This window comes from Antechinus flavipes, chromosome 6 (assembly GCF_016432865.1).
Source record: "Antechinus flavipes isolate AdamAnt ecotype Samford, QLD, Australia chromosome 6, AdamAnt_v2, whole genome shotgun sequence".
NCBI classification, from domain to species: Eukaryota; Metazoa; Chordata; class Mammalia; order Dasyuromorphia; family Dasyuridae; genus Antechinus; species Antechinus flavipes.
The window spans coordinates 222,192,817-222,336,995 of NC_067403.1; the positions used below are offsets into that span (position 1 = coordinate 222,192,817).

The 144,179-nt window shown below is 38.3% G+C and overlaps 1 protein-coding gene across 5 annotated transcripts; it reads right to left on the reverse strand.

Annotated features, from left to right (window-relative positions):
• Positions 1-36,300: 36,300 nt before the first annotated feature.
• Positions 36,301-113,131, reverse strand: BDNF (brain derived neurotrophic factor). Of its 5 annotated transcripts, none has more exons than XM_051964406.1 (2): positions 112,591-113,131; positions 36,301-37,588 (listed from the first exon to the last, which is right to left on the reverse strand). In XM_051964406.1, exons 1-2 carry the CDS (start codon positions 112,591-112,593, stop codon positions 36,827-36,829), a joined length of 765 nt encoding a protein of 254 aa, XP_051820366.1. In that variant the 5' UTR covers positions 112,594-113,131; the 3' UTR covers positions 36,301-36,826. The 5 variants fall into 5 exon arrangements, with proteins under 5 accessions (XP_051820366.1, XP_051820369.1, XP_051820365.1 ...); XM_051964409.1 differs by lacking the exon at positions 112,591-113,131 and adding an exon at positions 111,505-111,652; XM_051964405.1 differs by lacking the exon at positions 112,591-113,131 and adding an exon at positions 111,213-111,314.
• Between the last annotated feature and the right edge of the window lie 31,048 nt (positions 113,132-144,179).

The window sequence follows — 144,179 nt, forward strand, 5'->3', positions numbered from 1 at the left end:
AACTTGGGAAAGATGAAAGGGGTTAGGGATCACATGCTCACTATTTCTTTCAGATTAGGTCTTGGAGAGAGCCACATGGCTGGGGCTCAGTCATCAAAGTTAAAGTCTTCTGCTACATTCAGGACCATCTCCAGTCCTCCTGATCTATATCTGGTCACTGGACCCAGATGGCTCTGGAGGGGAAAGTGAGCTAGTGACTTTGCACCCTCCCTCACTTACATCCAATTCACTCACATGTCATGGCCACTTCTCCCTGTCATGATCTTCTTAGAGAAAGAAGCACAAAATAACAATTCAATGTCTAGCTCCCTTTCTAAGTTTAGGAGGGGGAAAGAGCATTAATAATTGGTGGTGGTAAGAAAGGGCTCATTGAGAAGGTTGCATTGGAACTAGGTTCAAAGAAAGCTAAGATTTCGAGATGAGAAATGAGGAGTGAGAGTATTCTAGGCAGGAGAGACAAACCCATGGAATATATCTGTAATATTAAATAGGTCTGTAATCCTTCCTTATTTTCTGATTCTATTGGGTTGGGTATGACCAAAAGGGTGTGAGTGTGAACTGGAATGCAAAATGGGATTGGAGAAAACCTTTGCATATTACCAAAGTTATTATTTGCATGAAGGGAAAGGAGATTGAGTAACCTCCAGAGTGACGTCAATCCAGTAGGTTGAGTCCTGTTGAGTTTCATCTCTGGGGCTGAATCCTATCCCAGGAAGATCAAGTATTTTTCTCTTTGAGGTACACTAATCCTTTTAGATCATTACAACTGTGATCTTTTACACTCTGGAAGAAGCAACTGACTATGTGCCTGATCTGACCTAGAACTGTCACCCTTTCAAGTTTCTGTTTATTAATTTTTTATTCTTTCTCATTAAAGTCCACATCATCTGAAATATATTCTGATCTCATCTCATCTGTCTGTATGATATATCGCCTTTGGTCATAGAGTCACCATCCAGGCATGGGCAATGGTCATGGGGTTATTTTAGGGTTTTGAGTCAGGTTTTTAATGGGTAAAAAATTATCTTTTAAGAATAATGAAGAGCTAAAATAATAGCCAGCTTTGTGCTGAGATTTAATCATTGACATTTTGGGGGAAAATTTATGCAAGATACAGTTAACATTTTCATCATTACTTTCTTAAGTTCAGATAATCATATAAATCAAGCCCTGATTTCTAGCATTTATTGTTGCCAATTTTTTTTATTAATATTGTTTGTCAATAATTTAGAAACAATGATAAAGGGCAGCAAGGCAGCACAGTGGACAGCGTGCTAGGCCTGGATTGAGGAATATTTGAGTTCAAATTTGACCTCATACACTTACTAGCTGTGATCTTGAGCAAGTCACTTAACGCTGCCTCAATTTCCTTATCTGTAAAATGAGCTGGAAAAGGAAATGACAAACCACTCCAATATCTCTGCCCAAAAACCTCAACAAAGTATCATGAAGAGTCAGAGACAGCCAAATAAAAATGGTTATTTGTAGCATTTTTCTTATGGCTATAGATAGACATTGCTTTATTTTTACAAATATGGAAATGAAGCTTAAAATAACTTTCCTAAGTCACAGACTATTAAATGTCTGTAGCCAGGAGGATAGCCATCTTTAGGGTTTTTTTTTTCCTGAGGCAATTGGGGTTAAGTGACTTGCACAGCTAGTAGGTGTTAAGTGTCTGAAACCAGATTTGAAATCAAGTCCTCTTGACTTCAGGACTGGTGCTTTATCCACTGCACCACCTAGCTGCCCTTATCTTTAGGTATTTCAAGGCAGTGGGTAGCTAGGGTACTGAATTTTGACTTGAGGAAAACCTGAATTGTAATCCTGCCTTAGTCATTTCCAAACTATGTGACTCTGAAGATGTCACTTAAATTATTTGGGGCTCGGTTTCATCACTTGCCAAATAGAGTATTTGGATTTTAGAGCTTCTAAGGTCCCTTGCAGAGCTAGATCTCTTATCCTATAATAAGTGTCTTCACAGAGGACAGGAGTCCAAGTTGCAAAGAAAACAACTGAAGTTAGAGATGAAAAAAAAAATCTCCCTATCAATGAGGACTGTCTCCAAGTGGAATGTCCTGCCCTCCCTCTCTGAGAGCAAGCAAAGGCTGAGTGACCGTGGTGTTAGAGGTATTTATTCTATGGTAAGATGATCTCTAAAGCCCCAACTAGTGGGGTGCCATAGTGCACTGAGTGCTGGTCTGCAGTCGGGAAGATCTGAGTTCAAACTCAGCCTCAGACACTTACTAGCTGTGTGATCCTGAGCAAATCACTTAATCCCTGCCTGCCCAAGTTTCTTTATTGACAAAATGGGAATTAATAATAGCACCTCCCTCTCTTAGAGATATTTATGAGGATCAAATGAGATATTTGTAATGATCAATCTTATATTTAACACATAGTAGGTGTTAAATGAGCATTAGGCTTACCACATAGTAGGTCTGCAAACAATCCTTTCTTCCCCGTCTCATGGCCCCTGTTGTTTCTTTCCTTCATTTAAAATAAATTTCCTTCCTTAGTGCCTTGGTTTCCTTCTCTCATGCTTGTCTCTTGCTTCTCCTTCAACACCATAGTATCAATTTTCTGCTTCTGCTTTAAAACAAGTTTCATCATTTACTTTGCCATTCCAAGCATGTGCAAGGTCCTATCATTTCTGCTGCCCAAGGCCACCCCAAACAGAAAATCCCTAACATTTCATACAACCTAACAGTCGATCAACTAACATTTGGTGAGCGCCTTCCAAGTGTCAAGCACTGTGTAGAGCTTGGGAGGTACAAAGAAAGGCATAAGACAATCCTTGCCCTCAGATAGCTTACAGTCTAATGGGGAGGAGGGGAGAGACAGTAGCAAACAGCTATGTACGAATACATATACAAATGCATGTACAAATAGGCAGGATATTTGAAGGATGTATAGGATAAATTGAAATGCATCGAGAGAGAAGGAAGACAATAAGATTAAGGGAGTTTGGGAAAGGCGTCTTGTCAAAGGGGAAATGGAAGGAAACCAGTAGACCACAAGACAGAGATGAGGAGGGAGAACACTTTACTCGTGGAAAATAGATAATGAAAATGGGAGCCGGCAGATGGAGTGACTTGTATGAAGAACAGCCAGCAATCCAAAGGATTCTTCTGGGGCTTAGGAAAGATTTAAGGGGAAGATTATTCCCAGGCTGATTTCTCTACTCTTAGCACAGGACAAAGGAACAAGGTGATATAAAGTATAGAATAATAGTCTTCAAGTCTAGGAACCAATAAAAAAAGTTTCCAAGATACTTTATTATATGTTTAAAAGGAATAGAAAATTGTACATAATAGATTGGTAGTTTCATGTGCTTTTTAAAAATTATACTGTTGGGGCAGCTATATATACTGTTATGGAAATGCTTATTTTATTCCATAAATTTAAAATTAAATGAATAAAATATTTTTTAAAATTCCCAGCTTTACCAAGAATTCATTCTGTGAAATGGAAAGTTACTTCCCCTCTCCAACTTCATTTCTATAAGCTATAAAATAGACTTGGAGACCACTCAGGTAGATCATAGCTTGAGGTAGCAGCAAGAGTCCCAGAGAAAGAAAGATCTCAATTTAGGAAATATTGGGGTAAGAGGCTGGAGGGATCAAAGATGTGACATTTGGGTGTTACTCTATTTCTTCCAAAGTGTGTGTGTGTGTGTGTGTGTGTGTGTGTGTGTGTGTGTGTGTGTGTAGATATATAAAATATAGACTATACTTCCTGTTGAAGAAGAAGGGGAAAAGACAGGAAAGCTCTCTGCCCTTTAAAAATGGAAGAAAAGCTACAAGAAGAAAAGGAAAAAAGAAATACACTGAGAAAACTGAGGGGAATCCAGATCTGAGCCAACATTTTAGCTGATAAGAGTTAATGCAGAGAGAAAAAAAGAAGGACCCTTGAATCATCGATATTCTATTATATGTTTCTGTTTTGTTTTTGTTTTTGTTTTTTAATTTTCTGAGAAAGGATGGGATTGAACCTTCTCGGGAGGAAGCAATTTTCTGTGCTCCAAACTGGGATCACAGAATGATGATGAGACTTAAGGGAATTTTCAGGGGAAAGGTTCTCTATGTACAAGCAGCCACAAAGAGATGAGATGAACCCCGGTGGGGCTGGCACCTCCCTGCTGAGGGATACTGAGATTGTCATGTTTCAACATGACCTAAACAGCTGGAAGGTCTACTACCTCTTCTATCTGGGTTGTGATGGCAAGTGTCCCAGACTCGTCAAACCTGATGAATAGCACTATTTTGTGGTGATTCACAATGAGACAAAAGCTATCTTAAGGAGAGAGGTGCAATCTGGCAGGAAGACCTGGACATTGAATCACAGAAAAACTGGATTTGAATCTTTCCCAGCCTCAGTTTCCTCATCTGATTCTTGGGGATGATAATACCTGCAGCAACCTCCTCACAGATTTCTGATGCTTAAAAGAGGTACTGTTTATAAAGTGCTTTGTGAATCTTACAGCAAGGTATAAATGACAGCTATTATCGTGATGTTGGTGATGTCAGAGAATTAGATTTGATTTTCTGGTTTAGGTCTTAGTATATAGACTTAGAGAGGCAATTTACTGCAGCACTGGATCTGAAGTCAGGAAAACATCTTCATGAGTTCAAATCTGGTTTCAGACACTTACTAGTTCTGTGACCCCGGCAAAGTCATTTAAATCTGTTTGCCTCAGTTTCCTCAAACATAAAATGTGGTGGAGAAGGAAACAGCAATTCACTCTGGCATCTTTGCCAAGAAAACCACAAAAGGGGAAGTGCTTGAAAAGACTGAAAAATAGACTTAACATGTAATATATCTTGACTCTGTCAAAAATGGAATGTGTTCAATGAGGAACTAGAAAGAATATATTTGCCTGAGAATTTGTGGATCTGATCATGAGGACTTTAAACCAAAAATGAATCAGTTTTCATATCAATCAACATTTATTAAATCCTTACTATACATAAGGTATTGTGCTAAGTGTTAAAGATTCAGATATAAAAACAGAATAATTCCTGCCTTCAAGGACTTTACATTCTACTAAAATAATTAACACAGATCACAGCAGGTAGGAAATAGGGGAAGGGGGAGTAGCAGTTGATCTACTCAACAACATGAAATGTCCTTTCCTGGGGAAGGGGCAATAATAATGCTTAGGGCCGTGGATGTCCATGTAATGATGAATGTGCTAAAATATATATATAGTCAATTAAAATTTTACTACAAGGAGGAAAATGTGACCTGAAAGTTGTAACTTATACATGGTAAAATGGTACTCATGAATAGAATATGGCAACGAATGAATTTACTTTATTCAAAAAGAATAAGTGATGTAGTCAGCATAAGAATAACATTAAAAAGGAAGGAAGTAAGGACATTTATTAAAATTCTTTTATGTGTCAGATATTGTTAGACCTTGGAGAATACAAATACAAAAGTGAGATAGACCTTGTCCTCAAGGAGCTTACATTCTGAAGAGGGCAAATAGCATTATATGATCTCATTTATTTCACAGGGAAACGATGGCCAAGGGAAGTTTTGATTTTAAAAGCCACATTCATGATGATTAGAGTCATTGCAAAATGTCATGCTTTTCCTAGAAGAAATAGCAGTATTGGGTAATTATTGTTCTTAGAACAAGAGATGGAGAGTGGGTTTGGGGACAGGGTGGTATGTATGTGGCAGCAGGGCAGATATCAAGATGTGATGAGGGGATGGCTGTGGGCAGCATGTGAGACATGGTTTGGGGCCTGTTAGAGTGAATCATGTGGGTTTGCATTTACTCAATCAGTTCAGCAAAATTCTTCCCCAGGGGAGGTAGGGTGGAGCATGGTTTTTGGAGGTCTGATGTGGGAGGTTTTATTTTAAGTGAGGAAGATAAATTTAGAGGATATATTTCTGTGTGGAACTTGAGAGAATGAAGAGTAGAAGCACTTCCTTCCTTCCCTTCCTTCTTCCCTCCTTCCTTCCTTCCCTCCCTCCTTCCTTCCTTCCTTCCTTCTTTCTCTCCTACCTTTCTTCCTTTCTTCCTCTCTTTCCTTTCCTTTTCTTTGTTCCTCCTTTCCCCTTTCCCTATCTCTTTCTCCTTCCCTCTTTTTCTCTCTCCTTCTTTCTCTTCTTCCCTCTTTTTCTTTTTCCTTCCTTTCTTCCTTCCTTCCTTCCTTCCTTCCTTTCTTCCTTCCTTCCTTCCTTCCTTCCTCCCTTCCTTCCTCCCTTCCTCCCTTCCTTCCTCCCTCCTTCCTTCCTTCCTCCCTCCCTTCTTTCCTTACTTCCTTCCCTCTCTCTCTCTCCCTCTCTCCTTTCTTCCTTCCTTTCTTCTTTCCTTCCTTCCTTTCTCCCTTCCTCCCTTCATTCCTCCCTCCCTCCCTCACTCCCTTCTTCTTTCCCTCCCTCTCTTCCTTCCTTCCTTCCTTCCTTCCTTCCTTCCTTCCTTCCTTCCTTCCTTCCTTCCTTCCTTCCTTCCTACTTTCCTTCCTTTCTTCATTCTTCCCTGTATATTGTGATATTCTCAAGAATAACCCAGAAAGCAGAGCTGCTCAATTCTTCTTTTACTTTTGCTCTATGTGCCAAGGACAATGACCTTGGGCTTAAAAAAAGACAACAAAAATGACTAAATAGAAAGTTGATACATAAGATAAATAAGATAGTAGTAAGATAGAACCTTGTTGCCCTCATTGAATTCAAGTTACTTAACCCAGAAGAACCACAACCCCTGGTACTGAAGAAAAAAAAAAAAACAGGCAGATGTGATTAGGAAACAAGAAGAGAAACTGCAGGACTAGTAAAAGGATAAATGTACCTGTTTTCAAAAAAGGGAGAAAATGGAGCCTGAAAACTACAGATTGGGCAAAATTAATTCTTGGCAAAATTTTATAATGTATTATTAAAGGAATGATTATTGAACACCCAGAAAAGGAAGCAGTAATCGTAAAAAACCAGCACGACTTTATCAAGAACAGATCGTGCCTGACTAATCCCATTTCCTTTATTAAAGGGCTTGCTGAAGTGGTAGATCAGTGGAATCGTGTAGATTCCCCTAGAATAGCTTCTCTAGATTTTATTTTGTCATTTACTTATGATAAAATTTTATTAATCCTTTGATTTTTATACCAAAATAATTTTCCAATATCACTTTCCTCTTATTCTAATTCTATCTTTTAATAAAAAAACAAAGTTGAACAAAATATACCAAACCAAACAAACCAAAAAAACAAATTTGCCCTCCACCTTTCTACCAAGAGAAAGGAAGTATATTTCTTCAACTATTCTTTGGAATCCAAGTTGGTCACTGTGATTAATCTCATTTTGACGATCTGTTAGCATTTTTTAAAAGTTTACATTGTTATAATCATTTTGTATATTTTTCTGCCTACTTCAAATTGCATCAGTTTCTATATATCTTATATTTCTTTGAATTTTTCTTGTTTTTTTCTTTTACATAACACAATTCCTTCTCACACTCCCCAATTAATGGGCAAACACTTTGTTTCTACTCTTTTGCTAAATGGATGTTTTGATATATAGAAAACCTTTCTTTCTATCCTTGATCCTAATAGCAGAAACACTATTAACAATTAAGCATGGGGTAGCTAGGTGGCCCAGTCCTGAAGTCAGACCTGAATTCAAATGTGACCTCAGACATTTAACACTTCCTGTGTGACCCTGGGCAAGTCACTTAACCCCAATTATCTTAGCCAAAAAATCCACCAAAACAACAACAAAAAAAACCCCACCAAAAACAATTAAGCAACTTTTCTTGCCTAATTGCAAATTGTTTTTCAGAATGGTTAGAACAACTTGCCACTTCTCTCTCTCATACACACACCCCTATGCATATATATATTTCTATTACTACTACTATACTCTTACTAAGTTTGTTGCTAAGATAATAGGTCTTCCTAGATAAATTAGCCCTGTCTCATTCTAAAATTAACCATGTCTGTTTCATTAATTTTGCCAATTTGAGAGGTATGAGGTAAAGCCTCAGGGATTTTTTTTAAATTTTCATTTCTTTAAAAAAAAATAGTGGTTTGGAGCATTTTTCCACATTTCATCCAGATTTCAATAAAATATTTCATTAAGTCTTTTACATTATTCTTCTGTAAAAGAGCAGGAGATTTGGGTTAGATGGGAATACAAATAGATGGATTCACAACTGGATGAATGGCCAGATTTAGAGAGGTCAAATTAAGCATTTGATATCAATTTGGCTTATTCACTCTTCCAGACTTACATCCTGACTTGAGACTTAACTGTTTTAGGGTTCTTTCTGTGATCCCAATCTGTATTATCTGGCATCTATTTGCTGCTTTGTGTGGGTTTCTGCAAGGATGTCAAGGGTAGCTCCTCTCTCTCTGCCATCTTTGCCAATCTCACTTCAATGATCACTTAGAAGGAGGTACCCAGTGGAGTGCCCCAGGCTTCTGGGCTTGGCCCTGTACTATTTAATTTTTTTAAATCAATAACTTGGATAAAGGCATAGAAGTCCTAACAGCAGATGAGAAATTACTCTTGAGAGACAGTTAACACAGTGGGCGGCAGAGTCTGGTTTAACAAAGTTCTTGACAGTCTCTAACATTGGGTTAAGACTAATCAGGTGAAAACAAATATGGATCAATTTAGAACAGTTTAGCCCTTGAGTTCAAAAAGTCAGCTTCACAGATACAAGATGGAAGAAGCTAGTTCATCTGAAAAAAGGTGAGTGTTTTTGTGGACTCAATATGAGTCAGTATGAGTCAATAGTAGGATATGTCAGGCAAGAAAGCCAACATAAATGTAGCTTGCTTTAAAAAAGGTAGAACTGGGGACAGTGAGTTGGAATGGAGGGCAGCTAGTTGGTATAGTGGATAGAGCACCAGCCCTGAAGTCAGGAGGACCTGAGTTCAAATCTGACCTCAGACATTTACCACTTCCTAGCTGTGTGATCCTGGGCAAGTCACTTAACCCCAATTGCCTCAGCAAAAAAAGAAAAAATTAAAAGAGAGAAAAGGAAAAAAGAAAGGTAGAACTACTAATGCAGGTAGGTGAAACTCCAACTTTTATTTTTACCCTGATTAGACCTCAGTTGAAGTAATGTTCTGGGCATTTTAGGAAGGACATTGATAAACTGAACAGTGGCCAAAGAAGGGTTGTCAGCATGGTGAGGGGCTTTGAGTTGATGTCAAATTTTGTCAGCATTTTGGAGTCAGGAACTATTTCATTTTTTTGGTCTTTGGATTCCCTGCACCTACATAGTGACTCACACATGATAGAGGCTTAATAAGTATTTGTTAATTCATTGATAATTTGAAAAAACTCTGCCTCAGGAGGTAGTGGGTTCCCCCTCCTTTAAAAGATCCTTTTTTCTTCTTCCTATCTTGTTTAGTTTAGGGGTTCAGTGATCACATTGACCCAACCTAATGACTAACGGACAAGGGAGTTCCATTCTGCTCCATTGCTGACCTGGTTCTGGTCACCCTTTCTTAGACAGCCTGGTCATCCTCCCATTCTTAGGGGCTCACAGTACTGATGCTAGACCTGCTGAATTTATTCCTCCTGCAGCTCAGAACTCCCAGGCTCAAGTAATCCACTAGCTCCGACCTCCTCCAATTGTAGGGATCACAGGCATGAGCCACCATGTCTGGCTTCTCCTTGGAGGCCAGACAACCACTTGTCAGGGAGGTTGCAGAGGGGATTTTTCATCAGATACAGTTGGCCTGAATGGTCTCTTCCAGTTCTGTGAGTCTGAAATTCTAATGACAAAAACAAATGATTCTGACGAAGAGGGAAAAGGAGAACTGTCTGGATAGCTCATCGATGACTCAGATTTTAAAAAAAGACATGGAAGCAAGGACAGAGAACAAAGGATGAATACCAAAGAGTAGAGAGACCTGTAAGAAATGTCAGAAGAGCTGAAGCCCAGAATGAGCAGTGGCTTCCCATGAATGCTAAGGAGAACAAGGAGGATTTTTTTTTAGCTGTGCCAGAGACAAGAAGAAGGTCAAAGAAAGAAATGCAAGGGATGATGATGAAAGCCGGTGGCCAGAATGCAGAACTGCTTCATTCATCCTTGTGGGAAGATACTCCCTTCTTCACCTCAGTCTTTAGGAATCCTCCAGTCCCTGTAAGGTTCAGCTTGGGGGGAGGCACCCAAGATAGATTCCTTCTCTGTTTCCTGTACTTGTTAATACTTTCTCCCTCCTCAACTAATCTTTCATTTAGTTATCTGTGCAGATGTATATTCTTGCCCGCCCCCAAGGGAACGCAAGTTCCTTGGGAGCAGAACAGTTTAAAAATTTTGTTTTGGCATTCCTGGTGCCTTATACATGACAGGCGTTTAGTTTCTACTTTGGGGATGGGATCAGAGCCTTTGTGATTAGAAAGGAAAGACTATTATCAACCCAGGAGACAACTCCTATAGACATGCAGCTTGACAATGACTGCTTGACAATGACTTCTGCTGCTACCAAAGACTCAGAAATAAAAGTTCTTGCCACCAAAGTCCTTTGGCACTATCAGATGGTTCAATACAAAAAAAAAAAACCCTCTTATTGTTCTATCAGTGAGAAGGATATTAAAGAATATGCATTCCCCATTGGCTTTGCTACCATACCCTAAGAATCATGGGACCTTTTTATCCAGCTTGCATCTGTGTTGTCTCCTCCATTCAAATGTGAATTGATTGAGAGACTGTTTTACTTTTTAATTTTTAACCCCAGCTTAGCACATTGCATATAGTAAGCACTTAATAAATGCTTTTTCATCCCTCCATCTATGTCTCCATTCTCTCATTACCACCAATCTATATTTAGCCTCAAAAGAAATCCAAATATTAAACTCTACTTAGAAATTCAAAAAGGAAAGTAAAATTAAAAAAATATATGTTTTAAAAATTTATATATTTATATATGTTATTGTATTTCATATATAATATATAATTACATAATTTATTCAATTTAATATATATGCAGAAACATGGATATGCTCAGCTCCAAAGGGGTTACAATATCCTTTGATTTAATCCTAATTGGTTTTATCTTTCAAGCTCCCTTCCCACTCTCTCTCCCTGGGTGGGTAGGCTGGCATCCTGCCCAGGTTCCTAGGATTTAGAGCTAAGGAGCTGGGAGATTGTCTAGCTTAAACCTTTCGTTTTACTGGCGAGGAAACCGAGGTTTACTGAGGTTAATTGATTTTGCCAGGGTCATTCAGCCAATGGGGGATAAAGCCTAGGTTTTTACCCAAGTTCTCTTGACTCCAAGTCTAGAAATCTATATTCTAAACCACCCCTACCTCCCATGCCTATCAATAGCTGCACTACTTTAAATTTAGTAGACAGACTATTGCTAATCCTCCCCCAAGTACAGAGCCCATGGCAAGAGCCGTTTGGAAAACCCAGGAATTCTTAGAGCAGAGCATCCAGGAAAAGATATCACATCGAGGATCCCCAAATGCTTTTGAATATCATTAGTCTTATGGTAATTAGGTAGAGAAGCTACCTAATATTTTTAGATCCATTTGACAGAAAAGGATCCCGAGTTCAGAGAGGAGAACTAAGTTGGTCGGGGTCATATCATGCTTGCATCACCCTGGCAGTAAGTAGAAGAGAACATTATTGTTATCGTCATTTCCATAGCACTCTAAAAGACTGCAGAGTACTTTATATATATTATCTTTTGAGATCCTAATGCCAGGTCTTCCAAATGCCAGGACTATTACCTCTCTTCTACTACCATTGCCTTTCTATAATCACCTTGAAATCCTAACAAAACAGTGCAGATAAAACAGAAGAAAGATTTATTTGTTGGCTTGTTGCCTGACTTTCTGCTTGGTGCTTTCCTCCCCTTGATTTAGGGGTTTTTGTCTTATCCTCTAGGAGGCGGGCACCTTCCCAACAAGGTGTGTCTGCTTCTTTTGAAGCACCTGGAATTGGTGCTGTGATTAGTCTGTTTGTTCAAATAGAGACAGGGGTTTTCTGCTTGTGAGTCTTATACGACCTCCCTGCAACTATCTTTGACTTAGTTTAGTAACATCCCAACAATAGGGGTGAAAACCTTTGAAGGGCCAGTACTTTTTGTGTATGACATTATTCTTGCTCATGCCTTGAAAACTGTGTTAACAGAAATGAAAAATAAACCTGTTTTCATTTTTCTTTTAGTTTTCTTTCTGTTGATCAAACAGGGTCTATAAAGTACTAATTATAATGATAACAATTAAAACATTTTGGTACTTTGGGGTCTTAAGGCAACCAATTGAAAAATATAAAGGAATAGGGAAAAAAATCCTATTTTTTCTCAGAACTGTAACACATTGTTAAGGTCATCTAGTTTAAAACCCCATTCACGCTCGTTTTATAGATAAGGAAGAGTGGAAAGAATAAGCACTAATTTTGGAGTCAGAAGATAGAGGGGTTTCCCGCCTCTGACATCACCTGTGGGACAGTGGATGAGCCATACACCTTCCCAGAATTTGAGAACCACTAATTTTCACCCAGCCCTGGATCTAGGATCTGATGATTTTATGGCAGTAAGGGAAAGGAACTTGCTTAAGATCCTGCAGTAAGTTAAGTAGCAAAGCCAGGACTAAAATTCAGGCTTCGATGTTCTCTCCACTAGGAAAATTGAAGTCTGCTTGAACTCCAATAGAACTCAGAGATCAGCTGGTTCAGTGCTCTTCTTCTGCAGTTCTGGAAATGGGCTTAGGGGGAAGGAGGCACGTCTCCAAGGCCACACAGGAGTGAGTAATCCCATTTTCATTATGCCTTGGCTCTGCAGACCCTGATGTTTTCAACAGCACTTTCCCGGGTAGGGTAGGGCAAACATGCTCTTTGAATGAACTTTAATCCAAAGAGGCTGATCCTACATTGTAGAGCTGAGGAAGCCAAGGCTGGCAGAAAGTAATTCCATGGGGGTAAATGCAGGGGGAAAACCTTCAAGCCATCAGACATATAGGATTAGAGACCTAAAACTAGAAGGCATTTCAGATCCCATCTCTGGAGTCCAATCATTGTCCAATTTCCTCATTTTCAATTGAGGAAGTCCCACAATTTTTATCAAAGGCAGGTTTTAAACCCAGATCCTCTCTCCAGAGCCAGTGCTCTTCTCCTCCCAACCTTTCATAGCTTGCTATTTCCTGTTTTCCTGCTCTAATCAGTAAAGAACATTATTGTTGTTCAAATAAATCATCTTAATGTAGAAATGCCTTCAACCAGGTTCTTATTGGAGGAACCTCAGAAAGGCTTTTGGCAGCTCCCACATCTGACATGCACAGCAGTTGCTTCTTTCTAAATGTTGGCAGGAGAAGCCTTGAACAGCTGGACTGTCCTGCCGACATGCTGTTTTGCTCAGTCGGGGCCCAGGGACATTTTTCACCTGAAGGGAAAGGGCTGATTTTGCAAACTCTTCAGATACACATTTTCTTCTAAGATTAGGAAATAGGAGGACAAACATTTGTAGCAGGAATGTGGAATGGATTAAAATATTTAAATTAAAATGTAAACATATGTGGGTTTTTTTTTTTCACTCTCAGGAGTCAAATCCACAAGAATCCCAATTTCATTCATGAATTTTGGGAAGTGAATTCCGAACTTCATTTTTTTGTTGCAAAGTTATCAGATCTAAATTCAGAGTTTCATCTCAACTCTTTCTTCCCTTCACACCCCTTACCATTTCTCTTCTTCATGATGTGATGCAAATGGAGTAATATAGGAATGAATTCTATTTCTCACAAGTGAGCGGTAACAGAGGCATGATAGATAAAAAGATAATCTTGGAGACAGAAAGAGGTAGGTTCAAGTTTTATCACTGGAGTGTTTTGAATAGTGTAAACCCAAGCAGTTTACTTAATCTCTCAGTGCCCTAGGCAACTCTCCAAGATTATAAATTATAGTCAAGAGACAGAGTTTCATCAGTGAAGGAAGTTTCCACACCAGAAAGGTCTCCACATAGGTGAAATCACATGTCTGCATTCAGTCTCAAGCATTTAGGTATGTATCTGTCGGTCTGTCTGTCTTCCCTATTCTATATCTGTCTCTGTTACTCTCTTTCTTTTCCTCTCTCTTCTTCTCCCCTTGCTCTCTTTTTTCCTCTCTCTTTCCTCCCTGTATCCTCCTTTCTCTCTCTTTTCCCCTCCTTTTTGTTCTTGTTCTTCTCTTCTTGTTGTTCTAGTTCTTTTTTTTTCCTTTTTGTATGCTTCTTCTTATTCTTTCTGCTACTCTTCTTTTGGTTCTTGTTGTCTGAGTTCTTATTTTTGTTTTTTTATACTTCTTCTTGTACTCATTCTTCTGGTTTTTTTGTTGTTCTTTTCTTCTTGTTCTAGTTCTTCTTGTTCCTTTCTGCTACGCTTCTTATTCTTCCTCTTCCTCTTCTTTTGCTTCTTATTGTTCGAATTCTTCTTATTCTTGTTCTTCTATGTTTCTTCTTGTTATTCTAGTTCTTCTTCCTGTCATTCTTCTTCTTTGGTTCTTCTTCATGTTGTTGTTCTGGTTCTTCCAGGCTGCTTATTTTTCTTCCTGTTCTTCTCCTTCTGTTTCTTTGTTGTTGTTCTTCTAATTCTTCTTGTTCTTGCTCTTCTATGCTTCTTCTTGTTCTACTTCTTTCTGTTCTCATTATTCTGTGCTTCTTTTTCATGTTCTTTTTCTGGTTCTTGTTATTGTTGTTGTTGATGCTGCTGCTAATGCTGTTGTTGTTCTTCTTCTCCTCTTCCTCCTTCTTCTCCTCCTTCTTCTTCTCATTCTCAGGTCATTAAAGACAATGTCTGATGATGAACATTGCTCCCTTTCCTGACTCTTGGGAATTATGAGACTATAAATATGTTTTAAAAGACAGTTTTTTCTCCTCTCCTGTGAAAAAAAGAGGAAGATTGAAATTTCAAATGAGGGAGCTGAATAACTCTCACCTCTACTTGAAGTAAACCAAAACTTTCCCAGAGCAGCATGATAGCTGGGAGGGGGAAAGGACAGGACAGTCACTTCATCAGCCACCAAGACCTTATCAGAAAAAAAATGGTAAGAACAAGAGAGTAGAGAATGAACCTGTCTTGTCTTCGAGAATCTCAATAGCAAAACTTCTGTTCTTAGTGGTCTCTCTCATAATCTCTCTGTCACTGAACCTGCTTTTAAACAGTCTGTGAGCTTTGTGTATTGGCCAACCATTTACAAAAGAAGGTGATTTCTCAGTTAAAAACTTCAGTAAAGTTGAAGGACATAAAATGAATCTATATAAGTAATTAGCATTTCTGAATATTATTAGCAAAACCCAACAGAAATAGAACCTCTATTTCTATTCTATTTTATTCTATTAACTATAAGCCCAGAATATCTAAAATACTTGGGAGTCTGCCTACTAAGACATACACAGGAATTCTATAAATAAAACTACAAAACATATTTGCGTACGTAGAACTCTAAGTAATTAGAGAAATACTAATTGCTGATGGGTAGGTAATACTACCTAAATCAACTTACAAAGTCAATGACATTCCAATCAAATTCCCAAGTTATTCCTTTATAGACCTAGGAAAGATAATGAAATTTATCTGGAGGAACAGAAGTCCAAGAATTTCAAAGGATATAATGGGGGGAAAAGAAAGACAGGCAGGAAGGGTACCTAGTAGTGTCAGATCACTATTACTATAATCACCAAAATAATTTGGTATGGGTTAAAAAATAGATAAATCAGTGGAACAGATCAGATATATAATATATAAAGAATGTCTGAAAAATAGCAAATTTGACATGAAAGCTTAATGTTAAATAAACCCAAAGAACCCTGGTAGTGAGGTAAGAACTCACTATTTAAGGCAGTAGCATGACAGAAATTATAAGTTTATATTAACATCTCACTCCATTAAGCTCCAAATGGATAAGTGACATAAACATTAAAGGTGACATCATAAATAAATTAGAGAAACAAGGAAGATCTACGAACATGGGAACAGTTCATGACCAAAGGCTATAGAGAACTGAAAATAAAATAAAATTGAATTTTTTCAAAAAATCAAAGAATTATTTTTTTGTCTTGTATGAGAGAGTTTTGAAGATACTAGTAAGATTCTGTGTAGAAGGTATTTTGTAAACTTTAAAGTGCTATGTAAATGTCTTATTGTATAGAAGTACATACTATCATAAATGTAAAGTAGTCCAGCACAATAAAGAAAGTCCCAGACCTGGGAGGTCAAGTCAAATCCTCACCTCAGATTCCATTATTTGTTTGATCTTAAACAAGTCTGAGCTGAAGTTTTCTGTATTTGTTTCTTTATTTGTAAAATGAAGCTAATAATAGCACCAACTACAGGATGGGGTCCAGAGTTTTACTTAACTTCACCTCATTCTTAATAGGTACTCAACTTACTTAACATTTTATAATTGCAAAGGGCTTTAGGCATATTATTTAATAACATGCTAGACGAAGCGGGTGGTACAGTGGATAGAGCACTGGGTCTGACATCAACCTCAGACATTTAGCAACTTTGTGACCTGGGCAAGGCACTTAACTTTAGACTGCCCCAGTTTTTTTCATTTTAAAATAAGGCAAGCTATATCACCTACCTTTACAGAGGTTGTTAAATGAGATAATTCTTGTAAAAAAGTACTTAATGCAGTGCCTGGCACAGAGTAGGTGCTATATAAATATTCCATTCTCTTCTTTTTATCTTATTTAATCTTTGTAGATTTTAGAGTTAAACTCTATTAAGAAAGAACAGAAAATAATTATCTTTTATGTACTAGTCACTAGGCTATGAATGAAAAAATCAATAAAATAGACTCTGCTCACAAGGAGTTTACCTTCTAAAGGGGGAGATAATACACACACATACAAACACATTATATATATATATATACATATATATGTACATATATACATATATATGTACATACATTATAGATACACATATAAAATAAATACAAAATTTATATTTTTATTATGCAAGTATACACACACACACACACACACACACACACACACACACACACATATATATATATATATATATATATATATATATATATATATGATAAAACATGGGCTGTAAGGGCTGTTCAGGGAAGACCAGCTGCTCTGCTTTGAGGCTTGCTGAACCTTTCTCAGGGCTGCTCATCCACCTTTGGAGGTTACCTTCACTCAGCTCTCACTTTGGTTCCAAGAAGTATAGCGTATGTGGTGGCCACCCTCATATAAACTCTCTCAGCAGGTAGGCTAACTAACTCAGGTGGAGTGTAACCAAGAAGCCTCCAGCCCCATGACTGAATCTGCGGGATGTCCACCCCAAGCATGTGGAGACTTTTCCCCAGCAGAATGAGTGGATGTGAACAATTTGTCCCAAAAGCCATGAAAGTGGCTGAAGCAGGCTCTGGGGAGGGCTTAGAGCTTGGTCAGGCATTGAGGACCCCAAGAGCATCCACTGCATCCCAGACCATTGCGAGTCCTCTTACTTCTATCTTGCCACTGGACTTCTTTGAGTGAGAAGCTGATGACTTCATACAGCTCTGCCTCCCTTAAATCCTATTCACTTGCAAGTTAAGACATCACCTTGTATCTCATGGGTGCTCTTCAAAAATGAAGGTCAAACAACAACAAATACAACAGGGACACGAGGTCATTTGTAAGGGAGATGCCAGCAGCTGGAAGGAATCTCCTAGAGGAGGTGGAACAGGCGAAGGTGAAGAGGGGATGGATTCTGAACCTAGCATCGTCATTCCCAAGGCACGGAGATGAGAGATGCAGTGTTAAGAGTGAGGGGAACATAAGGAGTACGATTGAAGAGAAGAGTGTGTGAAGAGAATAATATATAATAAGGATGTAAAGGTAAGTAGGAGCTAGCTTACAAAAAGCTTTCTCTGCCAAACATGGGAGTTTGCCTTCCATCCTAGATATGAGAGGGATCCACTGGGTTTACTGAATAGGGAGTGACACAGTCAGATTATGCTTAGGGATGTCACGTTTGTGAATGGCGAATGGAATAGAAAAGGGAGGCGTGTGGCAGAAAGACCAATTTACTGCAAGAGTCCAGGCAAGAGGGCAACGATAGAATCATGGATATGGAGTTAGAAGATAGTTTAGCAGTCCCCTAGCACCATTTTTTATAGGAAGTCTTTATGGATCCCCACAACCTCAAGGTCCTCTTTGAAGTAGTTGTATTTATTTTCTACAAATTTATATATGAACATAATATCTTATATATACATGGATATATGTCATATATACATATGCTAATATATTTATATACTGTCATTTTATATAGAGATGTACTCATATACTAGGTTTTTATGTGTTTATATACCATTTGCTTATCTACTGTGTTGACATACTATATATTACATATTGATATATAATATTATTATTTGAAACATATGTATACTTATATTTATAAGTGCTTATATATTATATAGTTATATAATATATATTGATATGTGTACATATTGCCTTTTAAAACATAGATATACTTATATACTATATTTATGTGCTTATATAATTATCCATGCACCTATTATCTTTTTATACTTAGCTATACCTATATACTAATATATTAAATATTGATGTATATACATACTGTCTTTTACACATAGATATACTTATATGCTATATTTATATTGCTTAAATGTGTTTATATACTATATGCTTATATGCTACATATTGATATACATCCATATTGTCTTTTTATTCATAGATATACTTATATACTATACTTATATATGATATATATACTTATATATGGTATCTCATATGTACTGATATACATGATATCTCATATATGCATGTATACTTATATGTGCTTATAGACAATGTTCTTATATATTTACATATGTATTATACTCAAATATGCTTATATGCTATATATACTTCTATAGGTATATATTATAATTTATTATAATATGTACATATTGTCTTATACATTTATATTTCATACATTATATTTACATAGTATATAAACTTATATGTTACATGTTGTCTTATATATATACATATAGACTATATATTGTATTCACATAGTATATAAACTTATATTGTATATATTGTCTTATATATACTATATATACACTATATTATATTTACATAGTATATAAACTTATATATGTACATATTGTCTTATATATACTATATATACTATATAATATTTACATAGTATATAAACTTATATTGTATATATTGTCTTATATATTATATATATATGCTATATTATATTTACATGGTATATAAACTTATATATATACACATTGTCCAGGAGAGTGCAAGTTCCTGCTTGAAGCCAGGGACAGTTTGCTTCTTGTCTTTGTGTCCCTAAGGTCCAGCATAATTTGCCTGGCTCAAAGTAAGTTCTTAATAAATGCTTGTTGGTGGATTAATATAGTACACTACCCATTCACAACAACCCCATGAAATATTGGGCAATATGGAAATTTTCCTCTCCATTTTAGTAGATGAGGAAACTACTGATGTGTTCAGCCCAGGGCCATATAAGTTATAAGTAAAGAGCCAGGAAATGCAGATCTCCATATCTACAAGTCTATTACTTTTCTCACTATATGATCAGATACAGAATCTAGATTAAACTTGACATCCTCAGTTTGGCTTTTAGAGCCTCTCATAAGCTTTCCCTTCTGAACAATTTCAGTTTTCTCACATTTTACTCCACTTCATGTACTGTGATCCATGACACTGGCTGCCATCTTCCAGGTCAATGCTTTTCACTGATGGTGTCCCGTTCCCGGCACACTTTCTCTGTTTGCCTCTGTATACATTTATTAAGCATCTTCTACACAAGAGATCCCGTGCTAGACTCTGGAGGAGCAGAAACAAATTCTGACTTCTTCATTTTACTGAGGAGGATAAGGGAGGGTCAATGCCCAAGACCACACAGATCCTGAGAAGTACTCAGACTTCTTATCTATCTCTGAACTCTCTCTTTCTACGACATTGTACTGGATATTATCTAGAAATCTTCTAAATGCACAGTTGTCAAAAATAACTCCAAAGCCTAACCAGCTTAAAATGGAATTGGGAAATAACAAAATAAATAAAAGCGATACAAAACATAGATAATATCAAATTTCAAAATTAAGTCAATTATGCACCATATAGAGGTCTTTATCCGACAGACTGGTCTCTGTTTCTATTTGAATTTGATATCACTGATCTAACCTAATGTTCTTAATTTTGGGAGTAAGAAACCACGTCTTTTGTATGCTGACATTTTAGTTACTAAAAGTGGGGGAAAGACTTTTTTGAAAATGAAAGACAGAAACAGCTTGAGGAGAAATTAAGTGTTCTGAGAACCTGCTAAAGAGGCAGCTTGTCAGATAAAAGTGTTTGAGGAGAGAACCATAACTGAAGTAAAAACATCCTCCGCCCCAGGCAAGGGTACTGGTGAATGGTAAAAATGGTTTTAGTGCATTGTTTTCCAGAAGATAATTTACATAGTATTGTTTTTAGGACTTGGAAGTTTCTTGCTGGGAATACCTAAATCAAAAAATTGCTTTGGACTATAGGACTCTTTGTGTATCATATATGGTATAAATGTGGATTTGGGGTTTTATACTTAAATTAGAGATGAGCTACTACATATGAGGAAGCACTGAGTAGACACATTAGAACCTCATTAAGAAGGCAGTTTGAGAAATTACAAGGAAGCTGATAAAAGAAATTGAGAGAAGTTGCTCACAGAAGCCATGGTATCAGAAGACAGAAGTCTGTGATGAACAGGAGCTGCAATTAATGCAGGGAGCTAATCTGATTGGAGAAACACAGAGAGGCAAACACAAAATATTTATTAAGCACTAAGTGCTGGGGATACAAATATAAACAAAAAGAAAATTGATTCTTGCCCTCAAGAAGCTTACATTAAAATGGGAGAATACAGCATTTAAAGGGAAGATTAAAAAAAGAGGAATTATCCATAGAGTGACAAGATGATAAAGTCTGGAGTCAGAAGTAGAGTTGGGAGGATAGTGAAGGTTGGCCAACATGAGTCTATTCCCCAAGATAAAGACACTAAAAAAAAAAAAAGACTTCACCAATAGAAAAGGAGGCTCGTATGGCAGAAGGATGGCAGGAGGTGATTAGAGAAAGACTCATCCTTTACTGTGTATAGAGCTGGTTACTCCTTAGAATCATACCTTAGAGAAAGTAAACCTTTCAAAGGTTTGTCTACATTGTCCTTGAGGAGAAACCTCTCAAAGACCAAAGACATGAACGGAATAGCTTTTTCAGATCCAAGGCTTAAAATGCTTTCCACAAAATGACGTGCTGATTCAGCAGTTAGCCAATGTAGTTAGACATGGAAAACTCCGGAGACCCTGGGCTTGAAGCTAAATGGATTTAATTTTGCTTCAGTGGCCCAAGAGTAGCCGAAAAGCAACTTCTTCAAGCAGGAGAGCAGAGAGGATCAGAAGAGGAGTGGGTACCAACCAGCAGGTGACATTTGATGTAGACCATGCCCCAAAGACACTACAGACCTCCAGGCTTTTAGCCCAGAATTGTGAGCTGCCTTAGACACACGAGTTCCTCAACTTATATGAATTACTTCTAGGATTCTATAAGTTTGTGCTTGCTTACCTCCACCCTTCTCCCTCCTCCATGCCTACTGTGTGGGGGAAAATGTAATTTGTGTTTATGGATAGAATGTCACTTTTTGGTTGTTCTTGCTTTCCCCACATATTTAGTAACCTTTATGTGATTATTTTTGCTTTTGTCTGATTATTCAGTGAACATTTCACATTTAAGATTTAATGGTGCCATTTTGGCTATAATTTAGAAGCACTTTGCTGGGGGCTCAGAACTTATGGTCATGAGTGCAGATATGTATTTCTCTCACACCACTGTTACCTCTCAGACACTGAGATTTGAGTTATATTGAATGACCATGCTGACCTTTAAGCATTGAATGCAGGTTGGGGGGAAAGGGGAGAAAGAAAGGGGGTCAAAGAGACACACACAGATGAAGAGACAGAAAGACAGAGAAAGGACAGAGAGACAGAGAGAGGACAGAGAGACAGAGAGAGAGAGACAGAAGGGGGTAGAGAGAGATTAAAAAAGAAAGGGGGGAAGGAGAGAGGAAGACAGAGAAAGAGACAGAGAATTGGGGATTGGATTTCAGGGTCAAGTTCTCTTTACCTGTGCTATATATAGATGATAAAATTGAGACTAAGAGAAGTCAAATGGGTCTCTGAAAGTCATACAATTAGGTTTTGGAAGTCTGAAGTGCCCTAGAAATGTGAACCACTGATATTATTTTCTATGGAAATCTGGCCCCAAGACAGAACTACATTCATGAGTTTCTGCTGAGCTCAGTCTATTCTAGAGGATGACCTTAGGGAGCAGAAGAAACAGATCTCTCAGGTAACCAAGGAAATGAATTCGTTCTAGACAGAGTACAAATTCAAACTAGAAAGAAATTGTATTGAGGTCAAAGGACCTTGGCTGTCAGTGTTTAATGAAAGTCATAGGTCCTAAATGGAAAAGGCAGGTATCCATTCCTCCATTTCAGTTCTCCCTTTGGTTGACTGTCATCAATGATAAATGCTTGATGTTCATAGTCCATAGTTCCAGCATGTGATGCTGCTTTTCCTCCTATCTCAGTACATAGGAAGAATCCTGGAAAAAAACTCTGGCTTGAACTTGATACCATGTGTAACCTTGCTTTTTCTCTATTATTTTCATGTATTTCCCTCCCCACGATTCTTGTGGGTGAACCACTCCTAGGACTAGAGATGCTTTTACCAAGACCCTAATATAATAGTCGATAATAATCCACAAGAGCTACTGGGCTTGGCCATGACAATGTACCAAGAAGGAGCAGAAAGAACAGTGCCCAAGACTGGTGGTTTTCAATGGTGGGAGAGTATTTCTACCACAGTGCTCCTCAGAGAAATCTAAAAGAGGATTTGTGGATATTTGAATATAACTTTCTTGAAGGCAAGAACTATTTTTCCTATATCCCCACCAATTAACACACAGTGTTGAGAACATAGTAAGCTGAATAACTGTTGATTGATTGGATTTCAATCTGTCCCTGACTTTCATTCATTCTAATTCAATCATCCTTCTCAAAAATATTCAGTGAATTATATTGTGGTATCACAGAGAGTGCCAAATATGGAACTGGGACTAGCTTGAATTCTTCCTTTCACTTTTAGTAGTTATGAGACTATGCGCAAGTCACTCTCTAAGTAATAGTTTCCTTATCTGTATAATAGATATAATAGTAGCTATAATATCTGCAATATTATTTTGAAACTCAAATGATATTATGTAAAAACGTTTCCTTAAACATGTTTATGTTTATTTTAAAATCTATATCTATTTATTATTATACAAGTGAGAAAATGGGGGCCTGTAGATGAAATTATCCATGAATTCATAACTATATGAGCCAGAAGTAGGACCTGAATCCAGCAATATTTTCTTATACTATCCCTCTTTTTTTCAAATGAGCTGAAATCTGAAGTCTCTTGCTCCAAGTACTCCAGGATATAATCAAGCTTTTATATATAATAATAGTAATAAAAAGCTTTTATAAGCACCAGAATCAGAGCTAGGTTTAAGGGGTAAGCAAGATAGTTGCTTATAGTATCCAAAGAGAATCCTTTATGAGTTATACTCTAGATACTATGCCTACAATGTTTTTTCTAGGTTTAGCTCTGATATAACTTAAAAATTTTTAATATTTTTGTTTTCTCAGTTACATGTAAAACAATTTTTACATTTGTTTTTAAAACTTTGAGTTCCAGATTCTCTTCCTTCTTTCCTACCTTTCTCCCTTTAAAAAGGTACAATTACAAAAGGTAATTGCTGAAGTTATGCAAAACACTTCCATAAAAGTCATATTGTGAAAATAAACATAGATTTGATTTAATTTTTAAAACTTATCTTTTGTTTTTACATCATATTCATTTCCTAATATATCTCTTCCTGATTTGCCAGCAAGCTATCCCTTACAACAAAGAATAAAGAGGAAAATGTGTGTTGGGGGGCAGGGAATAGTTTAGCAAAAATAACCAGTGCAACAATTGAATTTTAATGGTTATGCAATGTTCCATACCCATGGTCCTCCACCTCAGGAAAGAAAGGAGGGAGGTGACTTTTTATTATTCCATTTTTAAAAATAAGCTTTTTTTAGGCTGACATTTTTAACATCAGAAAATTCTGCTCTTCTTCCTAGAAAGTTATTTTGTGGTCAGTCACATTTCATGTGACAGTAAAGGCTCTAAACCTTTGATAAGCAGTAACATCTGGGAATGTAGGTTACAGACCTTGCCTAGAGCCTGATGGTTTCAGCTGTTACACTGCCTTTAGTTGCGTCAGAATGGAAAACCATCAGAACTCTTCCTCCCACGAAGGAGAATTGACATCATGGCACTCCTCCCTATTAGAATCATATAAATGAGATACCTGAATGTTTGTGGCAGCCCTTTTTAGTAGTGATAAGAAACTAGAAACTGAGTGGATGCCCATCAGTTGGAGAATGGCTGAATAAATTATGGTCCATGAATGCTATGAAATATTATTGTTCAGTAAGAAATGACCAGCAGGAGGATTTCAGAGAAACCTGGAGAGACTTAAACATGAACTGATGCTGAGGGAAATGAGCAGAACCAGGAAGTCATTGTACATAGTAACAAGATTATACAACAATCAATTCTGATGGACATGACTCTTTCCAACAATGAGATGTCTGATGCCAGTTCCAATGATCTTGTGATGAAGAGAGCCATCTATCCTCAGAGAGAGGACTATGGGAACTGAGTGTGGATCACAACATAACATTCTCACTCTGTTTGATGTTGTTCACTTGCATTTTGTTTTCTTACTCATTTACTTTCTTTTTTTTTTTTTGATCTGATTTTTTTTTTTTTTTGTGCAGCAAGAGAATTGTATAAAAATGTTGATACATATTGGATTCAACATATATTTTAACATGTTTAACATAAAAAAATGCTATTAAAAATGAGATACCTGGAAAAGATAATGCTGAGAAGCATCAGGGTAAGTTGTAGAGACATGATGAGCTTGAAAAATGAATCCTGTGAAGTACATCCAACTCGGCACTATTCAAAGTTATAATTATGTAAAATGTGGTCTTTGCTTCAGCTCAATGGAAAGATGGAGTGTGGATTCAAATGGCACGATCATTTGCATTCATTATTCTAACTGAGATCTGGCTTTATTTTTCTTTATTCATCTTCTTAAATCCCAGCTCTTATCTTAATCCTTCCCTCTTCAAAGTCCACTTCGTTTCAAAGTAACAAGGGGACTGGACAGAGAGTGAAGAAGACCTGGTCTTAAATCTTGCGTTTAGAGTGGAAAAAAAAGATTTAATTTGCAGTCAAAAGAACTGTGTTGGAACCTTAGTGTCGCTGTTTTTAGCCATGAGTCAATGAATGGCTTTATTTGTTAGCCATGGATCAATGGATGGTTCTTGTCACCCTTCTGGACCTCAATTTCTCCAGCTGTAAAGTAATGGGATGGCAGAAGCTCTTCACCTTTTGGTGTTAGTGTTTTGGTTTAGTGACGCCGATAGGCCACGTCTCAGAATAAATGTTTTGAAATATATAAAATAAAATACATAGGATTACAAAGAAAACGAATTGTATTAAAATAAAGAGGTAGATTTTCCCCCCTACTGAACTCATGGATTTAAATGAAATTAATCAATAGATCCTTTAAGAGTCTGTGGACCCCAGGTTAATATCTACTGGTGTAGATGTTCTCTAAAGTGCTTTCCAGATGTGAATTCTCTGTAGCTGAGAAGAAAGAAAAATAGATCACAGGATTGAAGAATTAGATAGAAAATAAAAGGCCACACTCACACACACACAAAAAAAAACTAGATAGAAAGGGACTTGAAGGACATCTGAGTCTAACCTCATTCTACAGATCAGGAAATAGTTTTAGGAAAGATTTAATGGCTTGCCAAAAGTTATATTTGTAGTAAACAGGAAACTCACCCATTAGTGAGTCTGCCTGCCTCAAGACCCTCTCTACTCTAATTCATTCTCCATTCAGCCAATAAAGCTATTTTTCTAAAGCACAGGTTTGACCATGTTATTCCCCTACTCAATAAACTTCAATGTCTCCCTATTGCCTCCATTTCAAATACAAACTGCTCTGTTTGTCATTGAAAGCCCTTCATAATCAGGCCCTCTCCCACTTTTCCAGTCATTTTATATATTACTCATTCTTCAATCCAGTTACACCAGCCTCCCGCCTTTTCCATGAACAAGATAGTCCATCTCTTAGCTCTGGGTATTTTTCCTACTGTTCCCCAGAATGCCTAGAAAGCTCTCCTCATATCTCTCTTTTGACTTCACATCCCATCTTTTACAGGAAGCCTTTTCCAATTCCTTTTAATTCTAGTGCTTTCCTTCTATTATTTCATATTTATTCTGTATACAATTTGCTTTGTATATATTTGTTTGCTTGTTGTCTCCCCCATTGGATTGGAAGTTCCTTGAAGGGAGAGTCTGTCTGTTGCCTCTTTTTGTATCCCCAGCACTTAGCACAGAACCTGGCACATAATAAGTAGGCACTTCATAAGTGCTGATTGATTAATTAGTTCTAGAGCATTCTCTTGCCCTCAGAGTCCGGAATCCTTTTCAGTTTCCTTGGGCTGCCAAGAGGGAGGTTTAAGAGTTGATCCTTGAAAGGAGCAGACTTTCCTGACTTATGGCCACAAAGGACATTGGGAAATAAATAGAAGATTATTAGATGCTATATCTCGAATGTAAACACTGATGTACACATAGATAGAAGACTAATCTTATCAATTTCCTCATTTTCAGAAAGCAGTCTCTGGGATTGGGAAGAGGCTTATGGAGAGGGTAAGAAAAGCCAGTTTCTATTTTGAGATTCTGGGTACTTTCTAGGCTGAAAACTTCAGACCTCAGCTGGACTTTAATAGCTACTCCTGGGCATTAATTCAGGAAGCCTATTTAATTTGTGACCAATATAGTTCCATTTCATAGGTAGAAGAACAGGGTTGGCAGGTATAGGGACATGATATCCAAGTGCAATAATCTTCACCTTATTAATTCTCTGCATATTGCATTCTATTTTTTTAGCCTGGTCTAGGCAGGCTACAATTGATTACACTATCTATGCCCTGAATTTATGAAAACTGTGCAGAAGCTTTGGAAAGAAAAAATAATAATTTAGCTCCACTTTTCCACAGTGCTTTTCCGTTCTGACAAAGCCCTCTCCTCTCAGCCTTGCTGATCTGATGGTACAGGTATTATTTCCCCTATTTTCGAGATTAGGTGAAGTGACTCTTGTGGTTCTGAGTGTCAGATCTGAGACTTAAACTTCAGTCTTCTAATTCTGGGGTCTAGGGCTCTTTCTATTATAATCCTTCCTGGGTGCCATAGTGAGTAGAGTGAAGCCAGGAAGACCCAAGTTCAAATGTGTTTGCTTCAGATGCATTAGCTATGAGACCCTGGGTAGGGGCCCTTCCTCTCCCAGCTTGCTCTTCCTCAGCTTCATTTTTTTATCTGTACAAGGAAGATATTAGCACATATCAAACTGTGATGTCAAGGAGGTAAAATGGGAGAATATACTTATTAAGCACTATGGAAATATTAGTTGTTGTTGTTGTTGTTGTTGTTGTTATTATTATTATTATTATCATTACATTCCCCATCCCTATCCTACAGCAAAAACCCATTCATCTTCCAAATCTTCTTATTTCTGTTGGATATTTCCCAGTCTTTTTATTCACCCAACTTCACAATCTAGGAGATATACAGTGGAGCAATAGGCAAGTAAAATGGTTAAAAGGCTGAGCCTGGCCAGAGTTGGGAAGATCTGAGTTGAAATCCAGCCTTAGATACTTACTAGCTATGTGTTTTGGGGCACATAGTTTTACCTCTTTACCTCACTTGTTAAATGAAGATCATAATAGCATTTACATTGCAGGTTGCTGTGAGGATCAAATGAATATTTGTGAAGTCCTGGAATATAGTAGGTGCTATATAAATGCATTATGGTAATATGCTTGCATAATTAAACATATGTAATTTTTATCAAATTGCTTACTTCTCAGGGAGGGAGGAAATGAGGGAGGGAAGGAGGGAGAAAATTTGCAACTCAACATTTTTTAAAAATTGAATTTTAAAAATTGTCTTTATATGTAATGAGGGGAAAATTAAAATATTTTTAAAAATTGAATTATTATTGTCATCATAATCATCATCATCAGTAGAAGTAGTAGTAATAATAAATCAGTAGTAGTGGTGGTGATCGTGGCAGTGGTAATAGTGGTATAAAAGGTAGTAGTAGTGGGGCTGGTAATGGTAATAATAAAAAGAGTTAGTGATAGTGATGGTGATGATAAAAGAAGATTTTCTATTTGATCATGGAGATAATAGAGAGCCACTAGGATTTACTGAATCAGGAGGTGACATGTTCAGATCTGTGTTTTAATAGTTTTCTTGCTGTCTTTAAGGCACTGAATTCAAAATCTTGGCTTGGTGAGTTGGTGGCCAAGCCAGGATTCAAATGATCAGTTCCTAAGTTTTAAGTGTCAGTGACTTTCTACTTACTGGAATATAACAAGGATTGATTTATTAATCTAAATTAATTTATTAATCTAATTATTTATCTAATCTATAAATCTAATTGATTTACGAATCTAAAGGCATCTCCTTGCTCTAAACAGAGGATAGTTTGGAACTACAGTCATGGGGAAAAAAAAGCATTTGGTAATTTCACAAGGAGTCGTGGGTCAATGACACTGGAGGATACTTAATCTAGTCTAATCTTATTTTTTTTCCAATCTCTTCATTTCCCATAAGAAATGGAGGTTCTTGTTAATAGCTCGGAGGTTGTCCAGGTTTAACCTGGGGAGGTTAGTAGACATAGCTAGTTAGCGGTCCAATGAATAGAAAGGAGTCAAATCCACGTTTCTAGAAGTCTAGTCCTAGAGATGAACAGACCATTGGCTAAGTGTGCTGATACACTCTGGGGAAACATCTTTACTCATCCTTTCTCTACAGGAATGCTCTCTCAGGATGTGGCAGGTGTGCCCACACTCTAAACATGCCTTTTTCCCCAATGGTCCAATGGTCTTCCATTCTACCATATTGCTTCTTGGTGACATTGTCTACAAAGAATTCCTTTTTGGTACCCACTGGAGTCAGTTTTTGTAACATAGCAATTCCTCCCTTGCTCTGTAATAAATCCTTACCCTGAGGTTTATTTAATTCAACTTTGATTGTTCATTGAAAAGTGTAGCTTGACTAAATAGAGTTGAACTTAGGTAGGAATGCTTGACATGGAATCGAGACAAACAAACAAACATGATCCCTTGAGATACACCAATATGGAGATCAGATTAAAATCTCCCATAATTTCTGCAACTCAACAGTGAATTTCTACCCAGTGGCTTCTTAGGAATCCATCAAAGTGTGACAGGGTATCAAGAACAATGCTGAACAAATCTCTTTGTGCTTTTTTTTTTTTTTTTTGGAGAAAATACATCTCCAGCTCAGCATTTTAATGGGAACTCTTGGGCTTTTATAGGTTTAAGACATGCCCTATAATTATCCGAACATGCGTTTGTGGGGGTGGGGGAGAAGGGGAGATCCATATAGAAAAGGGCTTATTTTACCAAAAGATAAATACCTTCCAATTTTAGCCAGATGTGAAAAGATTAGCAGCTCACCATTAACTGGTCTACTGAACTGCAAAGCTTCTAGCCTCTGTGAGATTTATCCCATTCTAATTAGAGGTGTAAACTCTCCAATTCCATGTCACCATACAATATGGCCCAGAAGGCATTGTTGGTCTCAAGCAGCCATCATGTTGGACATTATTACTCAGTATTTTACTCTCACTCTGGAGTTTCAAGGATTTGGGCACCTCCCTGGACTCCCAGATAATTCAGACTTTTAAAATGTTGTCATATGCCAGTGTTTTCTCTCTCCTTATCTCTGCCTCTTAGAATCCTGGGCTTCCTTCAAGTTTGGACTTTACCATCTGTAGGATGCTTTTCCCCATTCCACCAGCTGCTTGCTCCCACCCTTCAAAGATTAACTTCTACTGGACTGCCTCATTATAAAGTAAGTTCCTGGAAGTTAGAGACTTGCACTTTTTATTCTAAGCAGTTAGTCCTGTGACTGGTATACACTGGAAGCTTAATAAACACTTGCTGCATGGTTGATTCTGTAAGTGGAACTGACTAGCTTTTTTATGATTGCAAGCTGCTATCTTAAATTTTAATTTAGTGATTTAAAAAAAATGGGAGCTATTAACAAGGATAAGAGATGAAGATATTCACTAGTGTGTTTTCTCCAAACCAGAAACGTTAAGAGGGGCTTGCTGAACTGCAAATTCATTAACATAACCACTCCACATTTCCTGATTTTAGTATTTCATTAGGAGAACTTACAAAACCAATTGCCCTGTCACTATCCATATAACCTTAACTTTCCCTGGGTGCTACCAAAAGGCTTTTTCTAAAAGGCAAATTTTCCTTAAAAAAACAACTAACCAAAAAACACATCCAGAAACAACTCAACTAGCTTTGTCTATCATTCCTTTGAGATTTGATCAAATGGATGAAAAAGTTTTCAACTTTATTCTGCTTAAAACAATACTGTTTCTGGTTGTCATAACCAACCCTTTCCTCTGGTCTCTTAATCATTAGCAATGAGTTATGACACATTACTAACTCCCACTGAATTAGTGGGGAAAAGGATCTGTAACTGATGATTTGGCAGTGGACGAAATGTTACTGCATTTGAATTAGCATCTGGGAGACTGGGGTGCTAGTCCTGTCTTTTAAATTAACTAGTTTTGTGACTATGGGGCAAATCATTTAAAGTTTCTGGGCCTGCCAGAGTTCTCCTGAATAATGATAGAGTTGGGATATATATATATATTCTAAGATCCTTCTAACTCTGAGTCAATATTAATTTTTTTTCATATTTCTTTAGAATATAGTACTTCAAAATGCTTCTTCCTCCCATAATTCCACCAAGTAAGTAATACTGATAATATTCTATTCATTATGTAAATGAGGAAATTACAGGTCAGGGAGGTAGATTAAAGTAACCTGACATTCAAGGTCATAGAGATAGTAAGTATTGGAGTAGAGGCCCAGACCTGCTTCTCTATTCCTCTCACTCTAAGCCCAATGCTTTTTCTTATTAAAATAGCATTAATAGGACTAAAAATGGAAGACATTTCCCTCACACCAGGTGTACCTTTCAAAGAACAGAGAAAAACCCTCATAGACATTGCTGTAACTCCAGGGTTTATTGGAAGCATATAATCCATGAGTGGACATACTTACTCATACAGGAAGGGTACAAGATGGCAAGTATATTCTACCTCATTGCTACCATGTTTTTTTTTTTTTTTTTTTTTTTTTGGCTTAGGGAAAAGAAGGTTTATATTTAAAGATTCTGAGGAAGTCAGTTTTATTCATCATCACTGACCTTTAGATGGGCTGAAAATGTTAGAGGCTATGAGGTTTTGTGTTGAGGTAGTTAAAAGGAAATAGAGTCTTTTGAAAATGCATCAGTGTAAAGCAGGCAACCTCCAAATACTTTGGAGAAAACCAATCATGAGTAAATTGGAGAAGGCTAAAAACAGGAGTTGGTAAAATCGTTTGGAGACAAGGGATATTCGTGGATATTTTATGAGTCACTCTAGCCATCTCTAGCTAGATTTCTCCCTTGCTTGCTCTGGGGGTGGGGGAGAGGACCCAGTCTAACCCACCTTCAATACCAGGATTGTATAGCTCCAAATTTAATCCTGCACTTTGGGAATATTTGCTTCAGGTCCTCTTCCCAAATGGAATTATTAGTCCAAGTCTCTCTCTTTGTCCCTCATTGAATCAATCTATTTCTTTCTAGAACTACAGGTAAAGAACCAACATAACTTTAGGAGAAGATTTTTCTGATGTGGCCAATAGCCAAAGTTTTCATATATCATCATGACAAAACCTAACAGATTCTAATCCAGGCACTGCTGAATTTCTGGTAGAAATAGTGCAGAAAGTGATGCCGAATAATGGCCCCAATTGGTGAATTCAATGGCTACCTGAAAATGCTTTTTTTTCCTCTGACTTCATCTTCTGAGAAAAACTTCCTTGGATACTTCCCAAGCTTTCTCAGTCTCAAGCAATTTGGACATCATGTTGCATTCTTTCTCCTTATTTCATTCTTTCAAAATACTTGTCTTCCTCTGCTGTGAGAAATAATTAGCCTTGGCAAAAATTTAGTAAAGATATGATTCACAGACTGGACTAATATTATGATGAACTACTAAGAAAGTTTTCTCTTCGTTTATAGTACTTGGTGAATTTCTTATATGGATTAGAACATGGTGATTAATCTATCTACTCTTCCATTTAAATAACATGATTTCAATGTTTGTTATGACTTTCTCTATCCTTATTTATAAGACAATACAAGAGGGAACCATGTATCTGTATTTGAAATAGAAATGATACATTGAACAGATATTGCTCATCACATTCTGGGACTAGATGGTTGGTATTCTAATGGGAAACTCAAAGAGCAGGAACAGACTTTTTTTTTTAATGGCCCTTTCTCTAATTTAAAACACTTCCATTTATTTCTCTAAGATTTAGTGATAACTTTAAACACTGACTAATTGCCCAGGGGCTTGGCGGCACTCACAGGGGCCCATCTTTTTAGAAATACTAGCAGTCTGTTAGATCATGGCTACTCCAGCTTTGGAGCCCTGCTCTATAGCACACAAATTAAATCACCATAATGGATATAAATAAATAAAGTCAATGGCACCACTTCCAAATGAAGGGCACATGACCTGGTTCTAAATATTGAATTTGTGTCTCCATCTTTTAGCTATTGACTCTCCAAATACACAGCAATTTACTCTCATTACCTTCGAGTAAACTGACTTTGATTTTAACAGTTACTTTCTAATTGAATCGAGCCAGCCATGTTTGATTCATGGGCCCTGTTGTTGCTAGGATACATGGTTTGGAATTAGATGAAAAGCCTTCAATCCAAAGGGGAAACTTTCAAAGTGTCAGTGGAAAATGACACTTGGTCTTCCACTCTTGATGACAGGCTTGATCTGAGATCCTTATCAGAAGCCTCAAGCTGAATTAACTCTTCTCCATTGCCCTCCCCTGGAAACAAAGCAGCCTTTGCTGAGAGGGATACCTTATCACTGAAACGAGTCAGATTGGTCTTAAAGCAGTGGATACACCTCTTTATGTAAAATGTTTTCATGTTTGCTTTACAGTGAAGAGAAAAAAACCCAGAACCCCCAGATTTTATGTATTTTGAAAATATATTTAAAAACATTAAAAATTTCTATATTTAAACATATATTATATGTTAATTAGTACACTTAAATAGAACTTGTATTTACAATAGGATTCTGATGCTTTTAAGTTTTAATGCCAATTTTTTCAATAACAGAATTATATAAATAGACTAAAAATACAATAAATATTTATGTTTTACATGGTGAATAATATCTCTTTACCATAGAGAGAACAAGGCCACAGACATTTACTTACATTTTCAATGAGTATCACCATAACAAAGCTTTAGGCCCACTGCCTGCCATGCATGAAACACTTCTGCCACAAAGACCACGGCAAGACTTCAAAAAACAAAAGCAAAAACAAAATGAAGAACAACACAGAGAGATCTTTTTTTTCCCCTTTTAAAACAAAAATCTTTAACCAATTAAGACCACCAAGCCTATGAGTATGATGCTTTAGCTTGGGGGTGGTGAGAGCCAGTTCCGAACAAGGGTTGAAATTTCTCCTGGCACTTTTTGGAGAGGGTCAGTATCATCAACACATTGAGAAATCCCAGGGGACTCTGAAGCCAAATATAATGTTCTTTTGTTTTGTTCTCCCCAAGAGGAATTAGAAGGGAATTTCATGTACATCAGAAAATCTGAACACTAACTACAGTTTTAGGACACCATGACAAAGATGCATTAAAAGGAAACCCACAAAACAAACTTATAATAAATTGGGTCTTGCAGAGACTTTGGAAGACCATTAACTTTCTTCTTTGAGGGCAGGTGTTTAGAAATATTATTCCTTATGACAGATTATATTGAGATGAATGAGCAAATGTATGTATGTGTGAAAGGATGGATGGATGGATGGATGGATGGATGGATGAATGGATAGATGAATGGATGGGTGGATGGATGAATGGATGGATAGGTAGGTGACTAGGTAGACAGATGAATGAAAGGAAGTATGGCTGACTGACTGACTGAATGGATGGATGGACATTTTCTTTGCAGGTCTTCTTTCCATCTTTGAGTTTGGACCTTAATTCCCAGTGTCGGGGTGCAGCTTCCTTTCTTGTCTGTTTCTTACGACTACTAAAACAGAATAATACTTAGGGTTTTCTTGCACGCAAGGACATCATTTACACTATTATCCTCCTCCAGGTCAGAGAATAGGATTTAGGGTCAGAAAATAGAAGTGGGTCCTAGCATTACTTTTTATAGGATTTGGTTATTTAAAGGGCTAACGAGGTACTAGCCCAAGTTCCCAGTTCCTGTATTGGCTGTTGTATTAACTCACACTGACTTAAGTAGGCTGAGTAGGCAGTGCTGATCTAGGGAATCCTCACGATTGATAGGAAAGTAGTAGGAGCTGAGGAGTAGAAGCAGCATTAGTTGAGAAGAGCTCTGAGAACCTATTTGAACCATTAGGAAGTATCAAAGTGTCAAAGTCATGTCAAAGTCTCTTTGGCTTCCTTTAGGAGGAGGCAGTGTTGCACAATGAAAAAAAAACAAAATAAAACATTGGACTTGGGATCAGAAGAGCTGGCTTTGAGGTCCTAGCTCTGTTGTTCATTATCTGTATCACTTTGGGCAAGACAGTTTATCTTCATCTGAAAAAATGGAGTGTGTTTGTGTGTGTGTGTGTGTGTGTGTGTGTGTGTGTGTGTGTGTGTGAATAATTACATTTATCCTGCTAATCTCACAGAATTGTTTTAAGAATCAGATGTCACATGAGTAGTGTAGTATTTGGTAAACCCTAAGCTATTATAGAAATGTCAGTCGCTGAGGGCCAAGCCCTTGGGGAATTGTCATTATTTGTGTCCCTGATAGTTCTGCCTGAGTCTTCATTGAGAAATCACGTTGGAGGGTTTCTATAAATATGGGCTGGGTTTTTGTTTTTGTTTTTGTTTTTTTTTTTAACTGAAGGAACCTAATTTCAGAGGCAATCAGCCTCTTCACGTAGCAGACATCGTGTCTCGCTTTGCATCTAGTAGATCATAATGCTATGACCAGATCTCAGAGCGAATGTCAGGCTATCCAGGTTTTCCCAGAATAAAACTGATATTGGAGCGGTGGGGTGGAGGTGGGGAAGGAAGGGGGTGAAACTGCCTGAGCAAGGCCCTGTTGAGTGAGGCCCTCTTGAGCATAGTTAGATAATGTAGGCACTTGAAGCGTGAGGTACAAACAGCTCTGCCCATTTTGTTCCAGAGGCATTCCTGGGGAGTTCTTCTGGTCCTGCACCTTTCCGAATGTCTCAAATGCCACATCTCCACCCTTGCCTAAATCCGAGCGCCCGCAGCCACGTGCAGCGCCAGAATTCTTTCCTTACCACATCAACAACCTATCAGATCTATCCTCTTCTGGGGAGATCATTCCCTTTCCGGGGGACCTGTGATTTTAATTGTTTCACTCTCTGGGACTCCTGAATGTCTATCTCAGGACATATACGCCTTCTCTTGACATTTGCCATTCCTACCGCTGATCCTGAAAAAGTCTCGCTGTGTCCCACACATCGAAGTCTTAGATTCCATTGGTTACTTGTTTTTGATGGAAAAGTTGCGATTCTCCTTGCCTTGTGTGATGAACTTGGTATGACAAGATCCTGTCATTCACTTACAGGTTTAATACTTGCAATAGATTTTTCTTCCTTGGGAGAAAAAACCAAGAGGGAGCCCCCAAACTGGAGCGGGGTGCTGGGAAGGGAACCAGGGAACCAGAAGTACAAATGAATGTGCTGTAAGCAAACTTAGCTCTTTGGGAATGAACCAGGCCCAGAGGAGTGTGAGAAGGATTTCCCAGAGGCCCTGAGATAAAGGAAAGATGGAGATTCGCTCGTTAGGGTGCCTCTAGCTTTTTTTTTTTTTCCAATAGGGTGGTCTCTATAGCAAATACCTTTACAATATAATACATAGGATGGGGAGTGCTCCTCTCCCCATTCCCTCCCCCAGTTCCCTCTGTGAGAACCTTAAAAAAATAAAAACAAAACAAAGGAAACCCCAATCCCTTCCCCCCTAACCCTGCCAACCCTCCCCCACCCCCCTCCCCAAAGCCAGGAAAGCTATGACAAACAGCACCTTGACATTGTTTTAATTCCAACGCTATCAGAAGTCAAAAGCATTAAAACAGAGAGAATACTAACAGGACTGAAGATACTTTACTGTCTAAAATGGAAACGGAATGTTCAGGTTCAAATTTGGGGTGTGTATGTGTGTGTACGTGTGTGTGCGTGTATGTATGTTTTCTGAAAGAGGACAGTTTATTATCAATTCACAATTAAAGCAGCATGCAATTTATTTATTTTTTTTCAACTTTTTTTTTAACGTTTTCAATTCTTGGCAACGGCAACAAACCACAATGTTATCGAGGAATGTAATGCAGACTTTTTTTTTTTTTTCAGTTGTGCGCAAATGACTTTGTTTCCCTTCAGGTCATGGATATGTTCAATAAATAGATTGTAGAACCACTGTACTGTATAAACTTCATTTATACATGCAGTCCATAAAATTATTTTTTTTCTTACTGAATAATTTACCCTGTTATGTATATATACAAATAGATAATTTTTGTCTCAATATAATCTATACAACATAAATCCACTATCTTCCCCTTTTAATGGTCAGTGTACATACACAAGAAGTGTCTATTCTGATGAATCTCCAGCCAACTCTCTTTTTATTATCCATGGTGAGCGCCCGCACATAGGACTGGGTAGTTCGACACTGGGAGTTCCAGTGCCTTTTGTCTATACCTCTGCAGCCTTCTTTCGTATAACCCATGGGATTACACTTGGTCTCGTAGAAGTATTGCTTCAGTTGGCCTTTGGGGACCGGGACCTTTTCCAGGACCGTGACCGTCCCACCCGACATGTCCACTGCAGTCTTTTTATCGGCCGCTGTGACCCACTCGCTAATACTGTCACACACGCTCAGCTCCCCCCGACGGGCAGGGTCGGAGTGGCGACGGACCCTCATGGACATGTTCGCCGCATCCAGGTAATTTTTGTATTCCTCAAGGAGAAAGAGCAGCGGGGGTTCCAAAGGCACTTGGCTGCTGAGCATGACCCTAGACGTGTACAAGTCGGCATCCTTGCTCTCTTCCCTCGGCTGAACGTTCTGGTCCTCGTCCAGAAGCTCCTCGATCACGTGTTCGAAGGTGTCAGCCAAGGAGGTCAGTCCCCTTGACCCTGCCTTGGGACCATTGAGACTCTCCAGAGTTCCGTGGGTCCGCATCCCCGGGTAGGTCAAGCCGCCTTGACCTCGGACACTGCTTTCTTTCATGGGGGCAGCCTTCATGCAACCGAAGTATGAAATAACCATAGTAAGGAAAAGGATGGTCATCACTCTTCGCACCTGGTGGAACTGTGGGAAGGAGACAGAAAAAGGGGAAAGGAAACTAGTTAAGGCTTTTGCACCTGGTGGAACTGTGGGAATGAGACAGAAAAAGGGGAAAAGAGACTAGTTAAGGGTTTTGTACCTGGTGGAACTGTGGGAAGGAGACAAAAAAAAAAAAAGGGAGAGGAGACTAGTTAAGGGTTTTGCACCTGGTGGAACTGTGAGAAGGAGACAAAAAAAAATGGAGAGGAGACTAGTTAAGGGTTTTGTACCTGGTGGAACTGTGGGAAGGAGACAAAAAAAAGGGAAGGAGACTAGTTAAGGGTTTTGCACCTGGTGGAACTGTGGGAAGGAGATAGAAAAAAAGGGAAGGAGACTAGTTAAGGATTTTGCACTTGGTGGAACTGTGGGAAGGAGATAGAAAAAAAGGGAAGGAGACTAGTTAAGAGTTTTTCTGGGACTCAAAGCAGATGCGGGGTCCTCGGCTGGCTTGGTTTTCGATGATGCTCTGCAGGGTCAGGGTTTATTTATGCACTGGCGATAAACTCCAGCTGCACACAGACACAAATTAATGTCGGTGGTTCATTATATTTAGTTTAATATAAAACAGAAACATGGAGTGTTTTCCCCAGGATTAGATAGATCCTTGGCTGAAGCATAAACCCAAGATTAGACAGTTGCTAAGTAAGTAAAAAAAAAATAGGATAAAGATTCCTCTTTTCCTATTCTCTTATCCAAGGAGTGCCACTTTGTAGGCTCAATATTTAACGATCTCTCTTGGTGTTCCCACTATAATAGGGATATCAGAAAAGTTACTAAGCAACAACTGCAAGTGTACTAGCAATGTTTTCCTGCCTCTTGCTTTAAAGTCAGTGATACGCTGCTATCCTGGGGATAGGAGATGGAAATAGCAGTGAGCCTCGGGGTCTTTCTGGAGACAATTCAGGCAGGCACAACAGGTAAAGCAGCAGCTGAGCTGGCTTCCCTGTTCCCAAATTTCCTCTCCCATCTGCCAGTTACCCTGAATTATAGTCTTTCACACTAGATAACAAAACACAACACAACTTTTAAAGACCATTTAGTCCATCCCCTTCACTTTAAGAAGTGAGAAAACAAGGCTCCAAAGGTGAGTGACATATTCAGGGTGATGCAGCAGAACTGAGGTTAGAACCTGTCCCCCCCAAATTCAGGGCTCTTTGGTGGTAATACCAATTGGCATTTATATGATGCTCTCCATGCGTTCTCTCATTTGCTTCTCACATCCACCCATTAAGTCACACTTTATAGATAAGGACACCAAGGTTTAGACAACACAGTGCTTTCTCCATTGTTTCAGCACCAATGGGAGTCAGAAGAGGGATTTGAAACCAGGGACTTCCTGATTCTTAAGACCAGCATTCTCTTGCTTCTACCACCGCAAGCTGCTTCTCAAAGGATTACCTCAGTCATGATTATGAATATTGTTATGCTTCCCATCCTTAGATTCTGATGAAACATCCTTTACCCAAACTGACATCACAATAGCAGTGTGTCCGTGTCAGAGTGAATGAATAGGCAAGGACCAGGATTCAGTAGAAATGCGCTCATTTCAGATGGATATGATAGTCACAGGATCACACAATTTGGGGGCTTATTCTAACTCCCTCCCTGATGTAGGAATCTTCCGTTTCTTATCTGATATCCTCTTGAGACCTGCTACTCATGGGAACTTGGGCCAGAAAAGGATTTTCCTATCTCTTTCTTTAAAATTCCAGTCTCTCTAGATCTCAGTTTTCTTCTCTGTAAAGTGAGGGGTGGGCTTGGAGGACCCTTTCAGCTCTCATCCTATGATGTTAATACATAGAACTTAGGACCTTCTGAGGCAGCTGACCCATGGGGTCAGCTAAAAATGAGTAAGTTTTTCCTTAGACTAAGCTGAAATCTACCTCCCTGAAATTCTTGATCATTTCTCCTACTGAGTCAAGAAGAATAAATAAAGTTTCTTTCTCATTATGAAAGCCCTTCTAACATCTGAACAAATGCCCACCATTAAATCTTGTCAAGTTCTCCATTTAAAGTTCAAGAATCTGAGTTCAAATCCCAACTCTCCTACTAGGTGCTATGATCCTAGGCCCTTAATCTGTCTGGGTTTTAGTTCTTTCACTTATAAAACGAGGAAGTAAGAAAGCAAACAAATTAAGTACCTACTCTGCTAAGAACCTGAACCTCATACAAGTTTTGTTTGTTGTTTGTTCCAGTCTGACTCTGTGACGCCATTTAGGGTTTTCTTAGTAAAGCCACTGGAGTGGCTTATCATTTTCTTCTCCAGCTCATTTTATAGATGAGGAAACTGAGGCAATTGGAGTTAAATGATTTGTCCACTCTCACACAGCTAGTAAGTGTCTGAGGTCAGATTTGCATTCAAGTCCTCCTGACTACAAACCCAGGGTCCTGTCTACTATACAAACTCTTAAGACTAATGGACTCCTGAAATCCCTTCCAACTTCTAGATCTAGATCCTTTCTGTATTTATGATTCTAAGATAATCTTCAAGGCTAAATCTCTCAGGACCTTGTACCACTTCTCATGTGGTATGTCCTCCCTCCAGAAAAGCTCATCATATTGGTCATACTTGTTTGGAGCAGGCCTAATTGTCAAAGCATCTCCTACCATGCAGGACCCAGAACTTGACCTAGGACTTTACAAAAAACTAGCATTAGGAGCAGGGAGCCTAAGGGCTTCCTTGCTCTGCATGTCAGATAAATATTAATACAGCTACTTGCATTAGCTGCACAGTCAGCCTTAACATATTGTTGATAAAAACTGAATGTGATATCCACAAAAAGTGTTCATTTTCATAGATACCATTTAGCTATAGCTCTTTCATTATCATCTGCTTCCTAATACTTTGTGCAATAAAGAGGGGGGGAAAAGCCCACAATACCTTAGCAATGGGATTTTTTGGTTTGTAATTGATTTAATTAGGAAATCATAGGACCATATATTCAGAGTTGGACAGGAACTCCAATATTATCTAGTTTATCCCCGAATGCCATTTTATAGATGGAAGGGACCTGGGAAGCTTTCTAGTTCAACTTTTTCATTTTACAGATGAGGAAACTGAAGCTCAAAGAGTTGGATGACTTGTCCAACATCTCCCATAGATGGTGAAAGGGGCAGAATTTGAACCTGTTTCTCTGACTCCAAAAACAGTACCACCCATGTGGATTTCTAAATTTCAATCACAGCTTCTAAAAAGCAGCAACATTTTGCTCATTTTTTGCACAGCCAGCTAAGGTTTATTTATATGCCTTTGAAGCTTTTGGGGAAGTCCCTTAGCAGCACACAACATTGCTTGTCCTTCCCCAGCTTGCCAGAGGGCTGCTCTAAGTTTGGATCCATGTCCTACAATCGTACTCTGGGAAGCCAATTAGAGAAAAAGAGTGAGTGAAGAGAAAATAATTCTGCAAGACTGATACCAGATTAGCATCCTGCAGGGAAGGACATCAGACTTGTTGACCTGAAACACGCTGTCCATTAGTCATATTTAGAAGAGGCTTCCCCAGGTCCCACCCTCTGACGGTATCATTCCTGCTTTTCACATTCACTGATAGATGATTTGATTTAAGATGCATCCTCAGTGTTCATGGTAGCATCGGTTTAGAGTTAAATGGGATCTTTGTTTTGTAGCCCCCCAAAATGAGTGATTTGCCTAAGAATCATATGGATTTGAGACAGTATTTGAACCCAGGCCTGCCAGGCAGAACAATCCTTTCCACTATTACCATGCTGCTTCCTCAGCAGCTCATAAATTGATAATAGGATGTAATCTGAAGATAATTTACAAAATTCTAGCAAAGACCTTGGAAATTACTCTGTCCAATCTCTTTGTTTTAAGAGAAAGGGACCTGAAGCCAGATTTATTTAATTTCAAAGAGCAAATTAGTGGCAGAGACTAGAACCTGTTTCCTGCCTCTCATGGGTTTTGTTCCAGATTAATCAGGGTTTCTTGGTTTTCTCTATATGCAACACTCCATCTCCTTAAGGCTTATCTCCATAAGCCTTTCTACAGGCTGTCCTCTGGGATGCATTCCCATCTCACATTTGCTTTGAAGAATCTCTAGATTCTTTCCATGCTCATTTGGAGTGTTACCTCCTACAGAAAACCCATCATTCCCCTGGCATTTACTTTCTTTTGATTTTATATTTAATTTTCTGTATATAAACTGTTTCCTTCCTTCATCCCTGTCCCCTAGTAAAATATAAGCTTCTTGTGGGCTGAGATTATTCCATTTTTATATAGCCTACAATTAAAGAATGATTGCTGAATTATTGAATTAATCCAGTTCTGCCATTCCCATCCCTGACACTTCATGGACCAACATGATATGTTACCTCTAGTCAACAGGTGATGACAAGAAGTGGGTGAATCAAGCTAAGAGCTGCTCTTCCTACTTTCGCAAGTGCTGACATTGTGTCTTCCACCATTAGGAAAACCTTATCATTACTGAGCATGCACCAGGCTTCCAGTACATGCTGGTCTAACCTTGTGCTGAGAACATGCTTGCACAGATTCCCTTGGCTTACACAATGGCCCAATATTGCCATGTCCCGGGACAGATTTACAGGTTTGAATGAAACAAGTAGTCCTGGATTCCGAGGGTCAGCCTTTGAGAAAGTTCTGCTACAGCTCAGGAATGACAAATTTCTTTTTTTAGGTTGAGAAGAATGGAGAATTATTGTACTTCTCAATTTTCTCAGCCTGAGGGCTAAGGAACATTCAAATCAGTGTGAGATAGAAGAACATTTGGGTGAAACTATGGCTATTCCTCCTAGTTAATTCCCATTGGAGAACCTCCATTGATTGGGAATCCTTCTTTTGTTTTCCCTATATTCTTCCAATTTAGTTATTTTCTTCTTTTATACCTCCCTAGAGGAATCAGCAAACACCTGATTTCTCCATCAGCTGCAATGTTTTAATTCAATCTGACAGATATCCATCAAGTATCTTTTATTTCCTTAAAAGTCACTTTGGAGAGAGAGCCAGCTTTCTAGTTGAAATCTCGACATGACTAGTTCTGTCAGCCAGTCAACAACTATTACCAAGCACAAAGCTAAGTGCCGAGGATCTGAAGGCCCCACAATCTGTACCCTCAGGAAGTGCGAAGGGAAAGACCACGAGTTAATAATTGGGTGCATACAAGGTATGGAAGTCATCTAAAAGGAAAAGCCATTAGTAGATGGGGGTGGGGGGAGGAGGGTTGAGAAGAGCCTCCTGGAGAAGGGAGACTATGAACTGATGCAGGAAGTCTGAGGAGGAGAGGAGACAGAGCATCCTGGATGTGAGGAACAACCAGTGCAAAGTCAAAGAAGTGGCCAGCGAAGTGTCTACAAGTAACTGAATGTAGATTAGTACAGAGCATTTGGAAGAGGGCGAGGCATAGAAGAACAGGAAAATTAGAAAGGAAACGGGTTATGACAATTTTACATGTCAAACAGAGGACTTGATTTTTTTATATTTGATATTAGCAATGATCAGAAGATAGTGGAGATTATTGAGTGGGAAAGGGTATGGGAGTGTGTGTGTGTGTGTGTGTGTATGTGAGTGAGACAGAGAGAGAAAGAGAGACGGAGAGAGAGAGAGACAGAGAGACAGTCTCAGGCATGTGTTTTAAAACTAAGCTGCAAAACAGTTGCTGATTTGCATTGCTAAAAGGAGTTTCTTCACTAAAACCTCATTGATGACATCACAGGTCTGGACCAAAATAGAGTCTCCTAAGCACAACAGTTCTCAACCTTCATCTGCTTACTTTTTGCTCTAACAAATCTGAGGGTTCTCTGTGTGGGTATACCTTCCCCACCTGCTTATCCAGTGTGATTCTTGCGCATATCTTTCCACAAATACTTCTTAGAGACATTGAAAACCTTCTCTCTCGGTCTTTTAATATCCTAGGCCATAAAACATAACAATTGGCGAATCCATTTGGGATCTCCACCTCTCAATACATGATTGCCCTACATCTTTTTTAAGTCACACACATATTTTTAGATGACTTCTTATACATATGTGATTGCAGATAATATCCCACACTTGCTCCTGCCCACTCCAAGTCTTTCCTGTGCCTGTAATTTAAATTGTTCTAAGATCTAGATGCTCCATGATTCATAACTGCAGAGCCTAACAAAAGGACAAACAGTTGTATAAAAGAAATGGTGAGAAACAGTTTACAATCATCAAAATCACTGACTACTTCTCAAGAGGGATACACTCTAATCTTTTCTTCCTGATCAAATAAAGCCTCTCCATTTGTAATACCTGTGCAAGATGCCCATACTGATTAAAAAATACTTGATAGGTTGCCATCTTCTAGGCAACGAGTTGGCCAAATTGGGTCCATTTCTTGTTTTTTGTTTTAGAGCTGGTCTTTGAGCCCAAGAATGATTTAGCTTCTGGGTCATACAAAACCAGGCACTAGGTCCAATCTGACCCATCAAGCATACTTTGCCAGTTTCTGTTCTAAGCAACATATATGTTTCATCTACTTCAATTCTTTAAGCATGAATGATTAGACTAATCTTTTGTACATTTAATAAATATCATAAAGGAATCTTTAAAATGTTCTGGGATGAGGACCAGACCTGTGATTTCACTGATTTAGGGTAGTCCATCTTCCATTGGAAGCCAGTCATTTTTCTGTATCTTGCCTAGAACACGGAGGAATTAAATGACTTGTGTAGGATCAAGTTGTAGATATCAGAAGCAAGATTTGAAGACAGGCTTTCCCGGTTCTGAAGATGATTCTCTACCCACTATACCATGCTATTTCTTATTTTTCTGGGACTGGATTCAAACATTGTGAACAGAAGCATTTGTAGAATTTTGCCACCAACTGAAAAGTCCTTTTGTTTATATTCTATTTTTAATATCTTTTCCAACATCATTAACTTTCTTCTCATTTTACACATTTTTAATGACAATTAAAGGAATAAATAAATAAAATTATTTCCATAGTTACATTTGATGTAGTCTTATATAACCTTAATGTAAGTTTTGAAGATGCTTTGAGGGAAGAACCTTTGAGGCTCCATTTAATTGTGCCAAGTCAAATGATTTTCAGAGATAAATAACAAACACTTGGGGATCTTTTTCTTCACTTCTTAGTTGGACTATCTGGTTATAAAGACGTGGTCTTTTGTAAAAAACTATCTCTAAAATCTTGACTATCCTCAAGTTTTTCTCAAAGATATCATCAAAGTTTACATAGACTCTTTTTATAGTCCAAATAAGAGATTAAAAAAAAAAACAACTGGCATATGAATCTGGTGGTTATTGGTGCTTTGAAGCATGTCAATTAATTCTTTTTGGCAAAAGCAATCTGATCTTTTCTATATTGGAGAATCTTCAAAATAGGTTAAACATTAGATTCCTGAGTATCTTTAAACATACATTGCCTCTAAAATAGATTTCCTCCTTTGGCAATTGGTTTCAAATCCATTTAGTCTTTTGTATATTCTAGTGGGTCAAACTCTGGCTCTGGTGTCAAAAGGCTCCATTTCTGTTCTTTATTACCTATGTTACCTTACGCAGGATAACTAACCTCTTAGATCTCTGTGTCATCATCTATAAAAGAAAGGGGCTATATTAGTTAATCTCTGAAATCCCTTATATCGCTAAATACCATGACCCTCTGGTTACTGATGCTTTCTTCTTAAGCGCTAAAGCTATTTCCTCACATAATAAATCAGGTTCTGAAGTTCACTATTAAGATTTTAAATGATCTGGAAATCTAGGTTAAAGATGGCATTCAAATGCAATTTGATTTTGTGTCCCCTTATTTCCCACTTCTCACTCCCAAATGTGGATATTCTATAAGGCTTTCTGTTTTTTTCTTTTTGAATGCTTTCCGCTAGAGACCTCATCTATTTTCATAGTTTCAGCAATCACTTCTGTGTTGATAATTCCCAGTTTTACATCTCCAGTCCTGGCCTGCCTCCTTCCCAAGCTCCAGTTCTGAAGCTCTAATTGCCTACTAAACATTTCCAACTGGATATTTCAGAGTCACCTTAGACTCAACATGTCTAAAATTAAGCTCATCATATTTCCCCAAAATTGCTTCTCCTTTCAGCTCTTCCATCTCTGCCAATGGAACTACCCAGTAACTGAGTCTTTGACTCATTTCTGTCCCGTATCTTTGAGTCATTTCCTCTCCTCTCTCCATCTTTTTGCTACTGACCTTATTCAGGAAGTCCTTTACCTTATGTCATGAACACAATAAGCATCCAATTAATGCTTGTTGACTGACTGATACTGGGTTCATTCAAACCATTTATTGAGTATTTAATATGGTACAAACCACTGTGCTAAGATTGGGATAAAAAAGTATAATTTTACCAAAAAAATCTTAGTTTGGAAAAGGATTCAAAAAAGCCCTCAGAAACACAATTCTCCTAAGCCTTCATGAATCCACCTTCTGTAAAGAAGCTGTCTTCATGACACAATCCAGTACTGCTCACAGCAACCCAATGGGAGTCTCAGAAAGTCACTGGGAATAGTGCTTGCAGCCAAATATGAAATTTAAAATCCTCTGACTTCCTTTTCCTTCTTTCCCTATTCTCTTCAATTAGTAAGCAGTCAATTCCCAAGAAAGTATGACCAATTAACTAAGCCTCCATGACGACAACTCTCATATTCCCAAGTTCTACTGCAGGCTTCTTTGGCCTTCTGGATGACCTATTTCACTGCATCAAAAGAGATGTAAAAGATAAAGGAGAAAAACATTATTGCTAAATATATTATGAGTTAATGGTATTTATCACTACCCATATATTTATAATGCTTCTCTGTACATATAACTATCATTATATACATGGAAGTACATAATTGACTACTGAATTTCTTTAAAGATTTAGGCAGTACAGTGGATAGAGCCACAAGCCTAGACTCAAGAAGACTCATCTTCCTGAGCTCAAATCTAGCCTCAGACACTTAATAGTGGTGTGATCCTGGACAAATCATTTAACTTTGTTTGTCTCAGTTTCCTCATCTGCAAAATGAGTTGGGGAAGAAAATGGCCAATTACTCCAGAATCTTTGCCAAGAAAACCACAAATGGGGTCAAAAGTGTTAGACAAGATTGAACAACAAGTGCTACCTCTTATCCCTTTAGTTGGTAATGAATGAGCTAGCCTTATCCATCAGGTAGTACTTTGTTTTGCAAATCTCAAATGTAATTTTCCTATAATGTCATGTATTATATAGTTCTGTGTTTATTTCTAACCTTTTTTTACTAGCCTCTGAGTTCGCTCTCCAATAAGGATTTTGTCTTATTTTGACTTTTTAACCCTCTGATTCAATAGGCACTTATTAAATACATACATATATGACTTATACTTGTGTCAAGAGCTAGGGATTCAAAGACAGAACAAAATTGTTCTTGTCCTGCAGAAACTGCAGTTTTAGTGGAAATTCTCACACAAAGAATCTGTGCACAGTTCGAGTTTAAACATTGGTTCAATATAAACATCTAATGGATCAGAGGCAAAATGGATGGAAAGCTGGCCAGAGACCAGAAACACCTGGATTCAAGTTCCCCCTCTGACATATCCTGGCTGTGTGGTCCTGGCTAATTCACTTAAACTTTCAATAGCTTAGACAACTCTCTAAAATTCTTCAAATGCAGAGAAGGTGTCAACCTGTGTTAGCAAAGGAAGTTTTCTCTTCTGGGAGGTCCCTATATGAATGAACTTGTGGATTCAGTCCTGATCCCCACACAACAAACATTTAATTGAATCAGAGAACTTCAGGGAGTTGCCTAAGAGTTAAGAAATCATCTAATTTAACTTGATCACTAGTTCTCCATTCTGCTCTCCAAAAAAAGAGACAACATAATCATGACTATTATATTCTATGGATATTTCCAATTTTGGCCTATATCTCCCTCTTTCTGTCTCTGTCTCTGTCTCTCTGTCTCTGTCTGTCTGTCTGTCTGTCTCTCTCTTTGTGTCTCTCTCTCTCTGTCTCTGTCTCTGTCTCTCTCCCTCTTTCTCTGTCTCTCTGTCTCTGTCTCTTTATATGTATGTATGTATGTATATATGTGTATATATATATCCATCCCACACTAAAAAGGGAAAAAAAGTATTATATAGAGCTAAAATAAAAATCCAATGAAAGCTCTAAGAAGAGCATAGCAAGAGACATCTGCACCCCTCAGGGAATTCCTCAAAGTGTTGCACTGAAAACCTCCACTTGCTAAACAGTCAGCCAGATATTTGTATCCAAGCTATGGTGCCTTAGTAATAGTTCCCTTCCATTCATGCTCAAGAATTCATTCCCACTATTTTGCCGCCTCCTGATTCTCCCAAACACCGTAGAAGGTTGTCAAGGAAGGGATTCTTTTCAATATGAGGAAAGTAAGCCAAAGATTTGAAGCCATTTGTTCAAGGTACACAGCTAGGAAATGGCCAGATCTCCTGTCTTCCAAATGTACATACGGCTTACATGAATTCATGAGCTCCTAAGCGAAGAGACTGAGTGTAAGAAGCAGTTTGTGAGAGTGGGTAGGGTGCTGGACTTGGAGTTGAAAAGCCCTCTCTTTGACACTTAAGGTGATTCTGAGCAAATGATTTAACTCCTCCATGACTCAATTTCTCATCTCTGAAATGGGGGAGATAACTAATACCACTTTTACATGGTTGTCATGAGGTTCAGATTAAGTAATGCACATCAAGTACTAACAAAAATTAATGCACTTAATATAGTTATCATCATCATCGTTATTAACTAGGCAGTAGACCTGGGTTCAAATTCCAGTTCTGCTATTTACTATTGTGTGACCTCAGGCCACTCTTTCCAGGAATAAATAACAACAAAAATAGATGAGATTGAAAGAGCCCTCAAGTGAACCTATCTCTTAAATGAAGCACATCACGTCAAAGTATCATTTAATGCAGAGACTCTTACTCCAAACAGGTAGATATTTAGATATGTAGGCAGATGAGCAAACAGAATAAATAAATACACATATATTTGTTATTTACAAAGTCGGGTCACCACTTAGTGAGAATAATGTTACCATTTCAGGGATACTTTATTCAACTGTATATTTCCATCAGGCTGGAACCAATTATTAGATTTTACATAATTACAATTTTGAAATATACAACCACGTCATGGGGATTTATTATTTAATCTAGACCTAACTGTAGCATCATTTTACTCAGGTATTATTCTGAAAATAGGCTACATGATTCAGAGACAAAGTTCCACGGCCAAAACCAAGGGTTAGATTGAAGCAATAATTTATATAATTCAGGTCAAAGGAAGGCAAAGCCTAGTTTGTTTCCATCTGGCAAAAGCAAAAGACCCAGATGTCCGTGTGAAAAGGCATGAGAAGCAATAAGGACCATGGAATCCCTAACTCATGATTGGAGGGCCCATCTAAGCTGAATATCATGAGCTGTTAAGGACCTAACCTTTAGTGGAAGCTTGATTTACTCTCATAATTTTTTAGTCTTCTATAGACTTTTTACAAAGCCTCATAGTCTTGTGAGGAAGAGAAGGCAAGTACCAATATCCTCATTTTATAGATAAGGAAATTGAAACACCAAAATGGAACTTGCCCAGAATTAATGAAGGGCAGACTCAGGATTTGAAGCCAGGTTTTTGGATTCTAAGATCAGGGCTATTTACTCTGTACTGGTCTGAATATCTTCACTTTCAAAGCAATTTTAGAAACTTATAAATTCCAATCTCTTCCCTGAGTGCTAATGAAACAGATGGATGGTCCATAGGATAGAGTTCTGGATCTGGAGACTTCTCTTCCTGAGTTCAAATGCAGTTTCAGACACTTCTTAGCTGTATGACCCTGGGCAAGGTAATTCTCCCTATTTGCTTCCATTTCCTCATCCATAAAATGAGCTGGAGAAAGAAATGGCAAGCCACTCCAGGATTTCTGCCAAGAAAACCCTGAAATGGGGTCATAAAGAGTCAGACAAGACTGAAAAAATGACCAGACATCCAAAAATGCTCAACTCCTTTGCCTAGCCTTTGAGCCCCAACCATCATTTAGCTCCAACCTCCACTCCCAGTCTTATTTTCCATTCCTTTTGCCCTTTCATGACTTTTGCTCTAGGATCTTCCCCCCATCCTAGCTTCTGGAGTTTGTGAAGGTCATTCCCATGCCCGATATTCATTCTTTCCTCATCTTCTTCCTTTGGGGCCCAGCCTAGGTGCCATTGCCTTCACAAAGTCTTCCCTGATCTCCCACTATCATTCGCTAATCCTAGACATCCCTGCCCCAGATCATGGCAGAGACCTAATCTGGGACTAGAAATTCAGCTTTGTGTATTGATTGGAAGTCCAGGCAATCTAAGATACTGGAGTCTGAGAGAAGAACTAGGCACTGTACTGAGCGCTAGGGATATAAATACAAGGGAGGATCTGGTGGCCACTCCCATTTCTGAAGCTTTTACCTGTGCGCCTCTGGGCAAACCAACTGACTTACCTAGCTTCAACTTCAATAATAAATAAGGGGAGTGGGACTGGATGGCCTCTGGGGTTCCTTCCAGAGATCTGAGCAACTACAATCTAGGTTAAAATTCTAGCTATTCCATTCACTGGGTGTATGGCCTTGGCCAAATAACAATTTCTCTGGGTTCAGTTTATTCATCTGCAAAGACATAGGGGAGGAGATGGTTTGAACTAAACAATATCTTCGATCCTTTTGACCTTTAGATTTATGATATGTTCCTCTCATTGTCTTCTACTTGGATCTCTTCTTTGGCCCTATCCCATTTTACCTTTTATCCTGCTTACTTGTGCACATGCCATAGTCAACATATTCAACTGTGAACCCCTTGTAAGCAGCCCCAGCACTAAGCATTAATGAGCATTGGTTCAATGATATGCTTAACTATGGGCAAAGCACCTATTCTGTCTCAGCCTCAGTTTTTCATCCATAAATTGGACTTGATGTCTTCTAACGTTCCCCTCTAGCTCTCAATATGAGATCCTAAGAAGAAATAAATAAAAGTAACAGAAGAGACCTAGCTGGAATAAATGATGATGATATGATCCTCAAAGCTTAATGAAGAAGCAAATATTACAAACCATCACCACCACAACAATAAAGACTCTAGTCATTGTTTGCTTGCTTGTTTTTTAAGGGCCAGGATCCCTCTTACCCATCCCCAACCTCCTTTGCCATTTTAAAAAATGTTTTCAAAACAAACAGATTCTTTAGGAAGATGTGTGTGCTAGGGGTAACTTCCCCTGAGTAAAGAAGGAGGGACGACAAACTCTCATTCCAATTATAGCTGCAAGTGAACTTTGATTCTACCGTTCAGCACTTTTCTTTCAAAGATCTCTAAATGCTTTACAAATATTAAGTAATTAAGACTCACAGGACCCTGGAGAGGCAGGTAACTATAATTATCCCTGTTCCACACAGGAGGAAGGAGAAGCCTAGAGTTTTTAATCAACTTACCCCCCCTGCCGAGGCTCCCCTGACAGCACAAGGTCAAAACCCCAAATTCCATGGCACAATCATCCCTTTAGCTACTATTTTCCTCTATGTCTCTGTGCACTGGACAAAACTGATCATTTTTGGTAAATAGCTGCATCATGTATGGCTCGCATAGCCATGGTGCTGTTTCCTTTTTCTTTATTATTATTTTTTAATCTCACATTCTACTTAAAGTACAAGGAAAATGAGGCATTTTTCATGCTGAATTGGATTCACATTAGGGAAAAACAATGTAGTTGCCTTTATACTTGTATGCTCATTTCAATGCTCATTCAACCAGAACTAATGGCTCTGATGACTAACAGCACCTCATAATGGGAAAGCCACATGGCTTTGAAGGGAGTGTTTTAAAAAGCTACTTTTCCAAAATAGTGTTGTTTGCCGATCCAGAATGGACATAGATGTGCTTCCTACAAGGTACAGTACTTTGACAAAGAGGGCCATTAAAAATACTCATAATTCTACCAGGCAGCCTTGTTATTGCCATCCATTTGAGTGTAGGACCAAATAAGGACTCTCAGACCTAATCTGGGAATAGAAATTCAGCTTTGTGTATTGATTGGAAGTCCAGGCAATCTAAGGTACTGGAGTCTGAGAGAAGAACTAGGCACTGTACTGAGCGCTAGGGATATAAATACAAGGGATGAAACAGGGGAAGGAGGGAGGGAGGGATGGATGGAGAGAGAGGGTGATGTAGAGAGGGAGGAAGGGAAGGAGGGAGGAGAGGGAAGAGGAAGATAGGATCCCTGCTCTCAAGAAACTTTCATTCTAATGCAAGACAGGATGCAAACACATAAAACAGCTCTCTTAATAAGAGTCCTACAAGGAAAGAAGTAGAAGTATTACTATTTCTGTTTTAAAAATGAAGAACCGAGCTCAGGAAATTTAGGATTAGTTAATGGATTTTCCCAGGATGCCATAGATAGTAAGTGGCAGGACTGGGATTCAAATCCAGGTTTTTTGACTCTCCAGTCCAACACTCTTTCCATGAAATCAAACATTTGGGTTCATTCAAAGATTTTTTTCCTCTACAACTTTTGAATTTTATACTCCTTAAAATTGATTGGATCTTTGGTGGTGCAACTTCTGAATTGCATTTATCCCAACCTACTAAATGTGGTATTATTTAATAGAGAAAATTCTTATGCTAAGGTGATAGCTACATTATCTAATTTATCCCAGAAAATTTCTCTAAGGAGATCAGGGAAGGGACAAACTAATAGCTGAAAATAAACAGCCCCTGCAGGAAAAAAAGCAACAACACAGAATTGTGAGATATTGGGCCAAGGCCAACTATTTAGCATTGTAATAATTCATTTTTGGGGAAAACCCCAGCTTTTTCTTCTAGATCCCTTTTTCTTTATTTTTTCCTTTTTTCTGGGAGAAGGGTGGCAGGTAATTGGGGTTAAGTGACTTGCCCAGGGTCACACAGCTAGTAAATGTTAAGTGTCTGAGGCTGAATTTGAACTCATTGATTCCAGGGCCAGTGCTCTATTCAGCACCATCTAGCTCCTCCTTACATTCCCTTTTCTGATCTCCAAAGCTGTCCATCCCCTTACAGGAAATTAACCTGAGAGATACACACATAGGTATTCTCTTAAGATAGGGCATAATGTATGGATTTTTTAATTTACAGAAATTATGCTTTTATTTTCTCTGAACTTTTCTGAAGCTTCTTCAAACTTCAGCAATTTTTCTGGCTGAAATAAATTATTCATTAATTCACAGCATTAATTGGCTGACTGATACTACAACTAAATTCATTACTGTAAAAGGGGGTGGGGGTGAGGGGCAAGCAAAGTTCCCAGAGCTAGTCCAAGTGTTCAAGGCAACATGAAGTTAAGAGAAGAAAAGGTCTTTCATAGGGTGCAAAGTACAAAGTGTGCAAAGAGCTGCTGAAGGAGAGACTGCCAGTTTAGCTTCTTGATTCAACTTGGTTTATTGGGAGATTTGTTCTAGGGGAACTTCTCGATTTTATCATGACAGTCATGGGGGCAGTAGAACTCATTTTTATAAACCAGTTTAATAGTAACTCTGTTAAATGATGCACATGCCTCATAAATTTGCTGCACAAATAATATGATTCATTAAATTAAATACCTCTCCTTCAAATCTGGATTTAAGGCCAAAGTTTCCTATTTCAGCCAAGGCCATCTCCAGTGGTATTGATCTATATCTAGTTACTGGACCCAGATGGCTCTGGAGGAGAAAATGAGGCTGGTGACCTTGTATAGCTCTCCCTCACTTTAAATCAACTCACTTGCATGTCATGGTATCCCCTTCCTGATTTCAGGGACCTCTTCCAGAACAAAGGAAAAACAACAATCCATTTACTCATAAACTTTCCTCCTAATGTTGGAAGGCATTTAAACAAGTTATTGAGACAGTGTGTGTATATATAGCATTTTATAAATTTTAAGGCACTGTAGAAATGTCTATTCTTCTCCTATATATATATTTTATTGTTAAAATCAGCTACTGCCATATAGCTTACATATAGCCATCATTCAATAAATGCCTGTTGATCTGAATTAAAAAATAGGTAATAAAAATATAAAAGTAGGGTTAGCTAGGTGACAAAATGAAAGAACACCAGGTTTGGACTCAAATCTGGCCTCAGACACTTACTGAGTGACTCTGGTCAGGTCATTTAACTCTGTTTGCCTCAGTTTCCTTATCTATATGGGTTGGAGAAGAAAATGGCAAAACACTCCAGTATCTTTGCCAAGAAAACCCAAACTGGGATCATGAAGAATCAGATGCAACTAAAAATGATTGAATGACAACAAATAAATAATGGTAACCACTATTATTCAGTAATAATAATCACTTACTTCATAAAGATTTTCAAAAGGCTAAAATGTAAATGACCAATCTGTAAAAGATAGGTATACCTTCCTAGGAAAAAAATAATATTTTTATCTTTTTCCCCCTTGATCAGACTTACTTATGACTTAAGTCATAAGGGATAAGGATTTCCTGATCAGAAAATATCCTCTATGAAAAGCTACAAAATGATCTGTGACTTAAGAATTGTTGAGGATTGCCTAGGGGCAGGAAGCCCTTAAAAGGACTTTTCCTGGTCTAAGAAAGGTGGGGGGAACTTGGGCCCAAATCTGGGTCTCCATCCATTAAATCTCACTGCCTCATTTGGTGTTCCTATAGCCCAGTTTCAGCCAAGTATCTCTAATCTTTTCAGGGACTCATTATATCCTGAGATGGCAAAACTGAGAGATTCATGCAGGGGAAAGTGACTCATGAGCACAGTGACCAGTGCAGGTCTAATGTTTATCCCTCTCCTGGACCCAGAAATATGCATCTGCCCTTATTAATTTTAATAAAAATAGAAACAACTTTTGGGAGCACAATGGGAAAATTTTAAAAGTCATATTGTGGCAGATGAAATCCAACAAACCTGCCTTTTTGGGGGCATCTAAGATTGTATTAATGCAACATCAAAGGATCCCCAAGGAGCCAGAATGAGTTATATATTCCACGAAAAAAAGAAATAAAAATCTGTTGATGTGATGAAAAAGTAATGTATGAGTGGTAGGGGAGAGACTTAAGGCATACATCCAGCACTCTATACATACCTGTGATCAAATGTTGAGTAGGAGGAAAGGGCAATGCAACAAGCATTATTTAGCCAATGGGTCTAATAATGGCTTTTTCAGTGACTTTCTATTGCCTGGTAAGTAAAATTCAAACTCATTTGCTCAGCACTCAAGGCCCTCCACTCTTACCTTCTGAGGTCATATCTCATTCTATCACACTCTGCTCCAGCCAAGCTGGATTACTTCCTGCTCCCTAAAAACATCCAGATCTGACAGCTTCTTTGCCTTTGCTTAACCTGTTTCCTGTAGCTGAAATCTCTCATTTCCCTTTCCTTTTCCATTTGCATACATTTGCATAAATTTCTTGGATATTACACTGTCCAGGTGGCTGGAGAGGGAGCTCATCAGGGTGTGCCATTGCTTGGTTTTCTTTTTCATATCCTGAACTAGTCCTGAATACTTTTATTGACATTATCTCAATTCAGTTTCTTAACAACCCTATGAGGAAGTTCTATAGGTATTTTTTTCAAGCTCCATTTTTAAATGAGGGAACAGATGCTCAATGAATTTAAGCAATTTGCGGTGGGTCACCCAGCTAACACCTTGTCTGAGAAAGGACAGGAATCCGGATTGGGGTTTTTGTTTCGCCTCCAGATTCATTTATTCATTTTGGCTCCTTGAAAGTATTACTGTTAAATCACAGGACCAGAAATTCATAAATCTTGACCTGAAATGAACTGCAGAGACCATCTATATTCTAATCCCTTCATTTTGCAGATGAGGAAACTGAGACTCAGGGAGGGTTTTTGTTTTATTTTTTTAAACAAAGTGAGATTTAAAGACTGCCTCTAGAATCCCTGCCTTTAGAATCAGTGCTCTTCCATCTGAGCTATACAGATGAGATTCAGAAGGCCTCTATCTCCATTTCCTTCTACATCATCCCAAGTAATGTCTAACTCCTCCTTGCCCCACCCCACCCTTCCCCCATAGGCCAGCACCTGTATTATCCCCAGGTGGAATGGAAAATAAGACACGCCCCTTTAATGGATCTAGTTTGAAAGTGTGTCTGATCACCATCTTCAAAGGACCAAAAGCCTCCAACAAACAGGCTTTGAGCTTAGAAAATGTTAAGGCTGACTCACCCTTGCGGGAAGGGCACAGGGCACCCTGTTAGGCAGTAACCTGCTTAGCTGGGTTAGACCTAGGTTATAATGGGAATCCCCTTCAGGAAGGGAAGTTTGCCATTATGTGGGGCTTGGGAGCGGGCCAAGCCAGCTACAAATTTTTTAAAAAAAGAAATAAGATCAGAGTGTCATGTTTCAGTGCTCTCCAGAGCTGGCTTCTTTTTGTCAACAAGTCGGCCTGAAGTTGGTACCTTCCAGGATTTCAGGAGGTTCTGATGAGATGGGCAGGGCTAGTCCCTTGTTGGAGTGTATTCCCTATTCCACACCGGGCTATCGAACCATGATCACCGCAGAAGCACCTTCTCTTAATGGAGAACAGAGCTACTTTAAAAGGCCCCATGCCCTTCCCAATTTTTCCATAGGTCGGCTCCTCCAGGTTTCCACAGCCAATTTGCTCCTGTGGTTAATTAGTTATCTCTGACAATTTCCATTGTAGAAAATGTATCTGCACACAATTAGACCAACTCGAGGCACAGACTGGCATGTCTCAACTTTATTTGATCAGAAAATAGCTCAGTGATGGAGTGAATTTTCCCTCCTGGTGAAGGGACACACCTACCAAAGAATGCACAGGATTATAATTCTAAAAGGGAGGACAGGAAAGTTGTCAAGGGAGCCAATGAGGAGGAGAGACAGAGACAGAGACAGCGATGGAGACAGAGAGAGAGAGAAGAGACAAAGAGAGAGAGAGAAAGAAAAACAAGAGAGAGAGAAGAGAGAGACAGAAGGGGAGAAAAGGAAAAGAAGAGAAGAGAGAGTAAAAAAGGAGAGAGAGAAGAGAAAGAGAAAAAGAGAGGGAGAGAAGAGAAGAAAGAGAGAAAGAAGAAAAAGAAAGAGAAAAGAAAGAGAGAGAAGAAAAGAGAAAGAAAGACAGAGAGACAGAAAGAGACTGAGAGAGAAAGCAGTAGGAGAGAAAGGTGATATTAAAGGGCAAATGGAAGTCCTATTCCATTCCAGGAATTCCAACAGGGGAAATAGAATAAGCGCGGAGGGGGCATTAATTGCCATTGTTCATCTTTACAAGACTATTTTGGGGGATCTGTTTGCTTAGCTTTACTGAAGCACAAACACAAACACCATGACCGTCCAGGTCCTGATGTACTGCCATATACAGTGTGTGAGCAGATGCCAAAACATGTGTGGACATGCAACTCTTTTTTGCAGAGACTTAAATGTTCCCTGAGCTAACGAGGATTAACCTTGTGAACACATGGAGGAAGCTGGTGGTTCAACACATCCATCAGTTGTCCTTGGGGTTATTTTTATATCCAATGCTATAATTTCTCTTAATTACCGTAAAGCCCAGGAAAGTAAGTGCTCATTATTTGTAGCTTAATGCAGGAGGGTGAACAATTGAATGCTCTCCCCCTTTCCCATCTATAGTTCTAAGGGCTTGAAATTCTGGACAGCATAGTAAACTAAAGCTTCATGGTCTCATGGATAATGAGCCCTATGGACCATATTGACAAAACTCAGCTCCCACCCAGAACCATCTTAAAGTGCAAGAAAAATATTAACATCTTGGGAGATCGAAGACACCATATTAGATCACATCCATGTAATTTCAGTCATTAGGGTTTGTCTGGGCAGAAAGATAGGGAAATATACTGTAGGCCCCCCTCCCACAACCTTGCATCTCCTGACTCCATATCTGTGTATAGACTATTTTTCAAGCCTGGGCTCCTTTGCCCCTCAATTTCTCACAATCTAGAGCTTCCTTCAAAGTTCAGTTTAAGACTTCCTTCCCACAATTAGGCCTTTTTTGGTTCCTCCAGGTATCAGTGCCTCCCCTGACCCAAATTACTTTGAATTTATTATTTATTCATCCTGTATACACACAAAGAGGTAGTATGGAGGAATGGACAGAGAGCTGCTCTTCAGGATTTGAATCCTTTAGACCCATTCTATTTATGTGACCCTGATCAAGTTATTTTACCATTTAGTATCTCAGTCAATTCTCTAAGCTTATTAGGAAATATTGATATAAATTGATGAAGAGAATTCTTTCCTAGAAAAGTACTCATATTGATGAAATAATAGGTCCAGTCCAAATATAAAGACATTAAAAATATATATATGTAAAAAGAGGAAGAATAAAAGAAAAAGAAAGGAAGGAAGATAGATGGGTGGATGGTTGGATAAAAATAGAAATATTGATCAATAGATGATAAAGAGATGATAAATGAAAGGATAGATGAGTGTGTGGGTGAATAGCTACATAGATGATTAGATAAGAGAGGAAGAAAGATAGATAACAGGTAGATGGATGGATAAATGACTGGGTTAGTAGATGGATGAATAGACAGATAATAAAGAAAAATGATAGCAATTGACCTTGTAGGATCACAGTACCATAGATATGGAACCCTATGGAACCTGAGAAGTCATTGAACCCATTCCCCTCATTTTATGGATGGGAGAATGAGATCAAATCACATGGTTATTGAGCTTCTAGGGTAGAATTCGAGCCTAGATGTTTTGGACTTGAAATACAGCACTCTATCCACTATACTACACTGTTGGAGGAAGAACAAAGGAAGATCAACTCCTCAAAGGCCAAACTGAGTTGACAGCCAAAGAAATAATTTTGTTGAGACTCTGGGCCTGTGAATCTAGTAAGAAGACATCCACACAAATGAGAGAACACTTTGCTGGCATCCATGGCCAGAGGAAGCAGGCTCCCAGGGCAGCAGCTCTGTGGGGATCGTTAGGAAAAAACGAAATGGCTGTTATGAAGGCTTTTACCGGGATTAACAAAAGAGGATGGCTACATGTCAATGATGGGTCAAGTCAGGCACTGTCTGGAAGTCTATCTTGTGTACATGCTCAATGCAGGAAGGTCATCCTGGATGGAGAGGAAGAGAAGGAGGATGATGAAGAGGAGGAGGAGGAAAACTGAAACAAAAGGAGGATGAGGAGGAGGAAGAGAAGTAGCTTCTGGAGATGTGAAAGCCCAGAGGGGAAAATAAAGGCAGCCATAGTAAGGCAAGGAGGTTGGGTAACGCTTGGGTCTGACCCAGGTTCTGTTTTTCTCGGAAACTGCACAAGATGGAATTTTTCCCGAATGGGGCCAGCTGGCCCTCACTTGGCAAGACTGAGATCCCGGTCTCAGCCTTCCAAAGTGGAATCACTGAAGTTATCTGAGGAACGCCCGAATATGGTTTTAGACATACCGAGATCCTATCATGGCCATAAATCCTCTGGTTGGTCTATGTTAACCAAGCTTACCATAATTACCCAGAAAATTTGTGGGTAGTTCACAAAGGAGAAGAAACTTTAACCTGACAACGTCACCACTCAAAGCTTAAATTGCATAATGGGCTGATGAATTTATCTTGTAAAGTACAGCCCTAATTAAATAATTACAAATCATGGAAAGAACGAAAATGGCAGATGGCAGAATGCAACCCCGACAATCCAGGGCGCAATTCCCAATTACATTGTGATTTTTGGTCAAAGCCCTTAATCTCAGGCCCTGGGAACAATGTTAATTGCTTGAGAAGAATTTTGCAAGCCCCCATCCCCCAAGGATTTCTCTTCTGTTCAGACTAATGTTGATCTCCCTTCAACTCCAGGGTTGATGGTTGTGTGAATAATGGATGCATTTTCAATTTTCCATTGCAGGTAATTCTACAAGTGGTAACTCGGGTTCATTTCATACATGTCACCAGATCCAAGGAAAAGCCATGGCACAGAGGCATTATTTCCATCAGAACTGATGTCTGCACTGGGAACTGTCCCATATTCCCAGGGCAAGACCTAAGAACAGCCAAGAGAGCGAGCCGCCATCACTGGGGCATTAGCCCAAGGATGCCATTGCTCTGGCCCAGTCTGTCCCTGACCCTGATTTCTAAGCTTCTAGGAAATGAAAAGACCCCCGATTTCCCTTCCTTTCACACCCCATTCTTGTGATTTGATAAAAGATATCCATTTTTGTATTAAATCTGTTTGTAATGTGGGAAATCATAGAATAAAAGACCTTTGAGACCCTCTTAGACCTCCCTACCTCATTTTGAAGCAACCACATAGTATAATGGATAGAGCACTAGACTTAAAAGTCAGGAAAAGCTGAATTCCAATATGTGGCCTTAAATGCTTACTGTGAGCCTGGATGAGAAAGTCACCTCATCTCTCTTGACCTCAGTTTCTTCATCTATCAAATGGGGATAATAAGAGCATCATTTCTAGCAGGATTGTTGGGAGGATCAAAGAGATCCCATATTAAGAACCTTTGAAAACCTTAAAGCACTACACAAGTGCTAGTTGTTATTATTATCTCGTTGGAAAGAGCCTGCATCACCATCATCCCCTCTGACTGACCCCCGAAGAAGCCTGTGCAGTAGGAAAAGGCAAGGCTGTATCACCATTTATAACTCAGACAGGTTCCAAGACTCCCTGTAAAAAACACAGCTACTGATTTTGAATTCTGCCTCAGATAATTCCTAGTTGTGTAAACCTGGGTAAATGGCTTCACCTCTCTCTGTATGGCTCAGTTTCCTCATCTGCATGATGGAGGTAATAATAGTATCTATACCACAAATGAGGGTCAAATGACATTTATATATTGATACAGATACAATATATACAGAGATGTCTAGATCTGAATATAAGAAGAATAAGAATACATCTGTATATAGAAATGGACATCTGTGTTCAGCTGTTATCAGTCATGTTTGATTGTGTGACCTTCTTTGAGATTTTCTTGGCAAAGAAACTGGAATGGTTTGCCATTTCCTTCTCTCATCCATTTTACAGAGGGGGAAACTGAGGCAAACACTGTTAAGTGACTTGCCCAGGGTCACACAGCTAGGAAATATCTGAGACCAGATTTAAACTCAGGAAAATGAGTCTTCCTGACTCGTGGTCAAATACTCCACTTAGCTGCCCCATCTGTCTCCTTATATTTATAGATAAGTATATAGATAGAGACCTATATTGATCTATATAGAATTTTTATACATCTATCCCTGCATGTGTATGTTTTAGCTAAAGCTAGACATAGATATATAGTGTTAAGATATGTGTATATGTATACATATGTTTTATATGTGTTTATATATACAATATATGTGTATATCAATATGTGCCAGGTACTATGCTAAGCACATGCATGTGTAAATCTGTGTATACATGTATGTATATGTGTATACAACGCATGTATATATAGAGAAAGGGATATGTGTATATATACACACGAATTACAGTAATACAGGTGTGAGTATGACCACATATTACATGTGTACATACATGTATCTGTAAGCATAGGGGTATGTGTGAACAATACATTACATGCACACACACATAAACCTAGGAATGTGTGTATCCACACATTACACACACACATATACATATGCAGGTATAGGGCTATGTGTGTATCCACACATATATTACATACACACATGCATGTACAGGTATCGATATGTGTGTAAACATACAAATTACATATACACATGTATGTACGCGCTTAGGTGCTAGGTGCATACACATAACATATATACACATGTATGTACAGGAATAGGGACATGTGTGTATCCACACATATATGTACAGGTACAGGTTATATGTGTACCCACACATAACATATACATATGCATGTGCATATTCTATAGGATATGTGTGTAAACACACAAATTACACACACATGTATGTACAGGCTTAGGCACTAGGCGTATACACATATAACATATATACACATGTATGCATAGGAATAGGGACATGTGTGTATCCACACATATATGTACAGGTACAGGTTATATGTGTACCCACACATAACATACACACATGTATGTGCAGGTATAGGGATGTGTGTAGACATGCATGCTACATATATATACACATATTAAATGTGGGAATAGAAATGTGTATATTTGTGCTTATGTGTGTCTACACAAACACACACAAAGTATTTTGCTAACCTTCAGGCACTATATAAATGCTGGTTATTCTTCTACTTGCTTAAGGTCACCCTGACATTAAGGAGCAGAGCAGCATTCGAACCCGGGTCCCAGTGTTGGCTCCGCCTTCCCGTGAGAGAGGCCCCTCCCCTTGGCAGGTGCGAGGCCTTCTTCCTCGTGGCGGGGAGGGGAAGCGGGGAGAACGGGGCTGGAGGTGGGGGAGGGGAGTCCACACAGTGAAACCACCCCTGAGTCTCCCTTCTCTGAGTCAGGAGGAGTTGCCCAGGCCCACTGCGTGGCGGGAGCGGGTCGGTGGGGGACTGACTTGCCATCCTGCGCCCCTCCCCCATGTCAGTCAGATCTGAAAGCCCCCGGGCCTCCTTTCCCCCTGAGGGCATTTGCCGGAGCCGGGAGGATCCGAAGGGAAGGCCGCAGGCCTTGCCTCACCCCTGGGAGGCTTGGCAGCCCTTTCAGGGCCGGGGTGTGTGGGGGCCGCCCCGGAGGATGATCTGGGGGGCTGTGGAGGAGGGCTGCTGCTCGGTAGGCCCACATGCTCCGAGCCAGGGTTAGAGGATCTCAGATGTGGAGTGTCTGTGCCGGTGCCCGTTTCAGGGGGATGTCGGGAGTCCCTATCACAAGGAAAACTTGTGCACCCTTCGAGAAAAGTCCCTCTTATCACCTCTCCTGCCCAGGGGGCGCGAGGGATACACTGTGTGTGGGGGGGAGGTATCAGACGTGTGTCCCCCACCCCGCGTCACGGCAGCTCGAAGGGAGTACGGAGGCACGGGGTCTCCCCCCTGCCCCTTCTGGGAGGCCGGCGGTCCTTCTCGGCTGCATCCCGAGGGACGCTCTGGGGGATAGGGGCGCTCCGGGCTGGGGGCTACGGCTTGGCAGGGGTAGAAGCCTCACCAGCAAACCAGATAACTTGGAGAAGAGAAAAGGGATCAAGGAGCTCTGGGATCCATCCATGGCCCAAGCCACACATGTGGCCCACCTGCAGCAAAGCATGCTGGGACCTGAGGCATCTTCTGCTGAGCGGGAGCCCGGCTCGAGGCCTTCGGGCCCTGCTCTGGGTCACTCCCTTTCTCTGGGCATCGTCTGTATCAACGAAAGCTCCCTTCCAGCCAAAAGGGGATGATCCCGGACCTTGTACTTAATTTAATTCAATTCGACAAAACATTCACTAGGTGCCTACTCCGTACTAGGGACTACGCTGGGTACTGGGGATACAAATAAAAATGCGATTATAGCTTTAGCCGCCAAGAAGCAGAGAAGAAAAGACAAATTATGTACAAAGTAACAATTCTGATGTGTGAGCAAAACAGGGATCCGGAAGGGAGCTGTGTAAGAGGAGGGAGCATCTGAATTGGGGTGGGTTTTTTATAGGCTATTTTCTTTTTCATTTTGAATTTAACAATCATCACCAAACAAAAATTTTAATATACAAAAGGAGGGTAGTATATGAACCTATGGATTTTTATTATATATCATTTGAAATCTTTTTAAAACTTTTTTTCTTACATTATTTGAAGTTTTAAAACTGCTTATTAAATTTAGAAATGTCTTGAAGGGAGCTAGGGCTTCCAATCTAAATCAGAAAGCATTCTAGTATTGGAGAGTATAGGGAACAGCCTATTAAAGGCACAGAGAAGAAAAGATGGAAGATCTGCTTTAGGAAACAAGTTGGCTATGGTGGCCAGAATATATTCCACAAAGAGTTAGTAGGAGCCTTTAGTTCCAGTCCCTTTATTTTACAGATGAAGAAACTGAAGTTTAGAAAAGGTAAATAATTTGTGCCAGGACATACAAAGAGGAAGGGGCAGAGCCAGGATTTAAATACACCCCTTGGAACTATATATCAGCATGCTTCCAAAGTCCCCTCCTCCCCATGATTATTTACTACATTCTATTTAACATTTTATTTCTATTATTTATTTATTTTAAAAACTTATTTAATATTTTCCCCAGTTACATGTAAAATATCTTTTTAAGCATTTGTTTTTAAAACTTTTGAGTTCCAGATTCTCTCCCTTCCTTCCCATCATAAACATAAATACATAAAACATTTCTCCCTCTTCTCAAACAAAAAACAAAAACAAACCCTCAAGAAAAATCGAGTTTTAAAAAAAGTATGCTTCAATCTGTGTTAAGACACAATCAGTTCTTTCTCTGGATATGTTTAGCATTTTTCATCATTAGTCTTTAGAGAAGTTGGGGGATCAATGTATTGCTGAGAATAATAAAGTCACTCCCAGCTGATCATCCCACAACAGTGCCATTCCTTTGTACACATTACATTTCACTTTGCTGGAGTTCATAGGGGACTTGCAGGTTTTTCTGAGAGTATTCTACTCATTGTTTCCCACAGAACAATAATATTCCATCATAATAACATGTCACGATTTATCCATTCTCCAATTGATGGGCATCCCCTCAATTTTCAATTCTTTGCTCTGAGAAAAGAGCTGCTATAAATATTTTTGTACATAAAAATCCTTTTCTTTTTTTAAAAAAAAATCTCTTTTGGGATTCATGTCTAGTAGTGGTATTGTTAGGTCAAAGGATATGTATGATTTCATAGCCTTTTGGGCATAGTTCATATCTTTTGATCATTTATCAATTGGGGAATGGCTCTTTTTATTTTTTAAAAACAAATCTGACTCAGTTCCCTATAGATTTGAGAAATGAGGCCAAGGAATGATTTATATGGAATGGGGTAGACCATTTTAAAGGCTTTCCCCATTTACAGAAGTACAGTAATAAATACATGGGGAAGCTTTTAAACGTTTTTCCACATTGAAGTCATCTTAATTATAACTCTTCACTGCAGCCCTCTGATACGACAAGAAAACTACAGGATTCACCTCTGGAAAGAACTGATACCCTCAACATTCCTTCAGCGACATTCACTGGAAAAGAATTTTCTGCCCCGATGGCCGTTAGGGTCATACAATAGAACAACTCTGCAGTCTATTTTCTAGAAGCCGAGGATTTAAATTAGCCATGCAGCTCCCAACATCAAAGATCTAATATTTCTTTTAAAAAAAAAACCACTTTTTTGTCCAGTAAGCATAGAGTGAAAGGACAGAAATAATTGGCTTTGAATGGTATAGGAGGGAGAAAAGTATGATAGGACTTATTTTGTCATTATAAAGTCATGCTGAAGGTCATAACTAACTTATGTTCTTGCTCTCTGTGGACTACGTGAAAGGGAGATTTGGTTATTTTCTCCTTTGCTACTGGGAAACCCCAACTCCAAATACTATCTGGATATTATTTCTGTACTCATGAAATCATAAAATTATCGCTATAGAGTAAGAAGAGATCTTAGAGGTAATCTAGTCCAACCAACTTATTTTATATCAGGAGAAACTGCGATCCACTTAATGGCCTGTCTAAGAAGTAGTAAGGGACCACACCTAGAATACAGAATTCTTCAGGCTCCAAATTCATTATTTGTTCTATTGTCCCACATTACCTCTAAGAGGTACTATGTAAACTTAAAAAGTGCTGTATGGATTAATTTTAAAGGAAGCCAAGGAGAGGCAGCTATGATCTCAACAAATGGGGAATAAATTGCCCATATATCTGCTCTACTCATCTCCTGGCGCCTATGACCCAGAATGCTCTTTGAACAATTTATGAGCAGTATAATGTCAGGTAGTGGCTGGGTCTTAGACACTGGTAACCAAGTGGTCCATCTACATTCACCTAGAACTCAGCCTCATTTCTGACTGGGGGGGGGGGGAACCTTTAACAGATGTAGTCAACTTTCTGCTAAGATGATACCCTTGTCTGCAGTATCTTTCTCATAGGAGAAATAAGTGAGTAAAAATCAATTAAAAAGTATTAATTGAGCATTTATTATTCATCCAGCCATATGCAGGGTATGTAATGGAGAGAGCTGAATTTGGAATTGTCTGCTATTTAGGAGAGTTAATTTACCTCAGTTTCATCTGTAAAAATCGGGCTAACTCTTTAAGATCTCTTTCCATCTCTAAGTTCTGTGGTCTTATGACATGATTTTTGCCCTTAAGGAGCTTAATGAGCTAACCGGGGAAGGGGCCAATATATGACAAGAGCTAATGATAAAAACTGGACTGTAATGAGGTACACAGTGGCAAAATCTTAGCAGGTAGAGGTCAAGAAGAAGAGATTAGCGAGGTCCTAAATGGTCATGAAAGGGTTTTTGGAGGAAAAGGAAGTTGAAAGATGGGTAGAATTTGGTAGATAGACAAATAAGAGGACGTTATGAACCAATAAAACCAGAGATCACTGTTTAATAGAAATAATAAAACTATATTCTAGTTTTGCCCTCAAAGGTATAACATGAATAGGGAATGTTCTGGGAGAATCACAGAATCTTAGAAATGACCCAATCCAGTCCACACGCAACAGGTATCCTCTTTACATTCTAAAAATGAAGTTATCTATGCTAGATAGATAGAGAAACTGGAATTGCTCTAATTTTGAGGGTGACTTTCCCAACACCAAGTCTAAATCTATCACTCTATAACTTGTACTCCCATACTCCTTCTTGCTCTCTGGAGCCAAGCAGAGTAAGTCTAATCTCTTCCACAGGACAACCCTTCACAAAGGCCTTAAGCCTTCTCTTCTTTAAACAAAATGCCCCAGAGCCCAATGGACTTTGTTTACTGTCCCCATGAGTAGAAGTGACTTGTAAGGATCCTTGCTTCTACCAAAAGTGTCAAGAAACCAGGTTTTTAGGGTAGGGAAGGATTATTGTTCCTGTATATAATTTTATACACAGGACACTTTCCTTAGGCAAAGCCTGCTCTAGAAAGAAGACAATGGGATAAGATAACCATAACATTTTATATCTGCTATACAGGGTCAGTGAACAGAGAGAAATCCTATTACTTAACCCTTAGTTAGAAAGATTAAATTCCTGCCTGTAGTCAGTATGGCTTGATGGAAAGACCCTGAGCCAGGTTATCTATTTATGCCCCTAATTAGCTGGGAGTTGGTATCCTCATCTATAAAATGGGGATAGGGTCCATATTTACATCCAATTTATTCAGAGTCAGAAGAGATAATGCGTGAAAGCTTTTTTTCTAATGAGATAAAACAATTATAATGGCCAGAATTTATGGAGAACTTTAAGGTTTGCAAACATGTGCTACCTTATTTATTTCTTATAACAACCCCGTAAAGTAGGTATTATTGTTATCCTCATTTTATAGATGAAAAAACTGTAACTTAATTGACCATTTGTAGAGAAGTCAACAGTTGGAGATTAAAAAAAAAAAAAAAAAAAAAACTTACCAAGTTCTTATAAGAGACTCTTACCAAAATTGATTAGTTGACTGGGAAAATATTTTTAGTGCTGGGTCTGAAGTCTGAGCTCAAATCACACTTATTACCTGTGTGATCCTGGGCATGTAACTTTATCCTGTTTGCCTCAGCTCCCTCATCTGTAATATGAGCTGGGGAAAGCAAACTACTCCAGCATCTCTGCTAAGAAAACCTCAAATGGGGTCACAGAGAGTGATGGCTTAACAACAATATCTTCATACCATTTGCCCAACATATATTCTGTAAATGACTTTTTTTGGGGAGTCATAATATCAATGGGTAATGAGTCAGTGCAGAGTAGTCAAGGAAGCACTAAATTTTAAGAACTTAAATGACCTTGGGATCACCCAGCTAGCAAGTGCTAGAGAGAATTTGAATCCAGGTTTTCTGGAATCTAGCAGGGTCCATACCAAATTAAAATATAATTGGGAAATGTTTAACAAAATGAATCAAAATACGACATAAAAAGTTAATTTGTGGTTTTCTGAGTCAATATGTGGCTCACAGAGAGCAATTTCTATATGGGTTTGACACATCCCAGCTAAAGCCAAGATTCTATCTACTGAGCCACTTGGTGTTTCAAATGTGCAACATGCTTTGCTAACCTTAAAGGGCCATTTATGAAGATTGGCTATTGTTATTGTCATCATTGCTGTCTGAAAGGGACAAAACATTCCACCAGTGTAAAGCGTTATCATTGAAGAGCGCCCTTTCCTTATACACAGGATATTCATGGATGGGATTTCATAGGGATCTCAGCTGGAGAAAGTTACTCAGTCTTGTGCCCATGCAGGACCTAGCAGTGCAGACTCTCCTGGCAAGGAAAGTCACCAACTATTCATCAGGGGCTTTCTATGCACCATGCACTGAGCTACGTAGCAGGAATACAAAATAAAATGCAAAAATGGGGTTCTGGTCCTTATGCCTCTAACTAGCTGGGATTTGGAAGGAAGGAAGGAAGGAAGGAAGGAAGGAAGGAAGGAAGGAAATGAAGGAAGGAAGGAAGGAAGGAAGAAGGAAGGAAGGAAGGAAGGAAATGAAGGGAGGAATGAAGGAAATGAAGGAAGGAAGGAAAGAGGGGAAGGGAGGGGAGGAAGGAGGAGAAGGAGGGGAGGAGAGAAGGAAGGAAGGAAGGAGGGGAGGAGAGAAGGAAGGAAGGAAGAGAGAAAGAGGGAGGAAACAGGAGAAAGAAAGGGAAGAAGGAAAGAGAAAGTAAGAGGGTGAAAGAAAGGAAGAAAGAAAGAAGATTACCACAGATCAATTTTAAAAAAATCTGACTTGAGATTTTAGGATTATATCTCATAGGATCATGTCAATTGATGAACATTTATTGAGTGCTTACTGTGTTACCAGACACTTGACTAAATGATGGAGTTACAAAGAAAAGACAGAAATGATCTCTGCCCTCAGACTTGGCATCTGGTTAAAATTCTTTGCATTAGAATTATCCAAAAATGAATTGGGCTGCCTCTGGGAGATGAACCTCCCTGTAGGTTGATTCAAAGAATGGGTGACCATCTGTTGGGTATGTTGTAGAAGGGAATCTTGCTGGCATAAGGGCTGGGCCAACTAGCCAATGAGATACCTTGTATCTCTGAAATGCTGAAATAAATCACAATACCACAGTGAAGAAAACATTGCAAATGACTTGAAATTCTCAACCCAGGAAGCTCCTGCTGTAGCCACTTTTGTAACAACACCACCGGCACAAAGGGCTGCCCAATCAACATGATCAAGTAAGTGATTATGGCAAGCAAGTCCCCGGACTTTCAAAGGTTTCATTTGTAGACAAGAAAAAACCTGGAGATCAGGAAACGCAGACCAAGCTCTTGAATAGGACCATGGCTTCTAGCAGAATGTCACTGTTCATTAGTTGATATTAGATGCTGGCAGGGGATTCTGACAATTGCTAAGACCATTTGCTCAGCAGATTATTCTTTAAGCAAGCCTCTTTTAGCATCAGAATATGAATGAATGATGGAATCTGTGTAAGAAGTAATCGGTAAAGTACTATAGACAAATGAATCTAGAAAAGGATTTTATGTGATACCTAAGCTTTTATAGAAAAGCAATGAGAGGACAGAAAACATGAAAGTATAGCAAAATGTCTGAAATCCTAGAGAAGCCAAAGACAGATAGAAAATTGACTTTATTGGACCAGGATACAATATAACATGGAAGAGGCATGAGATTTCATAAAGGATTACTGTAAGATGATGGGCCTCCCATGTGACCTTAGTTTGCCTCCTAGTGGCTCTGTGAAGTTGGATACTCTCCAAATAGTGTATAGAAAGCAAAACAATTTAGGAATCATGAGAAGCTATCCATATTGCCAATTACTGTCTTCAAGAAGGAACAAGAAGAAAAGAATCCAGAGAATGAAATAGTGACATTATAGCCCCTACTCACTTTGGGAAGGGGGTAAAGTGGTAGTATCCTTGGAATAAAGAAACAAAAAACTTTTTAAAAAATTAGCAGTATTTGACATTTTTCCCCACAAAATAATTTTTAAGAAGTCCATAGCTAAAGATCTGAATGTGCTTAGAAGCATAAAGACTATTAAACTTAACTGCACAACTCCACAAAGATGCTAAAGCTCAAAAAGTTCATTTCTTCAGCAATTCCTGTATCTGAATCTAACCATTTAGCTTTTGCCAGACTTTCTGTACTCAATGAGTCATTTAAAAAATGAACTGCTTTTAAAAGTTGACATGTATTTCTACTTATAAGTACCAAAGAAAGTACAAGTACAAAGTACTAAGAGAGAGGAAGAATTGTTATCAGCCAATTCACAAACTACTTAATCTCTTAGATCCAAGACTCAATCAAGGAAAAAGATGGATTGATGAATGATGATATTACTACCATTTTTCAATGGTAAAACAAATACATTTATCATTATAAAATCTCAGAATCCTGGAAAGTACAGGTTGACTATTCTAATTTCCTGCCTATCAAAAGGAGGAATCCTTTGGAAAACATTTGTAACCTCAGACTGACTACTTCCCAAAATAGCTGTTTCAGTGTTGGATAGTTGCAACTATTAGAAAGTTCTTTTTTCTACTGTCTCCATTTGATTCCTCTTCATTAGGTCCAGTCCTCTGGAGCAATACAAAGGAAAGACTATTCCCTTTCCCAATGACAGTTGAAATTGGTGACTATTGGATCATGTCTGAAAGTACCATTCCAATGTGCCAACTACACATTTCATATAAATTTCAGAGTACTCTATAAACAATTCAGTTATTGATTAAAAGGCTGGCATATGAATTCAATTTGGGACATGGTTTCCAGATCACTCACCATCTTGGTTATCTTTTTCTAGATATACTCCAGTTTTTCCATCTTAAACATTTCCCTCTTGAAGCACAGGACCTCAAAACTTAACATGATACTCTAGATGTGATATGACCAGGATAGCATATGATGCATATCTGTGCCTTGGGCTAGGTTTGACATTTAGGCCCCATGAGTATTCTTGTTCAGTGGGGACTCAGCTTTCATTGTAATAATCTGATATGACTTATGATCTAATAGATACCTATATTCCTTACAGAGAAAAAAAATTCTAGTATATAAGAGTGATACAAATTCCGCCCCTGACATTTATGAGCTGTGTCCCCATAGGCCAATAGCATTTAGCCTTTCTGAGCTTGAATCTCCTCATGCAAATTTGAGATTTTAATAACTCCTATCTCATGGAATGTTGGGGGGCAGGGACTAAGGTAATGATTAGATGTGAGCTTTTTGTGGATAGGGATCATTTTATTTTTTGTCTTTGTATCACAGTGCCTTGTAGATTATAAAACTCTGCTGTCTGATTAATTAAAGTGCTTTGCAAATCTTAAATGGAAATATGAATGCCCATCTTTAATATTAAAGTGTCCCTCATTCCAAATTTTTCCTAAGGGGTTGAATATTTTGTCTGTCCTAATCACAGTTCTCCTAGATACTACACTTGTATACATGTGACCCAAGACTGTGATAGTATTGTTTTAGTTTTATCTATCTTTTTTGAGGAGGTAGAGTGCTCATACTGAGCTTAGAATCAACACAAATTTCTGACCTACTGTTAAGACCATGTATCTTCCACAATGTATTTGAGCAATTTATTTTTTGTACCTACATGGGAGAATTTACATTTATTCCTGTTCAGTTACTTCTTGTCGATTTTGGTACAAGGTTTCCAACTTCTGTTTATCAATCCTAGGTCTGTCATCTAACACATTAGGTATTCAAATGGCCTGGCTATAAGTGCCAACTACACATTTCATATGAATTTCAGAATACTCTATAAACATTTCAGTTATTGATTAAAAGGCTGGCATTGGAATGGTACTTTCAGACATGATCCAATAGTCACAAATTCCTTTTCATCTGCTTCTTTTCTACATTCCTGTAACTACCCCCTTAGCTAAAGGTCCTCATTACTTTTTTATCTGAATTATAAGAATCTTTTAAATGTTCTCCTTGTTGCTAATCTTTCTCCTCACTAAACCGCCTTTCATACAATGGTCAAAATAATCTTCCTAATACAGAGATCTGATCCTGTTAATCCCAAATTCTCAATGCCATTGAATTCTAAATAAAACTGGACTTCATTGATCATCTTCAGCACTAAATCTATGATGCTACTTTTCTGATTTTATTTTACTCTATGGCTCTTTATTTTGGTCAAAGGGGCCTACTCATGATTGCCAGATCTGGTCCTAACTTCTTTCACCTGCTCATATTCCTATAAGCACATATTCCCAAGCCTGGAATGAACTCCTTGCTTTTTGCCTGAATTTCTCCTTTATTTTTATCATAGCACAGACTAGCTACTTGGGAGATGACTGCTGTGGTGTCAAGGAAAAAGACCAAAGGAATTGAATTGAAATTGTGGCTCAATTACTTACGCTATATGTGACTTTGGATAAACTGCCTTCCCTGTCTGGGTCTCAATATCCTTAATTGTACATGAGAACAGTGGATTAGATGACCTTGAAGGTCACTTCTAACTCAAAACCCTACGAACCTCTTTGTAGTCCATATTTCATCTCACTCCCTTATACTACAAAGATTGTTAGCTCTTTAAAGATATTCTATAATCCTTGAAGGATCAGGAAATGATCTAGATTTGTGATTTCACATAAGGAACTCCCAGTGAGAAAAATCCCTCTTCCAATGTAGTTTCAAAAATGTTCAAATATTTATAATCTGAGAGAGTTTCCCAGGGCACATAGAGATTCAGTTAATTTTTTAAAGAGTTAAAGAACCAGCCAGAGAGTCAGGAACTGAGATTAGGCGCTCTTGAAAGATTCCAGAATTAATATTCTATCTCCTTTTCTATCCTGCCTCTCACAGATAGTACAGACCATAAGAGGCTTTGGATAAATAGGTGCTGAAATTAATATGGATGGAATCACCTTTATGCTAAGACTTTAATCTGAGTGTCTGTTCCCCTCCCCCCCATCCTCCTCCTATTAATACGGTAGCAAGGTCTTTGATTTTCTAATATTTCAAATGTTTCTATCTTCTGCGTGGGATAAAGAAGCAACTGGTCTATGTTTGGGAATTCACCAAGGCAAGAGATACACTGTTAAGAAGATCATCTCAACACTTTTATGTCACAAACTCACAGGTCTAGACCTGGAAAAAACCTTATAGACCTTCATTGTACAGAGGTTTTAAGCCCAAGACCATAGTGGCTTAACCCAAAGTCACAGAGATGATTAGTATCAGAGGCCAGAGAACTGAATAATGAGTACCTGGCTTGTAATTAAAAGGACAACAACAATGATAACTGTATTTGTTTTATAATAACAGAAGTGACTGGGTTTTCTCCCTTCCTACTTCTTTTAAACTTGCAAAAATGAAAAGATACTAGAAGCTGTAAAGTTCAGCAGCTTAGGTCCATTTGTAACCAAAAAATAAAAATACTTTTAAAACTCTTTCTTTTTTACTTTCTTTTACAGACTTGTGATTTCATTTTAATGGGGAACTCCCAGTGCACAATCTTCCTCCAATCATGTAGATAGGAACCTTATCTCTAATTTAACTTTCATTTCCCCAGGTAATTCTCTTAAAAAAAAATATATATATATATGTAACACACCTTTGTAATTGATGTTTGAATGAATCTATTTCAGAATTTCACATGCTAGTCATGATTTTTTTAAACAAAGAAAGTTACACTTGATACTTTTTAAATCTCACTAAGCCAACAAAATGACTTTACCTTGTAAATGGGGCTGGGGAAAAATGTTGTATAGATTTCAATTTCCCCTAAAACATATGGTTTCACCCCTAACCCTCAAACATCCTTTGTTTGGGTTTTTTCTCCATGGTGTTAACATTTTCAGAAATGTCAGTCCCTTGTGTAACAGTGCTAAATCTGTAACCCTGATCAAAGAGTCGCATTTTTTAAAGATCAAATATCTTTTTTGGGGAGTGGGTAAAAGAAGCTGGGACAGGGAGAAAAGATCTTTGTTTAGTACATGGGTCATCTGAAACCATTTCTTTCTTGGTTATTAAATGCCTATGACATAAGACTTTTCATTTTATCCTCTTATTTTGATCAAGATCTATGATTTCACTGAAGCAGAAAAACTCGTTGTGTGAAAAATTCCTTTTACTGCTTCAGATCTACTGAGCTTCTGAATCTTCCATTAAGATCATAGGTTCAGAGAACAAGATCCCAGATCTAGAGGTGGAAGAGACCTTATCTTTAGCATATGAAGTCCAACTCTTCCATTATTATTAAAGAAGAGAAAACTGAGACCCAGAATGCTTAAATGATTTGCTTAGAGAAAAGTAGGGAGTAATTTCAGAGATGAAATTTGAATCAGATCCACAGTGCCCCATTCCCAGTTGCTAGTGCCTCCCCAACAAACCTTGTATTAATTATGCATATAATTATATCAAAGACCTAAGAGATTATCTAATATGTGAGTAATTGGCTTTTTTGTGGTTCTGGTGAAGTCTGAATCCCTTTTCTGAATAAAGTATTTAAATAATTGAAGAAAGAAAATCTCTGTTTCAGTAGAGTTTAGTGAAAAAATAAGGGTTAATTTATGTCTCCCCCTGAAGTTCATTGACTCCCTCTGTTCACAGAACTCAGTTAAGAATCTTCTGACATAATACAACTCCCATATTTTACAGAGGAAAAAAAATCAAGAGCCAAAGAAATAATTTGTCTGAGTTCACATGAGGAATAACGAAGGGTTAATGTCAGGATCTATACATCAGACTATAAAGCTGAGGGAAGAGACTTTCATTTCTGTCTTTTTATCTATGGCATCAGACATAGTGATAAATATATACAGTAGGTGCTGAATAAAGTTTGATATTGTCTGAGACACTGAGAGATCCTGATTTGGATCTCATAACTGTCACAGACAAGTCTTGAACGCATGTCTTCCATTATCCTGCAAATTCCTTGAGAGGAAGGATAATTATCTTGTTCTTTTTGGCATCCCAGGACTCAGCCCAATGTCCAGTGCCTCAGCCCAGTAGACATTTGTTTAGAACAGTTATGGTCATCTGAAACTATTTCTTTATATGATTGATAACATATGCTTAAGAAATGCTTGTTGAGTTGATTTCCTGATTGATTCCAAGGTGCTCACTGGTTTTCTATCCAGTAGGCCACACTGCCTCTTTTATTTTTAACTTTAGATCTTCTCAAATTATCCTTTTTTTTTTTTTTCCAAATTAAAAGTAAATTATGGGAGCACCTAAATTCAGAAGTTCTCTCTTCTGATTACTTGGTACTCCTGTATCTTAGAAAACATTGACAGAGGCAAATGACTGAAAGCAGAACCTTTTAATCTGCTATCTCCATATATTTCCTTGGAAATAATAAATGTAAAACCTAGGGGAGTCCATAGATAGTGAAAGGTATCTTTATAGTAAGTTAAATCTTACATTCAAACCACTCCATAAAGTTCTGCAAATAGATTGCAATTACAGGATCTCTCCTTCAACAACAATCTTGGCTCCAAATACTTGAGAACACCCCCACATCCCATTGGTCCCCAAGTCAGCCAGATACATGCTTCAATTCACACATGAACCAAAGGAGAAGCTGCTTTGATATCCAACACACTAAAACATGGGGCTCTGATTATCTTGAAACCCATTGGAGCCCTTGATTTTGACTGGGTAAGCTGGGGCTTTTCCCCCCTTACATTAGTGTTCCAGTTTCTGGAATTTGGGGCAGAAAGCTTCATTGATAAAGACTTGCTTCTTTCATTTTCCTAGAGGTTCCTTTTCTACAAACCTTCATTTCACATGTAAATACCTTTAATTAAATGGCAGGCACTCTTCTAGGCTTTATGCTAATAAGCCTTTTTGAAATTCAGGGCTGCCTCCATAACATTTCCAGGCACTTCCCCAGAGGAATCAGAAATCCTACCTTAACTGCCCCACAGTGAGAAGTCATGCCTAAAACGCACAGAAGGAAATCATAAAATTTCCATCAGCCCAAAGAAAGTAAGATGAAAGCACACTCCAGAGTTACTAGGTTCTATGAGCTCTCAGATCACTAGATGGCTACCATGACAACAGAGGAAGCGTTCTTTTCAAATTAACTTCTTGGAGAGGGGAAGCTCTATAACACATGTAGACTTTGGGGGTTCCTAGCAAATAAACTCATACTTTTTATAGCTGCTAAGGAAGCTTATAAATTAGCTTATTTTGTTCTTAGGGGAAAAAAGTCAATTCAACTAATGGAATATACCCTTAACATTTTTCTTGGCTATGAATGGTGGGCATCAGACCCGTGGTTCTGTAATCTCATCTCTTACTTCAAGACATGAGTTCTACTTCTACTTCTGATACTTAATTACTTTTGTGATCTGGGGCATGTTATCATCCTTCTCTGGGTCTCAGTTTCCTCATCTGTAAAATGAGGAGATTGAACAAGATGGTATCTGAGATGCCTTCCAGGTTTAAATTTATGATGTCATGATCTTTAAAGTCACTATGAGATTTCGGTTTATGATCCTGTGATCTATCATGGTACGCATTTTTAAATGAAGGAAGACTAATGTACGCACCCTTATATTTATTGAAATGAGACTGTGATGGGTTGAATTTAGAATCAACTGCCATTTTACAGATTGATTGCAAAGCTAACACATTCCTATTCATTAGCCAAGTGTTCATCTGTGATGAAATGATGATAATAATTGGCCTGAAAAGTGCTTTAAACTTTGCAAATTGCTTTATCTATAATCTCATTTGAGATTCAGAATGAAATTAAGTAGGAACTATAGCTATTACAGATAGCTATAGTTTTTTTTTTTTTTTTTTTAAACAGATAAGGAACTGTATCTCAGTGAAAGTAAGTAGCTTTCACACCCAAAGAAAGAACACTGGGAAACGAATGTGAACTATCTGCATTTTTGTTTTTCTTCCCAGGTTATTTATACCTTCTGAATCCAATTCTCCCTATGCAACAAGAGAACTGTTCGGTTCTGCAAACATATATTGTATCTAGGATATACTGCAACATATCCAACATATAAAGGACTGCTTGCCATCTAGGGGAGGGGGTGGAGGGAGGGAGGGAAAAAAATTGGAACAGAAACGAGTGTCAATATAAAGTAATTATTAAATAAAAATTAAAAAAAAAAGAAAGTAAGTAGCTTTCTCCTACAACCATCCAGCCAAGAAAAAAAAAAAAAAAAAAAAAGGCTTCTTTCTGTGTGTCAAGAGTTCCAGAATTATGCTTGTTGTCTACATATCTAATAAAAGTAAATGCCAAATTTCAGTCAGAGGTTAGTGAAATAAACTTTTAATTTATTTTTCTCCATTCAAGTTCACAGACTTCCTGAAATCTACCTGTGATTCCCTGAGGGACATTCTAGAGACCCTAGCTTAAGACCCTCATCCTGGTGGGATAAACACCCAAATTACTCCTCTCAATTCTGTACCAGGTTAGAAGCTAATAATCTTGGTACATATTCCTCAGCTAGTGTCCTAACTTTAATACTAACAATAGCTAGCATTTATATAGTCCTCTTAGGTTTGCAAAGTGTCTTAGAAATATCATCTCATATTATCCTCACAAGTCTGGCAGGTAGGTGCTATTGTTGTTCTTATTTTACAGATGAGGAAACTAAGGCTGAGGTGAGATGACTTGAGCTAATAAGTGTTATTTGATGTAAGCATTTTAGAAAATGAGTGGTCCATGTACCTTATAAAATCAGGTTTAGAATGCTTAAATTTTGGGTCATAAGAAGAAATTTAAAGAGGAGTTGATTACTTATATGCTCAAAGAAATATCCATTTTCCTTTTCAGTTGCTGAATCTATTGGAGTTGAATCCCACATGGAAACGGCATAAGGATTTAATTTATCAACATAATATATTACTTAACTTTACCCAGTACAAAACAGAATGATTGAATGGTGTAACCAATACGTCTGTTTCTTTCACTTTTGAAGCACATCTGTGTGTTGTTCATCCTAATAAAGAAAATTTATTACAATAGAAATTAATGTTACTTTTGTCATCCACATGGTTTCCACCTCAACTGAAAGTCTTCCTTGAAGCACCTAGTTGAAAAGCTAGAATTGCACTGAACTCTCTCCCTGCTTCCTGTTTAAAATGCACTTCACAGTTTGAGATCACAGAGCCTGCCAGGGTCTGAATTGCTGCACTGGATGATTGAGAGTCTTTCAATTAAGCAGCAATTTTGCAATTAGTGGAAACTGAGTGCTCATAACAATCGCTTGAAAACAAGTCTAGACAAGTTAGTAATTACCCTATTAAAGGGATATATCCGCTTACACTTGAGCCAGGGTTGCTTCATGAAAACTGAAATCTTCCATGCAGGGAGATCTAAGCTGAAAATTACATTTTAGCCATTAAAATAAATCAATAGTACAGCTGTCTAAAACAGGGGAGCGACTTTCATTTTAAAAGGAATCTTAAGCTTGGCCACAGTGCCAAGCTCTACTATCACTGTTTACATACAGGAAGTCTGAATTTCTCGGATTTCCTCTCTTGGTCCTCTAACAGCCTAAGCACTAAAATTTCAGTATTATCACAATTATTTCTATGATGACAACGACGATGATGATGATGATACTTTAAAATTACTTCTGTTGATCTTTTTGTTGACCTTGGAGAAATGGAGATATGTTCTCACCACAAAAGTTGGAGGTTGTGTTTTGTTTTATAGTGCTACTACCCGAGCAACTGCAAGGTTGTTTTTTGTTTTGTTTTGTTTTCTAATAAGAGCAAGCATGGGGGGAAAAATTGTTTAAAGTTCTTGATATGAATGAAGAAAAACTATAACCCTGTCCTAGGTAAGCATGCTCAGCTTGCTGAGGGGGTTCACTATAAATAAGAGCTGTTTCTCCTGGGAAAGAAAAAAGAATTATCAATCATTTCATTTTGGTCACTGAAGAGCTTAGACACTCAACTATTCCAGTAAGAGGAGTATAGAATAGCTTGCATACTAATGGCGCCCCCTATTAAGCTGGAAATCCAATCACTCGTTGAAGGATTTCAGAAATGCACATTAGCTATAGTTAGTTTAAAAAACAAAACAAAACAAGTCGGGAATGAAGACTTTCAGTGATGACATTTTAAAAATGAAAATTCTCTTTCTCTCTGTCATTATTAGGTTTGAATAATTAACCTGCAGTAGCAAAACAACTTAAATGAATATTCAATCTCTCCATTCTCAGTTAATGACAATTTTCTGAATTGTTTTTGACTTAAAGGTAAAGTTGCCCATGTGTACTAGATTGGAAAGGGCATGTTAGGATAGATTTCCTGGATACCTTAGCTGTCAGAGGTTCAGATGTCCAATAGCTATTGATTTCATAATGGTAACAATCACCTGAACAAAAACAAAATTAAAAGTGTCTAACTTGTCTTTGAATGGTGTGTGTGGGGGGACTTTTATTGTTGTATTTTTGCTTTTTAAAAACGCAATGCCTGAGGATACATGCCAGTGTTCCAGTGGTCCCCAAAACATGCAATCATCTGGAAATAATTTTGATTTACTTAATGTGCTCAGAAAGAAAAAAAAATTCCCTATAAAAATCTCAATCATCAGACACCAATAACCAGCCATCTATTTTTTAAATTGCTGCATTTATCTTTTTTCTTTTTTTTCCACTCAAAACAAAAGGAGAAAAGGAGTAAGCCTTGAAGGTGCTGGAATTCTAGTTATGATAACTAACATGTTTTAAATTCCACTCCGGGTTATGGTTACATTTCAACAAGTGTCTCTTTTTCCTTTTCCCTTACCTCTGATGCTAGTTCAGGAATTAGCTAGCTTCAAGCAACAACAATTTTCCATTATTACATTTACAAGATCAGACAATATGGTTTCAGTGAATGTTATACATAGACTCTAATGCACACCCTCTGCCAAAACTTCCTGGTGTAATTTCTACATGATATATGAGCTATAATAGCTTGAAACTGGCCATGTCACATCCAAGTAACCTTCAACCTAGGAAATTTTATGTTGCATAAAGCAAACAATGAGAAACTCCCATGTTTATACAAATTACTTCTTTTATTAGGCAGCAATAACAAAAGATGGAAAACAGACAAGATCAAATTTTAGGGCCAAGGGGAAAAGGAGGGAAGCTTTGACTCTATAGGTTCAGATAACATTTTTTTTTTTTTAGAAGAAAGGAAAAGGACGTTGTTTTAGAGAACTTTTTTTTTTTTTTGATTCTTGGGATATGTTGCAGCATCCCAGTCCCATTTTCACCCAGTTGAAAACCAAAGTAGCCAAATGTATACAATATTGCTTTCCGGAAAGATGTACGGTACTAGGTGGATTAAGCTTCTGAAATAAACACTTAGAAATATGCTTTCCCTAGCTCCCAGCCAAGAACATTCCTTCACTCTTGTCAGAAAATGTTCACTGCTTACTGTTGATATGGGGGGGAGGGAAGAGAAGCTCCTCAGACCCTCTTATAAATTCAGTTAAAACGAGGCACATGGGCTAACGCTGTCGAACACCGTTTGAAGCCGTACAAGGATGGGGAAGCCTTTTAAATACGTTCCAGATAGCACTGTGCACGCATCGGAAGCCCTCCTGGGTGCTCGACGTTGTGGGATCCAGCAGGACTACTCAGCGGATCCCACCTCCTCCTGCTCCTAAAGGTACACCTAGAGGTGGATCGTAACTGAAAGAGACGCCCGGGAGCCCAGGCCAGTCTCCCCGAGCCCCGCTTCTCACTGCAGCCCCGGGGATGGGGAGAGACCCCATCATCCTCCCCTCCTCCCTTTCTCCGTCGCAGCCCTGGGGGTGGGGGAGAAACCCAGGAGTCCCTCCCTTTCTCTTTCCTTTCCTCCCTCCCTCCTCCGGCCTTGCAGTTGAGCTTCGACTCTTCCCCGGCAGAGGGCACCCTCTACCTTCCCTAACTCCGCTGTCCCCCGCCTCCCCCATCCCTCAATCCCCCCTCCCCCAGTTCTCCACCCCACCCACCCCCTCCAGCAAACACAAACCCTGCCGCCTGCGCCGCTCACTCCCTAGACGCGCGCACGCAGTCTCCCTTCTCGGGCACCCTCTACGCTCCTTCCCCCGCCGCCCGAAACACCCTCGCCCCCCTCCCCCATTCTAGTGGACTCCTCCTCTTCGCTCTTCCCTTCCCACTCCCATTCATGCAGGCAGGAGTGTCTCCGAGCTCGGCCACATCCTCCCGTTCCACGGTCCTCCTCTCTCCCAGCTCCGCGCTCTCCTCCCGCTCACCCCCAAGTACCAACCCTAAGCTCGCCCTCCACCACCAAAACTTTTGCGCCCCTTCCCTTTCTCCTCTCCCCCCTCCCATGCTAAAGAGACCAAACCGGGGCCCTGAGGACTTGGAAGGGTTGGTACTGGATTTGTTAGCAAAGCCAGCTCCGAGGGAGCGAGGGGAGAGGGAAGAAGGGCTTAGGGAAGTTGCTGCTGCCGGGATCTCGCATCCCGGGGCGGGGCCAGGTGTGGACCGCCAGGGAAAACTAAGTTTTGAAAGATACTTTCGCCCCGGACCTGTCAGTTTCATTCGGGATTCAGCTCTCGAGAAGCAGGTGACGGTAGCTCAGCTGGCCCCAGCAGGAGATGAGGGTGGAGGCCTGGAGGGTGTAAGGGAGGGGGTTCTAGAAATGGAGCTCTTAGCAAGGAAGGATCTCCTCCTCAGCTTCCAAATCCTTCGAGTTCCACCTTCGAGCGCTCCAACAAGAAGCTGCGGTCTTTGCCCTCAATTCGCCTTCTGTCCCTTTGCAGCCTCCTACTGGGATCCCCGACGTCTCTCATCCCCCTCAAAGTAGCTGGAGACCTCCCAAACCTCTCCCTCTCCCACTTTGCTTGCTTCTTCCCAACCCCTTCTAGTACACGCACGTCCCAGTTCCTCCAGATCCCCGTAGAGTCTATGCCCTCGCTCCTCAGTCTTTTCTAGGGCGCACTCTCTAAATGCCCTCTCCCTGCGTCCAGGTCCCAATATCCATTCCCCCCCCATTTCCCTCTGGGACAAGTTCTTCGTTTGTCTGGGGACTAGAGGTCCCAGAACTTAGTTCAACTCTCTAAGCCTCTTTTGCAGAAGGTCAGAGAGAAGAGCATGTCACCCTTTCCCCAACTTGGAGGCCTCTGAACCCAGCGTTTGCGTCCCCCAACTCCGCGAGCAACTTTCCGGAGGAACAGGGACCGATTCCCCCACGGAACCCCATCCAGCCCGCCCTGGCACGGCTCGGCTCCGAGGCTCTCCCCTACCTTAGAGTCCACACAAAGCTGGTTTGGTCCCCTGCTCCCGAGAGTCACATCCTCCTCTTCCTCCTCCTTCTCCTCCTCCTCCTTCTTCTATTCCTTCTCCTCCGCACCCCGGAGCCCAGTCCGCGCCCCAGTCCCAGCGGCCGCCGGCACGACCAGCAGCAGCTCAAGTGTCTCATCAAAGCTTCATGAGGGGGGTGGCGGGGGAGGAGGGAGGGCGGGAGACTGAGGGGGGGGCGAGCCTGGCTCCCTCACCCCCCAGGATCCCGCTGCTGCCTCAGCTTGTGTGTTAGTGTGAGCGCGCGCGCGTGTGTGTGCGCGTATGTGTGTGCGCGCGTGTATGTGTGCGTATGTGTGTGCGCGTGTATGTGTGTGTGCGCGCGTGAATTTATGTGTGTGTGAGAGTGTGAGTGTGAAAGAAGGAAGGAGGGAGGGAGAGACAGACAAGCGCCGGCCTTCGGCTTTTTGTCCGTCAGAAATTATTTAGATCCCTCTTTGGTCTTCCATTGGTCAAACTAACCCTGGAGTAGCCGCGCCGGAGACATCAGTGCTGGGCCCGAGGCTTAAAGGGAAAGCGGCGTCTTTTTTCCTCCCCAGTCTCAGCCCTAGTCCCGGCTCCCGGTGAATTTTAGGACTGGTTTTTCCCACCCGAGGATCCAGGCACTAAGCATCCCTCCCGAAGGCAGCGAGTCCGTTCCTCTCAGGCCTAGTCCCCTCCCCGGAGGTATTGTGGGTCCCGGGCAGTGCCAATCTCCCCCACCTCCACTGTTCACCACCGCCCCCGAGACTTGACACATTTGGCTCAGACGCTGAGACCGAGGCCACTAGCTTTACTTCCCGAGGCTGGACTGCCCAAGAATGGGACGTGCGCCCCCGGGCAACCCCGACGGTGGGCTACGGCAAGGGAGGGGGGAGGTGGTTCAGGACGAAGCAGAATCCCAGCCTAGTGGGTTTGAGAGACACCGGAGGAGGGTAACTCACAATTAAACCTAATCTTTCTGTTTGTCCTTATCTGTTTTTGGGGTGGGGGGAGACAAAGGGGGAAAAGGGAAGAGAATATGTGCAGAGAAGGGGTAAGAGGGATAGGAGGGGAGAAAAAACTAAGGAAGGAGGAGCAGGGGAACTTGAGCGTCCGCAGCTCCGGTGCCTGCTGCGACCCCCGCTTTTCAACTTTGCTTTCCCTGTTTGGAGCAAACTGTGTGTGCGGACTCCCAAGGGACAGAGGCCGTCGAATCTCCTGAGCAAGCCGCCCCTCCCAATCTCCCCTCCCCCCACCGCTTCGCTGCCTGGCAGAGGGACCACTGGGGACGTCCCCGCGGGGTGTCCACAATCACTTCTCCCAAAGCGTGGCTAAGAGTGCTTTACTCGTTGTCTTAAACACCCGCCCGCTTAAATATAGTGCGCTCGCTGACCTCTCCATCGTTTGCCTAATAGGAATTCAATCAAGATAATAACAGCATTTTTTATTAATGAATGCCCCGGATAACGTTACGCTAAGTTACTTTCTGGGGCCACGCAGCAGCCGGAGGCGTGACGGGCTCGCTCCTAAATCCACTCGCTGCGGAGCCCTCACAGAAGAAGGAAAGGAAAGCAACCCACCTTCTCAATCACTACTTGTGAAAGTCAACATCGAGACAGCCACGCCTGGGGAGGGGGGGAAACTCAGCCCGAAACTCCCAATTATCACTCCCTCCGGCTCCCCTCCGTCCAGCTCAGTCTTTGGTGCCTGCCCGGGCTCCTTCTGTTCTGCAGCAAATCGATTAAATTATTGATAGTGGAAATTGAATGGTCCAGGTAATAATGGCAGCCCCTGATTGAGTGGCTCCATTTGATCTTGGTAGAGGCAGAGAGATTTCATGCTAGCTCACTAGGGTTAGCGAGAGAGCTGGAGCAGACCTCTCAGGCTCTGAATGGGAATGTGGGTGGGAATCCACGAGAGGGCTTCTCAATTGCCTTGACGTGCAATGTCATATGATACCTCCGCTGCCTCTAAATAGACACTCTCCTGCACGAATTACCAGAATCCAAATTCAGTGCATTGGGAAGGATGCATCTTTTATTAAAAAGAGTTCCGTTCCAGAGTATTGCATGCTTTTGCAGATGCTCTTTTCTCTCTGCCGTCCTACCAAACATGCTTTTGGCCAGATCTTTTAGAAAACCCAGGGCAGGAAAAGAGATGAGAATTCCTCGGGAATCTTGCTTTAACTAGCTAGTTTGGGGAGCTTTGTGACTCCCCCCTTTCCACAGAGAAAACCATCACTGCCGATATCAAAAAGGACCTGAGATGTCCAACGATGTTTATTCAATCAAATTAACTGAGTGATCTACTACATTTTAGATTTTATGCTGGGATGTGGGTACACGAAAATAACAGGAACAAATTTACAACAACAACAACAAACCGGATGTTGCCCTCAAGAAGCGTACCTTCCTCTCTCTTTGGAAGAGCTAAAAATTCGTCTTTTAGCTGACTTTTAAAGCCAGATCGGTGGAGCCACCAAAAACCTCCCAGGGTACGTGCGGGAGGATCATGTTCAATGAACCGTTTGCCAAACCTTTTCAATCCCCCCCCCTACCCCCCCCCTCAGTCTCGACTTCTCCTTCAAGGCGATCCTGTTCCCAATAGCACAAGGAATGCTAACTAGCTCTTCAATGTATTAGATAAAGAATAGTACTTTTAATAATTTCCCCAGCTTAACTAACCTCTGGTTAATGATCAGTGGAGGGAAAGGCTTCCCAAAGGACTCATTCCAAACTAGGAATCAATACAAGGCCTTTGGCATTCCAGAGATGGAGCCAAGGGGAGGGTGATCTATCCCTAAAGTTGGGTCAATGACTGTTCTCCTCCTAGCTATTTTGTTATGTGGGTGATAGATAGCTCAATATGCCTCTGTGGTTAAGTTGTACCGAAGTATGATTATTCAAATATATGCACAGCTCTTTAGAGTATGTATGGCACATTTAGCTTGGTACCTATGTCAATATGACTGATCATACATCCAATACAAACAACCCAAGACTCCTATGGGGAAGACTTTATGTAGACATATTGAATGCGTTTTAAAGATGCTTGCTAACCAGAGTGCTATAGGTAATGGCAACAATCCAGACATATTTTTCAAAGCACTCCTGGCATTGGATCCTGGTGGAGAATTTTAAATGCTATAGATGGCAAGTGTGAGTTCATTGGTCATAATTATAGGATTTGTACTCTGTAAGGTTTTAAAAGTCTAATTCACTTCGTGGGAAGAGCAGAGATGGTAAATTATCCTCCAGTACTTAAAAAAATTCATAAATATAGTTTATTCTGTCTTGAACATTAGCTTCAAATATGCTTTAAAATGAAGTATGCTGATGATATATTTAACCTAAATACCTCATTGGAAACCTATGAGATAGGGACTGGAGAGTATTATCAATACCCCTTACAGAGGGTGAAACTGATACACAGATGATTTAGATGACTTGTCTTTGAATGGTGGTGAGGTGAGCTTTTATAGTTGTATTTTTGCTTTTTAAAAATGCAATGTAGGAGGATACATGCTAGTGTCACAGTACCACAGAGCTAGTAAGATTCATGGGGGAAGAAGAAAGTCTTCCTGATTTCAGGTCAAATATGAAGAATGGCTGAAATGAATGAACAAACCCTAACTACTTGGCTATATTGTCTTTCATATAAAGTAGATGAATAAGGGCCAGCTAGAAGGGTTCACAAAGCTTGTCATTAGAAGTTATACCAACTATTCAAATCACCTTGTATAGGTAAATATCTCTGCTTTGGAAACACTATGCCCATATTATTAGCCCGACATGGTGATTGGAATCAGTCCTCTCTTTCCATCCCTCTCTTGACCTCATGGGAACTGTTTTGCATCTGCACTGTCCAATGTATCTGTGGTTTTACATAGGACAAGGCAGAAATGTACTTGTGATGAAATCACCAGGAATGGTATGAATATTTAACAAATGACTCCCAATTCAAGTGAATATTACTCAGAAAATGTTCCCTCTGAAATCCCTGATACTTTCTCAGGATTCTAATCAGGGTGAATCAAGCTAATTAAAAATGCTAACTTCAAAATAGTTTTCTCTGCCTATTTCCTCTTAATAGCAAAATTAAAGTATATAAAGAAAACAGAGAAATTGGAAGGAATTTCAGTCGTCATCTGGATCAGTCCTTCTCTTAAAGTAGGAATGCCTAGCATCTCATAAAAATTCCAAAGCTGAAGCTCTCTTTGAACACCTTTAGCAATGGGGAACTTATAACTACTGCAGGAGGCAGTCCATTCCATTTTTGGATTGCACAGATTATTAGAAAGCTCTTTCTCATAAAGAACTGAAATGTGCTTCCTGTTGTGGTGTTGTTCATGACCTGGCAATCGTTGAGTACAGTGAGATCATCTCCTCCTTGATACTCTATTTATGTGTGCAGACCTTGCAGTTCTTTCAATTAAGGGAATTTCAGGTGTGGAAATTAGCGGCACTGATGCAGATCAAGAACTGGTAAAATTAGAAAATGTCTACGGCTACTGAAAGCTTAAGTGATTCGCTCAAAGTCAGTCAATATACGTCAATAATAACACTTGAACACAGGCCTTCTCAACTTTCGCCCATCTATCCAATGTACCATGCAGGCACACTAGTCTTCCTCTTAATATATTCCAAGACCACTTCTGGGTAGATAAAATTTAAAAGTCTCTATCTCAGTCTTCCCAGAGATTTCTGAATAAATATTCTCCCCCTTTCCATTTTATCTTAGTTGTAATTATGGATTATATTTAAAAATTCAAGAGTAAGTTTCTGAATTTCTTTTCTTTTCTTTTCTTTTTTTTTTAACTATGATCAGAAATGATACCAAGAAAGAAAAGCACACATTCTGGTCTATCTTTTCCAGGACTAGACACTTATATGGAATATGCCTGATGATGAGGGCAAAGACTTGAGAGTTACATTTTATAAGTTTATGGTTTCAACATTTGTTCTCAGTCAAAAGAGGGAAAGAAAGTGACATTTTAACAAACATCTCCGAGGGAAGGAGAGTTGATTCTAATCATCTCGCAAGATCTTGCAGCATAAATAAACAAACAAACAACTTTGCTTGTGGCTGAATCTTAATATTGGATGTTTAATGTTCTTAACCTGATGTTTCAGAAGACCTAAAGTCAAGTAGAAACATTTTTATATTCTCATTTATGCTTGTCAGGAAATAGAAATGAATTCACATTGCACAAGTGGGAATAGTGGCAGGAGGCACCAATCTGACACCAACATATTTTTTTCTATTAATAATTTTAATTGGCTGAGGTCAGTCCCACTCTCACTACAAGCATTTGATGTTTAATTATGTTTATTCAAGTCTCCTAGTTACTCCTGCTCACGATCTCCCTTGTAGAAAAGGGGAAAAAAATGTTGTCCACAATTAAATGGACTTGACTTCCAAAGATGCTATAAAGCTGAGTAATTAACATGGAAGAAGAAATGAGTAAACAAACACATTCACTCCAGTTTAGGGTCTTCTCGAACTCCAGTTTCAAACTATTCAAAGCTAGAGTGTACCCATCTTTATATATGGAAGTGGATTTTGGGGTAGGAACATGTTTGTGTGAAACCTATCAATGTCACCAAAGAAACTGAATGGGAAAGAAGTCATTGCTCTCTTCACTAAGGCTATTGTTTCTTAGACTTTTTGGTGTCAGGACCTCTTTTCACTCTTAAAATTAATTGTGATCACTCCCAAAGAGCTCTTATTTACATATTTTGATATGTATTGTTACATATATTGATAATTATCCTTTTAGAAATTATAATCTTAGTATTATTGTGAAGATAGTTTTAACTTTGTGAACTATTTAAAAAGATCCCTATCCTACTCTTGAAGAATTGTTATTTTAGTTCATAGGACCATGAAGCTAGTACTGGAAGGAGTCTTCAAGACAGTCATTCAGAATCATTAAGTGATTTGCACAAGGATACATAGTTAGCAAGTGCCAGATTTGGGATTTGAATTTTGGTTACGTGACTGTATTATAGTGCTTGAAATCCAGAAACTCAGGGCCAACTCATTTGTTGTATCAGTTAGTGCTGCCCAAAACTGTTGGTGTTTATCTTCTACTCTATTGCAACAGATATTTCTCTACTCGTAACTTTTAAGTATTACTCCTTTGTTAGCACTGAGAGTCAACTGGCTGGAGATCTAAGGTGGAACAAGAAGGTCTGAGTTCAGGATATCCATAAAAAGGAGCCAAAATAATTATAATCCTATCATCCCAATCACAGTTTTAGAACTGATGGAACTTTAGACATCATCTAACCCAATCTCCTCAATCTATGGTAAGGAAGTTTCCCCTTGTGACTTGTCCAAAGCTGGTAAGTGTCAGAGCTATGATGTAAATTTACACCTTCTGATCTAAATTGAATTTTCCAGACTGGTTCAGAGTCTCAAAGGTATAAAAACCCACGGGATCTCACTCCATAGGTTAGTGGCTCATTTTTTTGTTTAAATTAAAAATTCCTTTGCTTAACATTCAGCCTTATTCAGGAACCTCTGGGACTCTTATGTGCTTTTATTTTTTGCTTTTGGCAGTTTTTTTAGTCTTAGCTTCTTAACAAAAAGATTACTTTTAAGCCATTAAGTCGCTCGTGTGGGTTTCTGTAAGGAGAAGAGGATTTTTCCCCCCTTTTTCTTTTGAGAGGGATGAAGTCTGAGATGGAAATGGGTGGGGTAAAGGTCACATGCCCCAAGTCACCAATAGGTGGCACTGGCCATAGGGAAACAGCAGCTCTAGAGAAAACCTTGCCAAGATAATAAGATAGAGCCCTGGGAATGAAAAAAACTGTCACATTGATGATTCCTTCTTTCTGCCCAAAGATTTTTATCATCTGAATAAGAACTCACATTCCCGCAGACATATTCTCTTCACAACTATCTGTCAGGAGGATAACTATGATTATCTCCATTTTACAGATTTTCAAAGAATCATCCATCTTGAGCTGGATTCAGACTCATTCAAAAACCTCTGGGATTCTTATCTAAGATACTTTTACAGCTTTGTTTCATCCATCTGGACTTGGACCTCCATGGCCATCTAGTCCAACCCCCTGTCTCTTCCCTTGACATTTTTACAAATGAGGAAACAAAAAGTCCAAGAAGTGAGATCTCAGTTGTAATTGTTAGAGGTGGGATTTGAACCCAGATTTTCTAATTTCAAAGCCAATACTCTTTTTATTTTATTATTTTTACTCTTTTAAAAATTTACCACTTTTCACTGAAATGCAGAGAAGTTAAATGACCTGCCCAAGATCATCCAGATAGTAACTGATGAATCCAAGATTCAAATTCATGTATTTTAAGGATGACAAAGATTACCAAAAAATTATAAAACAAGGAGGTGGGGGAGAATTTGCAGCCTAAGTAAATAAAATATCCCAGAATGATGACCTTCAAAAGAATATCAAGATATTATGGTATGTAGATCATCTCCCTTTACTGTAGTAGATCAAAGAAGGAACTTTCATGAGGAGCCCATTCTAGAGTTGGCTAACCCTATTAAATATATATGTATGTACATATACATATATGTGTATATACATATACCAATACATGTGTGTGTATATAAGTGCCATATTTTACTTGCTTAAAATTTGTGTCTAATTTCATCTTATTCTAGTAAGACTGAATAGCTGGCTACTGACTTCCTTCTATATTTAAGGACCATTATGAAGTCACTTCTCAGTTGTCCCTTGGTGCCAGAGATCAAATCCCACACCTTTGTTCATAACTTTCAACTTCTAACCCATTAATCTATTATCATGATTATTTTCTGAACTAGCTCTCCCTAGTTCTCTGGAAACATGAAGCCAAGAACTGGACCTGTATATGAAATCACCCAAGCCTAAAGCAGTTTGGGAAATTTAAAATAACCTAATTATAATTGTGAGAAAAGTCAAAAGAGATGGATATCTCCAGAACAGTAATTATTCCTCCATCTAAAAACTTGAAATCTCATATTGGGTAAGAGAAACTAGAAGCGGTTGTTTAAAAACAAACAAAAAAGCAATCTAAATGTCTCTTATGACAAAGTTTTGAGGATTTAGATTGATGGAGTCAGAAGACTTGAGTTCAAGGACCTCCTGGGTAAGACATTTTACTTCTCTAGCTAAAGATGCTTCCTCTAGGTCTTAGATTCTTCATCTGTAGAATGAGTCAATTGGTTTCAATGAACAGTAAGATTCCTTTCCCATTGTGAGATTTCAAATAATATTCTAGTATGACACCAAATAAACCTTGGTATTTTGGACATTTTTCTCAATGAGATAGTATTTTTAAAAAGTGAGTATGATCCTTTCATGGATTTGTTTATTATATCATGTGGTAATGCTACAGACTGCCTCAGTTTCTGAAAATCTAAAGTTTGGGGTACCTAGAACACAGTAGAAAAAATTAATGATGTACATCAATAGATAGCAGCAATCACCCACCCATATCATAAGTACATAAAAGATAACTTCATAAGAAGGAACTTGGGGTATTAAAAGTACTGTGTTATTTCCTAAGAGCAATCCAATCAAGTTTCTTCCTTCTTTTAAATTTTGGGTCTATATCATCACTCATATACAGTGTTTGCTCAGGATTTGACTCTATTAGACGAGCTCTAGTGGTCATACATCCAACTATAAACAATATTCTGGAATATAAGCATTTTTCATCTGCTTGATTTTTTCTGGATGGATAATTATGTTAAACTATTTAGGTGATTGTGGATGTCTTTAGGATAAACTGGAATATTCTGGGGTATGTGGCAATTTCAGATCTATGACTAGGAGAATGTGAAAGACTCGCCTTCTATAGAGACTTCCTCTTTCATCAAAAAAAACTCAATTTCATTTGAGTTGACCATACTCAACAATAACAATAAAAATAATTCACATTTATTCAATGGTTTATAATTACAAAGGGTTTTGGATGTACCAATTCATTTTACCTTCACAATAACTACTGTCAAGGTAGGGAGGGCAAATACTATGTAGTATTTTCTCCCATTTAAAAAACAACAAACTTCTTGAGGATAACTATTTTAATTTGTTTGCTTAATTTGTATCCCTAGCACTTAACACAGTGCCTGGCACATAGTAGTGTGCATAATTGCACACACTTTCTCTCTTTCCCTCCCCCACCTCACATTTGCATTTACCCTTCCCCACCATCCTGTTCCTAACCCCCATGCCCCTCACATATAAGCACTGTTCAGGAACACAAATTAATCTTATTGAATTAAAGAATTAAAACAGGCATATTCAGGTCTACAAATTGCCAAATAATCATTTTATCTAAATGGTTCACTTCCCAATCCTGTCTGTGTGATGTCAGCAGAATCAAACATAACTAGAAGATTGATTCTAATTTCACATGGTTGAGCTACACAACTTACAACTAGCAGACACCTGGAAATACCATTTTCCATACTCAGGGGGCTACTCTACTGAACTGTGATGATCAGAACCCACGTTCGGCCAATGGGGGCATTGGAAGTATCCACAGGTTCTATGGTTTTCTAGATATGATCAAATATCAATAACAATGAATTCCAATACCAGTTTGACTGGGTTAAGTCTCATTTAGGAAAAGTCAGATGGTAGTTGGAAAAGGAAAAAAAAAACCTCATCAAACAGCCCATGGAATATAGAATTTGGAAGGGAGCTTAGAGCTCATCTAGTCTAAGCTATTCTCTTGAAAAGTATAGAAAAGTTATCAATCCAAAATAACAAGGCAAGTGACCAGAAAGGACAAGAATAATGACTTCTGACTCAGTCCTATGCTCTTTTTACTATATCTTCCTCCTACCTTTCCTTTTGAGTACCCTTCTTGGAAGAGTTGGAAGACTTTCAAATTCAGAAGACCTCCGAAGGAGATTTTCCACAGGTACCTTCCAATGTCCTTGTCAGTGCTGAGTATCATTAACTGGGAATAGGAGTACAGCTAGAGGTTTAAGGGGATAATCATATTGGACCAAGTGGACAGGGTTAATGTAATATTATCAAGTGGTTAAAGTAGGCAGGTGGGAGTTTGGGGGGAATGGTTGTAAACCTCTGGGGTAGGAGGCATAAATTAAAATTTCAGGCCTCCTTCACAAGAGTTACAACTGGAAGAGACCTCCGAGGTCTTCTCATATAACCCCTTCATTTTATGGACAAAGAAACTGAACTTATGTGCCTTCCTCAAGGTCACAAAGGTACCAACTGGAGCAGAGTCAGGATTCAGGCTCAAGCCCTCTAGTTAGAACATAGTGTTCTTTTCATTTCCTCACACTGCCTTCTCTCTAGTCCAATTCGCTCTCTTCCTCACACACCCTGAGGAGCCCCCTTGTTTTGGCTGCTCTGGAAATAGCTCTGACGACAGAGAAGAGGCCTAAGGCTGGGCTTTCCCTTTTGGAATTCAGATGTTATTGCTGTGACATTAATTAAACACAGTTCTAGAAACCAAACTCAGACCACAGTCGGCCCTCCACAGTTCAGTGCCCATGATTTGTGGCCAGTGAGACTTGCCCGAGTTAGATGAACTGAGACCCAACCCTTTTCTTAATAGTAAATTAGACAGAATGACTATGGGTTAAAATTATTATTAATAGATAGTAAATATATAAGTATGTTTCCCTTAAGGCGCTGGAACCAACGAACTGAATAGTTTATTATCCACTGAGACTTTAAAAGAACCATTCCCATTGCCGATATCCAAACCAAATTTGAAATCTCCATTGTTTCATGTCTACAATAATAATAACAGGTGACACTAATTTAGAAGTTTCTAATGACAAAGTACTGTACGTATATTGTCTCAGTTAGTCCTCGTAATAAAGTTGTTGGAGTCCAAGTGTCATGAGACCTCTTTTTATGAATAAGTAAATGTGGATTGGATTCACTAAGCAGGTTTCCCAGGGTGACTGGACAAGCAAATAGCAAAGCTTAATTGGAATCCAGGTCCTCTGATTTTAAATCCTATGTCTTTTCCCACTGTTCTACAGCTGCCTCTTATTAGTCCTCTTGTAACAAATGCTGAATTGAGCCATCAGCTTCACGTGTTAAACATTATTTTCCAGAGCCATTATTTTAAAACCAATCTCTGCGATTTAGGAATCGTAGGACTTTGGAACTGACAAAGGATCTTAGAATGCATATAATTCACAACCCCTGTCCACAGTTAACAAGTGAGGAAACTAGGACTATGAAAAGTTAAATATCTTGCTTGAGGTCAGATAGGTAAGTAGTTGACATGAACAAGATTTTAAATCCAGGTCTCTGTCTTCAAATTAAAGCTAAAATTCTCATCTCATTTATGTGGGAGCCAGTTTCAAATGAAAAAATGTTGAAATAGGGTTCCAATGAATCATAATTGTCTGGATTGATCATTTAGCATGGAATATTTATTTCTTCAATTACATCTTGTTGCATTTATCTTTTTTTGCTCTTTATTGCTAAGAATATTCAATTTTCAATAGTTTTCCAAACATATCTATTTTCTCCAATTGGTTTACTGGTTTTCATAAGAACTGAGATTCAGAATATGTAATAACTGCACTAGGGTACTCTCACAGAATACTGTGATACCTGGCATATTGGAAGACTTTAATAAATGCTGGTTTATTGACATTGTGATCTTTCTTTTTGGATCCAACTGGTTATTTTATCAGGTTGGGGAATTCCTGGTAAGGAACTTTATTTACTAAGTCGGATTAGAATCTATTCAGTAAGTTTTGGAGAGTTTCCTGGGGCACTGAGAGATTAAACTACATAGGTAATATGTGTTAAAGATGCAATTTAAAGCTAAGTCTTCTGGACTATGCTATAGTCTTTATTTATTCAACAGTCCCTTTATAAAAGGATTTCCTACCCTACTCCACTTCTACCCTCACTCAAGAACCTTGTCTTCCTTCAGATAGCTTAAAAACAGATCCTTCCGGATCCTCAAAAATTATGTCACCTCCAAAGCAGACCTCCTCTGTGAACCCTTGGTCTGACAGAATACTTTCCCCCTCCCCATCAGTCCCCTTTTACCTCCTCTTAGTTCTATTCTACCAGAGCTATTAAAAGCTTTCAATTTATAGAACATGATGGTCATTCAAGCAGAGAAGTTGCCCATTCTGAGGGCAATGGACAAATATGGGGTGTTGTGAGTGTGGGTGACAACACTTTCGAAACAAGATTTCAAAGGAGGAAGAGAAAAAAAGCATATAAGGTCGAAAAAGAAATGGGTTTGTTGAATGGCTAGACCAAAGGATAAAACCTAACAGACAAGCCTACCCTTTCCATGGATGTCTTCACAGTGGTAAGCAAAGCCAGAAAAGCCTTAAAAATTGGATAGATAGCCTATTACAAAAAATTAGAAGGCAATAGAATTAATGGAAGAACATGGACAGAAGTCATGCACATAGGCATAGTGTATTTGAACATGAGGGGGAAAATGAGGAATTTTTTTAAAATGAAATAAAGGACAGTGAGGTTCTATGTAGAAGAATTATTGATTTGGAATCAGAAAACCTGAGTTCAGTGCTGTAATTCACAAACTATGTTGCTTTAGCCAAGTGACTTTATCTTTGTGGGTCTCAGTTTACTTATCCAAAAAATAGGAAGATTAGGCTTATAATACATAATAATATAATAATAATAAAGTTATAAGATCTCATAGGTCTATTAGGAAGATCAGCTTTATAATTAGGAAATGTTATGTAAAGGCAAACTATTTAGCATTTCTCTTTAAAATTTAAATAAGGGCTTTTGAAGGAGAAAGTTAATCTTGGGATATCAAAGATCTGGGTGGCAAACTACTCCATTCTAGTATTATCTTTGTTTTTCCTTTTTTTTTTTTTTTTTTTTGGTTGTTGTTCAATGAGTCCTGTTTAACTTTTTGTGACTACAATTGGTATCTTCCTTCCTTCCTTCCTTCCTTCCTTCCTTCCTTCCTTCCTTCCTTCCTTCCTTCCTTCCTTCCTTCCTTCCTTCCTTCCTTCCTTCCTTCCATTAAGCGATTTGCCCAGGATCACAGAGCTAAGAAATATTGTGTGGGGAGGCCGAATTTGAACTCTGGTCCTCCTGACTTCAGGGCTGGTATTCTATCCACTGTGCCATCTACCTGCCCCCCAATTGGGGTTTTCTTGGCTAAGATAATGGAATGATTTGCTCTTTCCTTCTCTATCTTTTGACAGATAAGGAATTGAGGCAAACAAGGCTAAGTGACTTGCCCAGGATTACACACTAATAAGCATTTGAGGCTAAAATTGAATTAAGTAGGAGGAATCTCCTTGATTTAAGGCCCAACACTCTTATCAAACTTCATCACCTAGTAGGCCATGATTTTTCTCACATGGATCATTTTATGAAGCAAAAGTAGTTTTTATGATCTACTAAAGAAACTAGAACCAAATATGGTAACTATTGCCATCAATTAAAATATGCATTAGTATAATAGGCTATGATAACTTCTACTTAAAATTCCTTTTGTATTTCAGCTAATTTCTTGGTATTCTTCCTAAAGTCTGAGGAGTATTTAAGAAGTTTATAGGGTAATTAGGATTCTTTCCATTTCTTGGTACCTTTATTAATTAAGAAAGGACTTATTTCCTTGCTGTTAACACTTGGTTAGTTTCAGTTAACAGTAATTTAATTTTTTTAATTATTTAGAAGAGTTTAATGATCAAGATTAAAGGAATATAGAATAGGGGTGGCTTGAATTATAAGGAAAAATTTCCATTAGCCTTTATTTACTTAAATAAATCCTTAAAGGTGGTTTAACTAAAATGTTTCCTACTGTCATTAAGACATCATTACCCCTGCACCAGATCCTATTGGAATTACAATATCCTTTTATCATTCGTATTCCACACCTTTACCTACCAACATGTTACTGAACATGTTCTTTTGACATATCAAAGATACGTTTAGATTTTAGATAGCTAGCATTTATATAGTGCTTTAAGATTTGCAGAGTACTTTATATAGATTTGCCCATGAGGTAATCTCATGAGTACCCATGAGGTGATCGTGAGAATCAAATAAATGAAGGTGTTGTTATTATCCACATTTTAGATGAGGAAACCGAGACATGGAGGAGATAAAGAACTTACCTAGGTTCACATAGCTAATAAGTATCTAGGGTAGGATTTGTATTTAGGTTTTCCTGACTTTGTTCCTTATTTTCTCTACTAGCTAGCCACCCTTTGAACAAAGAGCAAGACAAATAACACTTTGGGTGAGTGAATGCATTTCTTCATATACCAGTCATGTAAAAGAATCTTAACACATTGGATTATTTATTTTATTCACTCAAGAATCATTTATTAAGTTGTCTACCACATGCTCAGAGCTGTGCTAGTCATTGAGGAGATATTCTGAATGGATTCCTGTTTTCAGTGAGATAGGTATTCATTCCAACAAGGCAGAATACAACCCATCATATCCTCTAGTTTAGTGAAGGGGTTCTACTCAATAAAGGGATATCCTCTGGAATAGTAGTTCTTAACCATTTTCATGTGATCACTTCAGGCAGTCTGGTAATAGTTATGGTCTCCTTCCATGAATAATGTTTTTCAGACATAAAATAAAATACATAGGATTACAAAAGAAATCAATTATATTGAATTACAATTATAAAAATCAGAACAAACTCAAGAGTTAACTGCTGCTCTAAAAGATCTTTTAATATCATTTAGATAACAAAGGAGTAAGTTAGGCTCTCCATAATTTATCTCCTGCTCTTTCCACATGATCACTTTTCTACTGCCCATTCATGTTACCTCTTCTCTTATATAACTTTTCTAATTGGTATAGCAGCATAGTATCCAACAGGAAAATCCAAAGATTACCACTTAGGGAATCTTTTCCATTGGACTCTGTGCTGGACAGTTCCTATGATGGGACAAAAATCTCTGCTGAGTATATGACTTCTAATTTTATATCTAGCTTGACAGTAATAATCTAAGAGGTTCCCCTTCACCCCATTCAAGAGATTATATATAATATTTACAATACATAGGATGCCTTGTATTAGGAAAGTGTCTTTATGGTAGCACATTGTTCTAATGAGTTAAATGTTTTGTTTTCCTTTACCTATCCAACAAAGTACAAGACTGCCATCTTGGTGTACCTCCTTCCCTACTCATTAGTGTTCTACCATATCTAAGTAAAGAATAAGTCTCTGGATGTATTCTGATGGAAGTGGATTTCTTCGACAAAGAGATCTAACTCAGTTTCAATTGATCAAGGATGGACAGAAGCAGCTACACCCAAAGAAAGAACACTGGGAAATGAATATAAACTGCTTGCATTTTGGTTTTTCTTCCCTGATTATTTATACCTTCTGAATCCAATTCTCCCTGTGCAACAAGAGAACTGTTCAGTTCTGCACACATATATTGTATCTAGGATATACTGTAACCTATTTAACATGTATAAGACTGTTTGCTATCTGGGGGAGGGGGTGGAGGGAGGTAAGGGAAAAATCAGAATAGAAATGAGTGCAAGGGATAATGTTGTAAAAAAAATTACCCTGGCATGGGTTCTGTCAATAAAAAGTTATTTAAAAAATAATAAAAAAATAAAGGATCAAAAAAAAAAAAGAAAAAAAGAAAAAATAAGTCTCTGGGGCTGCTCCAAGTTCTCAATTTGAAGAAAGTCATCAAGAATAAAATAAGAAACATCTATTTCACCCAGAAAGAGCTAATGTTCCAGAGACTGGGCATTATCTATACCTTTCAACCAATTGTTAAAGTATAAAAATGTGATTTTCTAGAGAAATGGATAGGAATGAAACCTATGATTTCATTCTAAAGGTAATTCCCAGAATGAAGAAACTACCTCAGCCAATGAAGGTTAATACCTTTTTTGCCATTTAGAGACTTAGAGACCTGGCTTTGAAATCAGTTCTGTCTATTACACCTTAGTAATATAGAATATAATTTTAAAAAAGGATGTCTATCCTCTTCTCATAGAAAAAGATCCTTTCTTCAAGGACATTTTATTTCAGGGGTCCCTAACCTAACTTCCATGAACTTGTTCTCCCCCTCAGCATTTTGGTAATTGCATTTCAATATAATTTTATTATATTGTTTTGTTTTATATATTTACAAACATTATTCTGAAAAGTAGTCCATAGGCTTCACCTGATTGCCAAAGGGGCATCCATGACACAAAAACCCTGCCTTACATGCATGTGTAGATTATTTTCATTAAACAATTTTGTATGTATGGGAAAGTGGCATATGTGTTCAAGGCTCTTAATATTTTCTTAGTGTTACAATACAAAAGATTAAATAAAATAGTCCCTGTTTTTATAGAGCTTACACGCAAATAAAAAGAAAAAATATATAAAAGGAGACATAAAAGAGAAGTGGTAGAAAGTATACATAGGAAAAATAATTCATAAATTATGGAAAGATTTTATTAGCTTATTAAATGAAGGAGGCTACATCAAAACCTGAATTCAGAAAAGAAGACAAAGACTGAATATCTGCATTCTTCACAGTTTAACATGATCTACACATTAGTGGTACCGCCCAATTTTGTTTGTGCTATCCCAGAATCATGGTCACATTTCCATGTATTTGTCAATTTATTTTACTTGGATGTTGCCTCAATGAAAGGAGGATAAGAAGGAGAGTTCATGAAGAAGACTGCCATCTTGGTGTACCTCCTTCCCTACTCATTAGTGTTCTACCATATCTAAGTAAAGAATAAGTCTCTGGGGCTGCTCCAAGTTCTCAATTTGAAGAAAGTCATCAAGAATAAAATAAGAAATATCTATTTCACCCAGAAAGAGCTGATGTTCCAGAGAAATTCCAAATTTGGATTAGGGCTTCAAAATAACAGGTACTTTATTGACTAAGGTCTGCCAATAAGCATCAGGGTTGGAGTGTATGGGGAATGGTTATATTCATCCAAATAATTGCAGATCACTAAACATTATATTCACACTGGATATTTATATGTCCTGTGTATGTTTGGAAAGGCCCTTCTTCAGGTTAGCTCCCATATTATTATAGTCAATAACAATTTGTAAAGGATAAACTTAATGAAATTATTTCCAAACACATGAATCTTAATTTAAACACTTTATAACATTAATTACTCCATAATTCTCATAAGTCAACCAAATCTGAACCTTCCTAAGCCAATTAAGAAAATGCTACATCACTTATTATTTTAATAAGTTCAAGTAGTGAGGGAGGGAAACTTCAATCACAAGGATCATTAGTAGGAGAAGCCTCCTGCATCACCTACAAACTTTTCTTAGATTATTGGCAGGACTTTTAAGAATAAAGCCAAAGGAGTTTGAAATACTTGAATTAGTAAATGTTGACTTCTTAAACCTTTCAGCCCTTAGGGGAGTTCAAAGCAACTTGAAAAGTTACTAATGTTTATAAGCTTCAAGCTTTGAAAGCTTCTCCTAGAGTTTAACTTAAGAATATTTGCATTGATTTTCCGAAGGGCAAGGACTGTTTTCATGTTTGTCTTTGGATGGATAGCTTGGCATGGTGCCTGCCTGATACATAGGTGCTTATTAAATGTTTGCTGATTAATTGGCAGGAAGGAAATGGTAAAATAAGGCTGAAGCAGGAAGAATAATGTATATAAAGAGTCACAGAATCATTAACTCTGAGAGTTGGAAGGGATCTTAAACATCACCTAGCCCAAATCCTACCGCCCTAGAAATCTCCTTTCAGTTTTATCTACCAAATAAATGGTCATCCAGTCAGTAGCTCCAATGAGGAACACAATGTCTCCAAAGTGATCCATTTCACTCTTTGACAACTTTAGTGATTAGGACATTTTGCCTTACATCACATCTAAATTTGTGCTTTTACAATTTCCACCCACTATTGCTACTAACTCTACCACCAAATATAACACAAACAACTTTTCTATATTTAAAAACAGTTATAATTCGTTGCCTGAATCCTTCAACTCATCCTTGCTATAGAATGACACATGGCCCTTTACCATTTGGTTGCTGTTTTCTGGATGTAGAGGAACTAATCAATGTACTTTCTAAAATGTATACTTTAGACCTGAACTCCATCATACAGATGTATTACGACCAGGAAAGATAATCATAAAATCAGAGCCTCCTTATTTCTGAATGCTATGCCTTCTAACTAACATCACATTAGCATTTATGACTACCATATCCCACTATTGATTCATACTGGGATTTAGATTCACTGAACTCTCAGATCATTTTTAATTAATCATGTCTTACCCATTTATTCCATCTTGTCCTTATGAAACAGATTTTTTGAGCCTCTGTGAAAATTTACATTTATTCCAACTAAATTTCAATTCAGCCCAATATTCTTGTCTGTTGAGATACTTTTGCAACCTATCATCAGTTGTGTTAGTTAATCCTTGTAGATTTTTTTGTTAATTGACAAAATCAATAGAAAAACAGAGAGTCAAACTGGGTTGTTGCTTGAATTTTCATCTTTTAGCCAGGTAAGAGATAGGAGCTACAACAATCAACTTTAGGACATCAGAATTCCAAGCACAGTTAACCCCATGATAACAATAAAAGTAAGTGAGAAGAGAACCATCCTCTTTTTTTTTTTTTTTTTTTTTTTTTTTGTCAATCAATGCCTTTCTCCTAAGCATCTGATTTCACAGGGACTGTTGATTTTCAAGTTTCTTTTTATCTATAGATAACACAGGGAGAGACCTAATGGCTCCTATGAGAAAGCAACAATGCTCTAACACAGTCTTCCCTAGGTTTTCTGCCCGATTATGTTTAGGGCCAGGAGTTGGATAGTTACTGTTTGAGAACTCTTCAAGGCCACAGACCGGATGTTACAGGCTGATCAAGTAGGTGATTTTTTTTTTTTTCTTTCACTAAGCAGCGCTCCCAGGGGACTAATTCTAGCTTGGATAGCCATGACAAATGTAATTTTGAGACTATAAATGTTTCAGTTGGCATAATGAATACAATTAACTTTTGAGTCTCTTCAGTTTTGGAGAAGAAAGAGAACATGAAGGAAGGAAACACATGGATGACAGCCAGTAGTATGAGTTACATTCTGGGATCTCAAGGACCTTTGAGTCAAATAGACTTTTTTGTGGTGACAGCTATGTTTATCCCAATCACAATGGGACCAGTGAGGGTCCAAAAGCAGAGAGAAAAATATCAAACTCTGTTTTGGAAAAGCTCTCGGTGGTGGCTATCTGGTGGCTCCTGAACAAAAATGTTCTTTTATAATCTCTTTGCTTAAAGACCCACAATGATGGAACTGTCTGCTAACACAGCCCCTTCCAATAGTTTTTTTTTTCCCAACTTAAACTAATCATCCTAAACTTGATTTTAGTTTTTTTCCAACTTCAGCTGCCTGATCCTTGTTCTACTGTCTGGGATCAAAAAGAATCAATCTAATGCCTCCTCTACCAAATATCTCTTCTGCTACTTGAAGATAAAACATGAACTTGAGGCCATTTTACATCTTAACTGCCTTCCTCTAAAAGGTTTCCAGCTTATCAATATCCTTCTTAAAGTGTTTTTTTCCTGATCCAGATTCTGACCACCTTGAAGGAATGATAGTAGTAGCAAAAAATTGGGAGGGATAGCTAAACCACTAGAGGACAGAGTCAGGGTCCAAAGGGAACTTGGTGGGCCAAACCATTGGGCTGAATCTAGTAAGATGAAATCCCAATAGAGACAAATGTAAAGATTATACTTAGATAGAAAATAATAACACAAGCACACAATGGGAAAAGCATGAATAGATAGCAGATCTAAGGTGCTTAGTGGCCTGAGAGTTCAATATGAGTGAGTGGGTGATGTGGCAACCCTAATCTGGCCTCAGTTTGCAGTAAGGGGTCAAACTTTCAAGGTATAAAGAGGTTATAATCCTACTGTTTTCTGTCCTCATCAGATTTCATCTGGATATTATTTTCAATTATAAGGACCATAGTTCAAGATGGACATTGATAAGCTGGAGAGCTAGTAAACAGGAGTTTTTTATTCTTCATGCAAAGGGGGAAAGGAAGCTGAAGTTCAGAGAAGTTAAATGATCTGATAGACAAAGCTATTAAGCATCAGAAAGAGTAGTGTAGAGCAATGGATCTCAAACTTTTGTTCTCAGTATCTTTATACTATTACAAATTATTGAGGATCTATCCAAAGAGTCTTTGTTTATGTGGGTTTTATTTATAGATAGTTACTATATTAGAAATAAAAATTAATTTCAAAATTATAGATCCTCTGAAAGGGTTTCAGAGACCCTTAGGATTCTCTGGGCCACACTTGGAGAATCACTGATCTAATGGAAAGTAACAGGGATGGGGAAGAATCTTGAGCCTATTTAATACATAGATTGGTTAAAGAGAGTGGGTCTGCTTAGCCTGCAAAAGAGAAGACCTGAAGGTGAGAGAAGATCAGGAAACATGAAAACTCTCAAGTATTGGAAGGATTTTCTTGCAGAGGACAGAAAAGGCTTGCTCTGTTGGGCCTCAGAGGGCAGAACCAGATGGCCAAGAGTTCAATTTAGACTGATTCCAACTTACCAGTTAGAACTATCTCAAAGTAGAATGGGTTGCCTTGAGAGGTAATGGGCACTCCATCCTTTCTAGTGAGCATAACTTTAGGAATATGGATGGGATATTGAGGTGCCTTCCAAGGTCCCTTCTTACACATCCAAACTTCTCTTTTCCATCCATTTATACTTAGAATATATTCAGAACACCACACTTAAAAACCAAAGTTAGCGAACATTTCATATTTTCAAAATCCCTGTAGATAGTGTTCCAGTGGCAGGAAAGGAGAACCTAGACATCTGACTATAGAAAAAGTAGCAAGTCTACCGTGATTTATTTATCTTGAAAGATTTATGAATCTTTGGTTAGAATCACAGATTTATAGAAATTGAGAATTAGAAGAAACCATCAGGGGTCATTTTGCTCTACTTTGTACCTAAAGCAGAAATCTCTTCTATAACAGCAGTTACTAATGATAATTATAACAACAATAATAAAAACAGCAAGTGCTTTGCACATACTCTCATAACAACTCTGACAAGTGGTCATCCATTTCTCATCTGAAGACTTTGGACACAGGGAATCTCCTATCTCCTTAGACAGCTCATTCTACTTTTGGATAATCCTAATGATTAAGAAAATAATATTTTTACATTAAGCTGTAATCTTCTCCAATGCATCCTACTTTTGCTTGTCCTGCTTTTGCCCTTTAGAACCAAACAGAACAGCTCAAATTTCTTATCAATATAGTATTTTTTAAGGCTTGAGAGACAGGATGGGGTCATGGATAGAGAAAGGACTGAGCCTGGATTTAAGAGAGATATGGATACTCTTTTTAATATTCACTAGCTAGCTTGATTTATCAGGTCATTTAACTTTTCTGGACTTCAGATTCCTCATATGCTCTGAAGGGATAATTGGACATACCTTAAATGATTCAGATGAGAACTAAAAAAAGTATGTGTATATATATACATATACATATGTATACATACATATTTATACACATATAGCAAATATATGTTATATAGTACATCTATTCATATATAGTATTATATATGTATGTAGTGGAAGTTTTATGTTCTAGTGCTGATTCTACAACCTCTCTGAACAGTCTCAGTTTCTTCATTCAAATGGGGGGATGACATGATTACAAATATCTGAACCGCTCATCTCTCAGGGACTGTCAGACATAGACTATTAAGTGCTTTATAAATGGGAGCTATTATGACTTTGGTCTTCAAATTTTCTTCCCCAAGGGAAGAAAAGCCCAACCATACAGCAGGGCAACATGTTTCTCAAGAGATCTTCAAGTGTCTCTGGCTTTATCCCATTGGGGCTAAATAAAGGGACCGCTTGCTGTTAAGCTGAGAAATAGTCTTTAAGTTTTGGGGAACATTTCAGTCTATATTTTGACATTTGTCTTAATTATAGAATTGAGAAAAGAAGGCTGTCATCCCCCTGGCTTCAGAAGTTATTTTAAAGATGGCATCTTTATAAAAGTCAATAACTTCCTCTTGAAAGGGCATTCATGTCCCGAGTGGGTGGTTGTGTCGATTGTTTTGGAACCCCTGCAGTAAATCTAGCCAGTCCTGGTGAATGACTTGCAGGCTTTCTACACCCACATTTCTTCTTAATTATCTCCACCAGGCTGAGTTAGTTAAGGATAGATCTATAGCATTTCCTGGATGTCAAAATGCCCACACACCTTCTGCAGTCCTTGGGCTACCAGCCCCCCTTTAATGTTTTTATTGGGTCCATCTAATTATCTATTATCATGTCAGGTTCATGCATTATTCATGAAGCCCAGGGAATTTCCAGAGTCAGTATTTGGGGATTTAAAAGGAAACCTATGTAATTAGAACTTCTGCCTGGCACCAAGGAAATAAACATGGAGTTGGATCATGTGACTCCCATTCCCATTTCCTCATCTACCATGAACTGGGGCAACCTGACATTTTGGTGGAAGTTGAGCCTCTCCAAATCATCCCTTCTCAGTAAACAATCGATTTAGCCTCTGGATGTTGGTCTCTTTTAGAGATAAAGCAACTGTTTTTCTTTTCCGCCATGTGCTACTCCAAGCAATAACAGGGAAGTGAAAAAGTTATTGCACAGGGAATAGTGACTCAACCAGCACTACCATCAAACACAGGTCAAGGTGAATCAGGCCTTCCATGGCAACCTGGGATTTTTTTTTTATCATTCAATATTTTTTTTTTCTAAAAAAAAAAAAATTATTTCAAGCAGGTACTTAGCCTTTATCTTAGTTCAGGCTCTCATCAAAAACCTCCTAATTGGTCTTCTTTTTTCCAGTATCTTCCTTCTTAAATCCAACATGGAAATTACCAAAATATAAATCTGACTGTATCACTCCTGAACATCTTCAGTGGCTCCCTATTCCCTCTTGGAGAAAATACAAAGTTCTCAGGCTGGTATTTAAAGCTCTCCACGGTCTAGTTCCTATTCACTTTACTACGTCTTATTTCATAGTTTTTTTTTTTCATAATTCATATCTTCATGTGCTCACTGTTTATACAAATTGGCCAGTTAGCCATTGAATATTCTATTTCCCACCTGCTTGCCTTGTAAACATCCTCTTATATGAAATATACTTCCTTCTTATGCTACCTTAGATTTTACCTTCTTCCCTTTTCTCTTCTTTCCTCATCCCCCTAGCTGTTAGTAATGGGTTCCTCCTTTAAGTTACTTAGTATGTACATTGGATTTACTTATTTATGCTCATGTTATATCTACCCATAGAATATAAGCTTCTGGGGGCCAAGGACTACTTTGTAATAGCTAAGTATGTTAATGCTACCAAAGTTTTAGGCACTTTCAAATGATTCAACATCAGACATTATAGTTTTATCAATAGAGATAAAATCAAAGAAGATGCATTACCATCTGTTCCACAGATGTCTTCTAAGGATCACTGGCATTTCCATAGGACAGTTGAAACCTCATATATATGTTATTCCCCTTTATTAGAATGTGAACTCCTTGAGAGCAGAGTCTGTCTTCCTTTATCTTTAAATCCCCAACACTCAGCACAGTGCTTTGTACGAAGTGTTTAATAAATGTTTTTTTTAAATCCATTCATCCATCCATCCATCCATTCATGTTTATTGATGGAACTGAAGTGAATTCCAAAGGCTCTCTCCCCAGGAGAGAATATGGAGAATTAAATAATTAAGTGAACTTTTAGCATATTTTTCACAAGAATCTTGGCGGATTTCCATCATGAAATTAATGGTAGAACATCGACTAAAGGACAGGCAGGTACAGATCTATAATCTACAATATATTCTCTACATTATTGGAGAAAATGCCAACAACTATGAGCTCACAGATTTATTGGAGTATTAGAGTTATCCTGTTAAGTAAGCAAATATGATCACCAAATTGTCAGATGGAAAAACTGAGGATTAAAGAGATGCAGTAACATTTCCAGGGTCATATAGCTGGTTAGTAAGTGGTAAAGGCAGAATTCACGAATTTAGGAAAGACCAGGGTTTGTTTTTTGGCTTCCCTCCCCCCTCCCCACCTTATGCCATGTCTTAGCTCCATTTTCTACCAGTTGCTCTACTTTGTACAGGTGGAAAGATGTGGTCTCTGGAATGTCCAGGGGTTAAAAGCCAGAGAGAAAACAGGTTGAGGAAGCAGAATGAAAACACTTTTAATAGGTACTTTCCCATCTTCTTATTCTTTGGCTCATAGGAATGTTGTTCAGGAAGACACAAAATGTGTTAACCTTGGTGAGATTCCTGATTTCTTTTAATTGCTAGCAATTAGAAGCAATGAGCAAAAGAACAATTGACTATGAAGGAGGAAGAAGATAGAAGAGATCAATAAATATGGGAGCCTTCTTTCTGGACTCAGGGTGATCTTTGTAGATCTACAGTATCTTAGAACTTACATAAAGCCTACATTTCAAAAGAATTTAAATGGGAACATGAGTTTGGAGGTATGTGTGTGTGTATGTGTGTGTATGTAATTATAATCAGATATTAGCAGCATTATTCTTGATAATTTCTTCATTCAATTTAAAAGACTCATAACTGACTTTCAAAACTTCCTGGGGAGGGATAGAGAATTCAAGTTTTCCTTTTCTGTTTCATAGTTTTAAGGGCACAAGTCTACACAGAATTATAAAATGTCAGAGATGGAAGAGATGATCTAATATACCTTCATCATTATATCGATGAAGAAACTGAGATTACATGAACAAATCACCATCTTTTACCAGACTCCAAGAATCAAACTAGTTTAACACATAGAAAGTGTGGTACAATGGAAAGTCTAATGAATTTGTAATCACTAGTCCTGAATTCAACTTCTGACTCTGATATTTATCAGCTGTGTGATTTTTCACCTTTGAGTTTCAGTTTTTTTCATCCAGAAATCATTCACATTTAGTTGCACTACCTACCTCAGAGGGTCATTGTAAGCAAAGTACTTTGTCTAGTCCTAGATCTATGGGAGCAAATATTACTAAAGAGTAAGTAGAGATTCCACATTCTTAGAAATCTGGCCACTTAGAAGTCTTGGACCAGTGAAAGAAAGCTATTTCTTTTTCACTATGATTCTAAGAATTCAACATTTCTTTTTCTAAAGACTCTCCATGCACATTACACACAAAGGTTAGAAGTCTCAATGCTTAATAAACTCAAAAAGGAAAAAAAAAGTATTAGGCAGCAGCTGAACAGAAGAGCAGAAAAGAATCTGGCAAAAGAAAGACCATTTGGGAGAGAGAAATCTGAGGTAGCAGTTGTAAAATTAAAATAGGCAAGTCATTAAATTATCCATAGTGGGAAAAAAAGCTACAAAAATAGATATTTCTTGGCAAGTCAGTGCTGAACAGAAACAAATTTAGTTACGGAAGGAGCTAAGTTTTTAGTCAGATCAATTCAGTTCATATTTATCAGAATAATATTCATGGTTGGATCAGTTACTTTTAAATAAAAGCAAATATATCTTTATTGGTTTCTGATAGAAACCTATTTGTAAAGAAATATGCTTTCTTAAAATATTTTTTAACTGATACCATATCAGCACCCACCTAACAATTGTTATCATTAGAGAATTTATAAACAAAAGAGACTTTAGAGATCAGCTGTTCCACCTCCTTCATTCATTTTACAGGTGAAGAAACTGAGGCTCTGAGAAGTTATCCGATTTGCCTAACATCACACAAATGGCAAATAACAGTGTCTAGATTTGAACTCATTTGATTCCAAATTCATTGATCCTAAACCACCTAAGCTGGTTAGTATTCCTGGGAAGTTTTCTACCAAGTAATTAGTATTGTAAACTTTCCCATTAATTAGATGCAAACTATCCATTTCATGTAATATCTTGGATACCTCCTCCCTCCTTTCCCTATCCTGCTGCTAGATTAAAGCTTCTATTGGAGGAGAGGCAGGGGAAAGGAAATCAATTGATCAGCCCCTCTCCTTTGTCAACACTTCCAGATGTGAGGAAGGAAGTTGAATCCATGGGATGGAAAAAGAAGGCTGTGCTTACTTGTGGATTTTACTTTCGATTTATGCAGATACATAATAAACACTCTTTGATTTGTATAAACTACTGACAAAATCTCATTTATCTTCTTCCCTCTCCCCCCCAACTTCTATGGGCAAACCATTCACTTCCCTTTTACTATTTGTATGTGATAAGGTCCTTAATTATCAGAGTTCCGTTTGGATTAGATGGAGAATGTGGACCCCTCGAGAAGATTATCTCTGAGGGTTGGGGGGTCAAGTTTAGAATATGGGGTAGATAGCTTCCACGGATCCTCAAATCAAAACTGGTATACACCAGTGGGGGCGCTAGACCAAACTAGCATACATGAAAATATTCTCAGGGACTAAAAAAAAGAGGACTCGTTATTCCAGTTGAAAGAGGAGGAAATTATTTTTCTCCTTCCTCCAAGCCCCCCCCCCCCAGTCCCCAAATCACAACCTTGTCCTCTCCCTTTTCTGATTCGTTCCAACCAGAATAACGATTATCTGCTTCTATTCAGGAAAGCTGCGTGTGATTCTCAAGAAAACAGTAAATATGTTAAGTGCACCATTCCTAAAGTCCTATTTATCTCTAGTGAGACTTTTCCACGAAATCTTGCTTATCGCACCCGTCCAGAGGTGTGCGCCTGGTAGAGGGTGACATGACACTTTTGAGGTTTATTGAAGTTGTTAAATATCTGGAAGTTCCAAGAATCGGGCTGTTCGGAAATTTCCCTTCCCTCCCAGGGACGGGAAGCTCTCCACAATTTTCTCGGTTCAACTGTCAGATAAATTGGCAACTCTGCTAAAAGGATAGTACTCCCTTAATGATGCGTTCATTTGAAACCCTAGCAACTGTATTAGGCAGAGGCTACGATTCGCTAACAGGGCAACAACGCACGCACCGGGAAGGGGAATTCTACAATTTAGAGTGACAGCTTTTCTCCCCCCTCCCCTCCATCAAGTCGGCTCGAAATGTCACAATATTTACACCTCTTCCTCCGTGAATTAGAACGTGTTGGGGGGTGGGGGGAGAGGCAAGGATGAGGAAGAAAAAGGAAAAACCTACAGATTGCTGCCAGACAGCAAAGTGGGCTTTGCGCCTTTAAATTCTGCTCCCCCTCCCAAACCTCCCCCGAGCCCCCCTCCCCCACCATCATGAGTTTTCCCCCCCTTTTCTGTTTTTCTTTCTGCAATAAATCTCCTGGTTCAGCGTTCAGCCCTGCAGATCCGTATTTAAAACAGCACCATCTGGAAAGGGTGGGTGGCGATGGTGATGGTGATGCGGGCGCCTCGGAGTTCCTTTGCAGCACGCTTGGAATTGCATCAGACTGATCAGAAGCCCTCCCTCTCCCTTTCCCCCCTCCCCCTCCCTCCTTTGCTCCTCTCTCCTCCTCCCTCCTCCCTCCTCGTCCTCCTCGTCCTCCTCCTACTCCTGCTCTCCCTCCCGCCCTCTCGCTCTCCCGCTCCCATACCCCCCCCCCCACTCCCTTTTCCCTGCCATAGATGAGACAGAATACCCGCCTGGATCTCGGAACCATCCCGGCTCCGTTCGCCGCGGGCTATCTCCTCTGTGAAACCTTACTTGGCTTTTCCTTTGTGTGTGTGGCGAGCAGCCTCTGACTGTCATCTGATCCTGACACTTGATGGGTTTTTTTTTCTTTCTTTTTAATAAATCATTTCCACACTAGCCTGGCGCGCCCAGCAGATCCCTCCCTTTGGCAGGCGGGCAGGCGGGCAGCTGGGCTGGCTTGCTTTCTTTTCTCTTCCCCCCACCCCTCCACCCCAGAGCCCCTAGGCCTAAGAGTTTCGAAAATAGATTTTCTTCTCTTCGCCATCCCGCCGTCTCTCTGTGACCCAACACCCCTCCCCCTTTCCCTGTTCCCTTCCCCCTTAGTCCCTTTTCCGTTAATTAAAGAGAGCAGCTCCAAAAAGGAGAGGTGGCGAAGCTGGGGAGGGCAGTAGGGGCGAGAAGTAGCTTTGGCTTAAGAAGGCAGTGCCGCGGCCGGCCGGTTGGAGCTCAGAACAAAGGCGTGGGGGTGGGGAAGGAAGCCCAGGGGGCTCCAGGCGGGAGCGAGGCGGAGAAGCGCCCGCACCCCGGCTTCAGGAGGAGGGGCGGGGGACGACCCTATAACTACTAGTTGTGGCCATCTGGCCAGAGGCGACCGGGAAGAGGAGGAGGAGGACTAGGAGGAGGTGGTGTGGGGGCAGCTGGAGAAAGAAAGGGGTGGGCCAGGCCAGGCCAAGGAGCCCCAGCCTCCGGCGGGGGCGGACAGCGGCGGCTTGGGCGCTCTTGCCTTCCTGCAGCCCAGCGCCCGCCGCGCCAGAGGAGAAGGTGCCATCGGGACGCAACCTCGCCAGTTCAAAGCGATTGGAGTGCCCAGCTGATTGGTGGCTCCGCGGTCTGCCGGCACTGGAGCCACCCAAGTCCTCTCCTCCTCCTCCTCCTCCTCCTCTTCCTCCTACCCCAGCGGCCCCGCGGACAACCTTTTCAGCCTCTTCCTCCCTCAGTCCGACCCACCCCCGCCTCCCGCGCTCGCTGCCTTCCAGTCTGGGAATTTACCTTCTCCTCTTAAATGCCCCCCCCTCCCTTTCCCTGAGGTACACGAATTAATTCGGACCTGGGTTAAAGAGGACGCGCCGGCGAGGAGACATCCGGCTAGGCAGAGGAGGCAAGCTCTGTATTGGTGACTCCCCTTTCTTTTGGGCAACCGCAAACCCTCTAATTAAGTGATAGGAACTTAAAAGGAAAGCAAGAAACACCCAGAGAAGCAAGAGAGAAGCGATGGAGAGGAAGAGATTGCGGGATATGTTGCGGTGGTCAGAGGTGGGGGAGGAATGGGGAAGGAGGGGCGGAGAGGGGGGAGAGAGAGAGAGAGAGAGAGAGAGAGAGAGAGAGAGAGAGAGAGAGAGAGAGAGAGAGAGAGAAAGAGAGAGAGAGAGATTCTTATCCAAGAAATATCTCCTTTTAAGAAGCTGGAGACCCCAAATCAAAAATACCTGTGAGGAGCGAAGCCTTAAACTGCTGACTTCCCAGAGCTTATTTTTAGCTCCGAGACTAAATATTATTAGCTACATTTCTACGTAGGAAGAATCGAGAGAGAGAGAGAGAAGGAAAGGGAGACGGAGAGAAAGAGAGAGAGAAAGAGAGAGAGAAAGAGAGAGAGAGAGAGAGAGAGAGAGAGAGAGAGAGAGAGAGAGAGAGAGAGAGAGAGAATGAATCGAAATTACCTTGATTCGATTTTTGTGTAGAGATTTAAGGTTGACACAGCCCCCTCCCCCACCACTACCCTCCTTTCACTACAATACACACCCTTTTTTTCTCCTTAATGACAGCAAAGTCGGATTTTAGGAAACTGAGTGCTAGGGAAAATTCTCACATTCAGTAATAAATCTACTGTACACACACACACACACACACACACACACACACACACCGACGGAGAGAAAGGAAAGCTAGAGGGAGGTGAAGGAGAGGAAAAAAAATCTTACATTCGAATCAGACATCTGCAGCTCCAAGTTAACCAAACTCATTAAATCCGCAGAAAAAATCATGCATTTTTGCCTCCCTTCCCGCACAAGGACTGACACTCAGGGTAATCTGAACTCGACAAATAACGAGGAGCAACCCCCACCCACGCTCTCCTCTTACCACCCTAACCCTCCGCCCCCCATGACCCCTCCTTTCCGGAAGAATGAGTGAATAGCTTCAGATTTGGACGCAGGGGGTTATCCCCCTCTTTCTCCCCCCCTCCCGCCTCCCCACTCCCACCTCCTTGCTTACCTTATTCGCGGGAACACCACAATCAGTGGCTAGATCCTCCCGATAAACACTTGCATTTCCCAAAGTTAATACAGTATACCAACCCGGAGCTTGCAAAGAATCTATTCCAGCCCACACCGCTAGGAATTCAACTTCAGCGAGCTTGAGGGGCGACCAAAACTGGGGCTCGGTTTCGAAAGGCTCCAGCTCCCAAATCTAACTCTCCTCCAACCCTGATCTCGGTATGAGTCGAGTCTCAGATAAGACGCTTTTTAAGGGCGACAGTTGGGCAGGCTTTACTCCGGGGTCGAGGCAACTACCTGGGGCACTTCCACCTCCAGCAAACCCATAGCCTCTGTCCAAGGTGCTGAAACGCTCATTTCCCAACGCTCCCAATGACACACCCGGAGCAGGGCTCAAATCTATACTTTAATTAAATGATACTTGATATTGCTCCAGCCGATTCCTTTCACTTCCTCACGCTTTGTCACGTGAAGATTGCCCTGCCAAAACCATCCTGTTAATAGCTGATCACATGTTGACGAGACCCTTTTCTCTTTGAGAGGATCACCGGTTTCATACCAGCTTGCATGCACTTCTGACTTATTTCTCCCACCCCCACCCCTTATCCCCCAAACTCCCACCTTCCACCTCATCCCTACCTTACTCCACTCTACCATACGCTCTAACCCCAGTACCTAAAGGAGCTATCATTTCTGAAATGGGAATTAACCCCCGTGAAAATGTCAACTCTATGCCTACATATAAGTCATACAATATGCTATCTCACACACATACACCAACACACTCGTACAAAAAGAACTGAATGATAGCAGACCGTAAGAGAAGCATCACCATTGAACAGTCAATATGCCCCCCCCTTCATCTCCAGCTCCAAGTTTGTTCCACGCAGTTCTACGCTGCAGTGTTAAATCACAAATGATTTCAATTTTAAGTTGCACTGTCTAAAACCCCATTCAACTGGCTGGAGTGGCTTCTATTCTTTGGCGTGTGGAGTGCTAGAAAGAGGAGCGTGATATGAGATCCTGTTGTTAAGCAACATGTCAGGATTTTGCAATTATCAGGCAGGGTTTTATTGGTACTCACCATTTTTCTTTGCTGTCCTGGAGACACAAGTGTCTTAAAATCCCGTCTCCCCAACAGATGCAGGAAGGTAATGTGTCTTGTTTGAAGTCATCATGTGAGAACTTCGGCTTTGCTCAGTGGATCGCCCACCACTTGGTGTGACTTATGAATCTAATAACCCTTTGCAATATCCGCAAGCTCAAACTCTTAACCACCTTGGTGCCTACAGAAGACAAAGCAACTGCCAGCGATTTTTAAAAACCTATAGATTTACGCAAACGCCTTAGCTCAGAGACACGTTTTCCTTTGAGTCCTTACGTGATTCTAATGAATGAGAGAGGTTACCAATGATTGTCCAACTGTCCTGGCACAAAGCAGGGCGTCAGGTCCTGCCTACCCACCTCCAATAAATAGACACTGGAACAGAAAGTTCCCAGGGAAAGTGAGTAGTTTCAGGACACTACACAAAATAAACTCAGGCTCAGCATCACTTCCTTTCCCACCTCTCGATTCACACCTGGGTTTCTGGCAAAGCTGAGCTCCGCCTGGGGAGATTTCACGTTGCCAGGTAAGGAAACAGTCGCCTTTTTAAAAATGGTCTGCTCTCTGGCTAAGGCAGGAAGACCGCTGAAGGACTTGTTGCATATCAAGGGCAGCAGGCTACTGCTTAAAAGACAGACCGGGAAGGGGGAAAAAAAAAAGTGGGGGAGGGGCGGAGAGTGGGAGGGGGCGGGGGACAACGACGGTTGCTGAATCTTCGTGACCAATTCACTCTGAATCCCCTGGTAAAAAAGAAACTTTGAGGAAAGTTCCTCCTCCTCCTCCTCCCTTCCCCCAAATGACTAAGGCTCTATTTGTCGAAAGCCCTGTTGTAATAGTGATGGATGAGCAAGTTGGGAGTGGGGGGGCAGACGGGGGGATAAGTGAATTGTACTTTCTGATCACTGCGGATGATCCGGCTCTGAGCAGCAGCGCATGGGGCCAGGTAACTTTTCGCCTCTCATCTTAAGGGACTTGGGACTTTATGACAGAGAGAGCCACTAGTTGCAAACCGAGAGCCTGTGTGAGCCGAGCTCTCTAGCGGCTAAGTTGAATGAAGTTATGACTGCGTATGCGCTAATGGGCTATTGCTTCTCAAATGTGAGTAACAACTCCGGTTTAGCCAATTCGGCGTCGTGCGCCCGCCTGGGGTGGGAACAAGCTGAGCGGAGCAGAGCGCAGGAGCGGGGAGGGGACCCAGCCCGGCGGCGCTCCGTCTTAGCATCGCCCAGAGAAGCGTTCCTGCATCACTCTGTGTCTCCCCTGCGGCTGGGCTGAGGAGACGCGCGCTGCTGGGAAGAAGGAACCCTCGGCGTGCAGATATGGAGCTGAGATTTACTGACTACGCCTGTGCGCCCTCCCTCCGGAAACCCAGCTGCTGCCTAGCGCGAGACCGCGTCCCTGCGCCGGGCCCGGGGGGAAGGGGGGGAAGGATGCGCAAGCGGAAAAGTTGACAGATCACGTGGCGGGATAAAAGTAACTTCAAAGTGGTAGAATGAGCAGCTATTGAGGGGGGGAGGGGGGAAGCCCTTCGTATTTAAAATAAAGTCGAACCATGAGGTGTGTGTGTATGTGTGAAAGACAGAAAGAGACTGAGACAGAGAGACAAAAGAGACAAGAGACAGAGACAGAAAGACAGAGATACACGCAGAAAGATGTAGGGAGGGAGAGAGGAAAAAACTGGGGAATCGCTGTTGGGGATCCCAGGAACCGAAAGACAGGAAATCAAGTCAAGAGAAAAGAGGTCGGGGGCGGGCTGTTTCGTCGGACTTCGGAGAGAGCTAACCTCCAGGATCCTACTATATCAAACCTGTATATAAGCTTTATAAAGAATAGCCACTTTCCCCACCCCGGGGACTGCAGACTTTACCAAATGCATCTTTGATTAGAGCAAACGTTGTTATGGAGATACTGTGAGACCGATGTAAGGAGCTGGAATGTCCAGCGCTGTCCCTGTGCACACTCCAAGCATCAATACCATTGTCTCTGTCGACTCCGAGCTCCCAGGGGGGCAATAGCTACTGCCATAGTAACTGGCCAGCGTTGAACTAACGCAGACGTTGCTTCTGTGGCGAATGTTGCTGATCCAGCTGTGATGTGAGAGACCACCTAGCCAATCCCGATTCATTTTTTCAGGTCAAAGAAGGTTTAAGAATAGTGTGTGTGTGTGTGTGTGTGTGTGTGTGTGTGTGTGTGTGTGTGTGTACATCTATATGTATAAAAATATGTTATTTACAGGATCGCTTGATTGTCACAAAATTCCATTATTACTGAAAGGGCATCGTGATCTCCCTGCATTACCCCTTTCCATCCTCAGTACCACAACCAGGGCTGTCTGCTAGCTTGCTTCATCCTAGCAACAATAATTTGCTTGTCATTGTCATCAGTGATAGAAGCATATTCCATAGGGGATGCCAGACTCAAGTTGTTTCCAGAGTGGGTTCTCAGCTTGTCTTCAGCTCCAACCAAAATATATTAAAAGCCCTTCCCCGTCCCTTCCCCCCACTCCAACTATATCTCGACCCTTCCAGATAAACTAGGCATGCCCGCGTTGATCAGTGACTCACTATGAAAAGATGTATTTGCATTCTGCATCGCTTCTTCCATACTTCTCCAAAACTACCCTGGCATTCAGTGGTGCACTTCAGTTACCTGTGCCTGGAAGGACCAGACACAACCAGAAATGACACTTTTGTCGATCCATGTATTAGCCAGCAGATGCTGCCCTAAGACTAGTACAGCTGGCACCTCCCTTGTTCTAAGGTCTTGGGGCACAACCATTGTGGGAAAATCTGATTTCCTGCTATTGCAACCCATAACACTGTTACCAAGCTACTGACAGATTCAGTGACTGCAAAGGAGTCCTATGAGCTAGAGCTGGCACAGGGTCGAATTTATGAATGTCCCTCTCTACTCATTTGTCACATAGGACACACACATGACATATGCCTGACTCATGTGCCAGATATATGTCCCATATGTAGTCTATCTGATTCGCCTCTGATGTTTCCTTTTCCCTTTCCCAGAAAATTCTCATCCTATTTTAAAGCTTGATGCTCTTCATCACTGACCAGGAAACCTGAGGATTTGGGACATGAATGATTGATGACTCTGATCTAATTTAGATAACTTATTATTGCCCTGAAAATATTTCCCAAGGAATATCTTTGGCTATGACATCTTTCCCAGTGCTATTATAAAAATCAGCATCAAAGGCCCACAAGAAGGAAATTACTAATTATCTGGAAAGAAAAGGTGTTTAAATTCCACTGTTTCTTCCTTCTTAATTCTCAGTGTTCTTGGAAAGTGTCCTCTTCCATTGATGCATTATCACTTTTCACAGCCCCTTATTAACATCCACTAACTTTCATGTTGCCTTTCCTGTACTCTACAGAAATCCAGCATCTAATTGAGGCAAAGACTCTGGTTGGTTCATTTGCAAAGATAGATACTAAGCATTGTTACCTACCACAATTTTGTTCTGAGCTTGCTCTTGTTTCTGAGGTCATTTTATCTCCTTTCAGTCATCAGTGTGTTGTAATATGAATATCACACTTTATTAGGTTCATCTTACCCTCACTGTTCTTGGTGACCTTAATGTGAAAAGCTTCCAAATAAACAAAGCTTTCTCATTTAGTAATTTAGTCATCAACCCAGTGCTACAATTTACAAGCCTAGCTTTAAAAATGTGTATATCTATACATACACAAAATACATACTTATATATACACACATCCATATCTATCGATCTATCTATCTATCTATCTATCTATCTATCTGTCTGTCTGTCTGTCTCTCAGTCTGTCTATCTGCCTGTCTGTCTGTCTCTCAATCTATCTATCTATCTGTCCATACTATGTTATTTTTTTCTCTACCTGGTCTTTCAAGCCATGAATGGCATAACCCTGGATGGTTTCTACAGATGAGTTGCCAGAAACATATACATGGCTCCACCCCCAAATTTCACTTTAAATGCTTCCCAATTGTTGACTTTCCTGTGATGTATTTCACAATATGATAATAGTAATTTTGGTCTAAATTTATAAATTTATTGTTGTAGAAAACTCATTGGTAAGGAAAGGACTTTAGCAAATCAGCTTAGAAACTACATCAAATTTAATTCCTTAGAGATTACTTGAAGATACTAAATGTTCCCAGGATCATGATACCAGGATGTCTCAGAGACAGGACTTGAATCCAGATTTTCATAACCTGAAAATCATGTGGTTCTCTATCCACTATACCATGTTGTTCCCAATAGAAATAGTAATAGTAATATAGCAATAGTTAGAATAGCAATTAGCATAATAGATATAGAGCTAGCCTATGAGCCATGAAGACCTGGGTTCAAATTCTACCTTTGAATCATATTGACAAGTCACTAAACTTCAATGTTCTTATCTGTAAAATGGGGATAATAATAGCACCTATATCGTAGGTTTATTGTGAAGGTCAACATGGGATAATTGTAAAGTGCTTAGCCTAATGGCTGGAAAATTGTAGGTGCTATGTAAATATAATTGTTGTTATCTAGATTGGCAGCATTTCCTCAACTGGAATTCCCCATTTTAATGAATCCTCCAATCAAACCCATATTCCCATCTCTTTAAAAATGATAAACTGGATAAATCTCTAAGACACTAAATTGCAGAGAAAGTGCCCGCCTGAACTGGTATAGGAAGTTTCCTCATCCAGGAATTTTTCAATATGAAGGAAATCATAGATCCTAGATCCATTTCTAATAGTAAAAATAGTAACTATAGTAATATGTAAAAGTATATATCTCAAAAATTGATTGTAGTACAAACACAGACTTCAAAATATGCTCAAAAAATTCAACAAGTAAAATGGATTGGGACCAGAAAATTTGACAAAATGTTGACCTATAATCACTCGGACATAATATTGATCCATAAAAATTAAGAACATTTTGAATAGATGTTCCCATCCCAACTATTCATAAAATCCAAACTACGTGGAATGAAAAGCTTTCAAAATTTAGAGATGCAGTGGGAGAAATAAAAATTGTGGCAATATCTCTCTTAGCCTGACTACTACTTTTTGTATCTTCAAGATGCTTGTATTGAGCCTATAAAAGATAAGCTGATATCCTTATACTTATATTTAATTGAAAAAAGAAGCTTTTTTGTGTGAGTAATAATCACCAGAACAATAAAATAAAAAGAACAATGTTCCAGGAACATCTTTGTCTTAATTTTAATGAAAAGATGAGAGATTGGACAAGTTGAGTTATATGACTGATTTAATACTACTGTGTTATAAGAATTGATGAGCTCATTGATCTTAGAAAAACATGGAAAGATTTCCATGAAATACTAAAGAAAGAAGTGAACAGAACCAAAGAACATTGTGCAGTAACAGCAACATTGTTTTAAGAAAGACTCTGAGTGAAGAAGTAAGTTATACTGTTATAAATACCCAAATTAACTACAAAGGACATATGAAGGAAGATACTGACTTCATCCAGAGAAAGAACAGATAAATAGAGGTATGTGTAGAATGGTTTTACGTACATATTCAAATTTGTGTCTAATGGCAGCATTCTCTAGGGTGATGGGGGGGAAGTAGTAAAAAAGGGAAAAACATTAGATAGATACATGATAACTTTATCATATATTTAAAAGAAATAGCAAATTGTACATAATAGATTAGCAATTTCATTCAATTTTACTCTTATATTTTAAAAAAATATATACTATGTTATGGAAATGCTTGTTTTATTCCATAAATTAAAAAAAATTAAAAAGATGAGAAGAAGATAAAAATAGTGAGAGGTATTAGTGGTTCTCAAATATTTTGGTCTCAGAAGCTCTTTACATTCTTAAAAAAAAACTATTGAGAATCCCCACAAGGAGTATTTATGTGGGTTATATCTATTGACATTTATCATGTTGGAAATGAAAATGTATTAATATTAATGTGAGGATAGTTTTGACCTTTAGGACCTCCTGAAAGGGTCTCAGTATTCCCTCTGGGTCTCCAGATCACATTGAGAAATATTATGTAGTTGATAGAGAACTGATCTTTGAATTAAAAACAGTTCAAATCTTCCATATGATATATACTGATTATGTGACTTTAGGCAAGTGACTTAAACTTTTAGTGCCATAGAAAGATCTCTACGACTGTGAGGAAGTTCTGATTTTCATTGGTATAGTATATTTCTTCACTAGAAGTCCCCTATGACAATGAAATCACAGATCAGGTAAGAAAAAATTGCTTTTATATAGTGGCTCCAGATTTATAAGGAATTTTTAATACATCATCTTGAATCCTTAAAACTTCCTTCTCTTGGATAGAATTCTGGACCCACTGAATCCAAAACATTCCAAAGGAATAAATCCTAGAGATGGAAATCTGCTTCTTTACATTTGCAAAATGAAATTCAGAAAGTAAACCAGCTCATATCAGAGCAAGCATCTTTATTCTAAAATGTCATTTGTTAAAGTTGGAGGTTCTGAGCCATCTTCAACATAATTCAAATAGCAGCAAATGATATGGAATTTATTTGGAGGAATTCAGACTGTATTGTATTTCTCTATTCTCTTAATTTTCTTCATTGTAACTCCTGAGTCCATCTCCAGATATCCTTCTCAGCTTTTGTGTAGATTTGCACCAAGTTGCATCTGGAAGTCAGTGGATGATTTTACTGAATACTGCATAAATCTGGAGAATATTGCTTCATTCAGGGGGAGAGTTCAAAAATATAGGGAGAATACTTTTTCCCGCTCAAATTTATTTACTTTAATAGTCAGATAGGAGCTCCATAAATGGCTCCTGATGATGAACTCAAGCATTAGAAAGAGCTATTGAAGAGCTCTTCAGAACTTTAAGGACTCATGATTTAATCAATGTGAGTGTGATTTCCACTCTCATTGATTCCATGCCTTCTATAGATGGCCTTCAAGAGCTGCTGTTTTCTAAAGACCCATGACCCTGAAGCCAGCTTTAATGATGAACTTTTCTGAACTTAGGGTAATCCTTGAACAAAAGACATATAGGCTGCTGACTTGGTCTTTGAGAATCCAAAGATACCTCAGACTTATCCAATCCAATCAATTGATAAATCAAACATCATTTATTGCTATCATGAGGTACTAGAGGAGTACCAGTGAAGAATCAAAGAAAATACTACATGAAAAGGACTTTGAACAGTTTAAAAACTAGTGATCTGTCATTGTGCTCTGTCAGTGACCCAAGAAATGATTTTGGCTAGGCAGGCAGGGCAATTAAATCATAGACATTGAGGTGTCATCTGTAGATTGAATTAGGCTTGAAGTGTGGAAGACTTGAGTGGGAATCCAGCCTCAGACAATTGCTAGTTCTGTGGCCCTGGAAAAGTCACTTAATCCCTATCAGTTTCAGCTTCCTCATGTAAAATGGGGATAATAAGAGCACTCATTTCCCAGGATTGTTGTGAGAATCAAATGACATAGGATATGCAAAGCACTTTGTGAACCCTTAAACCCTTAAAAATGCTAGTTATCATCTTCATCATTACCATTTTATCATCATTGTCATCATCACCTGTTATGGCCCATAATCATCATCAGAAATGGAAGGAGAGACAAGCAACCATGACAGAATTTGGAAAGCTTTCTGAAAATCATCATGGTCAGGATGGCTGAAGCTTACTAAAAATTTTGTAAACACATGTCTTAATATGACCTAAGGATTCTCCTCTCTACACAATAGCTACATCAATAAAGATTCTAGCACTGATCAGAAAGAATCAGGAGTGGGGGAGCACTTGAAAAAAAGAAAAATATGATTTTTGACAATTTGGTATACATTCCTTAGTTTCATTTCTTGAAAACCAATCATATAATAAGAATAAAGCAAGATTATGTACTCACAGTATTGATTATGAATTGTGTAAATGCTACCAAACTTTGTTATGAAAGAGAAATAGCAAAAGTTTATTAATTCATTCAACAAATATTGAATGCCTACTCTATTCTTTTTAAAATAATTTTAAAATCTTTTCACAGTCATTTTCTATTACATACCCTACATATATGTGGACTTCTCTTTTGTGAAAACACATATACACACACAGAACAAGACTGATCAACAAAACTGACAACTCATGTGAGATTCTATACTTGTACTCCTCTACCCTTCTACCATGAGGAGAGAGATCTGTTTATCTATCCCTTATCTGTAAATGGTATTTTTTTGGTTACAACTGATTTACATATATCTATGTTTAAAACATTTTTTCTTTATGTTTTTGTAGACATTGGGCATATTCTTCTCGTTTTTTTCACATTGCGTCAGTTCACGTAAGTCTTTCTATGCTTTTCTGCACTCATGTCTGTTTTCACAGAACAACAATATTCCATCCCATTAATATATCACAATTAGTTCAAGAAGTAGTGACTTTGTTTCTGAGTTGTGGTTTTTCTTTTTGTTTGTTTGTTGTTTGTTTTACCAATTTGCTGCCTGCTATTCTTGAGGAATAGTGCGAGAAAAACCCAAAGGCATACACAGCTTTTAAAAGGAAAAAAACATTTACTTGGAGGAAATAGGTAGGATAATACAGTTGAAAGAGCTTTGAACTTTGCGTCATAAAACCAAAGACCAAATCATTTTTGTTCTGTTACTTATTGACTGGATAATCTTAGACAAGTAATTTTACTTTTTTTTTTTTTTGAATTTCAGTATCCTCACCTTTCAAATGAAGCTAAGCATAGTTGTACTGATTAGCTCAAAGTCTTGAGAAAAGGACTTTGAAAATAGTAAGTGCTATATAAATGTGAGTTATTGTTATTATTATCAGTTAGCAAAATACTTAAGCATAGTTAAATATAACCCCAAATTGGTAGAAAGTACAAAATTGAAGGAGACAGAAAATGAAATTCTCTGTGATGTTTGTAGCATAGGATAATAGAAAGATAAGTGAAGTGGCACAGATAAAGTAAAATGAAAGAAAATAAAAATTCATAAAGTACCTACTGTGTGCCCGGCATTATGTCAAAATCCCTATAAATATTATCTTTTTTGATGCTCACAATATCCCTGGAAGATAAGTAAATGTTTTCTCCATCTTATACTTGAGGAAGCTAAGAGACAAAAGTCAATTAATTTGCCTAAGTAGTAATAGTCTGAGGCTGAATTTGACTTTAGGTATTCTTGACTCCAGACCCAGCTCTATCCATTATGCTCCCTAGCTGCCCCTAAATAGAGTAAAAACAATGTGGTGAAATAGGATGTCTTCTTGGCACTTTATATGCCCATAAAATCTTCAGAAGAATCATTTGTCCAGAATTACTCTCTTCTGTTTTTTTCATGTTTATGCTTATTTGTTTTCATGGTAGTATTTTCCCTGTATTGAAGCTATATCAGTCAATTAACTATCTTAAATTTCGTCATTAGTTGTTTTTATATACATTCTGCATATTTTCTTATTTTGGAGATCTAATGATTTATTATTGCTTTATTTTTTAGCTTTTTTGCAAGTTTGCTTGTGTTCTGTGATACACGTACTGTTGTGATATCTGTATGTATTATGTGCTACATGGAATTTAGATCTGTAGACATTGAAACTGTTTGTCTTTGTTGTGCATTTGTTGTGAATAGTACCCTAGGGCACCTGGAATACTGGATTAATCATCCTTGTTCTTTAAATTCTGATGTTTATTTTGTGTCTGTGAAGTATAATTCTGGATGCCAGGTATGCCTCAGATGATTTTGCAAGGGACTACAAAATTCTATACTCTGGGGATGAATGTTACTGAATATTAGATTTTATCTGTGAGCTGTGAAAGGTTCTAATTCTATTAGTATAGAAAAGGTAGTTCTGGGCAAAAAAACATTATTTTTCTCCATTTTATGGAGGTATTTACACAAACACATTTTTAAAGCACTTTAAAAAGCACTTCATTTATTTTTTTTAACATTCATTTTAAAAACTTTTGAGTTCCAAATTGTCTTCCTTTCTCCAATTCCTCCTGCATTTCTTGGAAAGGCAGATGATATGACATACATGTGAAACAAAACATATTTCTCTATTATCCATGTTGCAAAAAAATAAGAAAAAGTGAAAAAGTATGCTTCAATCTGTACTGCATCTATCAGTTCTCTTTCTAAAAGTAGATAACATTTTTTATCATGAGCCCTTTGAAATTGTCTTAAATCACTGTATTTATTAATCAATGTAGCTAAATATTTCACAATTGTTGATACATGTCCCTATTATTGTAAACAACTTTCTCCTGGTTCTGCAGACTTATTTGCATCAATTCATATAAATCGTCTCAGATATGGGGGAGATATTCTTAAAGGAGTTTGTTCAAATATAGTGGATTGAGAGGAGACTGAATGTTATGAAGTTCAATTGGAGTTCATATTTAGAGAGCAGCACATGTGGTTGGAAGGCATAAAATTGGTCAGAAACTGAGATAGAAGCCCTTGTAAAATTTTTGTGATGTGGCTCAAAGTCTGAGTGTTGGCAGCCTTGGCTCTAGAAGCCAAAAGCTCTGGTTATTATGGAAAAAAAAATCTCTGATGGGAGGTTGGAATGGACTAAGGCTTCTGGCTATTGTCATTCTTTTGATATCAGTTTAACAACAGCAGAAGATCTAACTCTTTTTTTTTTCCTTTCTCATTTTTTGCCTAAACCTAGCAAACATTTTTCTACATGATTTCTCTATTTCTTAAAGCTGTTCCTAATCTCCCATTTGCTTCATATAAGGCTATGATCGGGCATTACTTCTTTGTTACTTGTTATGTATTTAATTGTTAACATGAGGGCTACAAGGGAGGAACTAGTTCATAGCTTATGGTAGAAAAATAAAGAAAGAGGATGTACTTTGTCTGACTGTCAAGGCATTAGGGAAAGGACAGCTCTCAAAGGAGCATCACAGCTTCATGTGAAAGTGAATAATCTCAACATTAGTCAAAATGAACAAATAACAACTGAAATGATTCTGAGAAAAGATCTGTTTCTAACACTCTAATACGAAAAATATGTAACCTAAACACAAATCCATTTTCTACTCTAATGATCTCTTGGACTTCATTATTGTCTCTAGGAACTCATCTTCTCAAAATTGCATTAATTTTCAAACTCATCCCTCCTCTTTACCCCATCTTGATCCTAGAACCCTTATTTCCTTTGGATGGAGAGAATGGACATTGGAGAGCTTCCAATGGACATTGGAGTGCAGTGACTTCATTATTTTCTACCGAACTCCTGGTCTTCATCATGTCCCCACATCCACTGCCCTTCCTCATAACACCTTTTCAACTTCTTTTCATGTATTGTCTTCCTCCATTAGATTGTGATCTCTTTAAGGGCAGGAACTATCCTTTGCCTTTCTTTCTATCCCTACTACTCAGTACAGTTCCTGACACATAGTAGGCCCTTAATGAATGTTTATTGACTGGAAGTTTTAAAAATTCACTGAAATGTGAGTAACATTTTCAAATTAACTTAGTTACAATTCGGACAGGGGGTGATTTAACTTTGGAGTCGAAGAAAAAAGCTTGAGGAATCAATTAGTATGACTTACTTTGTAAATAATAGCATTAAGGTCCAGACAGGTGATTGCAAGTTACACTTTCGCCACAGTAGGCTCATTTCAATACTTGTAGAAATCCATAACCTCATTTATCTGGATACTTCCCTCACCAATCTACTCTTCATCCCCTTTACTACTTCTGGTACTCTTCATATCTTTCTTTAAATCTTTTTTTTTTTTTGTCTCATAAAAGGAGCAATTTGCGATAGAATTTTATTGAAAATACTTGAGTACAATATTAGCAGAAATTACATCTTTTCTTAAATCTTCCAAGAGGACCCTCTTGATGCATTGAAGGCCTTCCTTAGAGTCTTTTTAGTATGCTATGGATACTACTGTAACTCTTTTGACTGTTCATCCTTCTCTACATGGCTGGTCCACTTCCTTTCCCCATCATCCTTGTTTTTTATGCCACTTTATACATGCAAAACATCACAATATGATTTAGGCTACTTATACCCATCAAGTACTTTTTCATTGCTTTTGGGATTCTATGTAATGGATAGGACTCTGGATTTAGAGATAAAAGGACCTGAATTTAAATCCTGCTTCAGATACTTTTTTAGGTTTTTGACCTTGGACAAGGCATGTAACTTTCTCCTGTGCCTCAGTTTTCCTCATCTGTAAGAAGGGGAAGGAGTTGTACTCCATTGCCTCTAAAGTCATCCTGGCTTTTAATGTGTGTGTGTGTGTGTGTGTGTGTGTGTGTGTGTGTGTGTATGTGTGTGTGTGTTTGTGTGTGTGTGTAATAGTATTCCATAACTCATACCAAAATATCAAGAGAATCAGGGCATTTAAAATACGGTGTTTTATGGTAGTAAGAAACTTGGGATCAATTTTGATAAAAATAATAGCTGCTTGAAAACTACAGTTGTACCCTATTGGAGAATGTCTAAACAAATTGTGATATATGAGCCCAATGCAATATGAAATGAATATTTTCAGAAGGAAATCAGAAGATTTTGATGAACTGATACAGAGTGAAGTGAGCAGAAATAGGAGAACAATTTTTACAATGACAAAACAATATATAGAAAAACAATCTTGAAATATTTTGGAACTTGGATTAAACCATGTTATATTATGAATCCAATAGAATAAAGACAAAAAATGCCACTCAGCTCCTGAGAGGGGATGAATTTAAAACACAGAAAGTGACATATTTTAGGAAATTGCTTATATGAGAATTTATTTTGGTAGACTATGTAGGTATATGTAGAGGGCTTTATTTTTCTGTTTGTCACCAATCTATATTTGTTTTCTCAGAGGGGAAATGGAAGGAATAGTCTGCTTTTTAAATGCTTATTTATTATAAATATCTTAAAATAATAATATCTGACATGTATTTTATGCTATAACTTTTGCAAAATCTTCTCTCTCTCTCTCTCTCTCTCTCTTCTCTCTCTCTCTCTCTCTCTCTCTCTCTCTCTCTCTCTATATATATATATATATATATATATATATATTATCTCATGCAATCATTATGACCATCTTTTAAGATAAGTGATTTAGATACAATCAAATGCTCTCTGATATTCATGGGGCAAAGTGTCAGATAAGTACCATATCATCCAAATAAACCTTACAGACTTATCTAATAGCAGAATATTGATCTCTAGTGAAAGGAAAGCACCGAGTGAAATGATAGCATAGGTGCCTGGAAGAGGAAAAACACATGCACAGTTCTCCCAAATTAGCCTTCCTAAGGGGTAGTGCCCCTTGGGGCCCCAACAATTCAGTCATGATCTTTCTGAATCCTAGGGGCTTAGCCTGCTTGCATCCCCTCTCCCAAAGTGATCAAAATTGCTACAAGGCTGAATAACAATAGCCAACCTATGAATACTTATAGTAAGGTCCGTTCTTCCTTGTCTTTCCATGTACACACACATAAAGGTAAATAGGATAGGGAATAGGAACTGAATTTGTGATTTCATTAGTACATATAGGGAACTCCTGGGCAAGGAAACTACCACTACCAACATTGGTTGCCATCTTCTCTTCAGTTTATAGTCCTAAAGGGTTCCTGAAAAATTTGGTATTAGTTGATAAACTTGTCCGGAGTTATAGAGTCAATATGTGTCAGAAGCAGAATATGAATCCAAATAAATCTGTTTTCTAGGACTACTCTTTATTCATTATATTTTACATTTCCTTTCAGTGATATAAAGCCACTTCATTATGGGTGACTGAACACTCTGCCTTGCCAAAATACTTGGACAGCTCACAGTTCTAACTTTCTTGCCCTCTCTGGCCAAGATGCTGACACATTGAAAGAATTTTGTGATTTCCCAATTGTGATCTATCCTGATCTCCCACTATTCGATCTGGCCCCTGTTTATTGTTCATCTATAACAATGATGAATTGTTCATAATTGATTAATGAGGAACATTTATCTATCCAGGATATTCATACTAAGGATTAATTCAATGAATTATCTATCCAGGTATATATTATAATCTGGGCCCTATATTATTAAGTCACAATCATATTGATTGCACAAATCTCTTTTAAAGGACTATAGAATTCATTGGGAATAGTGTTTGTTTGTTTGTTTTTTAGCGTTTCATGACCTAGGGCAATTGATCAGAAGACTTTGATAAGAACATATGGCAAACATCATTATTGATCACCACCTATTTGGACTAAAAGCAGGATATTTTCCATGATATTGATCATCATTGTAGGTGAATATGTGTTATGGGCCAGAACTTGAAACAAGATAAGTGGAATTGATAAAGACAATGGTAGTTCAGTACATGTACTTAGAACTTACTATAGTTCTACAAGAATCACATCTATGATAAGAGAGCATATAAACTCAGGCAAATAGCCAGAATCAGAACTGGAAGACAGAGACCATGGTGGTGGTCCTCCTGCCTCCCCCACAGAAACCAAGACTCCGAAGGCCTCTAAGAAAGCTGCCCAGCCCCAAGCAAGGAAACAATAAAGAATTTGAACTTTAACACCTGACTGTTCTTGTGATTACTGAAACGAAGGCTGCTCCCAGAGCCCCCAAGAAAACCAAATCAAGGAGAACATAACAAATATATGTAATATTTCATATTTACTTAATGTTGACAATTGGTGGCGTATTTAACAGAGTTAAACTAATGCTCACACCTGTCATTGATTTTGACATACACAAACAGCCTCTAAAATTGTTTTTTCCTCCTAAATCAATTTCTCTTATTAAAAATGACAAATAGTATCTTAAACTTTCTCTTAATTAGTAGTATGGTCAAAGATGTAAGCTGATGTTAGAAATAATGTTTTACAAAATCAACATGGAGATATGTTTTGACATGATTGTATATGTCAAATATTGGGTTGCTTGTTCTCTTGGGGATGATGGAAGGGAAGAGAGAAAAATTTAGAACTCAAAAGTTTACAAAAATGAATGTTTAAAACTATATTTATATGTAAATGGAAAATAAAATATTATTCAGTGCAGAAAAGGAAAATTTGGATGCTATAAAAAATAATGTTTTAATCTAGGATACTTTTGGTTCATCAATATCATATAAAGATAAGGAGTGAGCCCATAGGTTAGAAGTCAGCAAAAAGAGTATCCTCTACTCTAGACCAAAAAAATCTCCCAAAATAATTCTCTACTTTCCTTTCCGTATATTAAAAAAATGACTATTTTCCCATTCTTTTGGCATTCCCCCCAAATAAATATACATATTTTGTATACATTTGGGCACATTCAAACTCAATTTTTTCCAAATTTATGTTCTCAAATACTATTGCTACATCTTTTACATCAGCTACTATGGTTGTATTGATTCTCTTATAGTTTTTGATGAAGATACTTGCAAACTTCTTAATTTTCATGCCTATTTGTTATCTTCATCTTGGTTTTATTTTGAAGTGTTCTTTGGATCATCTAGATTAGCTGTATTTTATACCCAACTTCGGTGCACATAAAGCTTATTGTAGATCCATCTCCTTAATATATATTTTTTTGTTTTACAGATGCTTGTGAAGTGATATTGTGTATAATACTTAATTATTCTTCTTTGTAACATTCTGTAAATGAACCTGGATCCTAAACTCACTTCCCCTTGGCTGTCATGTTTCTTTGATTGGCAAAAGGGTAAAAAATTTTATGAGAAATATCTTTGACTCATGACCTTTTTATTATATTTTTATTATTATTTATTATATTATAATAAATCTGCTAAACTTCTCTAATGTACAGTGGTAGAGTCAAGTTATTTTTTATAGGTAGAATATTCTTTAAATAGGTTAAATTTAAGCTGTTGTGGCATTTAAGTGCCTTTTCATAGTTATTCTTTCTTCTCATTTGGTATTTACACGTATTGAGTTTAGGATTTGAGTATTGACAATGAGCTGCTTCTGAAATTAACTGCAATGTGAGTAATAGCTGTTTCTTCTTTGTTGATATATACTCAGCTTTCAATTGTTGGAACAGCTGAGGAAGACGAGAACATTAATATATGTTGAGTGGAGGTGTGAATTGGTATAGCCATTCTGGAAAGCAATTTAGAACTATGTGTCTAAAGTTACTAACTGTACATATCCTTTGACCCAGTAATGTCAGTAGTGAGCCTATCTATCAGAGTGATTTTTTAAAATATCAAAGGGAACCATAAATACAAAAAATATTTCTAGCAACTCTCTTTGTGGTGGTAAAGAAATGGAAACTAAGGAAGTGTTTGTCAATTGGGGAAAGGCTGAACAAATAATATTAAATGAGTATAATAGAATTTTTGAAGTTGTTGAGTCATGTCTGACTCTTTGTGATTCCATTTGGGGTTTTCTTGGCAAAGACTGGTTAGACATCTTTCTCCACTTCATTTTAAAGATGAAGAAACTAAAGAAAACAGGATTAAGTGATTTTCCCAGGATCCTAGACCTAGTAGAAAGATGAGTCTTTTTTGACTTTAGATCCCAAACTCTTTCCACTGTACTACCTACCTGCCCCAATATAGTAGAATATTATAGTGCTATAAGAAATGATGGAATAAAACATTTTAGAGAAACCTAGAGGATTTTACAAATTGTTATGGAAGGAAGGGAGGAAAATTAAGAGAATAATTTATACTAAAAAAAACTGCAAAAGAATTCAAAATTCTGATCAACATAATGACCAATCATATTTTCAAAGGAAGAGTGTTGAAGAATACTATCTAGACAGAGAGGTGGTATTCTAAATATTTGGAGTGGGATACAAAGTTTTGGATATAAGTAAAGAGGCAATTGTCTTTGCTTAACTATGAGTATTTGTTATAAGAATTTTGTTTTTCTTTATTTTTTTCAGTGAAAGCAGGGAAAGGGGATGAATTTAAAATGCTTGCTACTTGGAAAAAAAGAAAGGCATTCATAACTTAAAAAATAGAAGACAGTAGAATGAAAAAGATTATAAATTTCAATTTGCTGTGATATTGTTTGTTGCTTTTAATGTTCATCAATTTTCAGTTCTCTTTTTGAAGAAAGAGTTCATGAGCTACAGTCATATTTTAGTAGTCTAAAAGTTTTTGGTCCCTTTAAGATTTTTTTACATAGAACCAAATTTTCCAATATAATTTTCCATTTATTCCCTGATTCCCATCTTTGATTTGAAGTCCCCAAGTATATGTTGACTTCATTTAGAGGTTCTTATCATATTCATTATAAATTCATCATTTTCTATTTTGGAATCCATGAATGAAGCAGATACTGACACATAAGTTGTCATGACTTTCATGCATATTTTCTGTTCCTCCATGAGCACTGCAAGATGAGGAGACCATGTAGCTTGAAATAATGTCTTGTTATCTTTGGACAAATGATGAAGCTGATCCATCAACGTCTTTGTCTAGCTTTTCAAGATGGCCCTGTGAGCTCAATTGCATTTAGTTGTAACTTCCTTATGTTCTATGGTTTCCTTTTTGGCAAAAATGTTAAAATCTGATTTTGGTCCTCCAATAGTGTGCTCCTGGGTTAAAATCTCAAATCCAAAGCATCAAAATATTTGTAGACCATTGAATATCTGTATGCTTCCTATTAGTCTCACCTCTTTTCTCATTATTTTATTCTCATCTATGAGTCAGCAGAAGAGTTCCACCAAGATCTATTTTTTAATATTTTTGAATCATGGGTAACCCTTACCAAAACAATTCATAACCTAGTGAACAAACTTCTGCTTTTCCATCATTATCTAGGCTGATCCTTGGGCAAAAGGTGTTGTTTTTCACTAGACCTTATACACCGGATGTATACATAGGAAAAAGAGAAAAATCATTCTAGGAGGTATTGGCTACAGAGTGAAACTGAAGAGAAATCAGGAGAAATTATTTTAGTAATATAAAAAGGACTGGTTAAGTCATAGTATGATATAAGTACTGAGCTCATTCTCGGTTCCTTTCTATAAATAGGATATTGTCGAGATAGAAAAGGCACAGCAGAAGGAAACCAGAATGACAGAGGGATTTAGGGAATTTGCTTATGCTGAAAGGTTAAAGAAACTAGGTCTGTTTTCTTTTGTAAGAAGCAGAAAAGATGGGACTTTACTGAGATGACATAATTCCAAAAGGAAAGGAAATAATGGGATATGGCAGGACTACCTGAGCTCATGTCATAGTCAGCAACAAAAGGAGACTTGTGAAGGAATGGGACCATAAAGCTTGCTGTCTTTTTTTTCTGCAGTACCAGAGCGCTCTAATGCTCTCATTTGCAAACTTCCATTGGCTGCAAGAGAGTGGATCCTACAGAAGAAACGAGAGGAAGCAACAGAGATCTTGTTTCTTCTGTTGCATCTTCCTTTACAAAGTTTCCAAGCGGACTTTCATTAATCCTTCTGCATTCAAAGTATGAATGTATTTTACCAAGAATCCCAAGACTGAGGCCAAATGTCTGCAGCTCTAATTCTACTTTATGACATCACAATCTTCATTTTAGCTAAAGTGATTTTTTCATCAGTAGGATTCATTTCTAATCATCTCCTACCACTTCTAGTTAAATGTCCATTAACAAGCAAGGTTCTGACAATGTATTGTAATGGATAGAGTTTGGGATTTTGAGTCTGGAAGAGTTGAGTTCAAATTCCTCCTTAGGCAGTTACTAGATGTGTGACATAAACTTTCTCAGACTCAGTTTCTTTATCTTTAAAGGGAGAGGATGAGGACTTGATTTGTAATTTCATTGATTCAGAGAATTTCAGATGAGGAAACTTTCCATACCAATGCATGTCAACACTTTTTCTGTAACTCAAAATAAAGTATCCTAGAGCACTGATAGATTAAAGTATATTGCCCAAGATCATACATGTCAGAGGCCAATAGTTCTAAAATCAATTTTCTCTTGCTTATTTGTAAAACTAAACAATAACATTTGCCTCACAATGTAGTTATGAGAACTAAATGATAAAGTGATTTGAAAATGTTGAAATATATGTTGCTATTACAAAATAATTTAAACTTTCTGAGCTTCAGTTTCCTCATCTATAAAGAGGGATAAAATGCTTGCAGTAAATTTCTCACATGGTTATTATGACCCTGAGAGCCACAAATCACCAGTGGGGAGAACACTTCAAATTAGGGAATGTTAACATGACAACTCAGAATTTCTGAATGGGTCTGAGGTTGCAAATCATTGAGGAGATGTTCCCAGAGTCCTGACAAATCTATGTGAAAAAAGAAACAAGGAAATTGAAGTCTTCATTATTACTTTACTTCAGTTTAAATAGTGACCCAAACATCAGAAATGTCAGCCAAGAAATGGGGAAGGAAAAAGAAGCAGGCCAAAGAGGGAAACTTGGATAAAAACTAGCCAGCAAAAGCATTCCAGATGGAAAATTGCCAAGAATCTGAAAAAGAAAGAAAAGATTGAAGAAGGGAATGATGAGAATGGGAGTGGGGGATCTGAGAGACAGCTTCACTTACTGGAAATCAATTTCCGTTTCTCTTGCATGTTGAGTACAATGACCAAATTAATGGAATATTAAATGTTTCAGAAACTGTTAAGCAAATACTTATAGTCATGTTAACATCATCTCACACTATATTCTTAATTCATCTTGCACTTCAAGTACACCATTTCGTAATAAGGGAAGCCTAGGACTTATAGTGAAATCTGTATTCACCTGTGTGATTGGCTGCATTTAGGAAGCATTGGCAAAAAAAAAAAAAAAGGATTTTGCCCCAAATCAAATCCATTGATCTTCTATTGTTCCCAACATTTTATCATTAGAGATTTTTTAATACCACAAATATACATATAAGAAGGATAATGGTTAAAAATTATTGAAAAACTATTAAATTGTAAACACAAAAACAGGCTACTCATATGAGAAACCATCTAACACTTTAATTATGATGTATCATTAGCTGATATTGTAATTTTTAAAACACACATTTTATTTACTATTTTTCTTGTGAATTTGCATTTTACTTTTTATTTGCACAAAAGTTGATTCTACTTAACCTAATTCAATAAAAAATAGTCTCAAAAAAAAGAAAAATTATTAACTTTTTTTGGTTACTATAGATAAGGCAGAGGGGAAAATAGAAAGAGCACTAGCTCCTGGATTAGATTCAGACTCTGCCATTTACTACTTTTGTGATCCCTAGGAATACCTCAACTTCTTCATCTGTAAAAATGGGGGAGTTGGACTCAGTGGTCTCTAAAGTCTCATCTATATCTGAGTCTACCATCCTATAACTGTCAGAAATGATACTGTAGCATGTCAGCATGGGGAAGGAGGAGAAAAGGAAGGAAATTTAAAAAACAGAACTCAAAATCTTACAAAAATGAATGTTGAAAATTATTTCTACATGTAATTGGAAAAATAGTATACTATTAAAATTTTGAAAAAATTAATTATATCATTAAAGATCAGGGCTCAAAGGAACTTTGGGGAACACCCAATCCAATCCACTTGTAAAGGAGAGTGTAGATCAGAGAATAGAAATGCTCTGCTTAGGGTCTCAAAGAGAAAGTTAAAGGAACCCTAGTCTCCTTGTAAAGACCTGAGTTAAAAAAAGAAAAGGGGTAGACAGTTTTGAGGATGTTCAGGATGAAGAAAAATTCAGAGCAGAAACTTTGTTAGTGAGCATGTCTGAATGATGGAGGCTTAGGAAGGTATCATGAGGGATCTTGGGGTCTCAGTATGAGGGATTGAAAGAGGGTTCCCTCCAAAAGGGAGCTGTGAGGCCTTTAAAGATAAATTTGGCCTCTTTTGAAGTTGTACCAACTTTTCTTTACTTATTGTAAAAGAAGATTTTTAGGGGACATTTTGGAACTAGGCAAGAATCACCTCAAATTCCCATAAAGATCATATGACAAGAACATTGACCTAGGGGCTATGAAGCTCAACTAACCCCAAGTCTGCCACTAATTTGCTTTGTGATCTTCAACAATCAAGCTCCTATTTGGGTCTCAGTTTCCTTATTTGTCCAATGAGGGGGTAGGTCTACTGATCTTTAAAAGGCCCTTCCAGCTCCATGAGTCTACTTCCACTGGCCCAATGAACTAATAATCATCTTTGGACCTTGTTCTTTCCAGCTGGGATCTGGACTTAGAATAAGAGGTGGAATATAATCTGGAGACCTTGCATTCATTAATGAAGCCTGTGGCATTTTCTGGAAGTGTCAGATATTAGCTTGACCATATTCCAGAACAGATAACTGCATTCTGCCAACTTAAATTCCCTTGGAATTTCAACTGGATTTGAGGTAGATCATCCTTCCTCTTCCAAATTGCTTTGTCGAGCTATTCTGCTTGACTTCACAAAAGCAGCTCAGTCTTGGGGAAGGTACCTTTCTGGTAAGTGGGTGTGGGTTTGTTCTGCTGGGTGGGAATAATTATTTTTAATGGTCAAAACGTTGAAGGTCCATCACTCCCCTTCCTGTGTCCCAGTCACTAGCCAAACTGATCTACTTGCAGATTCCCATCAAAGTGGTGGATCTGGACATTCCAACTCCCACCCTCACCCTCGTTGTAAAAGCTGTCTCTTATTCCTCAAAGGCACTTCCTCTTCTCCAATCTCTGTTTGTTTTTTTTTTTTTTTTTGTTGTTGTTGTTGTTGTTGTTTTTTGATGAATCCCTTCCCAGATCTCCTTAGTTTATAGTGCTCTCTCTCCCAATCCAAATAACTATGTTTATATTTAACTATTGATACATTATATTTTTCCATTAGAACATGAACAGGGACAATAGTCATTTTTAACTTTGTCTTTTGTACCTCTAATGCCTAACACAAGGCATGGAGCAGGCACTTAATTAAAGTTTGTTGGATTGGCTTATCATCTTGGATGAATCGACATTATTCATAATGGTTTACAACTTAATTGTTCACAAACCAATTCTTTTTATGAGTAAAAGGAAAGACTTCCAGCAACCATACTTATCCCTATCATGGAATCAGAAACATTTTGTAGTATAGTGGTTTAGAGGAAAAATCTTTGAGTCATAAAGTCAATTAACTTCTGATTGCCTCAGTTTTCTCAAGAAGAAACTAATAAAAGCACCTTTCATGGTTGTAGTAAGGATCAAATGACACGATAATTATAAAAGTGCTTAGCAAAGTGCTTGGCTCATAGTAAGTGCTATGTAAATATTGTTTTATTATTATTTTACCTCAGCACCATATGCAATTGTCAGGAAGTACAAATTACAGATCAATTCTTGTTAGAATGTAGGCCCCATGAAGTCAGGGACTATTTCTTTTATGTCTTTGTTTGCCCAGGGCCTAGCATAGTGCCAGACATATAGTAGATACTTAATAAATGCTTCCTCACTGGTATATTGATATGTGTTAGTAGATTGGGTTTCCTAAGACCTATGAAACCACAGGCCAGAACTAATCCTTTCCTCCCAAATCAAAGATTATTGTATAAGGATAAAAATCCTCTTTTGATTAAAAGAATATTAAAAATGACACAAAAATCTAATCCTTCCTTTGGAAGAAAAGTTTGAAAGCAACTCACCTGGGAGCTGGACAATTTGATATACAGCTACCTAGAGGAGTGACCTTGACAGGGCAGTTCACTTCTCTAAGATTCAGTTTCTTTTTTAAAAATTTAACAGTATTTTATTTTTCCAATTATGTGTAAAAATAGTTTTCAACATTCATTTTTGTAAGATTTTGAATCCCCATTTTTTTCTCCTTCCTTCTCTTATCTGTAAGACAGCAAGCAACGTGATATAGATAATATGTGTACAATAATTTTAAACATATTTCCCTATTAGTCATTTTGTGAAAGAAAAATCAAAACAAAAGGGGGAAACCATGAGAAAGAAAAGGCAAACAAATAAGAAAAGGTGAAAATACCATGCTTCAACCCACATTCAGTCTCCATAGTGATTGCAAATGACATTTTCCACCCCAAATCTATTGGAATTAAGACTCAGTTTCTTTATTTGTAAAGTCAGGATGTGGATGGTCTTGGATTAATAATCTTTTTTATGTCATAGACCTCTTTGGAAGGTTGATGGAATCTTCCGAACCCTTCTCCCTTATTTTATTTTTCCAAATCCATATAAATTTTAAACATTCCATATATAAATCCATATATGGATTTTTTTTAAAACATTCATTCCTGTGAAAATGTGTTTCAAATTTTTCTGACTCCTTACTCTTCTTTTTCCAAGACAGCAAGCAATCCGATATAGGTTAAATATGTGCTATTGTTTTAAATATATTTCCATATTTGTCATGTTGTACCAAAAAAAATCAGACCAATAGGGGAAAAAACCACAAAAAATAAAAACAAACAAACATACAAAAAAGTGAAAATACTATGCTTTGATTCACATTCAATCTCCATAGTTCTCTCTCTGGATGTGATTGGTATTTTCCATCCCTAATCTATTGGAATTACCTTGAATCACTACATCCAATATATTTCTAAATACATTGCATTTAAGGGGCAGCTAGATGGCATAGTAGATAGAGCACTGGCCCTGAAGTCAGGAGGACCTAAGTTCAAATCTGAGCTCAGACACTTAACCCTTACTAGCTCTGTGTGACCTTGAGTAAGTCACTTACCTTCAACTGTCTCACATATATATATATATGTGTGTGTGTGTGTGTGTGTGTGTGTACATACATATATATGTATATAATTTAATATATTACAAAGGAAAGCAATTAGATTGAAATTGAGATATCAAAGTTCACAGACTCTCAGATGAAAATCTAGTCTAGATAATCTCTAAGCTTCCTTCTTGCTCAGATATTCTATAATGTCTTCTCATTTCCATGTTCCATATTCTAATCTTTATCCTCAGGTTCTTTCCAAAAAAAACATTCTGTGATTCTATTATGAAGGGTGGACAAGTTCTGCTCTGAGCAATTGCCTAGAGCAATCACATAATCACAGCTAAGGCTTATTAGACCCTTTGTGCCATGGAAATGACTTTCAAACTGGAAGAGTCAGCCATGTAGTAAAGAGCTTAGGAAATAAGAATACCATATCGAAATTGGGATAATAATTTTTATGACTCTCTTTGTGTTTTTCTTTCCATCTTTGTCACTGTGTTCATTGAGAGTAGGACTGATGGCTTGCAACTGGCTGTTACATTAGGTTGCCGCGAGAAATTTCTGAAATTCCATTTGCTTAATATCTAGAAGGTAATTTAACCCATTTTATGAGGCTTTATTTCATTAGAGGTTTCTATAATGGGCTTGCAGATGACTGCCTTTCCTTGGCTATCACAGCATCCCTTTCCTAATAATGATGAAATTTACTCCATTCCTTTGATGTTTGTGTTAATTGCTATCTATTGTAATATTTAAATTCAGAATGAGAATAAGCTCCTTCCTTGGAATTGTTTTTCAAAAGGAGATGTTATATACTTTTCAGCCTTAGTCATAAAGATTAAAAAAATTTTTAAACCACACCCAAAACCTTAGTCAAGAATCTAGGTCTGCAAAGCTCTGGTTTGTTGACTCCTCTATTTTTAAAAATAACTTTTATTGGTATCTTTTGTTTTTATAGCACCTATATTTCCCCCCATTGTTCTTTTTTCCCTTTATTCTTACATCACCCATATTTTCCTACTGATTCCTCTCCCTTTCCATTGATAAAAAAAACAAAAAAACAAAAACAAAAACAAAAAAAAACATGCTTTGGAAAAAAAATCTGAAAATATATGCATTGTTTGGCCTGCAAGTCCTGCCCCCTGTGCAGAGCAGTGGGATATCTCATACTTCTTCCCAAAGGCCATGTTTGCTCTTGATGATTCTGCAATAGTCCCTTTTGAATGTTTTTGTCATGGTTTCCAATTGCCTTGTAGTAGTCAATATGTACGTTGTGTTCTTGGCTGTAATTGTTTCATGCTTCTCTGTAATTACATTTCTTATTTATCATTTCTTTAGAGCAGAGGAACATTTCATTATATATGTGTACCACAACTTGTTTAACCGTTCCCCAATCGATGGACATCTTTGTTTTTAGTTCTCTATTACCACAAAAAGTACTGCTCTAAATGTTTTGGAGTATCTGGAGACTTTCTTCTTATCAGTGACATCCTTGGGATATATGCCTAGTAATGCAATCTTTGGGATAAAAGCTATGGACATTCTAGACAAGACTTTCAGAATTCCAGATTACTTTCCAAAATTCAGCTCCACAAACAATGCCCTAAGATACCTGTCTCCTCACAACCTCTCCGATACGAATTCTCTCCTTCTTTTATGTTTCCTTTTCCAGTTTCCTAGGTATGATATGAAGCCTCAGGGTTATTCTGAAATCCTCTCTAACTTGATAGATGATATAATTCTTGTAGAGAAGAGGATGGCTTAACCGATAGAGAATTAAGACAACCTGTATTCTAGCTTTGCCTCTGATATTTACTATCTATGTGAACAGAACTTACCATCTCAGTATCACGCTAAAATTTCATGGTTACAAAGGAGTTATAGATTTACCTGGAGTGGGGAATGTCCAACCTGGGAGTTTTCCAGGTGTTCCACAACTTAGAGTTCTAGAACACAGAATAGGTTTCTACATGGACTAAAACTCTGGGGCAAAAAAAAATATTACTTTAAAGACATTCATGAGGGCCATTTTCTGGAAAGAGCATTACTCTGAAGTCAGATTCTACCTTTACTGTCAGTATGATCCTGAGAAGTGACTTAATTTCTGTTTTCTTCTATAATGTAAAAGGGAAGGAATAAACATTCCCTACTATGTGCCAAGTACTTATAAATGTTATCTCATTTGATTTTCACAACAGTCCTACAAGGGAACAGTCAAACTGAGCCAAATAGGGTTAAATGATTTGCCCAGAATCATACAACTAATAAGTGAATGGGGACAGGTTTGAATTGAGGTCTTCCTGATTCTAAACCCAGGACTCTATTCATTGAACCTCCTTTAAAGTAAGGTGATTGGATTAGGTGGTCACTGGATCCCTTCAAACTGTAGGTTTGTGATTCTATCACCGAGTCCTTGAATTCTGAATTTTCCTCAGTTGAATTGGCCAAGACTTGGGGGTTACTACTGGAATGAATATTCAGGGAGTCACATTAGAGACCTAAATTAATGAAGATAATTATTTATGATGGGAGAAACATAAAATAGTGGTATCAAATGGAAACGGGGACCATTAAAATAGTCATAAGAATCCGTATGGGCTGTCAAGCGATAGATCGATATTATCTATGTTTTATTGTATTTTTATTTATTTTGTTAAATATTTTGCAATTATATTTTAATCTGGCTCTAGCCACTCAGGAGTTCAGGCTGGGTGTTTGGCACCCATTCACTCATTATTGATGAGGCAGCTTTTTTATTCTGTTTGTTTGTAGTCATTTTTGATGAGGATTTTGTTCCCTGGCTAGGTTGATGAAGTGTCTGTCTTTAATCCTAGAAATATGAACTGTGAAGATCCATAATAGTGCTTAGGACAACTAGGTGTTACAGGGGATAGAATATTGGGCTTGGAATCAGGAAGACTCATCTCCATGAGTTCAAATGTGGCCTTAGATACTTACTAGCTGTGTCACCAGGCAAATCACCTAACCATGTCTGCCTCGGTTTCCTCATCTTTCAACTAACTCCTCTAGCATATTTGTCAATATATGGGGTCACAAAGAGTCAGACATGACTGAAAATGATTGAATTATTATTCAAAGACAACACTGGATTCAACAATGAAGAATCAAATGAATATAGCACTTAATTACTAAAAATAGTTAATTAAAAGAGTAAGCTATTAAATGTTAGTCTTCTTCCCCCTGAAAAAGTGCTCCAATTGGGACAAGTCGAGTTGGAGTCATCATTAGAGAATATACTTATGACATGCTTGAGAAAAGTAGGGGAGACATTTTTTTAAAAGCCCAGTAGAAGTTAAAAAAAAAAAACATTTTGGGCATGTAGCAGGATCTCAGATTTGAAGAATGGAGGAGACTTATGGTTCCAAAAGAGAGAAATTTATTGGTCACTCAAATATGTAGCTTAAAATGAAGTATCACACAAATATTAAGCCCAAGAGCCTTTCCCCCAGCAGATACAGCGCTCTCTCTCTCGCTCTCTCTCTCTCTCTCTCTCTCTCTCTCTCTCTCTCTTTTCCTCCTTCTCCCTTCAATATACATATGTACACATATATACATTTGCACACATATCTACACATAAATCTCTATCTACCTATCTATCCATCTATCTATTTAAACAATTCTCAAAGCAAGAATTGCAAGCTATTTTAACCATCGGAAAGAATGCTTCAAATCTCTAACAATAAGAGCAATGCAAATTAAAACAACTCCTAAGTTTTACCTCTCACCTGGCAATTTGGCAACAGTTTGGCCAAATATGGAAGAAGTCAATGTTAGAGGAGTTATGGAAAAACAGGCATGTGACCTTTTAAAAGCATGATGTCAAGTTGCACCATTCTGGAAAGCAATTTAAAAAGTCATTAAAATTCTCATATCTGTATTTAGAGATGCCACTGCTACATATAGGCCCAAAAGAGCTCAAAGAAAGATTTTCAAAAATCAAAGTATTCATAGCATGCATATTTGTATTAGTGAAATAGTTGCCTATCAGTTAATAAATAGCTAAATAGTGAGATTTCATCAGATAAATATAATGTAATATTATTAAATATGAAGAACTCAGAGAAATATAGGGACATTTATCAGAACTGATATAGAATGGAGTTATCAGAACATTTTTGAAATGACTAGAGCAATGTAAAGGGAAAGAACAAAAATATCCCAACTTGAACATTGTATAGTTTTAGATGAAGATTTGCCTAGGATAACTTGTCCAGGGTCACAAAAGTAATATGTGTCCAGGAAAAAACCTGAACACAGATCTTTCTGAGCCAGAGAATGGAGTTGTCCTTTATCTGTTATGATATCTAGCCTCATTCAAAAAAAAATCAACAAATTAATAAATTTTAGTAAGATGATGAACAAACGATAACACACACATTATACAATGATTAAATTAATAAAGAATTTAATAAAATAAATATAATGAATTAAAAATTAATGTGAAAATAAAAGATACCAAATATATGTGTGTATGTATATATGCATGTATATACATATATGTAAGTTTATGTGTATACCCAGATGTGAATATATTTTATATAGTACATATTTTTTATATGCTTATTTTATATGTGTGTGTATTTTGTTGTTTTGTACATTAGTCATGGCTGACTCTTTGTGACCTCATTTGGCATTTTCTTGGCAAAGATACTCGATGGGGTTTGCCATTTCCTTCTGCAACTCATTTTACCAATAAGGGATCTGACGCCAATAGGATGACATGACTTGTCCAGGGTTACAAAGCTAGTAAGTGACTGAGGTCAAATTTGAACTCAGGTCCTCCTGAGTCCCAAGTGGGACTCTATCTACTGTGTCACCCAGCTGCCCATGTATGTATATGTGCATAGGTATATGTATGTATATTTATATATAAATACATAAATACTTATACACATAAACACTCACACATATATTCAGAAACCAGCAACAAAAAGTTTTGTCCCTGAATCACTTTTCTTTGGTCTTCTTGGTTCTGTGCCTCAGTTTCTTGAACTGCAAAATGAGTTGGACTTCTCTAATTCTTTCCAGCTCTAATTCAATGATCTTTTGAACCTGCTTCTTAGATTGCTAAACCTTAGGAAGAAGTGTAATGGTGAAGAATATTGAGGAAGAATTCTGATGGAGGAGAGCAAGATTTAAGTCTTGTGGAAAGGATTCAAGTTGAGTTCTCCTGTAGTAGCATGGTTTGCAAATATCTAGGAATGATATAGAGGCAAAATAAATCCCAAACTCACAAATCACACAGTCTAATCTTAATTTAGGTTAAATTTGTATTTGTTTTATTCCTATTGAGCTTGTATTTTACTAAAACCCCAGTTTTCTCCCTTATATGTACTGCTTTCTAACTAAACTTTTCTCATCTCATATTTGTGAAGCTGAGTTTTTGAACCCAAAGATAAGACTTTAAAGAATTCCCAAATGAAAATACCTTAGAAATGTAAAGATACACAGGTTGAAACCCTGGGAGTGTGGGACATGCCTCAAATGAATGATCACTGAATATGTGAATCAAAGAAATCCAGGCACAAAAAAATAATCAAATTTATACCCATGAGGATGGGGACAAATACATCAAAAATGCATAATTTTACTTTACATTCACTTAAATTGGAACTTGCTGAGTTCTTCAACACTAATGGAAGAGAAAAGACATTATTACATAGTAGGAGAATGTACTATTAAGAATAAAATATGGCACTTGATTTTGAAATGTAAATAGTGCAATATCAAATAAATAGAATTGCATAAAAGAAATATGGAATCCATTTCAAGCTATTTTTTTCTCCTCCGATAATCATTTGGCCTGCCAGAAATGAACTCAAGAGGGAGAAAGTATGTGTCTTTTAAATTATTATGAACAGTAACCATCAGCAAAAATAAACATTCATGATGAGTAGGTGCAGGTGGTTTTAGAATATTTTTCTAGGGGATGGGGAAAGTCCACTGAACAATACATAGTGAGAGCTGTGTCTCAATTATCTCAGTTAAAAGCATATTTTGAAAATATAGATTCACAGAAAAGTCAAAGATGTTGATTTAGATTTTAGGGCTTACTTTGTTTAACCCCCTTTTTCTATTAATGGGGGTTAAAGTAAGCCCTAAAATTTTTCTATTTTGAAATTTTTTCTATTAATGAAAAAATATGCCTAAAAAGGGTATAAAGAGAAAAAAATAATTTAGTATATGCTAGAACTAGTAACCTCCACGACAGTTCAACCTGAATACTTCACCTAGCTGTGAAGTGATGCTGTGTTATTGAAGGTTATGAACATGACAAAAGCTCTAGAAGAATCTACCATCTTGGAAAGCTTTTAAGAATGGACCCAGAGATAGACTGCATATGCTGTCTCCTGTGGGGGACCTTTCCCATCTATCTTTTGATTTTTTCCCATCTAAAGTTACCTTACAGCAATTGGTAAGCATCTTGCTTATTTATCTATTTCTGTCTGCATCTTAACCATTTATGTCTCTTTGTTAGAATGTGAGTCCTTGAGGGCAGGAACTATTTTTGCCTTTTCTTTGCATCCCCAGTGCTTAGCCCAGCATCTGTCATCTAGTAAAGGCTTAAACACCTCACAATCTCACCTTCCCCATCTATAAGATGTGGATTATAAGAGCACCTATCTCACAGAGCTGTTGTAAGGATCAAATAAGGTAAAATATATAAAATATTTTGCAGAATTTAAAGTGCTAGATAAATGCTGGCTATTATCATATCAAGCAAAACCTTGTGTTCCACATTTTTCTCTCTCCTCCTCCTTTCCCCTCTCCTAGATAGCAAGTAATTCAATATAGGTTAAATATATGCAATTCTTCTAAACATATTTCCACATTGATCTTGGTGCACAAGAAAAATCAGATCAAAAGGGGAAAAATGAGAGAGAAAAGAAACCAGCTAGCAAAAACAACAGTCACAACAAAAGGGAAAATACTATGTAGTGACCCACATTCAGTCCCCATAGTCCTCTCTCTGAATGTGGATGACTCTGTCCATCGCAAAATTACTGTTTACAATTATTACAAGGCTATTAGAATAGCCTTGAATCCTCTCATTGTTGAAAAGAGCCAAATCCATCAGAGTTGATCATCATATAATCTTGTTGCTGTGTACAATGTTCTCCTAGTTCTACTCCTTTCACTCAGCATCAGTTCATGTAAGTCTCTCCAGACTTTTCTGAAATCATCCTCCTGATTGTTTCTTATAGAACAATAATATTCCATAACTTATTCAGCCATTCTCCAACTGATGGGCATCTACTCAGTTTCTAGTTTCTTGCCACTACAAAAAAGACTGCTACAAGCATTTTTACATATGTGGATCCTTTTCCCTTTTTTTATAATCTCTTTGGAATACAGACCCAGTGGAGATACTGTTGGATCAAAGGGTATGCACAGTTTGATAGCCCTTTGGACACAGTTCCAAATTGCTCTTCCATCTAGTTTTCTTGGCAAAGATACTGAGTGTTCTTGCCATTTTCTTCTCCAGCTTACTTTACAGATGAGGAAACCGAGGCAAGCAGGATCTTTCCCAGGGTCACAGAGATACTAAGGTTCTGAACTCAAGTCCTCCTGACTATAGGACCAGGATTCTATCCATGGACTGTACCACCTAGCTGCCCCTGGGTCTTAATGTACTCCTTTGCAAAATGGATATAATACTATTTTTGTTAATTATTTAATAGAGTTCTTGTAAGAAAAACATTTTATAACTTTAAAATTACACTAAAATGAATTATTATGGTTATTATCATAGCAGTTATTGAATGCTTATTCTCGATTAGATTATAAGCTCCCTTTTTTTCCCCTTTGAGGGCAGCAGGACAATGATTGGTCTATTCTTCCTTCCATTCCCCCCCATAGAGCCTAGAACAGGGCTGTACACATATTAAATGTCCAATAAATATATATTGGTGAAGATAGTTATAGAAGCACTTAGCACAGTGCCTAGCACATAGCAGACCCTATATAAATACATACTACCTTCTCCATATTTATATCAAGCAATACTTAGGACAAG

Bases quoted from the DNA above. Each gene is read 5' to 3' on its own strand.
- BDNF (XM_051964405.1), bottom strand. From the start codon at position 111,275: ATGATTTTTTCTGCGGATTTAATGAGTTTGGTTAACTTGGAGCTGCAG. The intron at 37,589-111,212 runs GTAAGATTTTTT...TCCTTCCCACAG, and splicing joins TGCAGATGTCTGATTCGAAT to TTCCACCAGGTGCGAAGAGT.